Here is a 107,627-nt window from a genome sequence, read left to right as displayed (position 1 = left end):
TTGCCCTTTGCTTTTTGGGGTGTTTCAAAATCATATTTCAAAGAAAAACACTGTGGCAATATGCAACAAAATGTGTTTGAAGGCTCGCACGTGCTGGTGCACATCAGTGCCTTTCAGTATGTAGGGCTGTCTGCCAGTCAAAGGCTCCCTTCATTCAAGCTCAAATTAATTCCGTGTTGTTCAGAAATGCCCACTCTGCATGCATCTGCTGTTTCTTTTCTCTTGTTTACACTAATGAGGACAGAGCCTGCACATCTTATTAAATGCTTGCTGTAGTGTTCACAGTTACATTCTTGGAAAGGCTTGAAAAATAATGACCCCAAATTAAGACCAAGCACAGAAGCATTTCCTCAACAGTTTTAGATACGACCAGGTACTCTGGACTTATTATTATATTTGACAAGAAAAGGGGATCCCATGTTCATGGTGGTGCTAGGTATGCTACAGCATAGCCTGGAAATACGAGGGACATAAAGGTGATTGTAACTAGGATTCACCACGGATTCAGCAAGGAAAACCTTGCTTCCCAGCCTGATAACCTTCTATGGTGAAATGTCTGGTCTGGGAGACGAGGGGACTACAGTGGCCATTGTCCACCCAGACTTCAGGAAGGCTTTCCACGTTATCTGCCAGAAGAGCTTCATGGAGAAGCTGAAAAAGCATGACCTGGCTGAGCAGATAAGGAGGTGAACTGAAAATTGACTGGATGGCCAGGTGCAGAGGGTAGCACCCAGTGCCACCAAGTCCAGCTGGAGGCCAGGAACCAACAGTGAACCCCAAGGCAAGGACATTGCCAGCAGATAGAGGGAGGTGGTCCTTGCCTCTGCCGTGTCCTGCTCAGGGCTCCCCAGTGCAAGACAGACATGGCTGTACTGCAGACAACCCCCACCCCAGTGCCCCCTACCACTTTCCATTGGTTTTGGAATGTTTGTCAGTTGGAGTCAACAGCCACCAGAGACAGCAGGATGGAGCTGTTCTGGTATGGAGCAGCACTGAGATGAGACAGGGTCTGGCTGAGCAATGCTGTCCTGCGACCAGCACACTGCTACCCATCCCCACTGTTGCTGGCTAGGCCATATCCGTGGTGCATGGCAAAGATCCTCCTGTCCTGGGCAGGATGGGCCAGGCCAACTGCTGCTGCTGCTCCAAGTGGACCCCTCCAGCCCTGCAGCAGAGAGTGGCAATGTTCCACACTAGAGGTGATCCACTGCAAGGGTGCACTCTACATGTTAATTGTCACTTCTTTCCTGCCTTTGAGAACTTGCAGTCAAATTCAGACATGCCAAGAGGGAAAAAGTATGTAACAGAAACAGAGCTATGAGGGTGCTGTGAATTGGGGATGTCAGAACTCCAGGCTTGTGCTTTTGCACAGCCACTCAAGCCAGTGCCAGGTGAACACAAAATACGGCGCTCTGATTTTCTGTCATTTTGTATCCATTGTGCATTTCGTGTGAGCGGCTTTGAAAACAAGAAGCAAGGGAGAGAGTCTCTGGTACGAAGGTGAAGAATTAACGTAAGACTACATCTTTCCCTTGGGAAAGACTGCTGCCCATGGCAAACAAAGTGGAGGATGCATCTGGCACATTGGGAGATGGGTTCATGGGGTAAAATGAGCCTAGATATATGTGAGACTTTGAATAAGATGGAGAGGTCAATGACGGGTGGAGCAGTTGCAAAGGGACACCTTCATAGCAGTATTTTGCACAATATTACATGTGACAACAAGGAGAAAGAGGGGACAGGTTTTGGTTTTCTCTTCCTGTTAGATCCAAGGTTTGGGGGTTCTTTTTTTTTGGTCTACATATCTGGGGATCTGTTGAAACTTCTGTGTATGAATATGGAGATACTTTAATTGAAAAGCAGTACCCTTGAAGGCAACCCAAAGCACAGTCTAAACTTACAGATCTGGTACAAAGTGTAGAAATAATAGATTTTAAGAAAATGGCCATAGTAAGCAGACCAGATACAAAGAGTATCTAAATCCCAGTAACCGAATGGATAGTAATATTGGAAGCAGGTTCATGCTGTAATTTGTATTCAAAGCCTGAACACTACAAAGAAACCATTTCTTGTACCTGGAATTCAGAACAGGGTCACTAGAAAGGTATGGCTGGAAGTTAACAAATAGGTGTGATCTCTTATCACCTTAATATTTGAGATGAGTCAGTTCACGGTTTAATTTTCTCCAAATAATATACAGCAATCCATGCGAGGAAGTGAAAATTAAAAAACTGAATAAGGAAAGTTTGTTTGCTCTTTCTTATAACACAGGAATTAGCATGCAGTACATGAAATTATTAATTACAATAAATGAAAGGAAGAACATCTGCACACAATACATAATTAAATTCTGCACCTTCATGCCACAGGATGTTTTGGATATAACAAGTATGAATGGGCTGAAGAAGCAATTAGACAGAATCAGGGAAGAAAGGTCTCGCATGGGCTATTAAGCCCTGGGAAACAGGAACAGCCTCCAGAAATTGCTGAACTAGTGACCGCCAGTATTTAGAGGGTACAGCAGGGGAAGGAACATACTTTGCTTATCCTGCATCTTATGCTTTTTTTTCCTACACATCATTCATTGTTATGACTCAGAGGCAAGATGCTGAGCTCAATAAACCTTTGGTAGGACTCTGCACGCCTATTCTCATGAATTGTACAATGTACAGTCCATACATGCTACAGATGCAATTTACATTCACACAGAGCACAGGCTTATGGCCTTGCAAATTCTGCTGAATATTTACAGTGAGAATTTAAGCAGAACCTAAGTGGCTGAGTTCATGCATTCACATGATCATGTTTCACCCTATCTGAAATTGCATACTGCTTCTTCTGTGCCTGGTTTTTGGCTTGGGTGCAATTTGGTATGCAATTAGTCAAATTTGGCATCTGTCCTGTTGTGAACAATTAGCGTTGCATAAAGAAATACATTCTGAGGCTCAGATCCTGGGGATTCCTGTCAATTTACATTGACAGCATGCTTACAACAAAGAAACCGACAGGTCCAGCTGGAATTGAGTGTTAGCAGCCACAGAGGCAGCCACACAGCAGCCCACATATGGCCCACTTCTTGTTCACATTCTCAGCTTTGCCTGCCTTGGGCATTCTTTTGGTTTTGATATAATTGTTATGCAAGCTATTGATTGTGTTTGAGTGTCCAGAAGTGCATTTCTTAATGTTTCAGCTACGGGTTAAGACCTCAAGTAGAATTCTTAGATATTTTCATCTGTAACCCATTGGAAGGAAATTATTGGGTTCTTAGTTAATATGCAGGACAGATTCTTCTTGCCAGAGGAAAGGGTGCCAGCTGGTGGAAGGCTGACCTGATGCTGTTCCCAGGGTGGCCAGATTGCCTGAGAATACAGTTCACTTGAAGAAAGGCCAACTTGACTTTGCAAGGAAAATCAGCTTGCTTCTAACACTGGTTCTCAAAAAAATCCTGCTTCATGGGAATGAGTTTTTCTCCACGTTAAAGCCTGGTCATTAGTAGCTGAGTATCTTATGAGCCCTTTCAGAAATTACTTATTGAAAAAAAAAAAAAAACCCAAACAGAAACACTCCTCCCAAACCTGCCCTCATCCAGAACTAAATTTTCTGAGAGAAAGCACAAAGAGGTAATTCTTTTAGTGATCAGAGTTCATGTGTTGGAAAAGCTATCAGATGCTGTCTTTTCTTAGCTTTTTAAAACCAATTAGCTGAGTTCTGAAAGTAACTGGCTCTTAGTATTCTGGCTAATCAGATCCCTGCTTTGTTTACCCTGGACTAATTGACTTTCATCTCTTCAAATTATTCCCAGTGCAGCTGATCACCTAAAGACCTCCCATCCCTGTGCATTAGCTGCTGCCCATCACTAATAAGGTGAGACATTCTCCATTATGGGATGCCTTCCCAAAGAGAACTAGATCAAAATGTTGGGGAATGCCAAAATAGCGTACCAAGCAAATCTCTAGCTGCAGATTTTCCCTCTCCAGAGGAACTACCTACATTTCTGGATGTGGTTTTTCTATAATATGCTCTGCAACATGTTACCAGGAAACAAGATTCCATGCACATGGGACAGTTCAGCTTGATCAAGTGCATTTGCCCTTCAGTGTCTGAAAACCTGTGTATGATAAAAGACTACAGCCCTGCATGAATTATAGGGTGCAGAATGCAACATCATTTTCCAAGCATAAACAGTATCCCTGTGTTATGTGTCATTTTGTTCCTCTGCATCTCTATAGGCAATGGCTTGGATGCAAAGAATAATTAAATTAGTTGAGATTGCAAGAGGAAACCAAAGCCACACACCAATACTAAAGCACAGGATTTGTTGTTTTGAGACATTTATAAATGCCAGGAACAAGCAAACATCAGTCATATAATGCTAAAAGATGAAATGAAGTGGGATGTTCTTTGGAAAAGAGAGAGCTGAGACCACCAAAGGAGTCTAGGTTAAGGATACTTTTGAAAGGCATCCCAAGGGTTGCGTATTTCCAGTGTCATAGCTGTGAATGTATCACCAGCAATTCCTCCAAAACATTCAAAAGAGCCATGGAAAAGCTATGGAAATTCATTGTCCAGGAAGCCTTTGCTAATCTTTCTTTCTCTGATGCTACAAGAGAAGCCGTGACCTGCCTGTGTTATTATTTGCATCTGAATTCCAAGCCTGAGGCTTTACATCATGTAAGGGAAGATGGTAGCAAATATTGGCTGAAGCTGTTTGCTTGCCAAAGCAGCCTTGGGCAGTGTCCATCCTGTAGACTCAGTTTCTCTCTCCACCCAGACAGCCACAGAGAATCCCTTGTTATCCTTTCATGTTAACCTTGGTTATTATTTGCGTGCCCAGCGTTAGAGTCATCAACATTAGCATCTCCAGCAGAAGAATAAGTCACTGTTAAAGCCTTGACACTGAACCCAAACTTTCAGAGAGGCCCTTTCTCTGTGAGCCATCTCAAAATGCATATCTGAATGGTTGCTGCAAACAGAAGTGTTTGAAATTCATCTTTGGATATGAGTGTTGCAGCATAGCCTGCAAATCTGCCCATTTCTAACCTTCCAGCTGGCAAGCCGAAAATACATCCTTCAAAAGATGGGTGTACAGTGAAAATTTAATTAGCGGTCACTGATCTTTAGGAGCAAGGCATAGTGATGTGCAGTATGCCAGACTTCACAGATATCTTAGGAAACTGCTGGAGTGTTGGGAAATACCTTTTGTCCCAGTTAGATTTCAGCAGTCTACTTCAGTTCTACTTCTACTTTCTACTTTGAAATGTTGTTTATCTAGTTTCCTTTCAAGGATCTTAAGACCTTCTGAGACCTTCAGCAGACCACATCAGGATGTTCAGGTCGTACCCCAGTGTTGATTGATCTGCATCTCCAAATTTGTCCTTTAACCTTACTTGACCTAGGACACCCGTGAAAAGTTAATCAATACATTACAGTTCAACAGAGAGGTATCTGAGAGAATAGGTAAGCAGGAGGAAGTATTTAATCTTTTATTTTCTAACTCATATCCTTCCATTTTGTCTCACTTACTTAAAATTTCAGTCACAAAAATTACTCTTCGACATTGAGCTTCATGAAGATGGTAGGTTTGAATGATGATCTTGCTAAGACTCTACTGTTTCCATATGCCTATGTGTTTTGGATATAAGCACAAAACCACTTTGCAGACAATGCAATCAACACCGTCAACTCCTCTCCTGATGGTATTTATATCATTGTGCCATGATCTCTTGTCATTATGTGTCCAAGTAAAGAAGAACTCTTGGCTACTTTTTGATACAGTTTCCTAGTGAAACACCAGTTGCCCAGGAAACTACCATTAGTTTCTTTGGTAAATAGGTGAGTCAGCTCAAGGTTATGGTTCTGAGAGAGTCAGCATTTTCCTCATATTTGATGAAGCTAGAGTATGCCTACTTGCTTTCACGGGAGTGGACATGAGATAGCTTTTCTGGTGTTCAGATCTGTCTGGACGCCTGGGTTAATAATAGCCTGGCCTATATTATTGAATTCTACTGAGAGATAAAACCATGTTTGTATGCTAGCTTGGAGCATGAGTAGAGCAGATTCACTCCTGCCTAAGCAAGGACTACAAAGTTATACGGTACAAACCTCTCCAAGTACACTGGGGCATTCTCCACAACTGCTGGTGCTCCACTCCACTCTTTTGCATGACAGAGGCAGTATGCATGCCGCTAAGCTGAATGATGTGACCCAAGATTCCCACCTTTAGAAACAACCATGTGTTTTCCTGACCAGGCCAACATAACAAGGAATACTTCAGAGGCTGCTTCACTTGATTCTATTCCCAGAATTTATTCAAAGCTGCATCTTACTCCACATCTTCAAGACATGTCAACCACAGGGTATGAAGTTTCTCAAAGTTAGTATTCTTTCTCTTAGTATTTTGCTAATAGAAGTATCCAGACCACAAATAAGCCATTGGGAGTCCATCAGTCTTGCTATAAATGCTGGGTTGCAGGCCAGGTCTGGTTATCGGTGCTGAAGAGAGAGGATTTCTGCAAATGAGCCTTATTCCACCTATTGATCATCCACAAGGTGGTATGAACACTTCTAAGTACTGGGTTTACGGTGAACTGCTCCACTGAGGTAACCTGCCTTGTAAGTTAGCTACACGGACCTTGAAGATGCAGCCACACCAGTCTGATAATTTTACATACATGATTCTTCTTGGACGCAGATCTCTTGAGTAATTTGCATGATACAATGAGGTAAAGAGGATACCTGCTGAGATTACATCTAGTTACTTTGAAATTGCAGAACGCACCATGAAGATTGCAGTTTGAACCATTATTTGACCCATAGATCAGTCTGAGCTAGGAGGATCTGAACGAAAAAGATTTCCACTGCCATTCAGGCATACCCACCAACTTTGTCCCTGAGAGACTTGATTTATGGTGAGGGCCAAGGAATAATTAGATTTCTGTCTCCTCAGCTTTTGGATTGTTATGACTCAGCATGGCAGGTTCAGCTGAACTTAGTTTCCCTGCTGTTTAGGGATTCAATGAAAGAAGACTCAAACTCATTATACAAAGGCAAAGTGAAATATATTATCAAATTATATACTAGGCTTTTCCACAATGAAAAAGAATTAATAACATGCAAACTCAGCCAGTTTTTTCTCTATTGAAGTGATTGCAACAAACAATGTTCCTATTATAAAAACAAATTCATTTCACCGTGCCACTGTGGTATTCCCTGTTTATTTACATATAAAAGATTTGTTCTGTGTCATGTAATATAGCCATACAAAAAGGAATAAAGGACATAAATGGTTTGAGTATTGAGTTATTCAGATTCCCTGCTAGAACACAGAAAAAAAAATTCATGTGCACAGTGCGTATCCTCACAGCACTAGGAACAGTGATACATGCCACAAGAAGCTGGAGACTTATCTCCCAGTCCAGCAAATCTGCAGGGCGCTGTCTCAGGGAAGACCAAGACCTCAGCACTAGGCAGGAGATCTTCATTATTTACTGTAGACAAAATATTAAAGATGAAGAGGAGAAAGGTTACAATTTTCCATTTTGGATATTCTGTCCAAGATATACCTCGAAAATACCTTGTTCTCTTCAAGCCCAGATAGAGGAGATTGTTGAGATATATATATATATATATGAAGTAACTTTTTTACTCCTTGTGTTGGGATTCACAGTAGAATGTGGGGCACTGTTTTCAAAAGTTATTTGAATAAGTGTTAGTGAACTGCACATGCATAATGGAGTCTTTTTTGTACTTGGACGCAAGTTATGGTTTCATTTTAATGTGTGTTCTGCTTTAGTTTTTTTAGTGTTGCTGTATCTGATGGCTTTTAAGGTTTTAAATTCTAATTTAAGTTAAATGTAGAGATACATCTGTGTTTTGTTTAGTTTGGGGCTTGAGTTTTGGGGGTTTTTTTTGCTATTAAGTTTTAGACAGTGAGGAGAGAATGAAGAGAGAGAATCAGCATCTCGCTAGCCTCTCTCTCAAAACAAATGCATGTCAGACTGCTTCATAGAGGACCTGCACTTTTCTGAGATAGATCAGATTCGTCAGTGACTGCACGCCAAACAAGTGCAGTCCAAAAAAATCCAAATATTTCATAGAATCGTAGAATAGTTTGGGTTGGAAAAAGACCTTAAAGATCATTTAGTTTCAGCCCACCTGCCATGGGCAGGGATACCTCCCACCAGACCAGGCTGCTCAGACCCCCATCCAGCCTGGCCTTGAACACCTCCAGGGATAGGGCAGCCACAGCTTCCCCAGGCAACCTGTGCCAGAGCCTCACCATCCTCATAGTGAAGAAATTCTTTCTTTTGTCTAGTCTAAATCTGCCCCTCTGCAGTTTATACCCATTGCCTCTAGCCCTGTCACTACAAGCCTTTGTAAACACTGCCTCCCCAAAAGGGAGGGACTTCCACAAAAGGAAGCTGTTCCATAGCTTGCTGAGTTTTCAGTATCAAACTTACCATTCACAACTGAGCTTGTTCACTTACATGAGGACTAAAGCACTTTCATATTTGTCTCAATACTCAGGTATTTGTAGAAGAAAAATAGTGTAACAAGGTGATGTCAGAGCTGGTATCTTTCAAGATTATAGAGTGGTTCATCTTAAGTGGGGTCACTGGGCATGTACAGAATAACCAGGGGCCAGCATGGGTTCATGAAAGACAGGTCCTGCTTGACCACCTCGAACTCCTTCTATGACCAAGTGACCTGCCCAGTGGATGAGGGAAAGGCTGTGGATGTTCTCTACCTCGACTTTAGTGAAGCCTTTGGCACTGCCTCCCACAGCACTCTCCTAGAGAAGCTGGCGGCTTATGGCTTAGACAGGTGTACTCTGGCTGTATAAAAAATTGACTGGAGGGCTGAGCCTAGACAGTTGTGAATGGAGTTAAGTCTAGTTGGTGGCCAGTCACAAGGGGGGCTCCCCGGGGCTCAGCATTGGGGCCAGACTTGTTTAATATCTTTGCCAAGGATCTGAATAGGGGATTGAGTGCTCCCTTGAGAATTTTGCAGATGACACCAAACTGGGTGGCAGTGTCAATCTACTCAAAGGCAGGAAAGCTTTGTGGAGGGATCTGGATAGGCTGCTCAATGGTCAATTGGATGAGGTTTAACAAGGCCGAGTGCCAAGTCCTGCACTTGGGACACAACAACCTCATGCAATGCTACAGGCTTGGGGAAGAGTGGTAGGAGGACTGCCTGGCAGAAAAGGACCTGGGAACCGGCTGACGGCCAGCTGAACATGAGCCAACAGGCGGCCAAGAAGGCCAACAGCATCCTGGCTTGTATTAGAAATGGTGTGGCCAGCAGAAGTAGGGAAGTGATTGTGCCTCTGTACACAACACTGGTAAGTCCGCACCTTGAATACTGTGTTCAGTTTTGAATCCCTCAGTACAAGAAGGGCATTGAGGTTCTGGAGAATGTTCAAAGAAGAGCAAGGAAACTGATGAAGCGTCTGGAGCAAAAGTCTTATGAGAAGTGGCTGAAGGAACTGGAGTTGTTTAGTCTGAAGAAGAGGAGGCTGGGGAGAGACCTTATTGCTCTCTGCAGCTACCTGAAAGGAGGTTGTAGTGAGGAGTGTGTTGGTCTCTTCTCCCAAGTGACTGCGATAGAATGAGAGGAAATGGCTTTAGGCTGCAACAGGGGAGGTTTAGACTGGAAATTGGGAGAAATTTCTTTGCTGAAAGAGTGGTTAAGCACTGGAACAGGCTGCCCAGGGGAGTGGTTGAGTCACTATACCTGGAGGTGTACAAAAATGTGTAGATGTGGCACTTCGGGACATGGTTTAGTAGGCATAGTGGTGGTTGGCTGATTATTGGACTTGATGATCTTAGACGTCATTTCCAACCTTAATGATTCTATGATTCTGTGATTCTAAGCATACTTGTGTCTTGGTTTTTTTTCAGGAACTGGAAGATAATTTCTATGAAAATAACCACATAATCATTCCTCCCACAGCTCTCTTTCTCATCACAGTCAAACTTTATGAAGAGCATGGCATTTATGCAAGACACAAGCATAAACACTCTAATGCGATTTGGTTTTAATGGATTTCTTCCATCTACAGTTTGTACAGGGTTGTAGATTGTTTCTCCTATAAATACTATACAGTGGTCAAGTATTTCTTCTGTTATGCATAGAAACTTTCACTTTACTGGTGGCTGTGCACGGCATTTATCTTTCCAATCTGTAATTCTAGGCAATTGAGCATGGCATGAAGCCTTGGTTTTCAGATGTACTTTACATGGAAACGCCCACTTATGGATTCTCTGAGCAGGCAGCAGGCCCTTAGACTTCCTTGATGCCCTCAGTGGCAATGCCCACTGTGTTTCTGCTTTTCTCTTCACAGCTGGAGCCTTCCCGTAGATCTCCAAATAAGTCAATTCAACATCACAGAAAAGTAATAGAAAATTAATTACTGTAGTCTCTGACAAACAAGGATAGCAGTAAACTTTCCAGTGAAGGGCAGGATTGTTCTAAATACTAAGAAAATTAAGCTAGAAAGAGAGACACAATATCAGGACATTAATCAAGTTAGCTTCTTAGAATGCAGCAACTCTTCCATTTTAGAATTATTGACAATAATTGCACCTGAAAACTGAGAAATAAGAGCTTACAATAACTTTAGAAGAATTATCACAGGAGGGTATGTAACGTAACAGAGGTGACAGAGATAATGCAGAGGCTGAAAAGAAAGCCACTTAGATCAGAAGACCTATGATGCTGTCTTCCAGACAAGTGCCTAGGACTGCGCTACCTAAAAAAGGCAGCTATATCTAGTAGGATACAGTGGCATTTTGCTTACAAGTTTCTGTGTTCAGCTTCTCACACTATAGTTCAAAAAAATTTAAACCAACAGGTGAGAGCTTAGAAGAAGGCAAAGGAAATGATGCAAGTTCTAGAAAAAAATGACCTAAGAAGGCAATGAAGGAATCAGGAAGATTAAAGTAAGACATTGTACCAGTCTTCAGTAACTACGCAGAGAGCAGCTGCAAAGATGGTGGAAATAATCCTTTTCCTACAGTCATGGTGAATGGCATAACTTCTACAGAAAATCACAGAATCACATATCAATGATCCAGAAACGTCACAGAAGACTTCTTGTAGTTCCTTCCAGCCCTATTTTCTATGATTACTAGAAGCAACGTGCAAGTGTGTGAGATCATCCTCTTTCCCGTCAGTAATTAGCTACTATTTCCCACCTTCAGAGTTGGCTTAAAGGTAGATTTCCACTGGAGTAACTCTAATCCTTTACGGGGAGGTTTCTGATTTGCTGTGCTCTTAGGAAGATCAGAAGCAATTTTGTTTCTCCTTCTTTAAAGCTATTCAAGACATCGTTTGATCAGAGTTGAAGTGAAATTAGTGCTCATGTGAGTGAGCAGCACTGTGGATGCTGCTTAGAAAAAGGCTAAGGCTACGAACAACACTTTTTTTCTCAAAGTACCAAAGTAGACATCAAATTCAGCAGCAGCTAAAACCTTGCTGTTGTACAGTTACAATTTCAGATCTGTGGGCAGTGTTAAATGGGGATATCATTCCTTGACAGTTTTAAACAGTATAGCACAACCATGACAATGATGAGATAAGAGGCAGATATGGGTGACAGTCTAGGAACTCAATCTGCTCTAATCTACTTGAGTATAAATCCACTTATTTCAGCTGCATAGCTCCAGAGAGTGATTCCAGGGTAAGAAAAGAGAATTTCACCCACTGCGGTCCTTTTTTTGTTGTCGTGTCATTTCTATACATTTTTTTACCTCATAGACGCAGTAGAGTACTGATAAGATGAAACTGTAAATTCTCTATTCTCAGACGGGACTTTTATGTTCGTAAAGCTGGTATGTGTGCTTGTCTGTGAACAGGCATAGGAGGTATTTTCATCAACATGACCTGTATGAGTACAAACAGGAGCAAGCAGAGAGCCTAAAGATTTCAATAACAATCCTTTAACTACTGAGGTCAAAGGTGAATCCCCATGAATTACAGAGTATCTGTGATCTTGGTCTCCAGCAGGTGCCTAAAGCAGTCATGGCAAACCTGCCTTTGTTTGGGTAGCAGTGAGAATAAACAGACTTCTGAAGGCATCAGGAAAAGAAAGACTCTGTTTAACTGGACAATTAACCAATAGTTTCTTTGTTTGTGCGTGCTGGACTTAACAGGTAGAACCTATTGCAAGTTTTGTGTGGCACCAGCAGCAGGGGCTGCTGAAGGAGGCAGAGAGATAGGATGCCTGGGCTGGGAGGGGACTTGAGGGACATGGATGCAACATCAGTCCTTCTGCTCACAGAATAACTCATCCAATAATTATAATCATCATATTATATATACTAAGTAGCCCAAAAATCTTATGAATAACATTGCCCTAGTCAGCACTGAAGTATGTTAGCATTAAATCATCATGGTATGTAATCCAGAGGGTAAAATCTTTAAATCTTTTCAAAGGTTTGCTCTTCTTACTGGTAACTAAACAGTCTCATAAGAAGCTGAGATAGAAGAGCTTTCTGGCAGAGAAATAGGGAAGACACAGTGAAAAGAAGTGTCACATATTTTTCTAAATAAATTGTAACATCTAACTTAATGTTTCTAATGAATTATGAAAGGTGAGATGACTTCTCTGTTTTTCCTTTAAACTAACCTGGGACCAGACACTGTGATTAAATCTGCACAGAGAACTTCTCTCTTCCATGTATTTTTTGTGGGTAATGCAGTTTTTTTGGCAGGATAAAACATGTATAAAATCAGGATTTTCATGTAACACATATGCTTTGTTGCATTTGTTTTCCACGCCCTGTGCATGCTTATGGAGATGACTGAATGTTTATCATTACTTGGTGAGCAACTTGTTTTCAATGCGCCCTTACATATCTCTCTGGCTTTGCTGTTTGTGTTTCTGATCTTGCAGATCTTAACCTAAAAGCTTGATCCAAAGCCCAATAAATAAATAAGCATATTTGTTTGGCATTGAATAACTGAAAGACTAGACAACAGGCTAACTCAGTACAGTTCTTGGGGTCAGGCAGCTTTTAGTTTTGCTTTTCCTGTGCTGATATTTTCCCTTGGGGAATTCAGTAAATGTTGCCTAGAAACACCTGTGCCTCAGAAACATCTGACCTAACTGCAAAATAGCCATAGAATCAGGTGTGTGAAAAAGCCCATCTGTTACTACCAAAATGACTTTGGGGAGACAGTTCCCATAAATATATTTGTACTAATCAAAATGCTGTTTGACTATTTTTCTCCTCAAAGCTTTGTAACTATGGCTTGCATCACCCACAAATTTACTAGTGATACTTAAAAATTTAATAAGTGCAGCATATCAGTATAATATTCTGCGAGCTCCTGAATCAGTATAAATAAAGGTTTTAATTACTAAAATTATGCAGTTATTAAAAAAATAATGAATTTATCCTTCTCATTTGCATTCATGGGCTGCCTGCATTCAGGCATATGAGAAGTAAATTGCACTGCACTGTGGTACAATAATTCTCAATGCTGTAGCTCTGCCTGAGGATCGTGCACCTTAATGGTTTCAGTGCCCAGTGAAATCAAACCACAGGAAAAAGCATTAAATATATTGTAAGCAGGATTAAACATAACGCATAGCTTTTGAAACCACTATCCTTTGTGTTTTGTGGATGGATCTATGACCTAGGCATATGTAAATTTATTTCACTGTTTTAATCTAAGAGGACCAGTTTCTGCTTTGAGTGAAGTCCTTTGCATAACATCTTCTGCCATTGCTAGTGTAGAATGTGTGCCTTGCAGATGCAAGTTTCTTGATGATGTCTTAAGTAAAGTGCATCCTCTCTAATCTGAAATGATATCTGTTTATTTCACAACTTATTCTTCTTTTCTTTGCAAAAAAAAAAAAAATCTTTGGTGCCTGAATGAGACTGCAAACTCTTTGGGGAAAAGGCCACATAAAATGAGAAAATATTATGTTTCATAGAATCACAGAATCGTAGAATGGTTTGGGTTGGAAGGGACCTTAAAGATCATCTGGTTCCAAACCGCCTGCCATAGGCAGGGACACTGTCCACTAGATCAAGTTGCTCGTAGCCTCATCCAACGTGGTCTTGAACACCTTCAGAGATGGAGCATCCACAGCACCTCTGGGCAACTTATTCCAGTACCTCACCACCCTCAGTAAAAATGTCTTCCTAATATTTAATCTAAATCTTTCAGCTTAAAACCATTATTCCTCATCCAAATACTGCACTCCCTAATAATGTTTGCTAAATAATATATTAAGAAGGAAGCTTGTGAATAAAATATAGGCTGAAGCTTTGTGATTCAGTTTCAGGTATAGGTGAAATTTTACAATTTATCCCATATTTGCCATCATAAATAACCTTTTCCCTCAGATTCATACATGAATCAATACAACCTGCTACTCAAATAGTCTCAACTGTTAGGAAAATAAATTCTGATTTCACTACGATGGACCAAAATAGAACTCCTAGATTCAAATCAGTTGCAACAAAATTTCATATATACAATTCCATTTTTCTTCCCAAGATTTGTGTATGGAAAGAACTACAGTATTCTCTAAGACTATTTTGAAGGCACATTTTCCTAAAACTTACATGGGTAACTGCTTTACTTCAAACACCCACCCTACACCAAATCTGTTCTGGATCCCTCTGGATCCTTCTGTGACAGGTAAAGCTAAGTGGTCAACCAGGGAACAGTATTCGCAGCTTGATAGTATTCAAAATGGGCAAAAAGAGAACAGATTTTTACACATTTTTAGTTTTCCAAAGATGAAGGAAAAACAGTGAAACTGATAGTGAGAAAAAAAAAAAAAGCAGAAGGCGCAAATGTGATGGAGAACTGCAAGCAATTTCAGGAAGAGCTCATTAAATAGCCAAAAAACCTGTGATTCCAGTGCCAAGAAAGATGATAGCATTCCCTGAAAGGCCATCCAGAATCTGTGAAAAAATGAAAGCAACAACTATAGATAAGCATTGATGTACAATCAGTAAGAAAGTATAACATAGAACAATCAATTACAGATGAGAATTTGTGAAGTGGGGGGAATGGAGGAGAGACAAAAAGGCATGATAGTAAATCATTTCAGTTCCTTTCTGGGTGGGCACGGGGCAGTTCAGTCTTTTCATTAGGAGCTACAAGGCCAGTATTGGTGATGGTGGCTGTCATCACCCAGCATGGAGCAATCCCTTTGAAAAGAGTCTTGCGCTACTATGAGCTTCTCAACAGTGAAAGCAAGCCTGAAGATTTTTTCTCCGAAGAAGAGATGGAAGCACTTTTCAAGAGACAACTGCTCGTTTCTTCCTGCCTTTTCTCACAAGAGTAAGCAAAGGTTTCTCCCTCCCTTGCACAGGAGCTCAGCAGAGCCAAGCCAGTGGCAGTGGCTAGCAAAAGTGGAGACTCAAAAGCCCCAACTCCTTGCTGCTCACAGGGCAAGAGCAAGCTCGGGCAGGAGCAAGCTCAGCCAAGACCATCTTTGCGCAGCAGTGTTTTTGGCTTACAGCCACAGCACTGGGGAGCACTGGGGTGGCTTGAGAAGGTCCAAATTACATGGATGACCTGTTCAAGCAGCTGGTATCTACAAGCCTGGTGTGCTCCTGTCATCTGGGGGTCCTGCCCGTGCTCAGACTCCCTGCGTTCCAGGTAGCTCTAGAGCTGTTCAAACAAGCTCCTGTTTAACACTTTGGAAGTGAGAAATGTGAAAAGCTTGGTCTGCTGATCTTATGTTAAAGAATCTCGGGAAGTGGTTCAGATGTGATATTGAAGTATTTTCATGAGAAAAAGTACAGACAAAAAAGGCTCTGATAAATAACTCTGTGTGAGCTGAAGTTGACAAACTCAAGATGGATATTTGGAGATCTAATTTTCATGTGGAAAGCAACCAACCATTTGAACAAACTGCCAAAAGATAATTGGATGCCCTTCTGAAAACGTAGACTTAACTGAACATTAATATATTTCAGTATACAGAATATAGTGGGGCAACTGAAAGAAAAGGAAAGGTCAGAGACACATAGAAGGTCTGATCAGAAGATCTAATTAGCCTGTTATCTGAAGCCATTGCCATCATCATCACCATACATGGTCCCGTCCATGTATATAATAACTGATGTTTTAAGCAATAAAACTTTTTTGAGATTGCAAGACAGAGAAATTAGATTTTGTTTCAGTTTGTATTCTACACTAAAGAAAGCAATCATCTCACATAAATAATATAACCTAACACCTAATTACAAAGAAGGGCAAAGCTTTTAAATGGCATTAAGCTTAAAAAAAAAAAGGAATAATTAATATTATGACAGTTAACCAGTTGATGAAGCCTGGATGTGGATGAATTCAATTTTCATTAGCAAGCATGAAGAATTAGATGACTCCCACGTCATCCTTACTCAGAAAAAAGACATAACTTCTTCCTCTGTGTAGCTAAGTAAGATTTCAGCCCTTGCTCTGGGGAGCTGTTATGGGAGGGTGCAGTAGACTTTGTGTGGAGAAGGCAGGAACATGAAGAGGAAGACAGCAGTGTTTCAGAGCCTTTCCCAATCCATGCTGTTGCCATATGTCAAGTGTCATTGGCAGACTGTTGCCCCCTCCTTCTCCAGCTACAGAGGGCTTGCTCTCTCTCTCTCTCATGTCTTCCATTACCAAACAGATTTTCACAGGATAACTCACCTCAATTTCAGCCATGCCCTTTTTTCCTCTCTCCTGCCTTGATGTCCTGCCCAGTATCTCTTGACCCACAGACCTCCCCCTCCATGGGCTACAGATGGGAGGAACAGCCACCAAAGTCACATACTCTGACACATACCAGCAGGGTTAGTGTGGACTTACCATGGCTGCGTGAGCTGAACGCAGGCAGAGTGCAGGAACAACCACAAAGCCACAGATGAAATGAAAAGGATAAATTTATTTCCATTACCTCATGATCCGGGACAACTCCAAAACAGCATGTGGGCAGAGAAAATGCAAGCGGGAACACAGGCACCGTGGAGCTCGGTCCTCTGAAACAGCACCCAGGCAGAGGAAATGTGAGTGGGAACACAAGAATCGCAGAGCTCAGTCCTTGCTGGAAGAACTTGATGTGTAGCCTGCCACTTTGCCTGTATTTATCAGGAGAAAGCAGAGTAGTTTTCCACTATGCTTTGATCTTTCTCACAGCACGGTTGGAATCTCAAGCACATTTTCTAGGATGGTACTGAGTTTCACAGGCCTATCTTACCTAAACACTAAAGGTTCTGCTTGTTAACCACCCAAGACTAGGCAATGATTAGCATCATTTTTGTAGTTTTCTGCATCCCAGCTGCAAGGTCTCTAAAGTGTGTTCATAGTTCCTCCTTGCTGATCTTCTGTGCAAGAGAACTTCTTGCACGTTCCTTCCCCTTTTCAAGAACTGCTGATGTTCTGTTTGTTTGGGGTTTATTTTGTGGGGGTTTTGGGGTTTTTTTTTTAGGGTTTTGTTTGTTTAGTTGGTTGATTTTTGCTAAAGGAGAATAACTAGTCCAACCTAATCTATTTTACTCTTCTCTTCAGTTCAAGCTAATCCTATTGCTGCTATGAATTTTAGGATGGCAACAGTATGCACTAATGGTGATCATGTTATTTTCTAAACAGCTTTAGACTTTTTATCACCTCACCTGATAAAACCTGACAGATACTCAACTGCAGAAATCCAGAATCAAAAAAGAAAAAAAAGGATCACATACAGGAAGAAACCTGAAAGAACCTGAATCGTTGCCTGTGCTGAGAGCCAAATGAACAGCTGATACAATTGGCACAACTCAGTGGTAATGTGGCTACAGCTGAATCAAATTATTTTTGTGGCTATATAAAAAGAAGTAGAAAATAAGCATGGAGATTAGAGATAAGAACGTCTGAGATTCAAATCTTTGCTTCTTCAAAATGTGCTAGTGCTGAGCACTGTCTAGGAGGCTTTTCTTTCTGATTCCTTTCCTATGAATACACTAATTCACACTATATGTCTGTTGCTTTACATTAAGGACTTATGGAAAAGTTTTGCATCTTGATACAGTTTTTTTACTCAGAAAGCATGTCAAAGAAAGTTACAAAAATCTTAGTGTAACAAGGATGAAGTATCCTTTTGTAGCTTTGCTACAAAATGAAGTTAATACGCTAGGCTGTGTCCATCCAGAAACAGAACAAATGTGTAGATATGGAATATATAAGATGCATGTAACTGAGTTTTTACCAAATTCATAAATGACTACGAGTTATGGAGCTAGTGTATTGCATGGCATTTGGTTAGGACCCAACATTAAAAAACCTCAACAACTTGGTCATCATGTAGTGTAATGAAATGGTGACATTTTATCTTTTTCTGTTATTCTGCTCTCAGGATTGTAAAGGTACAGGTCTTTGCACTGGAAGGGTTCTCAAACGGCAGCTCTATTCATGCCACAGCCTTTCAAAGAAGATGTGTGAGTGCATGTGCTTCAGCTCTTTCATTCTCCTGTTTCATGGGGACTCCACTCTGATTCCTCCTTCTTCTTTCCTTGTGTCCCCAAGGAATATATAAAGCTGCCGTGTCTACACAAACCATGCAGATATATGAGATGCAAGGGCCTGAATCCCCCTGGGCCATGCAAGCAGATTTATTCTGTACCTGGGTGGAAAGCTCAGCAGCTTGATTTGGACAAGGGAAGGTACACCCATTCTAGTTTGAAATAGACCCTTCTTATCAGAAGCACCTTGCTGTTTTATACTGTCCTGTCAATCCAGCACGTGGAGGTACAATACTTCCTAGATAATCACAAATCTCTGCTGCTGAGGCTGAACCCACACCCAGAAACACACCCCATATCCCTGGGATTGTTTTCTAAGAAAGAGTGTAGTGGCCCTGAGTTAAATTGCAGCTAAGCAGGGGTCTGCAGATTGCAATTTTGAATTTAATTGCTCTTTTTGGGGAGCTAAGTCCAAGGGGTTTGGTTGTAGCTGTCAGTTCAGGCACTGGTGGGAAGGCATTTATGTCCCTATGTGGTTCCCTGAATAACGGGCTGTGAACCCACCCTAAAAGTCCAGTGTTATTTGGATGTGTGGCTCTTCGTTCTGCTCTTTGCTGCCTCTGCCAAGTGGGTTAAAAGGGCTGGGAAGTGTGACTTGGAAACTTTTCCAGTGAGAAAATGGATGGGCCTGGGCACCTCAGTTTATACAGACCAACCCTGAGTGAGTAATGAGCTGGAGACAAGAGACACCAGGTCCTCTTGTGCAGAGCCTCAGGTATCACAATACAAAGAACGTTAACTCTGTCAAGTGTGCTTTGAACATAGAAAAATTAATCATGAGTTTATACCTAAGGGTGATGAACACCATTCACGCTCAGAATAGTGTTTCAAATCAAACTTTGCATATTGCACTTCGTATTTTTTAGCCTCTTCCTGTCCAGGAGGATGAAAACAAAATCACTTATAACTGATTTAAATTATTTCAGGTACTGGAATTTTTTTGTTCACATTCTTCTACTGGAAACTATTGCCTAATGGAAAGCAAGGGCCAGTTGCAGTCACAGGACTAGTGGTAAGTACAATTTGGCTATAATCAGAAAAGTACAAAAATCTTCATGTATTTCAGCTGAAGAACAGATATCCCACTATGGGTGATGTAGTCCAGTTCTCCAATTAGCCAGGCATCACTTTTTTTCTGTACTCTTTTCTAAACTGTGTTGATGGAAATGAAAATGAAGTACAGTTTTCTGTTAATTAAACCTTTTCATTAGTTATGTAGGTCATTTGGAAACAAGAAATTAGTTCAAACTCCACCATCCCTATGCTGCTGGGTTTTCTAACGAAATGTAATTAGCACTAATGGGCAAAACTACACTGATGACTGGTTATTAATGTTTGTGTATTGGTCCCAGATGCGGTTTTATGACTGTCAGTGCTAATGGCTCAGTGAAGGAAAAAAGATATTTTCTTCTATAATCCTGTCATTTTTTTTAGCCTTCCTCCCCGTCCCCCAAAGAGTGTTTAGGGAAGGGAAATGTTTATAGAAGGGAAAGCCTCTTCTTAAATCCTGGCTTTCTGAGAAACTGAGTGCCTTTAACTCTCATTTGAATTTGCTAGAAGTTGAAAGCAATCAACACTTAGCATCTGCAGAATCAGGACTCAATTATTTTAGGGCTGCTTTTCTTTCTTTTCATCATTAATTGTTAGTGTCCCAGTATTTATCAAAATAATTATTCTCCTAATTGCATACCTGTTCTTGAAAGCACACTTAGGAGGCAAGCATCTCTCTAAGCAATCACCTTACTGTATTTTGTTTAGAATAATTTCTTTCCTGCAATCCCTGTAATTACTGAATGGATGGCAATCACCTTCTTCAGGCAGACATTGGTAAGAAAGCTGCCTTTTTAGATGAGCATGAAGTAAAGTGATGAAATCAAGATTTCCAAGACAAATCTACCCAGAGAGATGCATGGAGTAGCTTCTTGCAGAGTCAGGCAAAGGCAGTGTCACAAAGAAGAGGAGGATCTCCAGGCATGCTCTGGCAGGGACCAAAGCATACTTAGAAATTGATTGGAAAATACTCGGGAACTCATTCACTTCTGAATCAACATTAACATCTAAGAAGATAAGCCCTTTCTTTGAAAATCATCTGTGTATTCTTAAATATTTTAATAGCATTCACTTCCCCAGGTCACCCATGCATACATTTTTGTGAAATCTAGGCTTATTAATATTTCTGAGTTAAAACTGAAACACAGCATACTCTAGGTATGCTTGAATGGCTTATCTCAATTATAGAGGGATAAAATTAGCAGAGTCATGTGTTTGTTTAAAAATATTTGAAGACTTGAGCCTGTTACAAGTACAAGAAATATCACATAACTTAGGCACATATCCATAGGGATATGACAAGGTCATTATCAAACTTAGCTCTTGATAGTTTTGTGCCTATTGTACAGAACTTCCCTTGTTACTTCCCTGCATTTCATTGGATGGTGCTCAAATTATTTTGCTCATTTGTACATACAGAATTGTCTATAATAATGTGATACATGTGGGCTGGGGCTGGAAGGAAGCAATAATTCTTCCCTGTGGCTGATGAAAAAGAAAGGTGATCCGTAGCCAGGAGATCTGAAGGACGTATTGCAACAATATGTACTTACAGCCTGGAATTATGTTCTGCCAGCCAGATCTCAGTGCTAGTCATTGCCATTTTATATTTAAAAATAATTAATTGCAGGCTTCTGCATTAAGCTGTTTTTTCTCCATTGTGGACTGACCACCCTGATACTCATTCAACTGCAACTAAGCTGTCTTGATGTCTTTTTCAGTTTCACACTGCCACAAATAAATTCTCTCACTAACCTCAGCTAAAATCACTACTACACCCTTTTCACCATGGTCAGAATCTAACTAAAGGAGGAAACCTACCTACCCAACACCCACACAACTGGGACAATTTATTCTGATCTTATTTTTGAGCAGATTAAATGTGGAGAAGGAATATCTTAATAGGTAACATAAAATTAAAAAGTACTTAATCACACAAAGACACAATGCCTAACATTTTGGGTTACATTTTTGCTAGCAAATTAAAGGTGCCAATGAGATTCTCATGTAGCGAGACTAACTGGCACAGAGTGGTTGATGTCCATGTCATTAAAGTTCTTTACTTTCTGAAACTGAGACGCTTTACACAAACCACCTACACAGAATAGTGTCTGTCCTGTAGCATCTCCTCAGCCAGGCTTGGAAGAGCCTTAGGTAGCCCAAGCTAATGATATGATAACATTTTAAGAACACAGAGAGATGAGATTTGGTGTCCTAATACCATTTAATGCTCTTACATAGACGGAGCTTCAGTGTCTATAGTGTCTGTACACTGACAAAAGAGATACAGTTTTGATCTCCTTCAGACTAAGGAATTTGGTTTCCCAGTTCCTGGATGAAAATTCTGTTACATTGTGAAGTAAACATAGGCAGAGCAACATTGCTCTGACCTTGTTTGCACATGATTTGCTTTGTGGAAAGCCTGAGCTGGCTGGGATGGAGGAGTGTCCTGATGGTGCACATCACACACAGCCCTCTGTGTGCCTCCTGGTCCTGGACAGCCTCAGGTTCTTGAGCTGCTGAGCACGGGACACTGTGAGAATAACTGCAACAGTGGGTGTCCAGAGGCTTCAGGTAAAAGAGGGAATAATCTAATGAATTTTGTCATATCCTAGACTATGAAATAGCTGTTTCAGTTACAGGAGGAGAGCTGTATTACAAATTCTGACTTTAAACCCTCCTTTACATCTGGCTCCTACCTTACATACTGAGCAGATCATTGAGTGTGTATACTCTGTTTTCACTCACAGATTGTCCACATTGTGCTCATGTGAATACATTCCCAAGCTCTTTTTTGGAGTGAATGGATTTGTTCCCTTTGAAACAATACCTGTCTGCAGTTCTGGAAATAATTTAGTCCAGAGAAGCAGTGTGAGTCAGACTACACTAGATTCAGCTGTTCCTGTCCTCCTTTGTCCTGGCTTTGCATCCTCGAACACCTTTCCATGCCACAGCACCAGCTGTGTAACACAGACCATCAGGTTCATACTGCATGAGTACAATACGAACTGGCAACAGTACAATGTGTTGTCTTGGATGCTTTAAACAGCACTTCCTACACCTTAACACACACAGAGGAAGTGATTATATTGTATTAAGGACCTGAGGTAAAGTGGTGTGTACGGTGGGCATGATTTCCATGTTCCCTAGCCCCAAGCAGAGTCATTATGACTGCTCTTGTCACTTGGCCTGCACTGAGGGACCACTTTTGGGGTTGGATGCATTTAGCTGCATTTCCTAACCTAGCTTCTTCACCATGGATCTCAGAATAAGATAATCAAATAAATGAGTATGCATGGGAAGACAAAAAATTAGTGAATAAGATGTGTATGGCAAGATAAAATTAAAATCCTGTAACTTCAAATACAGACAAAAATGTTTTACAAGTAAGGAAGATTACAAAGCTTCAGAAGAGATAAGCTGTAAGCCCACAAACAGCTGAAATGTAGATGGGATGCCCACCCTACACTTAGTAGAAGCAGACAGGAGCCTGCTGTGCGCACCAGCCAGAGGAGAGCTGAAGCCCTCTCTCTCTGATGTGGGCAAAGGCAGCCAGAAATGCCTCTCACTGCATAGCAGCACCTAGGACCTGCTGCAGGGAAGTGGAGCTCTCCTCCCTGTTACTGGCAACTCTTTGGCGTTTACATGCCCAGACAAGCGGAACCTGCTTTTAGTAGGAGCAGAGAAGGACTGGTGCTTGTTATCTTCATTCTAGTGGATGACTGCTAATGTGAGGCAATTTTAGCCACAGAAGCTGTGCAGGGAGATGGAAGCAGCTCTGTGATGACCTATTGAGAAGAAAAAGGTCACATCATATTTCTGACTTGTTTTCAGTCCATCTGTGTCAATGCTGGCAAGGGGTTATTGTGACTGGAGGCAATTCAAGGTTAGACCCTACAAGTCTGAGGCATGGCTGAAAAACTTGCTTAAAATAAACAGCAGAGAGGTGACCAAGTGTAGGAAGGCACAAAATCACAAATTCTGTGGTGGTGAAACACTGAGGAGTGATCATCAGGGGACAAATCCTTTATTTTACAGTCTGTGTTGTGTAAGAGCAGCTCAGCGCTTCAAGTCCAGTGCGTCGATCACTGCTCTGGCCCAGCTTCAGCTCAGGGGGATGCACTAAAATAGATTATAGATGTCAGTTCTGGTCACTGAGCTGTTGTAGCCCTTCAGGCAATCTACCCCTTCCAGAAAAAAGTACAAGCCAAAGTGGAGCAACTCCTTCCCCTCCACCTCTCTGTGACTGGGCTTGCCTCAGGCTCCATCTTCCTCCACCTCTTTCTGCTCTTGTCTCAATCTGGGCTTTCCTGGGCTGCAGGAGTCCTTCCCTGCTCTTGGCTGACAGGGATGTTGACCAAACTCCTTCACTCCTGGGGGGCCAGTCTCCCCCAGCCCTTTGGCCACCACCTCCATTTTACATCCTACGTGCATACACAGTTCAGCAAGAGGTGAATTTTACATTTCATTAAGATTCTGAAGAAGAGCTGCTACACAAATTGATTTCCTGGTGTTGCTTGGAGCTGTGGTACTATGACTCACCCAGGGTGGCTGTTGGACACCCAGAGCACTTGGTTGCTCTTCCTCAGGCTGAATGGCATAAGGAGCACAGTAAAAAAAGGGGTTAAGAGCAGTAATGGGGGTTAAGTAGTAGCTGTTAACACAGATGGACATTATTTCATTCATCTATTCCTCCTTGGAAGTCCAGCATGTATCTGGGCATAATTCCCCCATCCACATTGAACACCAACTTAGCAGCCAGCCCTCTGCATTTTAATGGAAAAAAAATGGAAACAGTGCTAGCTCACTAGGGACAGTACCCTTTGCTATTCTGATTTAAAAAATTAAAGCTACCAGTGACATAAAAATAAAGATCCTCCTATTACAGAAAAAAGGAATTGCTGCATTATTCCTCTGTCACTTGTAGTAGCCAGCAGCTTATTGCCTCAGAAGAACCATCTCCATCATGTAATTGTACCTGCACTATATTTGCTCAGCTTAAAAGAGCTATTACTAATCTAAACTCTGTCTTTGGGCTGGACTAGGGAGGTGATAACTTACCTGGTCAGTAAATGATGCTTGGGTGAAAATATTTTCCAAATTTTCCTATTTAGAAGAAGGACAAAAGGCATCTCAGAGATAAAACACACTTTTACCTGAAAATTGGCCACATAGTTTCCATTTCTTAATGGAAGACTTGTATTTCACTATGAGATGCCCATTTTCTCCAGGGGAGAGTAAAAAGATAAAGGACGACACTTCTTGCACTGCTCTTTGAACTCATACATGATGAACTGATTTGACCTAAAATCTCTCTTGAATAGCCTTACATTATAGCTAAGAGGAGAAAGCATCAAGTAGGTGAGACAGTTGAAAGCAATTTCATCTGTATGCACAGATTTGCCAGTACTAACTCTTAACTTCAAAGCACCAGGACGTGCTATTTCCACATGCTATTAGTAGGAGCCCAGGTATCTTTGGGTGTGGTTTTGCACTGAGACCAGGTATGTTTTGTCACAAACGTGTCTTCTCTTGTCCCTGGTTTTCTGCCCCTTGTGGTGTCCCAGGAGGGTGCCACACACCTTAATCTGATTCACAAACAGCACGTCTGCAACCTTCTCAGCTAGAAGACACCCTCCAAGTGAGGGAAGGGCTGCAGTGCCCAGCTGAGGGTGAAGAGGTGATGCTCCTAATTCAGTGTACTAAAGAGGAAATATGGAGCTGTCCCACAGCTGTTAAAACCGTAAGAGTGTCCTATTCAGTGATTAGTTGCAGTGAATTTCACATATTGACTAAACCCAGCTGGGTGCTGCTTCCTAGCAGGCAAATTGCTTCAACTGGCAGGCCAGGGCATCCTCCTGCCTTTCCCTCACGGCAGCTGATGGGGGAGAGTGCTTTGCAGTACACCTTCTCACTCCCACAAACTCTGAATGACGCGTCACGGGCATCGGTGTTGATAACCGTATCTCATACATAACAATACGTCTACCTGATGCCTGACAGGGCATCTTAAAGATCACGGAATTATGGAAAGGGTTGGGTTGCAAGGGGCCTGAAAGCCCATCCAGTTCCACACCCCTGGCCATGGGCAGGGACATCCCACCAGACCAGGCTGCCCAAGGCCCCATCCAACCTGGCTTGAACATCTCCAGGGACAGGGCAGCCACAGCTTCCCTGGGCAACCTGTGCCAGCGTCTCGCCGCCCTCACCGTGAAGGATTCCTTCCTGCTGTCAAGCCGAAATCCTCCCCGCTCTGCCCGCCAGGAAAGCGAAACCTCGCAGAGCCGGGCGCAGCTCTCCCCGCGGCGGCTCCCCCCTCGCCGCAGCCACGCGTGTGCGCGGCGCCCGGGTCCGCCCGCGCTCCCGGGGCTCCCCGTGGGCAGGTGCGCGCGGCTTCGCGCTGGCCCGCTCCCGGACCGGGCCCCTCGCGCGCGCCTCCGGACGCGTGCGCGCGGCCGCCGAGCCGCAGCGGCAGCGGCCGCGGAGGCGCCCGCCGGCGGTGGCGGGGAGGGGGCGTCCCCGCAGGTAGCGGCGGTGCGGGGCGACCCGTGGGGCCGGCGGCGGAGCTGGGCGGCTCTCTCCCCTTCTCTCTCTCTCTCTCTCTCTCGTTGCAGGCGGCGGCGAACCGGATGCCTCTGGCGGACAGAAGATGTGTCATGGGAAGCGGGCGAGCGGCGGCGGTGCCCTCCCGGCGGGCGCTGGCCGCGGCGCTGTGGCTGCCGCTGGCGCTCAGCCTCGGCCCGGGGTCGGCGGCGGGCGGTGAGTGAGCGGACCCGGACCCGGACCCGGACCCGGACCCGGACCCGGACCCGGACCTGGACCCGGACCCCTCCTCTGCCCCGCAGCCCCGGCCGGGGGGGAGCCAACTCCATCCCCCGGCGCTCTCCGAGAGGAGCGAAGCGCGGCTCCGTCCTGCCTCCCCGCAGCCCCCCATCGCCCACCCTTCGCTCCTCCAGCTCGCTCACCCCTCGTCCCCGCAGCTCGCCCACCCTTTGCTCCCAGCTCGCCCACCCTTCGCTCCCAGGTCGCTCACCCCTCGTCCCCCCAGCTCGCCCACCCTTCGCTCCTCCAGCTCGCCCTCCCAGCTCGCCCACCCCTCACCTGCCGCGGGGGCGCGCAGCCTCCTGCACCCTGCGTGGGGACCCCGGGAGGACAGACCCTCGCCCCGGCTAGGGTACAGTGGCCCCGTGTAAGTACAGTGTGATTTTGAAACGGTGTCTTTTAATTAAAAAAAAAAAAAAAAAAAAAAGAAGCCTTCCCCTTACTGCGGTCCAGTCAAACATCTCTCAGCTGACTCTTGGTGCTAAATCCCCCTGCAGCTGGGGAAAGCAGACGATTTGGGGCTGAAAATACAGTGTCCTTCATCCCTTTCCTCGCCTTATTGGGCATTTTTCATTTTAATTACATTTTTTTACACTATCATTTTAAATTATTGAGGCTGCAAGATATTTTCAGCAGGTACATTTAATTACAAAATTGCTTTAAATTGATTCCATAATTAGACTTGGATTGCTGGAAAAGTCTTAAAGTAAACTGCATTGCTGTAAAATGAACTTAACTGTGATGATGAGAGCAGCTTCATGTTTCTGCTCCGGCATGGTATGATGTTGGGGGAATAGCCATTTTATGATTGAATTGCATTGGCAGAGTCCAATGTAAAAATGGCCTAGGCTTCTTCTCATGCCAAAGATTTACAGCAAAATTTTCTAACTTGAATGCCTAAGCCCAAGCAGCTCTGATCCAGATGCGTTTTCTGTCACTGAAGACAGACTTACAGGAATACGTCTGAAGAGCAACTCAAAAGGTCATTTTGTCCAACCTCCTCCTGTTGAGATTCAGTCCTAATTTTCTATCTGGAGATGATAATACTATTTTCCAGTAGAAATTCTGTGACTGCCAATGTGATTACAGCTTAACAAGCTTTTAAACTGTTGCAGTATCTATGAACCCCTCTTTAGGAATCAATGGCTTTTTTTTCTTTTCCTGCAACTGCGTTACACTCGGTTGCCTGGACAGCTCACGTTTCAGTGTGATAATGCCATTCTGCCTTTCCTGTGCCTTCGTTACAACTGCAGTTGAGCCAGCTCCTGTCCTCCTCTAAGCTCCTTCCTAAGGCTCCATTCATAAAAATGAGACTGTTCCAAGGCCCTCTCATCCCTGAGGCTTTGTATATCCTGCAGTGTGATTGTTGGCATTTATTTAGCTTATTAATGCAAGAGGTTCTTCAAAATATGGTTTATGTCTCCCCTGAACACTGTAGTCTTCATCACAGCATGCAATAAATTCCTGTGTGATGTTGATCGTTGTCAACACCACTGCCTTTCACCTTGGTATAACTAATTCCATATCAAATTCCATTTGTAAGGCATTTTAGGACCTTTCAAGAACTTTTCTTTTTTTTTTTTTGGTCTAGAGTCTAGGAAAAGGTAACACACTGAACAATTATGCATTGGTAAAGTAACCAGCGAAAGGTATTTATTGCTGGTCTTAAGTTCTTATTGCTGTTATTTTCCATTGCTGTTATTTTCCAGTGTGGTTGTGCCTGTAAGTTAGGCACTATATAAATACCTGTAAATGTATGGCTCTTTCATGTGGTAGAATATATGGATGTTGGGGTTTGTTTTCACCCTGAGTCATTTGAGTGGAAAAAAATAATGAGCTTTGTAATTAGAACAGAGGACTGTAAGTTAGGATCTCTCCTATTTTAGGCTCTAAGAGAGCTTACTATGCTTACATAGCTTGTGCCCCAGAGTTTGAGAACTTGTAAGCAGCTGCTGACATCGACCAAATTTGTGGTTTCCTGGGACCTTTGAAAATTTTGCTTCTGTGGGACTCTCATCTTATGGATTTGTATATCTAGACAAAAGGCACTGGAACTACTGACTGCTTTGGAAAATGTAGCCCCAGTCTCTTTCTATTTTGTCATTATCTGTTAAATAAGGATAATCATACTTCTCTCAGAGACGTGAAAAGGGCTTTGATGACATTTAATGAAAATACTATGGAGGTGGAGAGAATTTGTTTCAAAAGCTTTAGAAAAACAGCAGTGACAATATGCTGAAATAAAAACTACCTTATTAAAAATGAAAATGAATAGTTTAAAGGTTATTTTTTTCTATAAAGCTATCTACAGATTGCATCTTGGATCTCATTTATAGCTTCTTCCCTTCCTTAGTTGATACTAGGATTTGGCCCCTGTAATAATCCTGTCATGACTTGTATGACTCCTATTTTGTATCTGACTAAGCTCTATTGATTATCACGTTCTACCATTTCACCCCAAATCAATACTACTTATAACTTTTTTTTTCTTGTCAATAACTCTACGGAGAATAACTCTGTTTATTACGTTCTGACTTTCTCAGAAGTGGATCTAGCAGAAAATTTGCTGTAGAGGTGAACTCAAATGAACAAACCTTTCAGCTAACAATATCCCTCATTCATCCCTGATGTATTTAACACTGCTGACACCAAGGATAAAGTAAATCTCTCATACTTCAGGTTGTAGCTTTCATCTGATCATCTTTGTTTATCTTGCTTTTCACTATAATTCTGCAGTGTAAGTCGGGGGGGGGGAAGAATGAAAATAAGAAAGCAGAAGAAGGGTGTGAAGGCTAGTAAGAGGAAAAATGAAATGTGCAAGTGGATGGAGCTGATGACAAGATGTTTCAGAGTTTTAGGGCATGTACAGTTCACTATCGAACCTGTAGTATTGAGATAGGAGCTCTAATAATATAGTTTTACATATACCTCAAATTCCTGAAATATATTAGAGTTGTGGGGAGGGAGGGAATCTAAAAGGAAACATTCAGTAAGCTTCTAGTTTTGAGGTTGGTTATGTGGCCATCATTGTACCCAGACGTCTGCCGGGCTCCTATCTGCTTTATTGTCCTGAGTCAGTTGGGTGAGCTCTGTTCTTCTGCAGTGTCTTCTGTATGGCCCAGTGGAGATGCTCAGGGCTACAACATGCATCTCCATTGGATGGGGACATGGGCTGTCACTTCGTCTTGCCTCCTGACCTCAAGCAGGGTCAGGTGTACTTGTGTTCTTCTTGCAAGGTATTTATTTAGTCTTCTTAAAAAGTCTCCACTTCTCCTTTAAGGACCCTCTGCCAGTGTTTCATCACATCAGACTTTATACTAGAAATTTTTTACTAAGATCTAACCTGAAGCATCCTTGCTGCTGCTTAAGCTTGCTATTTCTCATCATGTTCGTGGCAGATGTCCAGCAGAGCTGCTGCTCCTCAGTTTTCTGGCTGTCTTTCATATTCTGTTCCATGCCTTCGGTCTTCTACTGCAGAAATGCAGACTCCAGTTCCTCCAAAGGCTGGATGGCTCCAGTTTCTTTAAACTTTTCCTAAGTTTACATTATGCTTTGTAAGTTTCTTGTCATTCAGACCATGAGCTTGCTCCCATGGAGTCATGTCCCTGTGGAATATGCTGCCCAGCGGCATCACCAGCACTGAACAGAGCTGAGGGATAACTGTCCATGCCTTAGAGGCTCCATGGATATAGCGGCTACCCAAAACACATCCCTCATGTTTCTGAGGGTGGTGAACTTGTATCTTTGGGGTAATACAAGTTTTCATGTGTGCTGCTATTGCACGCCTACCGTTAGGCTTTTTTTTTTGTCAACCTGCAGTTGTTTTTGGCAAGAGAAGCCAGCCAAAGTTTCCCTCTAATTGCCTTGCATACACTTTTGAGATTATAAAGAAGTTTTTCTGAAACATCAGAATGTTTTCTGATACCCTCTAGCTAAATTTGTAGTTAATGTATTTTACTCACAGCCTCTCTGTGTGTCTGCTTCACTTGTCAAGCAAAATAGATATTTCAGCCTTGAGTTCTCTGTACATTTGATTAAATCATCATTTATTTTGCAGAATTGTTTTTAACCTCCAGCTTATTGGAGAAACTCAGTATTTTGTAAGGAACAGATTTTCACCACCATGACACAATCTTATTCTCAATCCCAGATCTGCCTCATACAATCTCTTTTCCCCTCTTTGCAGACTTGAGTTAGCAGTTAAGTAACATTTTGTAGCTCTTCTGACTGCGAGTGGTGAGGCCGGTGACATCTTAGGATGGCAGCTCGTCATTTGTCTTAGTGGCACATCATTCTGCCTATAACCTTGCAAGAGGTGGGCATATTAGATTAATGTTTAATTGGTTTCTTAGCACCCTGCAGGAAGGAGGTTTATCCCTGATTTGCCTTGAGATTCGGAGACTGCAGTTAACTTTGCTTCTCTGTTTCGCTCCCTTACTCCCAGAATTACAGTCAAGTATCTTTGATCTCTGTATTAGGGATGATTACAACCTTAGAAGAATGAATTAATTATGCTTTGCTTGATTTTCTCATCTGTAAAGTAGATAAGCAATGTATTTCATGGGCATGTTATGAAGTACTTTGAGAACCTCCCAAAGAAAATGTTACTGGAGTGAGAAACAGGGATTTTAACAAAGTATGAACTGAAGTTTACCAAAGTAGAACATTCTTGAGCGTTCATTATTATTCTTGTTGTGTGGGTTAATAACTAAACATTATCACCAGAACTAGGAAGATGTTATTATTTTTTCTTTTACAGCTTCTTATGGATTTTTGCTATAGTGTTCCTCATGTACTCCATTTTTTCCCAAGTACTGCCTAACTCTGATTGTAATCCATGTTTTTATAACAAAACACACATTATTAAAAGAAGAAAAACTTGCACTTGTGCTGTGCATATCAGTGATGCTTTAAACATGAAAAGGACAAGAAAGTGTAGCCTGAATTCCTATTTGCTGTATGCTGGTGTACATGTGAATGAAAAATGGGCTGCATTCAGTGGTAAACATAACTTAGTCAGAAAATGAGCTGGAGGGATAAAGCAGTGTAATATGTACAATTTCATTCAGTAAGTGTAAAAATTAGCTTTGCTAACATATTAAGGAGATTGAAGATACATGTATCTTATGAAATTCAGCAATTTAACTGTGAAACCAACATCTCCTCACTTGGTTTTACATCTTCTCAGCTACTTTCTTCAATGTGCACAAGCATAGCATGATGAAACCAATTACAGGCTGTGCATCTACTAGATTTCACAGTGAGGCAGTTTATAGCAGCAGTTTTTAACATCCATGCTTATCTTCTGACTCTCTTAGCCCATTGCTTTTGTTGACAGAGTTTGGCTGCCTGTTTTCCAGAGAGGGCTCCCAATGGCTTTTCCTGAACAGCGGGGCTGCTGATGGGATTTATCTGAATTGGGGTGTTTCTGTCTGCACATACTGAAAACAGTGGAAGAAGTTGTTGGTGGTATCTGTGCTAACTGAGCTCCATTGGGAAAAAATGTGTTGGATGTGTTTACACACTTATGGTGGGTGACTCGTGAATCGTATCAACTTTTAATGTGGGTAGTGTTCATCCTCGGTTGCTTTTCTGCTTGGTACTAAGGAGTTATACAAAGCTTTTGCACTGGAAGGAAGTTCCAGGTGAAGAAAACCGGGTGATCAGACTCAGTGAACATGGATTTATGAAAGGCAGGTCCTGTCAGACTAACCTGATTGCTTTCTATGACAAGGTCACCTGCGTAATGGAGGAGGGAAAGGCTGTGGATGTGGTGTACTTGGACTTCAGTAAAGCCTTTCACATCAGTTTTCACAGTATTCTGCTTGGCTGCCATTGTTCTGGACAGGTGTACCCTCTGCTGTGGGAAAAACTGGCTAGTTGGCTGGGCACAAAGAGTGGTGGTGAATGGAGTTAAATCTAATTGGAGACTGGTCACAAGTGGTGTTCCCGGGGCTTGATGTTGGGTCCAGTTCTGTTCAATATCTTTATTGATGATGTGGAGGAGGGGATTGAGTGTAGCCTTAGTAAGTTCACAGATGACACTAAGTTGGGTGGAAGTATCAATCTGCTTGAGAATAGGAAGGCTCTGCAGTGGGATGTGAACAGGCTGGATCAATGTGCTGAGACCAAGAGGAGGAGGCTCAACAAGGTCAAGTCCCGAGTCCTGCACTTGGGACACAACAACCCCATACAGTGCTATAGGCTTGGCGGAGAGTGGCTGTAAAGCTGCCTGGCAGAGTAGGGCCTGGGGGTGTAGGTTGACAGTCAGCTGAACATGAGCCAGCAGTGGCCCAGGTGGCCAAGAAGGCCACTTCAAATACTGTGTTCAGTTTTGGGCCCCTCGCTACAAGAAAGACATTGAGGTGCTGGAGTGTGTCCAGAGAAGGGCAAGGAAGATGGTGAAGTCGCTGGAGAACAAGTCTTATGAGGAGCAGCTGAGGGAACTGGAACTGGTTAGCCTAGAGAAGAGGAGGCTGAGGGGAGACCTTACCACTGTCTACAGCTACCTGAAAGGAGGTTATTGTAAGGTAGGTGTTGGTCTGTTCTCCCAAGTGACCGGTGATAGGACAAGAGCCTCAAGTTGCACCAGGGGAGGTTCGGATTAGACAGGAAGAATTTCTTCACAGAAAGGATTATCAGGCACTAGAACAGGCTGCCGAGGGAGATGGTTGAGTATGTACTAGAAATTTTTTACTAAGATCCAACCCGAAGGATCCTTGCTGCTGTTTAAGCTTGCTGTTTCTCATCTTGTTCATGGCAGGTGTCCAGCAGAGCTGCTGCTCCTCAGCTTTCTGGTCGCCTTTCATGTTCTGTTCCATGTCTTTGGTCTTCTGCTGCAGAAATGCAGACTCCAGATGCTCCAAAGACTGGATGGCTCCGGTTTCTTGAAACTTTTCCCTATGTATGCATCATATGTCCCTGGATGTATTTAAAACATGGGTAGATAAAGCACTTAGGGATATGATTTAGTAGTGGACAGGTATGGTTGGCCTTGATGATCTCAAAGGTCTTTTCCATTCAAGCAATTCTATGCTTCCAGAATTCATCAGCAGGGGCATTTCTGTGTTAAACATGCCTTGGTTTTGTCAGTATGACCAACTTTAGAAAGTAGAATATGGCACTTTTCTTCTAGTGTCGCTACTTACTTTTGATAAGCCCATCTCATTAAACCCATCACTTGTCAAATATTCTTGCTTGTGTTGGGTTAATAGTAATAATAGTGACAAAAATGTGATTTTTTTTTTGTTTTAATACATCCCTTCTCATACATAGAGTTCAGAGCACTTTATAAAGCAAAATTAAGTTTTATTATGTCCCTTTGTATATGGGGAAATCACTATGGAAAGATTAAATACTTGAAGAAATTTCACGTAAGAAAGAGATCTCACCATAGACTGGGAAGAGATGTTCTGAATCTTTGTCCAGTACTTTCTTCTGTAAATAGAATTCAGGGAAATTCCTAGTCCACATTTGTATGATACAGCCTTTATAATAGGATTTTTTTCACTGTAACTCTCTTTCTAACTGAGATGAGCAGCAGATTTCTATTCACATAAATTGCCACTCCAATCACAGAGGGAGTTTTTCCAGTATAGTTTATTTGCCTTACTACCTTATGTCTGAGATAATACACGGCATTTTTCCAGATACTGAAAACATCATCTTCTGAATAATAAAAAAATAAGAAAATGTTATAAGTTAGGATTGAACCCTGAAAAAACAGTATCATGCAATTTCTCATAGTGCAAAGCGCATATTAACAGGACTGATACTTCTGCCTTGCTTGATCACGTGGTCTGTGATCATAGTTTATATGAAAGGGCAACATTATAAAAATATTGCATGTTAATTTTAACTAATTCTAACATATTTAAGCAGTTAGAGAGAAGAGCATTACATGACCAGGTAGCTCTGTGCAGGCTGACATGAATGCTATTGCCTTATACTGCCCATCACAGTTTAGAAATCAGTGCATTTATAATGCAGTTTTGTAAAAAACTAGTTTGGCTTACAACTGGTTGCTCATGGTTGGTTTGGCTTACAACTGGTTGCTCAACATAAGGTGTAATGTAAAGAACATAGAAGGGTAAAATAGGTATCGTGTCTGGTCCTTAGCTGTTTAGTTTGCTTCCTGCAGATGGTCAAGCAGTGCTAAATGCAGAGCTGGGAAGCTTACTAGGGCTAAGGGTGCAGCAGAGTTTCTGTGTAATGCCAAAATCCTCAGTAAAAATTTACAAAATCTGAAAAAAAAATAATTTCTTGGAAACTGAAGAGAGAATACAGTGCTTACAACAGACTGGAGAAGAAAACAGGTTAAAGTTACTAAGGGTTAGATTATGTAGAAGTTAGGTTATCAAAGTTATTGTGAGATAGCATCCTAAAAATAAACTCTCGTGTACACTGCTAAAAAAAAAAAGCGGGATACAGCATGCACATGAATTGGGGAAATGATTGTATCACTGGGCTCCCATTCTGGAGACCTAGAGAATACACTAAAAAGAAGAGATTGTCTTTGAAAGTGCAAAGCCTTCAGATCTTTTTTTGGTACTGCAGAAAGCCAGCAGCACACATAGCTGTTGATATGTCAGGAGACTGGAGAGCACAATACAGATTCAAGAGAAAAGCTCCCATACTGGGAGGGAGAAGAACAATCTCAGAAGTGGAAGCCTGCATCCTGCTCTCACTTCCATCGTTAGCACCTATGAATGTGTACACTAAAATAAAACATAGAATAGAAAATTCATTTCCACCTGTCTGGAGGTGGGACAATAGACTTGAGAGCAGCATCAAAGAAATAGAACCGAAAAAGACCTCAGAAACACCTGTAGTTAATCCTCCTACCCAGGACAGGACTCGCATCCATATCTCGGGGAAGTAGTAATCCAAGACTTTATGGTGGAAACTCTACAATTTCCCTGAGTATCTATTCCAGTGCTTCCCTCTTTTAACCATTAAAGAGGTTTTTCTGAAGTTTGATTTGAATCTTCCTTGCTGTAACAAAGGGTTCTGTAAGGATTTATGTCTCTAGTGTGGGATTTCCCAAATGTTCTGTCCTCCGTGGTGCTGCCTGTCAGTGCAAATCTGCCAGTGCTATATCTTTGACCATCCTGACTGCTGCTACCAGTTCCCTGGATCTGGGTGGGAAGAATCCTGACTGCTCCCATCCAGAAAAGTGTTTTTGAAAAGTAAGAAATTAGTTAACAGCTAGAGAACTAAAGTTTAGCTCTAACTGCCTTACGTTCATAGATTGCTGACAATACAGAGGGAGTCTTTGTGATTCTTCATGGTGGAACTTATATTTTTCTAGTTTACTTAAGTTCACAGCTAAGTTTGTATTTAACACAAAGTCAGATATCTTGGCAGCAGCTATCGAAAAAGTCAGCTTTGCCTTGCTAGTTTGGAAGGGCTTGCAAGGGTTTTCCAAAGTCACAATTGGAAAGAATCAGGAATAAATCTCAGAGTGCTCCTTTAAAAGATCCTTATTTACACTCTGTTCTCCTTGGGGGTATTAGATCAACTCTTTGTACTTGATCATGATGTAAACGGTACGGTTAATGCCACACTAAATTGCACCCAAGTGAATTTGTGTTTTAATTCTGTAGGCTGAGTGAAGTTGTATATCTTGAATAGCCCTGTGATAATAGATTAGATCCACACAGAGGCCAGTCAGTAGCTTAAGAATTCTCTGTGTGTTTGCAAACAATTTTAACAGGAATTTTTAGAAGCAGCAACTTACGGCTGTCACCTCCAGTACCTGAGTTCCCATTCCTAGTAAAATGGGTGCTCGTGGTGGACATCCAGAAAGATTGTGTCATTCAGGAAATCTGGAGTGGCACAGGGAGAGGTGGGGGAGGATTTGCTTTTTTAGGCTAAAAATGGAATTTTGAGAGCTTTAGAGCAAAGCTAACCTGAATTAGCAAGAGGACTGTGATGGTGTGGGGATAGCAGTCAACAGGACCACTTGCTTAAGTAGTTTTTCTAGCCAAAACCTTCATGGCATAGCGTATGTCTTTTATTTATTTCTAATAGTCTTTGTAAGCCTTCTATGCTATTCCTGTGTTTGTGTAATAATGATTTGCATTCTGAAGACCATCTGTACTTTATGAGATAGACAGTCATTTTTCTGCATCTCTCCACTTATTTGTCATTTTTAGGGATATTTTGTACACATCATATTACTCAGAGAAAACACAAATGATCTACTTAGAACTGAAAATAAATAATAAATAATTTTGTCTCCTGTAAATTGGACTTCTAAAATAGCTTGATTGCAATTACCAGCTTTGCAGTAATCTTAAAGGAGTTAAGATAAAATGGCCTTATCATGAGCAACAGAGAAAATGAGAATACACAAACATTTGTCTTGGTCTTGTAAAATTCAGAACATCCTCCTCTCCTCTGAAGGAGTACCATGAATCCTAAGAAGATCAGTCACAGCCATTCTGCAGGAGCATTACACTGCTGCAACTACAACACCACCTCCCCCTCCTTAGCTGCAGAGGTAACCATCCTAGGCAGTTCTAACCCTTACTGACTTGTACAAGCACATGCTCTCATTTTTGCATTCTTCTGTTTGCTCTGAGACCTGAGGCTTTTATGTGAGTCCAAGAAAGTCTTGGGCACTGGAACAGGTTGCCCAGGGAGGTGGTTGAGTCACCTTCCCTGGAGGTGTTTAAGGCACGGGTGGACGAGGTGCTAAGGGGCATGGTTTAGTGTTTGATAGGAATGGTTGGACTCGATGATCCGGTGGGTCTCTTCCAACCTGGTTATTCTATGATTCTATGATTCGATGTTTCTAAGTATGGAGGACACAGCCTCCCTTTTCATTAAATGTAACTCCAGATTAATACCACCTGGAGTTAAAGAAGTGAGCTGGAGAGTATGACGTGGTTGTGACAGCACAGGTATCTCACCGCATCTGGCAATAGCTATCCCAGAGGTGCAGGTGTTTGGTATCCCACCCCTTCAAGCTCTTCAGTAACCCCTTCAGTTGTGGAAAAAAGCAAGAAACAAGGAAAATAAGCCCTACTTCTCTCTGGAAGCATTAACAGTATAGGTTTATCTGAAGGGACAAAATCCTTAATTTATACACCTCATGATGATTACACCTCTCTTTTAAGTCTTACAAATCTTTCTGTTATCGTCTGGTCTTTTGGCAGCATTCATATACCTCTCCCAGTGCAGTGCCCACATTTTAAAACCCTCCCTCTCTGTTACATTATTCATGTCCCAAAGAGTGGCATTGTTGTGTCAGACTTTAGCCCCTTCTCTCTTTTAAGAATGACACTCAGAAATGGTTGAAAAAATGGAAGAATCCATCTTTCAAATCTAGCAGAGCCATACTGATAGCCTGTGCATCATCTGTCACTGTTGCACTTATCCAGTGAGTCTGTCTCAGAGACCAGCATGAAGAAGGTATTGTCTAGGACTGATTTTATCAAGACTGGGCTGGTTTGCAGAGGCTAGTATATTTTAGTCCAAAGGGAATATCCAGTGAAAGCATTCACCAAACAAAATATATGAATTAATGTGAAATGCCTGTAGATGAAGCCCAACTCCATTATATTTACGATCTCTTTGAAACTGGATCAGGATGGGACACACCACTGCACACCAGCTGTAAGAGCTACAGGGGAAGAAATTGCAGGAAAGGGCACATGGACTGGCAGGGGCATCTGGTGATAAAGAAGCAGTACATAACTCTCTTTGTATGCACTTGTGCAATAATGCACTTAAGTGTGCCCTTATTAACCTTATGTGAAGATAGATAGATAGATAGATAGACAGACAGGCAGGCAGGCAGGCAGGCATACAGAGTGCATACATGCAGGATAAGGTTAAGAAACTAAAAAAAGACCCCAGCAGTGAAATTGTAGAAAATATACTATTCTCAATGACTGTAATTTTAAGGTTCTTATTGTTGTTTACACTGCAAAATGCGTAAGTGTTGTGTCTAAGGCTTCTGTTTGGGTGCAAGAATGATATTAGATTCATATGAGAGGTGAAGAACAGAATTATGTTTGGTGTATTTCGATTCTATTTAATTTTTATTTTTTTTTTAATATACTGTAACATTGCAGAGAAGGACTTAATTCCCGACTTTAAAAGAGAAATCCATCAGATAAATTGCATTCACTGTAGGGAGAGGGGTTTTGTTAAAACTAGGATGAAAGATGCCTTTTTGCAGTAGCCTTGATGTCATGGGAGGTGTTTTCAGTTCTGATTTCTGTATGTGGTAGCATTTTCTACGTTCTTCCAGGAGGCTATCAGAGAAATGCTGTAGAGCAAGTAAATCTATGCAGTTCAGAAAGTTAGTATGTTGGCCAGGTCAGGTTTACAGGGATATAACTTGATAAATCATGCTGAAAAAATTGTATTTATTTAAAACATTTCTTTTAGAATGCTAGCATTATTAGGACATAAAGAAAATACAAGGGGCACTCATTTAAATTCCCTCAGAGTTATGTCCACTAAAGAGATTTTGCCACAGGGCATTAGTGTCGCCGCTAAATGATTCATTATATTTGCTGTTCTGGCCTGTTTAAAGATGTGATTTAAAAATGCAGATTTTCAGAGGACAGAGTTAGAAATCTGATCTGAAGTGTGATAATTGTTTTTGCCAGGGAAACAATGTAACAGCTCCCAGTTGCAACTGCGTACTCAGCATTTGCTTTTTGGCATACTAGATTTCAGTTTAATTCTTTGGTTGTTGGAGAGGAAAAAGTCCTCTGATAGTGTATCTGTGCATATGTTGTTAGAAAAAAGTATTTTCTATATGCAAATTTTTTCTGTCTTTGCAGTTGAGTGATTTGATTATCATAAAATCGCTGAAGTACAAAAGCAAAGCAGTATGGGGAGCTGCAGCAGAGTTTCAGGAGCCAATGAGACTGGCAGCTTGGTGTGAGTGTTAACACGATATTACTGTTTATTAGCTTGGAAATACCATTTGCTGGTTTTCCCCTGATCTGAGTGTCTTTGTAAATAGGATGATGCAGGGGTTTTCCTATTCATCAACTTTCCATATCTCCTTCTTGCTCTGAGGCAGTTGTTAAGACTGTGGAGGCTCTGATCACCAGCAGTGCTGCAAGATTTCCTATGAGCTCAAATTTAGATCCTCTGTTTTATCTTCTACACTCAACCTTGGGAATGAAGGAGGTAGGGGTGAGTGGAGATGAAGAGATTTGACCTTATGAAACAATTCTAAAACAGTACCTCACCTCATTATACATGCAGGGATGAAGAAAATCTCGTATTTCTAGAACACAGGATGATGCCAGTCCTTCTGTTTGGATAAACAGACTCTTCTTTCATCATCTAAAGACCACCCATTCTTGCTCCCTTACAGTCTTGTTAATCCATATTATCTCCTCCTCTGACCTATTTTCAAGAATATTTAACTGAAAATAAAACAAACAGGTGGACTGGTGTATTTTCAGGGAGATTCTCTGGGAAGCTGCAAAACATGTTTAATACGTTTCTTTTGTAATTTGTCTCCTGCTCAGCCTTCTACAGATCATCTGGTCTAACTGTCTAGATCAGCCAGCTTTTGAAAAAATACTACACTAACATTTTGTAACCATTTGCCTTGATCTGAAATACCAAAAATAGATAGAAAAAAAAAAGACAGGATGTAGTAGATGGGGAAGAACGGGATCAAGGGATGTACTATTCAGAGGTTTATGTATAGTTTCCCTTTTCTTCCTGGCTGTAATGGTAATTTCAGTGTTGACTCTCTTATTGAACTTGACTGTATTGGTTTTGTTTGTTCCTGAACTATCCTACTGAGTTTTGAAACCAAGCACGCACTGGTTGGTGCCCAGTTCCTGAGTGCTCATGTCCTTACACTCATTTCATGATTCATGGTAGGAAGGGAATTATTCTCTACATATAAGCTTAATGACCTGAATTTGTAAAGCTAAATAGCAACAATTCTACTGGCATGACTCACTATTATTTTTAGCTCTGAAGGGGAGACAGTGGAGCAAAGGTTCATCTTTCTGTACCAGCTGCGTCTTTGTTGTACAATCTGATATTACTGAGAGGTTTAACCTTCATGTTTCTGTTTTTTATCAGACTTCTGCAAGATGTTATGCATCTGTGCAGTTTCTTGTTATAATAGGCATGCTCCTTGAGAGAATGGCTCTTTGCTTTTTTGGATTGGTATGGGTCCTTGATTAGTACTTCTAAGGACAGAGACTTTGCAACTTGAACTGTTGCTGGAAACAGCCAAATTAGAAAAGGTGACTCATTTAACTGAAACAGGAGCACAGAAGTCTTTGGATCGGGTTTGTGCTAGTCAAAGCATAGATGTTTTCTCCATTTCCCTTCTGAATGCTAATTATTTTATGTTTAAAGGATAATTTTCAGAGCTGAAACATTTTGTGGTACTGATACAATAAAGGAAGAAACATGTTTTCCTGTGGGATAACTGATTCAGATTCAGTTTGGAAAATTACACTGACTACTGAAAGCTTTTGCTCCTCATCTTGTAGAGTGCTGCAAAGCCTGTCGGGTTGCATGCCCTCTGCATTTCTGCCAGGGTTACCTGGGAAATTACCTGGTCATTAAATTCCCCGTGGCACCCAACCAGTTCCAGTTTCTAACATTGAACCTCTATGTAAAAATGAGTGGTGGTACTCAGATTTGGAAGAGAAAAAACATGCTTACATCTCAAAAAAATCAGTTAAGTGACTTCGGAGGTCTAGAATTGGCTTAGGCACTGCAGTAAACTTAAAGCCTATAAACTTCCAGTGAAAAAAAACCCCTGAGCTACTGTGAAGGTACAGAATAGACCAGAGAGGTGCTACTGTCTTTGAGATACTTGCTAAGAGTGTGACCAGAGCAAAAACATGCATTCAGATTACATGGGTAATGTAGGTCTTAGACTGTAGCTCATGATGGTAATGCAGCGTGTTTGATAAGGAGAAGACTGCTTCTACATTAAGTTGAAAAACAGATTTTTTTTTCTTAAATCACAACGGGGAACTGCACATACAGTAACCTTTTCCTGGGGAAAAAAACCCAAAACAACTTACCAGTATTTAAATCTAATTTAAATTATTTCTTAAGAAGACATATTGTGGTATCAGCTGAGCGATACTAGTATGTTCTCTGTAATCAAACCTCATTCTGCTACATATGGAAGATTTATCTGAGGCAAAAAGGGAAGTAAGGGCAGAGAGTAAGGAATACAGGGGAAGAATGTGCCTTGCATTGTCAGGGGATTGCAAACTCAGATAAAATAAGACACAGACATTTTGTCAAAGAAGTTGAGTATGTAAGTTTAAAGCTTGCTCTAGGCAGTTTTATCTTGGCCAGCACTTCAGCAGCTGATAACCTAAAGTGACACTGACCTTGGCAGACCTACAAGGGTAAGCTTTGCACAGGGATGAATTATTTCTTGATCAGTTGCGCAAGTATTTGAGGCACAGTCCCGTATTCCTTTTGTATTGATTATGGATGCTTGTTTTATCCCCAAACAAACATATGGGTTGCAGATAGTGGAAGTAGAATCAGTTCCTCTGTATATCTGAGGTCTTCTGTATCCATTATATGATATCTTGGGGTGCAGTGATACCACTGAGCTTATGCTGTGCCTCCCTCTTGCTTTTTTGACTCATTCCCTTTTAAAGCTGTAATGCATGAAAATATTTGTTTTCTTCAGTAACTCCTTGCATAGCTGGATTGGGGTTTTTTGTTTTGTTTCGGTTTGGTTTGGGTTTTTTGCAGGGCTGTCTTTTTTCCTGGCCTTGTTGCATTCTTGTCCAGGGGATGCTTCATAAGCTTTGCTTGTGGACACAATTGCAATTGCACGGGTAGTTTCCAAGTATCATAAGTGCCTGCTTGGAGGTTGTCAATGTTTATCATAGAATCATAGAATAACCAGGTTGGAAGAGACCCACCGGATCATCGAGTCCAACCATTCCTATCAAACACTAAACCATGCCCCTTAGCACCTCGTCCACCCATGCCTTAAACACCTCCAGGGAAGGTGAATCAACCACCTCCCTGGGCAGCCTGTTCCAGGGCCCAATGACCCTTTCTGTGAAGAATTTTTTCCTAATGTCCAGCCTAAACCTCCCCTGGCAGAGCTTGAGGCCATTCCCTCTTGTCCTGTCCCCTATCACTTGGGAGAAGAGGCCAGGACCCTCCTCTCTACAACCTCCTTTCAGGTAGTTATAGAGAGCAATGAGGTCTCCCCTCAGCCTCCTCTTCTCCTGTTTAGAGACAGGGAAAGCAATTTAGCCACGTCACTATTTTTAATCCATCCTTAATGTACTGAATCACTACCTCTTGCTAAATCTGTCAGGGTCTGTGGGTGTTAAATGCAGCTAGGATGTAAATCCTTTTTCTTGTGAGCAGCTACCCAGACTCAGGAAATAAAATGCCACAGTGAGAACAGAGATCAGTTGTACCCTCCCCATACTAATTGTAGTCGTTTCTGTTAGTGGAATTGGGCAACTCTGGAGTCACAGCATAATCCAAGCCCTATTCTGGAAGATCATAAATTGTGACCCAGTGGACAGACCGTTTTGATTTCTTGGACTAAGAAAGTCCCACAGATATTGCCATTTTAGGCTTAATATATGAAAATTCTCGTGATTAAAAATAAAAAAAAAACTCTACAAAAAAACGGCACTGAAAATGTTATCTGATACCTTAGGGAATGTGACAGCTGAAGTGTCCCTTCTGGGTCTTCTGTTGAGTGACTTGCCAGGTTCAGAGATACTTTTGCACGTGCTACTTTGCCCATCTGTTCTCCCTGCTTTCTCAGATCCCCTGAGCAGGCAGAGAAGCAAAACTCAGAAGACTTCTGTCAGAGAAAAGAAATTTTGTCAACTGCAGTACACTGCTTGGACACCAAAAACCCCAAGCTGGAAGGAAAAAAAATACATATGGAATCTGTAAAGTGAAAGGTTAATTGCAGAAGGGCTCCCAGCCGCCTTTGTTTTAGCAGTGGTCATTGAGTTACAGACCTGGATGCCAGTATTTTTGGACCGCTATGGGTTTTGTTTGTTTGTTCCTCTGATAAACATTTAAATGATATACATTTAAATTGGCGGATGACATGAAACTGGGGGGAGCTGTTGACACTCTTGAGGGCAGAGAGACCCTGCAGAAGGATCTAGAGAAATTAGGGAGCTGGGCAGTCACCAACCACATGAAGTTTAACAAGGGCAAGTGCAGCAAGTACCTGGGACATGGCAGCCCTGGATGTACGTACAAACTGGGGTGTGAGCAGCTGGAGAGCAGGCCTACGAAAAGGGATCTGTGGGTTCTGGTTGATGGCAAGTTGAACATGAGCCAGCAGTGTGCCCTGGCATTCAAGAGGCCAACCGTGTCCTGGGGTGCATCAGGCACTGCACTGCTAGCTGATCAAGGCAGGTGATAGTCAAGGTGTACTCCACAGTGCCCCACTTTCTGCCACCCGCTGTGTAAAGTTTTGGGCACCACAGTATGAAAAGGATATAAAACTACTGAAGAGTGTCCAGAGGAGGCCACAAAGTGGCCCTCCTGTTAAGAGAGGTGGCTGGAGAAAAGGAAGCTGAAGGGAGACTTATCACTGTCTACAGCTGCCTGAGAGGAGGTTGTAGCGAGGTGGATGTTGGTCTTTTCTCCCAACTGACAGGCGATAGGACAAAAGCCTCAAGTTGCACCAGATTAGACATCAGGAAAAATTTCTTCAGCCTGGAGGAGACTGATGAGAGACCTCATAGCAGTCTACAGCTTCCTCACAAGGGAAAGAGGAAGAGCAGGAGCAGACACTGATCCCTTCCCTCTGGTGACCAATGACAGGACCTGAGGGAGTGGCAGATATATGTGCCAGGGGAGGTTTAAGTTGGATATTAGGAAAAGATTCTTCGCCCAGATGGTGGTGGAGCACTGAAACAGGCTTCCCAGGGAAGTGGTCATGGCACCAAGCCTGACAATATTCAAGAAGCATTTGTGAAACACCCTTAGAAGCATGGTGTGAATGCTGGGGTTGTCCTGTGCAGGGACATGAGTTGGACATGATGATCCTTTTGGGTCTCTTCCAACTCAGGACATTCTGTGATGAAGGATGTAATACTGGATGTAAAAAGGTGAAAAATGGCTTAATTTATGTCATTTTATTTAACAGCATGGCCTTAAAGGCAATAACATGTTCTAAGACTCAAGCTCTGTGTGAGCTAAACCTCTGTTGACAGCACTTGATTGATTCAGTTTTGCAGATGGGACAGATATCCTTGTTGTATCTCAACCTGTTTTTTGATTACTTGCACACAGACCTCACCACTGACAGACCAAAAATGTTAATATGGATGAGTGCTCACACATACACCTTACACATATGTGAACACCCACTCCTTTATGCATTGCTTGAGGAAAAAATATACTTGTACACAACAGTCCTGTTCTTGGTACATGTGTAATAAGAATGCAAAGTTATATGGTCAGAAATAGGAGCAGGTGTTTGAAAAGCTGACTTGTAAAAAAAAAAAAAGAATATTGAATGTTTGTATACTCAGGAAGGCTGAGTAGAACAGGGATTTTTACTTGATCATGGATCCTTCTTCCTTCAATTAGTCATCACTTGTTAGCTCCAAATCTGAAGTTGCTTTCACCTGAAGGCCTTCTTTTACTGTATTCTTTTGGAAAATTATCTGCCTCATAGCCTCAGGTCACTTGACACTAATTCCTAATAAGTGCTGTCAATTTTAAAGGAAAAGCTGGTACCGAAAAGGCAAATTATTCTCCTGTCCTTGAAAGTTTTGTATATAACAGGTTATTATCACACAAGCCTCTGTGGCCTCTCTTGTGTAAGTTCTGAATTTACCTGATTCAGTGAAGACCACAAGAGTTATGCTTTGGATTGCACCAGAAGTAAGGCATCACGATAAGTTAGAGGAATTCAGTTTCTAAATTTTCCTTGTAGGATTATACTTCTAGATATACAATATAGATATTGAAAACATTTTAAAATATAAAATTTACCTCACTTTTCAATCTTTTTTTAATCTTAATGCCTGTTTAGAAACTGGTATTTCTGTTCAATAGACTTCAGTTGTAGTAGGCTGATGCCTACACAGCAAAATTTTTCTGCCCTATGTGATCATGTAACTTCTAAAACTGAGTATGGGAGACCCTTGGTCTCTCTGAAGGCTATATTGTGACTGTAGTTTATTTGGACAACTGATGATTCGTGTTTCTTTTAGGTTCCAGAGTTTGTACTGTAAGCATTTATTTTCCGATTTAATTTAAAAAGACCATGAAAGGTGTGATTTTGAAATCTTTTGAAACAGGATACTGAGCTAAGACACCTTATTTGTATTGCACCTTTAGTGCGGAATGACTTCTAGCCAGTGTACTGAAATCTCTTTAAAACATGACCGTCTGCCTAGTGTTCTGCAAAGGCAGGAAATATTAATTACAGAATATTATGGCATCTCTGGATTTATAACACAGTTGAATTTGGCCCATTATGTTTACAAAATTGATGTTAATTTGAATTTATGTAGATAAAAAACTACATAGTAAATAGCGCTTTTTTTTTCTGAACTGTTTTACCTTTGTATGAGAACATTAGAGTAAAGGAGTGTATTTTAAAGAGACATCCAGTGAGAATTTGCATGAAAATAGCAATGTTGCTATAGGATTTATTACGAACTGTTACATAAATAATCTGCTTTTAGGCACTTTTAATATCTGTTTATGCAATTTAGCAGTTAGAAAAGTTTTTAAGACTGACAGTAGCTGACTGTCTTCAACATCTTTGGTTTGTACAACAGAATGTTTTTTGCTTAATAACATACTATAGAAAAACAAAGCAAATACCAACAGAAATACTGTGTATATGTGCTGCCTTTAAATGTAAAGTTCAAGTTGTATAATGAGTCAGTTACAGCCAGGAAAACATTAAATCTGACATTTTGTTAGTAAAAATTCTCCTATGCCTATATCTTATACAGGTTATTTGTCAATAAATAATGCTGTATATGGTATGAGTTTAATGAACTAAGACAAAAAGGGTTCTAAAAGGATTAATTTTAAGAACTGGAGCTACTACACATCGGAGCCACAGACTGATCCCATTGGCTAACCTCATGAAAAGACTCATATTCTCTTCAGCCAGAGTTCAGTTCTGTTTTCTCTGTCTGCAAAACTGCTCACAGATTTGAGTTCCTGCTGAGTTCTCTTAACAGTAGTGGCACTTACTGTTGCTCTCTTGCTTTTGGGTCCAGCTCCTGATGCTTGTTTTTTTCCTCTGGGTGCTGACTCTGAACTGACAGCTTCTACCACAGCCTCTGAGTGAGGTCATGTATGCCTTGCTAGTGAAAACAAGTGCATCACATGAGTGGATTCACCTCTTGTTAGACCATTAATGAATCTTGCTCCAAGCTTCAAGTTTAACAGCAAAATTACAGGTTTATTGCAGGCAGTGAAATAATCTTAACATTGCTCCAGGCTTGAGTTTGTTGAGTTTTCATGCAGTGTACTTCTGGAATGCAGTGGAATATTGTATTCTACCAAGTCATTTTTCAGTTCTTCATGTACATATATACTCAAATGTTGCTGGAGGCAGTGTCCTCTTAAACAAGTTTTATTTATTTAAGCATGGGATCTTCTATCCACTCTAGCAGAAGAGATGACAGTTCCTAAGACTGATTTTTCAGGATGAATACCTGTCCCTTACTCAAGGATTAAGCTAGTGTGTCTTCTGTATGTGCAAGAAAGCATTCCTCTCATTCTGAAGTGGTCACTACTCTTACTCACAGATGCTGTCCCTGCTGTGGCCTTGCCAATTGACTTCTTCAGGCGCTGCTTGTGCCTACGGTTCCCCTTGGAATTAGTAGCTGTAGGCTTTCTTGTCTTATGCAGCTTGTATGACAACATTGGAAAGCTGATGTGTGAAATGAAGGCAATGTCTGTCTGCAGTGTCTCTCAATTGAGCCGAGCCATTGCAATTCCACTGCATGTTGGACTTGGCCTACAAAAGCGGCTGAGGTGCCTTGGTTCACTGGGACACCGTGGTGAGAACCCCACCCATATACTGTCTGCAGTGGAGTTTATTTCAAGGGTGGAAAGCTGTGGCTTCATGTTTAAAATATGGAGGAATAAATAGGTGATGTAATTGTTGCCCAGTTGTATTTCTATTCAGTTTTGAAGTGGAGATATGATCTTTCAGTGATGTGTTATCATTGGCAACTTTGAATACTACTTAGGCAAAAGGTCTGACTGTTTCAAAATTATAATCATACAGAATGGATATAATACTTAGAAGATGATAGTTTCATCCTTTGGGCAAATGTCCGTGTAGGCTGAAGAAATTAGTGGAGCTGGTCTCCTGCCTCAGTTTCCTTAAGGTCCTGTACGTATTTTGTACAACATTTTGGTTTTGTGAATGATCATTCACACATCTGGTTTCTTACTGTTCTAGTTTGTAGACGACACTAAGCTGGGTGGAAGTGTCGATCTGCTGGAGGGTCGGGAGGCTCTGCAAAGGGACCTGAACAGGCTGGACCACTGGGCTGAGTCCAATGGCATGAGGTTTAACAAGGCCAAGTGCCGGGTCCTGCACTTGGGGCACAACAACCCTGTGCAGTGCTACAGACTAGGAGAAGTCTGTCTAGAAAGCTGCCTGGAGGAGAGGGACCTGGGGGTGTTGGTTGATAGCCGACTGAACATGATCCAGCAGTGTGCCCAGGTGGCCAAGAAGGCCAATGGCATCTTGGCTTGTATCAGAAGTGGTGTGACCAGCAGGTCCAGGGAGGTTATTCTGCCCCTGTACTCGGCACTGGTGAGACCGCTCCTCAAATACTGTGTTCATTTCTGGGCCCCTCACCACAAGAAGGATTTTGAGGCTCTGGAGCGAGTCCAGAGAAGAGCAATGAAGCTGGTGAAGGGGCTGGAGAACAGGCCTTGTGAGGAATGGCTGAGAGAGCTGGGGTTGTTTAGCCTTGAGGAGGCTGAGGGGAGACCTCCTTGCTCTCTATAACTACCTGAAAGGAGGTTGTAGAGAGGAGGGTGCTGGCCTCTTCTCCCAAGTGACAGGGGACAGGACAAGAGGGAATGGCCGCAAGCTCTGCCAGGGGAGATTTAGGCTGGACATCAGGAAAAAATTTTTCACAGAAAGGGTCATTGGGCCCTGGAACAGGCTGCCCAGGGAGGTGGTTGAGTGACCTTCCCTGGAGGTGTTTAAGGCATGGGTGGGCGAGGTGCTAAGGGGCATGGTTTAGTGTTTGATAGGAATGGTTGGACTTGATGACCCAGTGGGTCTCTTCCAACCTGGTTATTCTATGATTCTATGATTCTATGATTCTATTTCTGACTCTGGAAACTTCTGCCTTGTATAGTGGGTCTGGAGTTGATAGCATATTAAAGTTAGAGATTTGAATTGTTAAATGTCTGAAATAAAATACATTTTTCTTTAGAAACTTCCTCAAAACTTAAGACTGAAGCTATTCTTTGTTTTGAGCACCTCTTGAAGACTAACCCTCTCTATGTCACTGTCTTCTAAATCTCCTGGAAGGAGGACCTGATCACTTGTAACTTCCTGTCCTTGTTCTAGATAAAGCCTTTGAGATGCATTGAGGTAATTGGCAATCAATCCTGCATTCATTTTTCCTACAAAAGAATTAATCTGACTGTATTTCAGTAGATTTTTGCGTTGAGAGAGAACTGCAGAAGTAATGTGAACCATGCACTTCGACTTTCACGTTTTTAACCTCTGTTTGCTCTTGTGCATCTGTTGAATTTGTAAACATGTCCAATACTAGAGCTTTCTGTGAAAAAAAGTCAAAAAATCAATAACTGACCCTATATATATATATCTCCCCTTTCTGCTGTAGCGCAGTAGGAGTGAAACAGAGCTGATTTTTTTCTTGATGCTATTTCCACTTGTTCTCATTGAGGAAACTCCTACAGAAAAAGCAGGAGCGTGACATGAACCTTTTGTTTCATTCTGGTAACAGTAAATTTTGAGATCTCAATCATATTCCACACAAAAGAGTTCTGCAGAAGAAGTGATATTCTGACACCTGCATCTGTTCTAGTTGCAACAAGTTACGAACTGAAACTTGGTTTTGGCATCCTGGTCCTAGGAATACTGAGAGATTGCAGCTCCTGTGACCATAAAGGGGCAGTTGCAGGAGAGGGCAGAACTTTCTTTCTTCAAGATTTGGAGGATAAATTTTATTTTGGGTCCTGACACAGATGTGACATGCTAGGTCTTTGGGAATGTATTCTTCTTTACCTTAGTTATAAATTCTGTTATAGCTTCCTTGTCTGTCGCCATGTATGGTGTTGATATGGTAGTTGAGCCAGAAGATGAGAAAGATGTAGTGTGTGTTGGCTGCAACTTCAAGTCATAAGTGACTTAATAGTGGAAGAAGTATTTATAATTACAAAAGCCATGTGGATGTCAAGTAAAGAATCCAGAAGACACTCCAGACTGCAACAGACTACCTACCACTTGCCTTTGATTGAAAACAATCTTAACAATGTAGTAAATTCTTTAAAATATTTCTGTTTTCAAGGATTCACTCTTCCTTGGCCAAACCTGGGAATCAAGATAGCTCAGTGCGAGTTTCATCTGTGTGTTTGAAATGATTGATGTACAAAGTAGAGGACCAGTTATGTTTCATAGGAGACGTAAAACCTCACAGTGTTCACTGGAAATTTATCTTCTCCTGTTGTACAGGAGATAATTGAATCTTATCAGACTACACCAGGGAGATGTTTTCAAAGCAGAAGGCTGGCTTTCTGTTCTGGCTCTACATGAATGTCTGAGAGGAATGTTTTAAGTCCGTTTAGTGCAAGCTGAGCTGTACACTTTTAAGTCTCATGTTTGACTCGTCAACACTTTATAGCCAGCTATAATAAATTTCACTGACTGGTTCAGACACAAGCACCTTTTCTTGCTATTTGTGCATCTACATCCAAGCCTGGTGTTATGCAGGCACAGAGTTTAAAGAGGAGTTCATTTTCAGATACTTACAAACCAAACTGGTCAGCTTGGGGCCAACTAAATGGAAAGCAGCTCTGCAGAGAAGGAGCTTGGGATCCTGCTGAACAACAAGCTGACCATGAGCCATCAATTTGCCCTTGCAGCAAAGAAGGTCAACAGCATCCTGCACTGCTTGAGGAAGAGAGAGAGACTATGGTATGTTTCACGTGAGGAGAAGCTGAGTGAGCTGAGACTGCTTCAGCCAGGGGAAAGTTCACAGGAGGTCTTATTGATGAATAAAAATAACCTGAAGGGAGAGGAGCAAGAAGACAGAGACAGGCTCTTTTCAGTGGTGCCCAGTGGCAGCACAAGAGGGCACAAACTGAAACACAAGAGATTCCCTCTGAACATCAGGAAACACTTTTCCACTGTGAGAGTGATTGAGCACTGGATCTCCAGAAAGGAGATCTGCTATCTGTGGAGATATTGAAAACCTGACTGGATGCAGTCCCGGGCAGCCTGTTCTAGCTGGTCTTGCTTGAGCTGGGGCATTGGACTAGAAGATGAGAAGGCCCCTTACAATCTCAACAGTTCTGTGGTTATGTGATATACCACATATCAATGCACATCAGAGGAAACCTCCCTATCAGACTTGTATATCAGTCCCATCAAGGACACAGGAAGTGTGTGAAACATGCTGCATTATACAGACATTATATAGTTGTGGAATGACTGAATAGGATGTACAGGTCATGTCCAAAGTACATGGACTTGTGGCAAGTTGAGTGCAAGGCTGAGATGTGTTCCAAACCTAAAGAAGCAGCAGAAGACCTGAGACTTGCTATTTGAATTTTTTAGTGTATTCAACAAGATTTCCACATCTTTGACATGCATGTGGGCATTTTTGCTCATGTTCAGGAGACTGAATGATTCCAGTCTGAAAATATGGCCTAAGAATATTTAATTCTGGCAGCATGTAAGCTACCTTTCCTCCACTTTCTTTTATATCTCTTCTATGAAGAAGGAATGTAGTGCTTGGTGAAGGTGAAACAATTTAGCAACTCTTTCAATACAGAGTTAAAAGGTCTTTTGTGCAAGATAAGTAAAGGGAATTACCGTTAGAATATAAAAAACTGTTGAGACATTAAGTATGCAGTGCATTTGTGGTCTGTTATTAATATTATCATCACTGTTATTGCTCTTATGCCTAACATAATTGTTTTTAACACAGTCTGGCTACTATTCTCTGCTGAAATTAAGAAGAATTTGTTTCATTGGTGTCTTTATGAACACACAACATGACCATATGCTGCCTTGGCGCAAGTACGACCAAACTGCTAAGGCATAGCTCACATTCTTTGACGTCCTTGTGTTGCTGCTTTCTTTATAGGAACAGATGGCTTAGCAGGAGTGTTCCTGGGCTTGGTTAAAACAAAGATGCAGAAGCTCATATAAACTGTCTTTTATTGGAATATGCTGGCTATTACAGTTAGGTGTTGTTTAACAATCAGTCCTAGATGTACTTATCTTCCATTGCACAGATAGGGTCAAACATCTTTCAAGTGTGGAAAGCGTATATGACATAGAAATGAATTGAATGATTTTAAGAAGTAAGATGCAAACCAACTGATCTCATAGACACGCATGCAATTTGAGCCATTTCTTTCCATATCTGATTCTGAACGTGTAGAGACAAGATTTTTGTTGTACAGAAATAAAATGATTGCTCTTTTGGCGGCACCTTAAAAGTATGCAGTTGCTTATGTAAAAGCCACAATGGCCTTGAAACCTTGAATTTTGACAGAGGGATAGAGTAGCAGCTGTATTTTAAGTTTCTGATTCCATGACTTTAGTTTAACAGTGACAAAAGATTGCTGCCATCTAAGTAGCTATTAAATGACCTCAAAAATATAAAATTGATTTTTCGGTTGCTCAGGTGTCTGCATCATGCATGGTCCATGCCAGTATGGGGGGACATCTTGGAAGCTGAACTGCACTTGGTTGGATTGTAGAAATTACCTACTTGGGGTGGAGAGGTGCTGCTAGGGCCATGGAAGAAATTTGCAATCCCACTCAACTAAGCATAAGGTTAGTTTACTTTCTAGCATTTTACATCCATGCCAAAAGAAAAATCTTTTTTTTTTTTTTTTTGCATTTAGGCCTTGTTTATTGATGCTTACTCACTGTATTTTGGCCTTGTATGTATTCTGCTAGATGTAGGCTAATTTAGGTTGGCACATGATTGCTGGCTGTACTTGTACCTGAAGCTGGGCAGGGGAACAAATCTGCAAAGTGATTTTATCTCATTCTCTCCTTTATGTTTTTGCATTAAATTGATCTGGATTATTTTCTTTGTTCTGACATGTATTTCCTGGTCTCTTCACTTTCTGTATAAAACTTCGAATTGTTTCTCGTCAATCCATATATATATCAAAAGGTGAACGCGGTCAGTCAAGAGAGTAATGATGAGAGGAAGAGGAAAGGTGCTGTTCAAAAAATGTTGTTAGTTTAACTAGATTTTGCACCTGGTTCTAAATACAATATCTTTGCAAACTTTCAACTCCTGCAACCTTGTTAGGTTAAACTCCCAACTGATTGACTCTTCTGGCCAGCATGCCGTTAAATGGACATTTTTGAGTTCATAATTGTAGTAGAGACAATACTGCAGACTTTTGAGGAAGACTTTATGTGACAGTGAGATGGTCCTTTTTTTATAATTATCTTAATTGGTTTAGCGAAATATTTTTGTTTTCCCTTGAAATACAGCCCTGGTGTATCCTGCAGGCAATCACAGCTGAAAGTCACAGCTGAATATGTCAGTGGAAGTCAAAGTAAAATGTGCAATAGAAATGTTATGAATTATTATTAAGATACATAAGAAAGCTTTGCAGGGGGCTTTCTTAGAACATCCTGGGAAATGGTCTGCAGTCAGCCAGCTGGGAAAGCTGGAGACAGAAAGTTAATATAAATGTTGGTTTTGTATCAAGCGTCTTGTGCTGGAGCTAGTTATATAACCATGATTATGTTAGGTGTGATGAGCAGCTGTGTAGTTGAGAACTGTTAGAACAAGATTTTTAAAACATGTAATTGTACCCATTTTATTACTTTTTGCATTAATTAATTGTCAGAGTTTGCAAATGCTCAAAAGGCATTTAGGTGCTTGTGACAATATCTCAATATTCCTATGCTGCATTTTATCCTGCCCCATGCGTTTGAAGCTTCAGGTTGCAGGAGAGACGTCTAGTCTCCCCTTTGTAGCCAAGGGGAAGGAGTTACTGGCTTGAGTCAGAGGCAAGAACTACACTTTCACCCAGAATTGTGTTGGTACCAACAGAGCCACATGAAGGAAAGGATCAGTTTGCCTTCTTAAAGTAATACTCAGTTAAAGTTAAAGACATACTAGAAGAGGTTGAAAGGACATTGGACTGCAAAAACCCTCAGATTACAAAATGCTGAATTTAGGCTTGCTCATATGGCTATTCTTCCAGTCCTCTCACATCTGAGCCCATTATAGAAATCTGTGATCTTTCCAAAGACTTATCACTTGTTTTCACCCAGGATGCCTCTGTAGAGTTATTTCTGTGAAAGAAAGGTAGCTTCAAATGATCAGTGTTACCAGTATGGGTGCCTGTAGGATATTTACTTCAGATATGGAAAAGAAAAATCCAGAGCTGAAGTCCTCTAGCATACAAGAGAAACATTGTGTGCTAGAGGACTTCAGCTCTGGATACATACATCATCTAGCAACATTTTCCTCCATTAGTAGGAAGATAAAGGGAAACGTCCCAGTTCCAGACTAAGTAAACTAAAACATAAGTTCTTGCCATTGTGAAGTAAAGCCCCTCTGGCAAAATTTCTTGGTTAGAAGGGATAATAGTTAAGAATAACAACATATGAAGTCTTTATATGGCAAGCATCTTTTTAAAAATCACATAAGCAATTCAGAGGTAGTTCAGAGACTAGAACAAGTGATGAATATTTCAATAACAGTACTCTTGGAGATACCAGAAAGAAACATAATAGATCCTTTTTCATCCTTTAAGCAATATATGCTCTAAGGCAGATTTCTTCTGAAGAGCCATGGAAGGAATAGGATATAAAACACAGATGGTACTCTGTAGTAGTGGATTTTTGATTTTTCATATTTTTAATGACATTTTGAAGGTCAGCTGTCTAGGGATCATGAGGGGGATTGTGCAAGACGAGAGGTCTAAGAAAGCTCTGCTTTCTTTTCTGAAAGAACTCTGTTTTCATCCTTCCACGCAGCAAGGCAGTCGTGATGCATATAAAACTTGTACAGACAGGCTTCATAAATAGGAAACAAGCTGTTTTTTTGCAAAGTCTGTTAAAATGTTTATGTATACGTAGTGAAAATTTCATACTATCCTACCACCTTAGTGATATTAATATCTGACTGCAAAAGGCTAGCTCTCTGGAGTAATGTGAATTGCTTCTAGCTACTCACTGGGACTGAAGAGTTGCTGCATTTTTTAGATGAGCAATTGTTAATCAAAGTTGTTCTTATTCTATTATGAGTCTTCTCCTTCCTCTGCATGCTTTCTGTATTGAAAGGAGCCAGTTATGCCATAAATTACATCTTTTTACGAAACCTTACACTGAAATAGAATTTGGTCTTAAGGCAAAGCTGCTGCTTCTTGGAACTCAATTCCTCCACTATAATTTTTTTTCAGTAATTTCTCTTATCACTTTCAATAGCTTTTTCTTTAGAAAGTTATCAGAGAGGCTCCCTCTGGTGGCTACATTAACTTCGTTGGGCTTTAAGCTTTTTAAAAACGAAAGATGAAAAAAGCAGAGTATTCTGTAAGATTGAAAGCCCAAACAAAAAGAAACAATAATAATAATAGCACAGCTGTGTTGAGGAGCAGTAACGTAGATTCATATTGAAGAGCAAAGAGGTAATTTATGCAGGGATAGCTGAAGGATCTGCAGCAAAATATGAGCTTTAATTTAACACATTTGTACACTGTTGGTATTGAGCAGTATGCTGAGATAGAAACAGGACGTGACATCTGCTGAGTGAAAACACAGCCTTTGTTATAGATTACCTGAAAAACTAGACCTGCTAACTCACTTAGCATGGGAAACTGCTTCAACGTGACTTTTTTTTTTTCCTCAAATAGAATTGTACTGTATAGAGTTTTCCTGAAATAGTGATGGAGTCTGTTGTACTCAAAACCTTGTCACTTGGTCCCTTCCATGTTTATTTATCAGGTGCAATTGATAACATTGCCAGTTGGCATTTTTTTCAGAGAAAGTCCCTTTTCAACTGAGTTTAAGAAGTTTAAACTAAACTTGCAGTATAAGGTAATTAGTTAGCCAGAAAGAAGACTGGTCCCTAGAAGTATCCTTCAACTCTCTATTTCAATAGAAGCTAAAGCTCAGGGTATGTTTGTGTAAGTGAATGTATATGTGAGCATCTGGTATCTAGGCTCTTTCCTTCATCACAGCTCCTTTGCGAGTGGTGCATGGAGTATGCACAGTTGTGCTTACTATGTCAAGCGTGATCCTAGCATAGCAAAACTTTCACATTGCTCCTCTGAGAGACCACTTCGACAAGGAATCATAAATGGCATTAGTCCTTCTCTTAATGGCTGAGTAATATCTAGGCTAAGGGGGAAACTGCCTGTCTCGTGTTAAGACAGCTACTAAAAATGAGGTTTGCATTTATCCCTTTATACTACTGTATGTATGTTCTTTAGCCTTTCGTTAAATCTTAACTTTAACAAAACAATGTAAAATTATTCCTATAACATGATGCTGATAGGGTGCAAGACACCTCATTTTACGACAGCAGTAGATCTTAATACATGGAGTACAGGCATGCTTTGTGAGTGGGAAAGATCTTTAGGTCAAGCCATAGGCTTCACACCATGTAGAGATATCTCAGTGTGGGAACTTGTAACTACCTGTGGAGGTCACTTCTGCCTGTTGTATGATGATTGATGTGTCTGTTGTGCAGAACATGGGCTGCAAAATGGTTTGAGTCAGAAATCGGGAGCAGAGATACTTCTTTTCATACTGGGAGCAAATGTTTCTTAACAATAAAATGGATCAGTGGAGGACTCTCTGATTTTAGGTACAGCAACCTAGTCACAGAAAATTAATGGCAGGTGAAGAAATTCCAGAAAGTGACTTTGGGTGTTTTTCAGGAACGCAAAAAGCTAATTAAAAGATGAAAATTTTCAGGCCACAGTTAGGGCAGACTTTGTAAGGCACCACCAAGTGTGGGAAGATGCTTTCTTGTCTTTGGATTTTACAGCCTAAACTCAAAGACCTGTTGGAGAACAACTGTTAAAGTGGAAAGCAGCTGGGTCTGGCAAAGGATAAATGAAATAAGTGGGGTTTTGAGGAGTTTAAAAGGCAACAGAATGTGAGTGGAGAAAAATGAGTGGATAGGGAGGGGTCATAAAATGATAAATTCAAGCCTGAGAAAAAAACAAAGCAGCTAAAAGTGTGTCCCAGGGAGAATGTAGAAGAAAGGTAGGGCACAGAAAGAACCAAGAATAAGGACATATAGTGAGGAAGAACAGGATGAGAGGCTTGGATTTCACAAAGAAAGGGGGCAAAAATAATGAAGAGGGGTATGTGTGGCCTGACTGAAGCATCAGGGAGCAGCAGGAGCAGGACTGTTCAACAGAGGGGGACTAGCCAGGAGCCAAGAGTGACCCCACTATGGCTTTGTCCTCACTGACCACCCAGCAGTCCCACAGGGTCTCAGCAGAGCTTCGTGCTGGCAGCAGGGTCCATCAATAGCTCCAGACACAGCCAGAGGATGAACAAGGTACAGTGGCAACCCAGTCAGAGAAGCAGGAGGTGGGTCTACAATATGTGACCAAGGTCTACCCAGAAGATGGAGCAAAGACAGATAAGCATACTTACAGCATAGCCCAGGCAAGATCTGGGTGCCCAGGCCTGAGCTACCTGGAGCTCCCAGGCCATGGGCAAATGGTGTCACTGAGAATTACAGGTGAGGCTGGTCAATTGCTAGGGTCCATCAATACCCTCAGGATCCTGTCAGAGACTGGCACAAGAGCAGAGATGATAGTGGGAATAGTGAGAAGACGTATGCTTTGAGGCAGCTCTAGGAAGGTAGTTTTGGCACCGAACACTACATGCCAAGTCATGGTGGATGACTCCTGCCAGTTAGATTAGGAGGAAAGAAAGGAAAAGATTTTAAGAGAGATTTTTGGAAGAAATCTGGATGAGGATAGAGGAAATACGGAAAGAAAGGGTCAGTATTGTTATCAAGAGGACAGTAAAGCTGGTAATGATGAAGAGCGAGAAAGAGAGTGTAATGGTCAGGAAACTGGTGCAGGGTCTTTTTTTAATAAAGTCAAAAAAGGCTGTAGATGTAAAATGTAGATATAATAATTAGGAAGAACATAATTGTTTAAATAACCCAACTGTTCTTGCAAGTCAGGAAGCTTGATGTTTTTCTTGTTATTGGTGGAGACCACAATTCACTGAACACTGGAAGGCAGGCTTGAAAATGTGTGCAGTTTATAACTGCACAGAAATGTCTGAGCCAAATACTTAGTCAAAATAAAGTATGATTTCAAAATAGAGACCCTGAATTAAATCAGGCAACCCATTATGTGCATGGCTGGAGTCTATGGTATAAGGAGGAAGCCAGACTCCTGTATATATTTAAGTCTGCTTACTATATAATTCAGAGTAGTGAGGTGAACTAAGGATGAAGCATTAGCTTCAGCATACAATTTTTATACTGATCACTGGAGCCTAAAGTTATTAGAAGAACAAACACTATTATGACATCCTAAGGGACTGACATATATAAATCTGGATATGCTGCCTGTTTCTAGCAAAACATATGTATGGATCAGTATACTGCCTCTTTTTTATTTTAACTTGGTTTGCTGCAGCTGTTGCTCTGAAGAGAACCATTTAACACTCTGGGGAAAGAGAAGCTGCAGAAATCTTCAAATTAATAACTATTACCAAAAAAAAGGTTTTAAATAAATTGCTTGTTCACATGGTTAAAGCTCTTTTTCCTTGAACAAGAACAAAGGACCATCTCTTTGCTAGTTCTAGACCTTTCCTAGCTCCCAGCTAATCAACTTACAGTACCATAAAAAATTAATAACAGCTTATTCTACCTCTAGTGCTTCTAAATGATGAGAATCTATTTTCATGATAGCATGTGAATACTTTCTGAAGAATAGGAGCCCACAGTCTTTATATTTAACCAGTATATGTGATGTACAGACTGGCTTTTATGAAAATATTTTGAGCATTAGGTAGCTTAGCATTACATATTATCTGTACACATGAATTCCAGAACCCTCAATCCTTCGACTAATAGTGATGTGTATGTATTATACAAAGTGTATTAGATTTCATCTGATGGTCTCAACATCACTGATGTCAATGCAGACTACATTATAGAGTTTGTAGTTTTCCTTCTCATCTGCATACTTTCACTGCCACATCCTTACCTGAAAGAGAGCAACTTCTAGTAGTGCCCTAAAACCCACAGATTAAAAAAGAAAGAAAAAAAAAAAGTAAAGCTCCATGATCTGTGCAATCAGGGACTTAGTTTTCTCATTTCAGTAATTCACAAGATTTTAGAATTTTCTTAAGATCGAGAGATTAGAAGTCTTGGAGGTATGGTGTAAAATAAAGCTTAGATGTATTAAAGAGAAGTTGTGTCAGACTAGTCTGTTAATCTCCTGGGACAACATAATCTTGCATAAACTGACACTGGGGAAGGTACTTGTGAAGATCTGGGTTAACAGAAGAATTGCAGAATTGCTGGGAAACTGAATAGAGAGGAAACAGATTGTGTTGAAAGGGGAAATATTGAGCCGGAGAGGACTCTACACATGGATGATTTCTTCATGATGCCACAAAAACTGAGAGTTTACCAGTGAAAATGGTCAGTGACATTTTGCTGGATATTTCTGTTTGTTTGGGGTTTTTTTATTATTAAATATGATGGTTCTGAAGTGCTACAATATCTTAATTATAAATGTTTTTGTCTGGCTTACTGGCTTTTCTGTGACTTGGCTTCTTGAGTTGCTTGTTCTGATGATGCGAACAGCCTGTCATTGCTTTCCAGTCATTGGGAAGTCCTCATGTAGAACTGCACCAGAGAAATGGGCGCATGAGGATTTTTGATGCAGACAGCCCCAACTGGATTTGTCTGCTGCTATGTGTTATCTGCTGCTGCTAACCAGCTGTTTAAACACAATCTGGAACAAACTTTGGGGGGGAGGGATGTGTGAAGTGGTATGCCTTGTGTTGAGGAACTAAATTGAACACAATTAGTCAAAAAGAAAGGGGGAAAAAATATTCTTCTGCGTCATCTGAACCTACTACCATTTTTTCCAGTCTTTTCAGTATAGACAGAATAAGTCATAGCACAGAGCATTTAAAATGAATAATTTAAGTAATGAATGTTTTGGTATTGTGACAATGCTCCACTGTCTGTTCCCAGCTGGATTCCTGATTACTTTCTATATAGTTTTGTGGGTTTGTGTCATTCTTGGAAAACAACAAGTCAACTTTGTTTCATTTTTTGTCAGTGAATGCATTCTCATGTAGGGAAACAGCAGACTAAATCCTGTGCTGAATGCTAACAGTACTAGCAAAACATAGGAACATAAATTCACTTTTCAACGTAGAAGGAAATCTGAAGTTCTCCTTGGGTTCAGATTAGGACTAAAATCAATCATGGTATTTTATTCCAGGAGTTATTACCCGCTTTCTTTCAAAAAGCTTTATTTGAGTAGAAGTGCTTTGCAATGTGATCTGAAGCAAATGTGAAAGGCACAATGGCTGTTGTCACGTGGAAAATACCTTGTGAACCAGCAAAACCACCTTGTCTTCTTTTACATCTTCAGACCTGCAAGTAAATAATGCCCCTCTTTGCAAGGCTAACCACGTAAGTACCAACAAGCAAAACATAAACAGAAGGAAAAGTGAATAAAAAAACTGATGGCTGTGATGAAGTCACCATCTAAGAGAAAAGGTCAGGGTTTTATGGGTAGGTGCATACAGAGAAAAATCACTGTAGGGCATAAGAGCAGTCAGAGTATCCAGAAGCATCAGAAGATTCTAAGGAACCGAGTGCAAAAGATGGAAACAGTGTCTGTCTGTTGTCTTACTTTAAGTACCTACATTTTAAGTCTCTCCTCGAGTGTGCACTTTATTTAAAAGTTTAATATTCTAATAATCACACATTAATCCTAATTGTCCCCCATATCAAATTCTGCCTGTTCTTGAGAAAGCGTAAAATCAATTTGGATAGCACACCTGAAAACCAAAAATTGTTGGATTACCATACTGTTGTGTGCAATAAAAAATAGCATTATCTGGGAAAGTCTGTAGCTGATTAAAGCATAAGTAACAATTCCCCAACTCACACCTCTGAGTATTTGATTCCTGCATTTTATAGAAACAAGGATCTCTGCTGAACAGTGTGACATTTCATTACTGTGGATTTGCTGTGATGAATAATATTATATGCTATTAGTCTAGGAGAAAGTGTACTATAGTAATTAGCTCATGATTAATTTTTTATGGGTTTTTTTGCTATATTACCTAAGGGATGCCTGTCTAGACTAAAAATGTATAAACTAACTCTTGGTAATAATATTTTTTTTTCAGAGTGCTAAAAATATGGTACAGATAAACAACAATACTCAGATACTTCTTTTTAAAAATATAGCAGGCTGATAACATTCTTGAAATTATGAGAGTATAGTTTTATTTTATTTGACACTTCTTTATTAGTAGTTTTTTCTGTTGTTATTCATGCAGTTTAGTGACTTAAGGCTGGATTCCCACATCAACAATACTGCAATTCTAATGAAATCCTTAGACAAATAATGTATAAAACGTTACATGTGAGGATGAAAATATAAGTAGGGTTGATTGATTTAAATCACAGTACTCAGCTCACTTTTTCAATTAAATCTGTAAAAAGGAAATTGTGGTGTGATATAATCATATTTTATGTTTCGTATTTGTGCGTATTTAATTCCTTATGGTGGTTAGTGTGGGTCGCCAGCACATGTTGGCAAATACCATCTTTAATACAGTGCTTTATCAGCATAGGGAATAGGAGGATGTATTAGGTATTGAATCATATATAGAGCTTAATGTGCACTTACTGCATCCTTATTTTTGTCAAGGTAAAAGCTGTTGTTTCAGGTTTTTTTATTAGATGAGTTTTTGGAGCAATCTATGTCGAAACGTATTTGTCTGCAATTAGAATTTGTAGATACATGGGATTCAGATAAGCATCATAATAAATAAAGAATAAAATGAATAAAGAATAAATAAAGAATAAATAAAGAATAAAAAGATTAAAGATAAAGAAGAACCATTTTAAAGTAGTTACAATTACCTTAAGTATAATAAACACATAAAACCAGGCTTAATTAAGCACTTTTTATATTGAAAATGCACTTAGAAAGATGAAATATTATCTGTAACAAGGAAATTTAAGAAGTTATTTATTCTTAGTTTATTCCTTTTCACAGAATAGGGAAAAAATAGGTTTAAGCTGTTTAAATTCCTGGTAGAGTTTGCAGCTGGAATATAACTAGTCATTAAACTGAAACAGCTCAATAAATGGAAATGAAGAAAATATTCATCTTATTTTTCTGAAAACTGAACAAACTCTGGCTTCAGCTTTTGATTTATTTCTGCCTGATGCTTGATTTGAATTTGCCTTAGTTTAGGCCTCAGCGTGCAAGTGTTATCATTTTCAATGGCTTTGTTTGGAAACTAAATATACAGTTTAAATGTTTAGGAAATGGGAGGAGGTTGTGGGGTTATTTGTGTGATAAACTGGCTTTTACACACCCTGAATCATACCCCAGGATAGCCACGGGGAAAAAAAAAATTAGAAGAGCAGAGGTTTGCAAAACCACTGGCAGATTTACTTTCTGTCTTTTGTTTTTCATTTAAGTGATGAGAGGTTAAGAGGATCACCCAGTAGCATGACGTTTCATAAGTGTTCATTAATTGTGCAGTTAGAGTTGTTGGATTACAAAAGGCTGGAAGAAACAAGTGATTCTTGCATTATAAATGGAATGGCTTTTTTACAGAGATGACATAGCTATATGAATTGTGATAATGTATGATTAAAGGGACAAGCCTGTGCTGTTTAAGAAGTTAATTAGAAGAAACTAATTTTCAAGGAGAAACAAGTGCATCTTTCTAGTTTTCTGTGGGTTTACTGAAGTACTCTGCTGACAGAATTTTACACTGTATTACTTCTCCAGCAATTTTAAGTGTTTTTTGTTCATGCATTAGCCTAATGTCAAAGCAATAAAAGAATCCTGTATCGAAGTTCACATTCAAAATGAAAAATGGTGATCACCTTCTCATGGGTAGAAAATTCAGCTTCTTCCCTGAGTCTGATATTGGTTAAGCACTGGCTGGAGCAGACTGTCATGCTTGAGTGTGAATGGTAATTAGAGTAACTACTGGAGCCATGACCCCTGAAATGAAGATGCTGTTATTACATCTGAATACATCTACGCAGGGCCTTGAACCCACCCTGCTGACACTGCAGCTTTTCCCCTATTCTCATGAGTTTTACAGGCAGAAGCAGCTCCAGCATGGCTCCTAAAAGACCCCTTTTGACCCCCATGGGCACTTTGTCCTTCTCACCGCTCCTCACATTCCCTTGCCTGTGCCTACTCTGGAGGAAGCAGCAATCCTCAGGCTTTCCAGGGAGAAGTCGGTTTGATTTAGCATGAAAGTGCCCAGGGACTTGCTGTGCCTGCGTAGTGGTTCTAAGGTTGAGTTGACCATTGCTTTTTGGAGCATCTCAGAGTGACTGCTCCTTTCCAACTGTGCATTGAGAGGATGGGGATAAAGAGGTGGTAAGCATTGTGATGGGCAAGATTTGGGAGAGTAGGGGTCTTAATAGGATGGTGCAAGGGCAGGTGGTGAGTTGTTTTGAGGTGAGTTGGGGTGAAGGAGGATGGAGGACAAGGGTGGGGGAGGCCAGGGTTGGGAGAGAAGAGGGTGTGAAATGGAAAGATGAGAAAAATTTAGAACTGCAAACAAGGCAATCTTTTCAGCTTTTTGAATTATCCGTTGCCTCTTGGAGCCTGTTGTTCTTTGTGCAAGTCTCGCATGTTCATTCTTTGTTGCATATGGATGGTTTTAGTGCTCATGAACTGCATTTTCTTATTTTTCTTTTATGATATTCTTGGGTTATATGAATTATATTCTTGATTTTACAGATCAGCTTGTGGCTTAAGCAAAGTATCCTCTGGAGGTCTTATTTGCTGTTCTGTGTCTCCTACAAAATAATATGAACTTCTCTTTTTCTTCCAGTGGCTTGTTAGGCTGCCCTGGATAAGGCTTAGCTGAGTGACAAGGGATATCCAACAGTGCCAGGAGTATGTTTTGCAAGGATAGCAAAAGAGGTTGTGATTCACATTTTAAACAGGGCAGGGGTTTACCAAGCTGCTGAAGTCTCAGAGAAGCTTAAGCATTAGTGACCCTCAAGGGATTAAAGAGACTTCAGATTTTAGCAGGCATTTCACTAATGAAATTACAGGTTTATAATTTCATTTTACTTCCAAGTCTAGATTCTAATCAAAGCACATCCTTCCTTTTCATTTTACAGGGGTATGTAGATAGTTCAATTGATGTCATCAATAGCGAGGAAGCATAAACAGCCAAAGGCACAAAATGCTGTGCCTGTGTGGCTTTCACAGAAACAGGGCAGAAACTTTCAGGGATGGAAACAACTCTTCCTTTGTACAAGACAAGGATGGTTGCACTTGTGGCCCTTCTGCTTTAGTCCTAATGTGGCTTTTATACTAAGAGCTGGTCTAAGATAACCTGCTCCTGCATTTTTTACAGACTCCTTATAAAATGTGCATGCAGGCAGTCTAGTCCTGCCACAAGCTGTGAACCTCTGCCTCCATCTACCCTAAATAAGATAGAAAGACATGCTGATTTAGTGAACCCAAGTATAGGTGTTCCTGTATGAGAAGCCCATTCACCGTCACACTGAAGACAAATACTGAAAACACTCTATATCTTTAATATTATTACACATTATATGTCACTTCTCCTTCACTGCATGTTTGTAACAAACTGAAATCATAGTGATGTCTCTCTTCAAGAATAAGCACAGACATTTCTGAGCTAACATGCATCAGCAGTGTGCCAATGAAATGCCGTATAGCAATTTTGGAGGCAAAAAAGTCCATCAAATCTAGATTAGAAATCACCTCACCAGTACCATGAATTTACAAGGAACTGTAAGATATGGAAGTGAGGGAAAGAGGGAAACAAGGAAAGTAAAAGAGAAAACTAAGACAAAGGTGTAGAGAAATAAGAGAATGATGGGAAGACCTGGGGCATTCTTCCTCCTGCCTTTTTTTTCTGGCATGTCTGAAGTTCAGTTGTGTCTATCATGATTCCTTGTCATTCTGAACATGTAATTTTTCCCTGGTTTTTTATATTTCAAGCTTTGCATCAGGGACAAGGTGAATAATTATATGTTTGAGAACGTATAACACAGAATTCTAGAAATACAGTTTGTCCAAATGAATTATAATGGTTCATTTTACACCCCAAGATAGGCATTTTTTACCTTCCCACCTTCTGACTGATTTTTTCGTAATTTTTATTTGACTGACAATACCAAGTAATTTAGGTAAAATAGGAACTCATATAAACTGCTTGCGTTTTATCCAGGTTAAGAGAGTTATTATTTTATGATGACCTCTTCTTGGTCCATCAGTAGAAATATGGTAAATACAGCAACCAAAATATATTCTGTATCAACTGCATATTTTACTGATGCTGCTGACCTTAAGTACTCATGAACCTCACCAGAAGGTACTAGTTTCCATTGTATTTTACACAATATCCCTTAAAGTTACCATGAAACAGAAAAACTTTAAATTAGATTGAATATTAAGCTGGTTTTATTACTGAAATAGTCAGTTTCAGCAATAATAATGTAGTCTTTACTTTAGGAATTTAAAGCGGTGTAATAGCATCCCATAAAGTTGTTGCTAGTGATGAAGTGTTGATTGTGATGGTAGCTGCTGACCTTACTATTTTTTTACTATATAAGTAACATGAAAATTTACTGATTTATTTGACAAATGTGTTGTATTTACTAGTAGGTGCTGATGTTCACTCTTCGCAACCATGAGAAAAATCCAGTAGTCAAAGTAAAATTTCATTCTTCTCCTCATACAACCATTGAAGGGTTTATAAAGAAACAGAATCCATTGTAGTTCTAAGTTATTTTTTGTCTTATTTGACATACTCTTTTCTGCAGGACAATACCTCTCTATTATAACCAGAAGATTGGCTTTCCCATTTATTTAACTTCTATGGTTCTTTCCAAAGACTTATCTGGTGGCTTTAGATGAAGACTGCTTTGGCTGGATTCATTGGGTTCTAAAGGGACCAAAGCAAAAGATGTCCTATCTATATTATGTAAGATTGCTCCTGCCATTATAAAAATACTGTGTCACAACTTTGAGTAGCTGCTCCTAAATGCATAGCTTTGAAAAGGAGAGAAACTAAAATCCAGGGCCGGAAAGAAGCTGTGTTTTGAGACATATGTTTACTCATTTTGGACAGGATAAGGTGGGGTATAACTAAATGACACTAAATGAACAGGATTGTTATGTAAAGGCTCCAAGTCTGATCTCATTAAGGACCACTGGAAGATGGTAATTCTTAGGGAAGTTTTCATCATTGTTGTTCTTGAATATTATACCAGAAGTTTTATACTTAAATTTAAAACCATCTCTCAGCTGAATAAACTGTTGAAATAATTGACACGCCTCTTGTGCAAGAGAGGAGCAACCCTGACAAAAATCAGTGCAGTTCCTGGCTGTAGATTGTAATGGCCCCTTCAAAACATCTGTGGTGCCCTCTGCTCGCTGGGAGGTCCTTACTACAGCAGCCAGCCTTGCTGTTCCTCCCTCACACGCATCCTTGACTCCTCCTTATCCAAGGTGCAGGAAGAGGTGACACAGTGCTGACTTCACTGTTTTGTGCCTCATACACATCTTCAAAAAGATTACTAGGCAAACGACTTCCACTGATTTAAGTAGGACCAAGATTAGGGACAAGTCTATTTTTGATAGCTGTGGAAAAAAGGTGGGGCTGAGGCCTTATTTGCTTTGCCTTTGTAGTCTTACTATGAGAGTTTACCATATCTGCCTGTCTATTCCCTGAGGCTTTTTCCTTCTTCCTTGCTTCAGGAACAAGCAATGGAAATGCTGCATGATCCTGTGCTAGTTCCACGTCATCTCTTACTCAATAGCTGAATAACAGTTGGCTACTGGCTTTGTAGAAGATAGAGGGTACTTAATTCAGTTTTTCCATCTGTTTACCAGTTCCTTCTTCAGAATTCCCCTCGCAGGTAGATTTCTCTGCTTACAAACAGTGCTTGAGAAAAGGAACCTAAGAGATCAATCTGTTGCAAAATGATCCCTGGGAGTAATGAAAATCTTGTGAAAGGTCACCAGGAAAGTGGCAGCAGGGTCACAGAATTAGGCTGCACTGGGAAGAAAAACATTCTTGCTTTGTATGTTGTTTTTTGTGCTGACGATCCCAAAATCTCTAATTTTGCGTATTTGGCTTAATGAAAACTGAGAAATGAGCATACCTCACTTTTTTTACCAGTCAAATTGTAGGTGACCTCAGCACTTTTCTCTGTTGTTGCAGAGGCATAGCAGTAGACAGTTGTGTGCTATTCCCTGATGAGGCTAGTAAGAAAGGACATACATTTCAAGCTGGGTTATAATATTCCTTGCCTGACTGCAAATTCTGAGATCACTGAAGTAAAAAATAGAGCTAAATGTCATGTTATCCCTTGGCTTAATGGAAGATAATTAGCATCGTCGCTGACTTATTGAAGGATGTGGATTTCCTGCTTCAAGCGTAAGAAGTTTCTTTTTAATCTCCAGTAAAAATGGACACCCCTCTCTCTTATTAAGTATTGCCTACAGTATGTAATCCCGTGAACATAATGACTATATTTCTCCTTGTTCATCACATTAACAAATGAGAGAGTCTTAGGCCATTTGCACTGCAGGTCTTGAGCCATGTAGCTTGATAAGCAGTCATGAAGTTCAGAGATTTGTTTGACTTGACTGCTAGTTCACTGGCCCTGCAGTTCTTGTGATAAACGTCACTGAACAGGGGAGTAAAACTGTATAAGAGCAGATGCTCTGCTGCTCTTGTGCTGCTTCAGTGCAAAGAGGGGGAACAATAGTGAAATCTCCTTAGGTGAAGTGCGCTGGATATCGGAGCACTGCAGGGGGTCAGAGGCTGGGTGTAGGTGATGGCTTTCTCTAGCATGCATGGCATGTTAGGTATTCAAGCAGAGTTCTGGGCATCACCACTTGGAAATTGTAGCCTTATTGGTGAGTTCAGCACAGCGACCTGGAGTCACATAAAATCAGCCTTGTGTGGATTCAGGGGAAAGCCATCCTCTCTGGTAATCCGATGATGTGCCTTGCCTCTGCCAGCAGGAGCAGATAATTGGACATAAAACACAGTGGCTTGGCTTCTTGTGTTCTCCACTAGCAGCCTTTAACCAGGGAACTAAAGGGAGAAATTCAGTGTTCAAATGCAAGAACCCTTTATCACCTTCAGTGCTCTCTGTTTGGCTGCCACAGCATCACACCAAGCCTTTCAGTGGAGGGAATGATTTGGCCTCAGGAAATGGAGGTTTATTTTGAAAAGTCTTCTACTGTAATATCTTTCTTCTCTCTGACTGTACCACAGAAGCACTTCATCCTTATCACACAGTAAATAGCTGAGGCTCTCTGATACTATTCTTTTAAAAATCAAAACATTATAGGTACAATGTGATGATTTTCAGATTTTCAAGGTATCCCTCCCACTGGCATTAATTGCCCCCCTGCTTTTCCTGTTGCAAAGCTGTTTGTTCTTTCGATATGCAGAATTTGTTCAGTGCTGTGCTAAATGTTTGTTGCTTTGCAGTAAAAAAAAAAAAGGCTTCAATTTATGCAAATTACATTGAAATTAGTTAAATAATGTGATAACAATCACATTTATGATTGCAATTGCAGGATTTTTGTTTGTTATTTTACAGTTAATATTGTGGAAGTAAAGGGCTTTACAAACTCCTTCCTGATGTCACTGCACTAATACAGGGCTCCCATACCAGCATTTTAAGAATTTGGTAGGGCCACCAAGCCAACGTGATAGAGGGATCACATCTATCCATCATTGCAGTGCCACTTCAGCAGAGCTCCCCCCCATCTCAAAATCTCCTTGTACCTAGCAAATCATCTAGTGTTTTAGTTACTATGTCTTTGGATGGCAGGTTTCATGCCCTTCTTTTTATTTCCTCTTCCTTTCTGCTTCTGACACATTATTATTCTTTCCAGTAACTGTACCAGTCCTCCAAAATCCCATAGTCCCCAAGAGTAATTACAGATATGTTATTATGCAATTGCCTCTGGTAGGTTGGGGCAAGTGCTTTATTTTTATTCAGGTTAGCTACTGAGGAGTATGGTTGACTTTGCCTCCTCAGTAGCGGTGTGACAAGGGAGGAGTATTTCCGACACCTGAGTATTTCTGCTTCTGGCTGGAAGTCAATCCTCTCCTGAATGTGGAGTACCCAATAGCCAAGTGTAGGGTTGCTAGTGGTCACTAGTAGAAGGTATGAGGCCCTCCCCCAAAGATTAAGCATCAAATAGAAAAACCACAAATAGAAATAGAATTCAAATAGAAAAGCATGACTACAGCTGCAGAAGGAGTAAATGAACACAGTTTGATTGTATCTTTGTTTGGCATAGGGTTTGATGACCTACATGCTTGTGCTGATCCTGGAGCTCCTGAACATGGATACAAGACACCCAGTGCAGGTGTTTTCTTTGAAAGTGTGGTAGTCCGGTTCCATTGCCAAGAAGGATACAGGCTTAATGGTACTTCAAAAAGACTTTGTGTGAGACACTTTAATGGCTCTCTGAGCTGGAAACCAAGTGATAAACCTGTGTGCCTACAAGAAGGTAAGTCAGTTTTCTTAAAGCAGTTCACCAGTCTCCGTTCTTCTCACTTGTCCATGTACCATGTCTGTGTGTGTCAGGACAAAATACCCAGGACTGGAGTCCATTTCACTGTATCTTATTTGATACATACTTCAGTTTCCTATCCATCCCATCCATAATTCCTGTTTGTCAGTTAAGTTTGTACTGTGTGTGCACCTGTATGTATTGAAAGGGACATAAAGAAATCTGAAGAAAACAAGATAATGCATTTCTCCTTTTAACTAGTTATAAATTGATGCAGAGATTAAAACCAATGTCCAGTATAAATAAGCTGGTTGTAACTGTTTATTAAAACTGCCTACTTGGTAGTCCTTTCTGCAATATTTTACTTGGAAAATATAATGAATTTCCAGTCCTATTGCTTCTGCTAATCAGGAGTTTTAAACAATTGTATTTTATGACATGTGCATGATTCAAGTAGGAAAATAAAATACACATGGAGTGCAGAAGTTTAAAGTCACAGTAGAAGTTTACTTTGAGATAATTCATTCTACTATGGCATAAACAAATTTACATTTTTTAAATTATAGAATCATAGAATAACGAGGTTGGAAGAGACTCACCATTGAGTCCAACCATTCCTATCAAACACTAAACCATGGCTCTTAGCACCTCGCCCACCTGTGCCTTAAACACCTCCAGGGAAGGTGGCTCAAACACCTCCCCGGGCAGCCTGTTCCAGTGCCCAAAGACCCTTTCTGTGAAAAATTTTTTCCTGATGTCCAGCCTAAATCTCCTCTGGCAGAGCTTGAGGCCATTCCCTCTTGTCCTGTCCCCTGTCACTTGGGAGAAGAGGCCAGCACCCTCCTCTCTACAACCTCCTTTCAGGTAGTTATAGAGAGCAATGAGGTCTCCCCTCAGCCTCCTCTTCTCCAGGCTAAACAACCCCAGCTCTCTCAGCCATTCCTCACAAGGCCTGTTCTCCAGCCCCCTCACCAGCTTTGTTGCTCTTCTCTGGACTCACTTCAGAGCCTCAACATCCTTCTTGTAGAGAGGGGCCCAGAAATGAACACAGTATTTGAGGAGCAGTCTCACCAGTGCTGAGTACAGAGGGAGAATAACCTCCCTGGACCTGCTGGTCACACCGTTTCTGATCCAAGCCAAGATGCCATTGGCCTTCTTGGCCACCTGGGCACACTGCTGGATCATTTTCATACAACTGTCAATCAACACTCCCAGGTCCTTCTCCTCCAGGCAGCTTTCTAGCCACTCTTCCCCTAGTCTGTAGCACTGCATAGGGTTGTTGTGCCCTAAGTGTGGGACCCACCATTTGGCCTTGTTAAATCTCATGCCATTGGTCTCAACCTAGCGGTCCAGCCTGTTCAGATCCCTTTGCAGAGCCTCCCTGTCCTCAAGCAGATCAACACTTTCTCCCAGCTTAATGTCGTCTACGAACTTGCTAAGGGTGAACTCAATGCCTTCATCCAGGCCATTGATAAAGATACAGAACAGGACTGGACCCAGCACTGAGCCCTGGGGAACCCCACTTGTAACTGGCCTCCAGCTGGATTTAACACCATTTAGCACCACTCTCTGGGCCCGGCCATCCAACCAGTTGTCCACTCAGGAGAGTGTGCGCCTTGTTAATATTTGGATTTAAAGTATGTTTAAATTATTTAAATTATATTTAAATTTATTTAAATTAATACTTGGATTTAAATAATTAGGACATCAAGTTACTTTCTTTCTCTTTCTAGAAGTTAAAGACACGATTAATTTGAATATCAGAAGTGTAAACTTGGTCAAAATACATCCAAGCAGCATGAACTGTTTATTTCACCAAGGATATTGAATATAAAATTGTTCTTTTTGTTGATTTACTTTTGGTCAACAAAGCTATTAAAATCAACAGACATGAAAAATGGTAGTTAAATCAAGTGTTTATATTTCAGTGTGGTGACTTCACTGAAGTCCACTTAGCTATTGCCTCATTGTCTTCAAGGTAGAGCTAGATAAATTCTATTTCATGATGCCTTCATCATTTAAAATCATATAAATATATGGACTTCATTCAAAAGTAGTCAAATATTTATGTGGCTCATAAACGCACTTACTACATAGAATTCTTAAGTTGTGAGGTGCCTCATAGCATGCACTGAGATGACAGCTGTTGTGTAGAACATAAAGGCGATGGGGGCCAATACCACTTGGTCGTAACGGTGCTATGGGTCAGCTTCAAAGAAACAACCTGATGACTTTAAATAGAATCTGTATGAAAATCACACCCTCTCCTGTTACGGCCACCTTTCATAAATGCCCTTGTCTCTCATCTCATGGTTATTTAAGAAAAGATACACACAGAGCAACAGCAAACTGTGTCTAAATTGGATAATCAAACTACCAGAAAAACTGTAACGCTTGGAAAATCTATTTTCTTAATGACTGCTGGTAGATTCTATGAATTTTGGTGTGCATCTTTGAATAGTACCTCTGTCATCCACTGCAGTTGTTAAAATGAGCATTAACATGTTTTATTGAATATTCAAAGCTCTTCCCAGGCCTCCCAGTCCAGTGGAAATCTGTGGAAGAAGTTTCTGATCACACTGCCATCAACAGCAAAGCTTCCACTGATTTCAGTGTGATCAACACTCTGAGCCAGGTGTTTTCAAAAAAGGAAGTACTTGGAAGATAAGAATGTGATGGATGATGTGAAAACAGTTGTTCAAGAGAATCATTACTTCACAGCACAAAACACTTAAAAAGGATTGCAAGCTAATGCTTTGATCAGGCAAAGCACTTAAGCTTGAACATAGCTGTAATTATGTGATTAGTCTTCTTAAAGTTTTGTGCTCAAAATTAGACATTCACAAAAACTGAAGACTGAAGAGTAGGACCCTGATTTAGGATTTAGTGAAGCAAGTGCTTAAGTACTTTCCTGATTAACAATGGATATTTAATAATACCTCAGATATTATTAAACCAATCCTAGGTTTTAGCAACAGGAAAAAGAAAATAGATTATGGAATTAATTGTACTTTCAATACACAATATAACCACTGATTCAGAACAAGTACCAAGCTCAGGTTCAGCAGTGATCCATGAGACCAAAGCATTTGCTTAAGTCCTGTTTGGAGTGATCCCTTTATGTATTGGGAGCAGAATGATGAGAGAGGGGCACCAGAGGGAGGTGGGCAGTGAAGGAACGTGGAACATTTGGGGGGCAGTTAAGGAGACATTATAACAGGGCTTGTAGTTCTTAGTTGTTTAATGACATACATAAAAGTCCTCATTGCAGAAATGCTATAATGATATATAAAATGAAAATTGAAATTTGTTGCAGGTACTGGAGAAGTACGAAGTTAATGTTTTAACATTCATCATTAGCTATCACAAGGCAAAATTAACTTTATATTGCATTTACTCATTTCAGGCCGGGGCTGATTGCCATGAGCGCTGTGGTATGCTAAACATGCCTCTCACTACAGTATATGCAAATGTCAGATATTGCCAGCTGAGACTGAACAGTAAAAACACTCAGTACTACAGTTCATTTTAAGTTAATCTCAGAAGTTTGGATTCCACTAAGGGTGGTTACATATAATTTTATGTCTTTAAATTATGTACATTTAATGCAGTTACTTGTCAACTAGAACAATCTCTAATCATAAATGGATGCTATTTACTGAAGGAAGCAAAGCAACCTATTTCAGATTGTAATTGATTTTAAAACTGAAACATTTGCCTGGAGCTCTTCATCCAATCAATTTGATTTTATAGGTCTGTCATTTCTCGTTAAGAGGCAGGGGATGTTAAGTGTCAGTATGAGAATGAAGTTGCATGACTAGGTGCCCAATAAATGCCCTGTCAAATATCTGTGTGCTTAGACTTATTTGATCTACAGCATGTTGTGACTGTAACTTCCATCAATTCTAATACAGTTATGCGCATAAATACCAAAGCTCTAAGGTAGGAATTTTGTATTTACTGTTTAATAGCAATATGTCATGTTGTTCACACTTTAGTTTAATCTTCTCCCACTGTGATAATGTGGCTGCAACGACTGTTGCCCTACTTGGAAAAAATGCTACCTCTTCCCTCTGAGACTGTATCTATATTTACAGTCTATGTGGGTCTGGCAACCAAGCAAAGAGCTCTACCATTCCGTCCCAGTGCTTCTGCAGACAAATGCCATGAAGACGTCCTCAGTGCCTCATTCTCCCACTGACAGGGATGATAAACCTGCAGTAAAAGCAGTGGATTAGAGCATAGTTTGGCTAGAGTTTTCCTATATGACAGTTAGAACTTATTTGTCTTTGCCTTTGTCCCTGGTTCTTTGAGTTGACTGAAATATTTTTATTTCTCCCTCTCTTATCCATTTTGCCCAATGTTTGCTGATTCTTAAGCCTGGTTACAAGCACTATATGGTGTTTGTAACCTGTGCTTATACAATTGCCACGGATCGTAGGCAAAGTGTCTGTGCTCTGTCATAATACAGGCAAAGACAATAAAAAGTGTTATTTAACATGCACTGTAATACTGTGTTTACCAGCTACAGAATGACCCACAGTACTATGGATTAAACACTTGTGAGAAACGAGACATTATTGATCTTCAATGTTTGCTTTGAAGAGGACAGGGTGCAAAGGAGCTGTTGCTTCCTTCAACACATTCTTCATTATGTTCCTTCCATCACTCCTCCCTCTCCTCTCCAGCCTGTTAACATTGTGGTTAGATGTAGTCAAGGCTAATTCAGAGACCACTCCACAGTGAGATGCATAGCATCCAGCCTGTTAACATTGTGGTTAGATGTAGTCAAGGCTAATTCAGAGACCACTCCACAGTGAGATTCATAGCAGCACTGGTCCTCTACATTTGAGTTCACATACAGACTAGAAAACGAAACAGTGGCAGAGTGGGGGCCAGCACACTCTTCTTCAATTGCACATACTGTTACAGTGTTAGAAAAGTCTCTGACATGGCCAATGCCAAGTAGTACTCCCCAGGTAATTCCTACAAGCACCTTCTGGATTAGCATGGACCAGGGACAATTTTTGGAGGGTTAAGGGTTCACCTACAATAGGTGCAAGCCATGTCAAACCAGCTGGTACCCATGGATGTTGTGGTTGTCTCCACAGTGTCCAAGTTATGACTTCCTTCTGAGTTGCCTTTATACTTCAGGTGCTCTTGGGAGGAGGGAGGGTGGTCCTCCTTCCCCGCAGATTGGTAGAAACATTACTGAGAGATGATGCATGGTTTTCCCATAAACTATAGCACTATGACTACAGTGTTTAACAAATTTTATTCTTCAGACTAGTCTTTCTATGATGGGGGACACACTTGGTTTGCTAAAACCAGGAACACCTAACAAAGCTGCATCTTCATGAAAATTAGGTCAAGATGAAGCCCTTGCACCTAGCAGGCTGTCAACCCTGCCGGCTGCAGCCCACTTCAAGCCTCTGCAAGATAAGAAATGTGTTCCTAACTGGGATGTTCTTTTGGCTAACCCATTTTAATATTCACATGGGAGATATAAGCAAGTCACGTAAAACTGCCAGAAAGGAACGTAAATCATAGCCATTGCTATTTGATGCTGGTTAAAGACCACATATTTCCTTAAATGGTTTAGCATCTTCTATGGATTTATTGAAGAGTACTTAGAATAAATCAGGTTATTTTCTAGGACAGGACATTTTAAAACCCAGTCACTTATTCTCAGCTTTTCCAAGCAGAATTTGTGCCAGCTAATCCAGTTGTTTGCAGAGAGGTGGCTACTGCAACTTATGCCTGACTAAGTGCTAAGCAATACAAATGCAGCCAGGGGGAAAGCATTTGCTCACAAGGCATCACGAAAAAGAGCTGTAATACTGAGGTCTATTGGTCTCGCACTTAGCTGGGGCTTGTAATTAGCGTGTTATCAAAGTCAACCAGCATGTTGCAGGTGAAGGATGGTACCATAAGCAATTTATCACTGTTCCCTGCCAACATCTAGCCGATTAAAATGGGTTGAACTACAGCTGTTTTTTGGAATAATGGGGGTGAAGTTGCTGTAATAGGTCATTGTTACAGAATCGATTTTCCCCCCTTCGAAAGACAAATGTCATATTTTACTACAGTGTATCTTTTTATTTGTATAGCAACAGAACGCTGTTATGCCAAGAAAGTGAGATGTTCCATTGACATTATCTTCTGGAATTCAGCTCTGACCCCCTCCTGCATGGCTGCAGGGCAGCCCCATCTATCTCATCCCATCCTCAGAGGTGCCCAAGGCAGCTTCTTTGTGACAGCATTCAAGGCTTAGCGCCAGGTATTTTCGATGTGGCATCCTCTGCTGACTTGCCAGAGCGAGACAATATTGTTCAGTCTTTGAAGTTAGTGCCTGCACCCTCATCACAGTGCATTTTATATCCTTCTGTCAGAGTATACATCCTCCCAAACATGGGCATTTATAAATTAATAAATTCTAATAAAGCTTCTTGCAGCAGGTTCTCAGCCCACGTGGCAGGCTGCCAGCCCCTTCTGTTGCAGGCAGCCAAGGAGCTTATAGTAACAAGAGACATGGGGGAAATTTTGACTCATAATGTATCCACGACCCATAATAAAAGTCAGCTAAGTACAATGTGTTTTGGAAAACATCTCTCTGATGGGAATGCACAAAGGAAAATATGTTTTGTCTGGGGAAGCAACACTCTTCAACTTCATATTAGTGAAATTCAGTGTTGGAGTCTCAGAATAATAGATACTCTAGTTTGCCTAAATAGATAAATACATTATGAAATACATTTGCTCATAGCAGTTTGTGTGCTATGCTAAATGACAGTTTACCTTGCTTCTAGTTGTGCTTTTAAGCAAACAAGCAAGCTGTTGCTATTGCTTTACCTTGTGCGTGCTCTCAATTAATGACTAAATACAAATTTAGAGCTACCTCTTCTTCTTCAGCAAGAATAACCCATGAAAATGGCAGAAAATTTCTCTTTTATGCAAGCCTCAAGGGACTTCTGAAACTTGTCTTATTTTTTAATAAATATTGCATTCCTAAATTAAGATAATTGTCTCTTGTGGTAGAAATGTTGGAAAAAATCAGAGCATAAAACAGCTTATAATATTTTTACTTTCTTGCATTTATTTGAAACAGTTGGTGGATTTTGATGCCTGGAAACTTTTATTGTCATCCATGTCATGGATTGCCTGCTGGCAGACAAGCAGATAATTTTGATTGTATTTTCCCAGTATTTAATCTTTTGCTATCTTCTGTTTAGTCTTGCTTTGCATTTATGAGGAGGATGAACTTTGAATCACCTGGACTATTCCTTCATATCCTCTAGGCTTGTCTCTTAATTATTCAGTTTTAGCACGGGGTTTTTTACCCTGCCTCACCTGTTCCTTCCACCTTCCACGACACCTTTCACTTTTTAGTCTTCTAGATTATATTTTGTATTGTGGTGTCTTTGGCACTGTTCTATACAGTGAGATATGAGACTGTTCAATAAATGTATCACAGACAGGTAGTAGAGCCCACGCCCGTGTATCACTTGAGGTTTGCAGTCATTTCCCTTGTTTAGAGTCTTCTACAAGTACTTAAGCTATCACTCAGGGCCTTAAAAATCCTGCCTCCTTAAAGGCATATGAATTCAGGCACATAATATTATCTGATTTGAAACAATCAGAGAGATTCTAGTGAGGACTGTTTTTGTGTAATGGAGCTGGATAAACCCTTGTGAATGTACCTGATTTTCATTTGTGTCTCTGCTAAAACTGCAGTTTTTCTGTGTTCCTCATACCATATCTGTATTTTATCTTTCCTTCCGTCCTGTCCTTAGTGCTGTCAAAGAGTCTGCCTTTGCATGAGACCTAGTGATAGTCTGACTGTGTGGTGTAATTTGCATACATGATGAATGGATGGGCAAAATTAAAAATGGTCTTCCTAAACACTCTTAATTTTGTTTGTTTAAAACAGTCTGGGGGAATGATACATTACTGCAGCATATCAGAATCTATTACAGTGTTATAGACTTTCTAATGGATGGTTAACTAGGGAAAGGGCATAGTTACTGAAATGCATGTATTTTCCAAACACTTTAAGCAGAGCACTACATTAACTGATAACTTTTGCTTAGGAGCTTGATTACTGAATAGCTAGCTATGTTTTTTTAATGAAGTTACTTTTTTTTTCTTCATGAAGTCACAGATTGCCTTGTTCCACATGTTGAAGATGCAGAGATTCATAACAAGACATACAGGGCTGGCGATAAGTTAATAATCAGCTGTCATGAAGGATTCCAGATCCGTTATCCTGACTTAGACAACACGGTTTCAATATGTCAAGACGATGGAACATGGGATAATCTGCCCATTTGTCAAGGTTTAGTACATCAGCACGTCCTCTTTATAGCTCATGCACCTTGTCATAGTTTGCCAATATTTTTTCTAGAGTTGTAAGGATATCAGTGATCTGATAAGTTCCACTGTACAGTATTTGAACAGTTCTGCTGTTAAGATTTTTTAATTTCTTTTGCACGTTGCCCACTACAGGAAAGATGATGCCACTTTCTAGGCATACCATGCTTAAAATATCGTATTAAATATTGCTTTTTGTTTGCTAGTCTAAAATCTGACACAGATACATTGCATTTAAAAAAACTAGGGTTAAATCAGTCAGAATTTCAGCAACAGATCTGATGGGCAACAGCCATTTTTGCATCAGTTAATTTCTGGAAAGATTTATGCTTCCAACTGCAATTTGCCTTTCTTTGCCTTGTGCAGTAGGCAGGTGTAGAGGACAGAAGCTGGAACTTGTTCTTCTATCAGAGTTTTCAGCAGAGTTGTTGATCAGGTTCAGACTCCATTAAAGCTGTAGGTATTGACTAAAAATTCAAGGTGTCCACAGGAACGATTTTGGCCAGAAAAGCCATTAGCTGTAGAACTAGTAGTAACATGGGATCCCAGCTTTGCTTAGACTGAGATAAATGGCTGAAGATGAGCCAGATTTAGTGAACTGAAATTCAGTAACCCTGGGCTGCTATTCCCTTTGCATTTCTAACACACATGTTTTAGTACCATTGACTTGGTTTTCACTAGTTCACATCTTGGTAAACAAGCCTGACCAGATGAACAAGCACCAAGAAATTTTAGCTGTCTGTGCTAAGGAGAAGACTAGATTAGTATTAACTTTCCTCAAGCCTATCCTTGTCTCCTAAAGTTGATAGTTCTCTGTAGCAATGTAATTACACCATCACATCAATTTGCAGAGTTGAGGCAGGCAGGGAAATTGGGACACTTCTTAGCAGTGACAGTGGCAGGGTGAGACGTGAAAGTCAGGGCTTGGTGTTTCTGCTGTAAAGTGGTGACATTGATGGGCACCAGAGTCCAAAGTAAACAGGAGCTTATTTGTATGGGTCTCCATGGCTGGGATTCTCAGTCTGGGGCACACCAAACTGTCTCAAGGTCTTATTGTAGGCTATGGTACAGACATGTAGAAATTTAGACACATTACAGGGCTAGCTCAGTGTATCTGAAGAGGGCCAACAGAAAAGAGGAGCTTTCCCAAGCCCATAAAAAAGTGGCCAATAGTTTCAGGGTATCGTATTAGCAATGGCATCATGTGTGGCAGTATGGAGTATACAGCCCATTTTTGAAAGTGAGTGCAGCTCACATCTAATTAAGGTAGATTAAGACTTTTGCAGTTAGGTGAGATATTCAAAAGATTAATTTGCAGGTACTATATTTGCCAAAGATCCAGGTGCGTGTTTTGTCACAGCCAGCATTAACTGGCAAAGTACCCCTTGGCTTGCTACTTTCTTCTGTTGCTGTATTTATGCTATGAAACACAATCAACTACTGCTACTCAGCCTTTGCTATTAACTAATTTTCAAAATAAAAGCAGTGCTAATAGAAGTTAAGAAATCAATTGCACAAGAGCCAAGTGGTGAAGCTACCACACAAGCAGAAAACAGGCAATTCAGATTCAAGTACCTGCCATATTTTGCTAAATTCCTCAAAACTATTCCAGAGTTGTCTCCAGAATTTTCTTTTTGCTGTGTCAAGCACTAATAATATCAAAGGCACTTGTCTCTTTGCACGAGGTAGGCTGTCAATTACTCTCCTGTGGCCCTTTGATTATAACAGGCAAGGGAGTCTTGTGACACTAAGGTGCCTTTTTTTCTAGCAAAGCAGTGGGAAAGGATTGTAGACCATAAAAGAATCCAACCTCAAACTATCTTTGCCACAAGATAATAAAGATAGTTACTGATCTGGGATGATGTGAACTACTTAACAAAAAAAATGTCAAAAATAAGTTTTCAAGCAGCTTGAGGTGTTTGGAGGCCTCGAGGTTTTCACAAACACATAGCTGTCATACAAATTCAAGTAAATCTCTGTCCTGCATTACAAGGAACCCAATAAGCATTGAAATTCTGAGCCAGCAGAACAAAATTTTCACTGATACAGTTCAGAAACGAGAATGCTTGGTCTTCCTTGGGCAGTTTGTGCTCTTTCATTCTGTTGCACCGAAGAGTGTTTGTATTGTCCTGCTCAGTGGGCTGCTCAGTTTGCAGGAACTAGTGTGCTATGTGCAGGCAATACTTGATCAGAGGTATATCAATAGCCCATAAATAGGATGCGTGAAGCTATCTGAGCGCGGAGATAACCAGCTAGTAAAATAGCTATCAAAACCATTGCTCTGGTAGTACAGTGTGCTGTAAAAAGCTTTCAGGATTTTTCTGTCATTTTCTTTTGGTTTCATCCCTCTCCCTTAAATGACCACTGCAAGGTAATAACCACTTGAAGTGCTGCTGAGACCTTTGCTTTTAGATGCCAGCATTTTACAAGAAATTCTCAGACTGATTTTTGTTTCTTCCTCAGGCTTAACATTGAACATCCTTAACAAATCCATAGTAATGGCAGGAGATCTATTTATGGATTGCCATAATGCAGCTCCCATTAGTCTCATAACTTTATAATATTATTTTCCATTCTCTGATTACTATATAACATTATTTTTCATTCCTGGATTACTAATCATCTTTTGTCCGTATTACTGCAAATTTAAAAATCAGCTGTATTAAGGATTACTGAGAGGGTCATTTCTAAGGCCATGAGGAATTATTCATATTTTTTGGGTGCAAACTCTTATCTAAATACCAGCTCAAAACATATGCTTGAATGTATGTGAATGACATGTTGTAAAATCATGTCATCTATTAAATTCACTGCTCTTTCTTGCACCTAATATTTTTGGTGACCGTTAAACTGTCACAGCTCAGTACTATCCATGGTACAAATCCCTCAGATGTAATTCCAGTAGTAGAACGTAGTCTCTGACTACATTTACAGTTTCTGGTGATAACAGGCACGTTAACGTTTTCATAACCTCTTCTGAGACCTTGTTCAGTGATTATCATAGGGCTGCTCATAGGAAGTCACATCTGGCTAGACTTTCTCAGACTGGAATTTCAAAATCATTAATTCCGTCTCCAGATCTTTTATGATTGTGTGCATTTTGTCATAAGAGCAGTTTTAATATTAAAGATCATTTACTTGCCTGACAGTTTTAGGAGGAGGAATAAACCTCATGGTTTATATAAATGACAACCTTTATTTATTAAAAATTCTACCTCAAAAAGAAATTGCCATCTGCTGAACCAGTGAATGTTTGTGAAACAAAATGCTGTCATTTTCAGTAAACCTTTCCTGGATGTGCTGAGAGTGAATCCCACGCTAGAACAGTGTGTGGGCTAAACAATGAAAGGTTTTGAAATAGGATAATGAGGCATATGTATCTGAAGGAGATCATGCAGGCATGCCATTCATAGTAGACAAGATGAAAAATACCTCAGTCCTCAATTTAGGAATTATAACTAAGATGTGTGAAGACAATTAAGATAAGCACCTTGTAATAAAATATACCTCCCTCTTAATTTGCAGGTTGCCTGAGGCCATTGGTTCTTCCTCATAGTTACATTACTATATCTGAGTCCTCCTTCCCTGTAGGAACAGTGGTGTATTATCAATGCTTTCCTGGATATAAACTAGAAGGGGCAGAGTTCCTTGAGTGCATGTATAACCTTATCTGGTCAGATAGCCCACCTAGGTGCCTTGATGTGGAAGGTAAATGTCTTATTGTTTGTTTATCTTTCAATTTTGTAAAATCAGTATGCTCTATATTATTTGTAACTCAGGGCTATAACTGCAGTTGTGTTACATGTAATATTTCTGCAGTCCATGCAGAGTTTATCTGGGTTTTGTTGTATGCAGCCTATTGTGGTTCACTTCACCATTAGGCCTTGATGTTCCCTAACAAAAGTTTGCTCTCTTGGTGTCCGAAGTGCAACAGGAGAAGCTCTTAATACTGATTGCTTTGTCCTTAAAGTATAAATTCTTTGCTGCTTTTCTAATAAAAATACTTAGGAGATTACAGAATTCACATTTGTGTGCAGATGGTCTACGTTTCTACAGATACAAATGGATTTCCAGGATAAACTAAAAAATACCCCATAGAAACCCTTAGTTTGGACTGTGTGAGTTGCAAAGATTATTCAGTGCTGCACACTTTAATTTTTATTGTCTCTCATAGTAGTTAACCTTAAAGAAGATTTGCAACCAAAGTGACTAACCTAATTTATTGATCGGGAACATAAAAGCTATGATCACTCAGTGTGAAACAGAGGTAAATCTTACCAAGCCAAAAAGAATAATCAATGACTATAGCTGCAGCTCTGGAATGGAGGATGTTGTAGTGCATTTATATTTGCATCCCATACATTTAAAACAGACACCAAATGGATCGTTCCATTCACTGTCAAAACCTCGTGAACTACCTCCCTCCATCTTCATACTGCATCTTGAATGAAACATCCTTTGAAGTCATCAGAATCCAAATACACCTCCGGTATTTCATTCCCCTAAAAGGACTATGTTTTTGCTCTATTCCAAGCCTGCAAGGAAACTATCTATATGTAGAATTTAGCAAAAGCAATTACAGGAATTCATATGCGATGCTTATGTCACTGAGCTAAATGCTAGGCATTCTGGAAGTGAAAAATTTGCCAATAGCATCAACAAAGTGAATTACTGCACAAAAATAATAAGATCCCTCTTTTTAACTGACAATTCAAGTTCCAAAATTAAAAAATGCCTTGCAATTTGTGCATAACAGAATGATTTTTTTTTAGCACATCATAAAAAATTAATCCCAAATCAGCTCTATGTAAGCCATTTTTGGATGGTTCGTTTATTGTTCTTTGTAGCACAGTAAATACATTTAAAAAATCAGATGGGCCCTGTTAAACTTAATCCAAACAGAAAAACTGTTTTGATAAAAATGACAGTTCTTTAGTCAGAAGCGTAAGAGCATTAATATACAGAAACTGAAGAGTATGAAACAGAAAAAGTTTTGTCTTACCCTAACTTAAGGGAGGTGAGCATTCCAGCTCCTGTCAGAATACCTGGCAAAACTCATGTGCTCATTGTTTATTACTTGTATTGTAAAGTCAGAGAGAGGCTTCTTTTTCTTGATAGCTTAAAATATGGGATAAGGAGTGCTGCCCTGAAAGTTCTACATTTTAAATAACATGTCGAAAGTGATCATTCCCAGTCAACTATGATGATCTGTGATAGAAGGGATCAGTGTGTACCAGCCTCTGGGTCAAGACTATCTACGAGCCCTCAAGAGCTTTGATTTAGATCCAGCCTCCCTTTTAACTGCTTTTTTATTATTATTCTTAAAACTTTCTGTGGCGATTTCATGTTGGTGTCCCATCTGTGCATGTATTGAGTGAACCACAGGACACCAAATTCTAGAGTGTAACGCTTACAAGAGCAGGCTCTCCTCAGCTTTGGAACTGTCCCTACTTCTGTTGGGGCAGAAGAGGGAGCAGCATCACTAAAGGACAACCCCTGACAGCTACCCTGGTGAACTCTGTTGCAGGGATGCTTCAGCTGGCATGCAGCAAACTTCAAAATTAAATCCAGATGGTGTAAATCAACTTGAGATGCCCTTGTTTGAAAGCATTTGTTCAAGTGATTTATGCAAGGACTGCTGGTCTCCAGGAATCTTGTTACAATCTACTACTCTTAATTAGTGGTCAAAACTCACTCATTGCATGTATTCATTCTGCACCTTGCATACTGATGTCAAGCTCATTTTTTAGCATCCCTCTTATGTGTGACGCACAATCTCACCGAGCAGTATTTTTCACAGAGCAAATCGGCAAATAACAAATTAATTCCATTTATTTATTTCCATGATCAATTAAAAATATATTCTAATGACATTTCCTGCTCAGTATATTAATATAATGAATAAAAGCAAATGGTTGCTAGGGAGCTATAGTAAACCATTTTTAGTGCTTTTATTTTGCTATAAACAATGCAGCTTACAGCTTTCTCATTTTGATATATGTTCTTCTTGATGACTTCACACAAGGAGTTTCTTAAATATGTGTGTAGTCACACAAATGCCACATGCCAATCCCATTAATTTTTCCCTATTAGGCTGAATAAATTCTGAATGAAGGGTTTGTATCTCCATTTAAAGCAACAGTTATACCAGGTACCACTCAGCTGCCATCATACAACATGCTTTCTAATGCTCAGTCCAGTCTTATTCTCAGTATTGCTAAGCACAGAGCTTCTACAAACTGGCAAGAGGCTAATTTTTGCTTATAGGAAAGAAGATTTTTCCAATAATTAAAATCACTGTTGCTTTAGTCACAGCAGTGGAAAAAAAAATGGTGTTATCTGGTACTGAAGTGCAGCCAACACTGCAGAGTTATGCAGCAGCTTCTCAGGAACAACTGTTTGTGTCTTATCAGAGAAGCTGATTTAGCTCAGATTGCCAGGTATTTACTGGTATGAGATCCTCTTCTTAAATGCTTGTACTTTTGCCAAATTTAAAACATTTGGGTCGATTTTTGAGTGTCTGCCTCAAGCTGAATCATTTGGGAAGCTTCAGTTGAAATGGTTCAGCTATATTTGAGAATGACAGTTGAGGAAAATTGAGCTAGAAAATTTTACAGTCGTTTAGAGGATGAAAAGAAGCATCTTAACACTGAATTTTCTTCTCTTTTAAGCCCTCAATTTACAACTTTAACTTTCTTAATATCTCTTTTTCTAGTGGAATTCCATAATTGTGCATAAGCTTTTTAAACTTTCTTCTGTACTGCAACTCACTAGATACTTCCAATATGTGAAAACTTAAGGAAAATATTTTTTTTATTTATATGATTTTTAAATTACCAGTTTGGGCTTAATTATCCATCTGTAGAAATGGATGTAAGTTAGTGATTGCCTTCTGTAAAATCATATATGCAAAAGATGGTGGAAAAATCCTTAAATTGAAGATTACCACATGGGATATAAGCATGCATTTTAAAATCAGATGGTTTCTAAAAACATTGGACGAAAGCAAAGACCTGAAAACATACTATTAGGGAACTCTGTGAAATAAAACAGATAGAACTAGGAAATGTATATGATATGATACTTAAAGGTGAATTACACAGGATTTTGAGAATTTTAAAAAAAACCAACCCCACCCCCCCCAAAAAAAAACCCACACAAATAGCCTGGCCATTAGTACTTTGGGAACATGATCTGCATATGATTACATATCTTGTCATCTGGACTCTATATTTTAAACTCTCATGCCCTTTTGAAAACTTCTAAGATGTAAAAAATTGTTCTTATAAAGAACTATGCGGAAAAACAGGCAAAGAGTGGAAAGCCTGGAAAAATTTGATTATAGTGCTAATGCTGGCATACAAAGGTCTTGTATGGATAGTGGAACTGAGGCTTCCCAGCCTTGTGTTTAAGAGTAAAAGGGGAAATGGGTTGATTGAATTGGCAAATAACAGACATGATCCTATTATCCAAAATGTCTGGTTTCAGCGTCATCCCAGCTGAACCAAAATGGTGGTCCTGCGGGAAATTAGATATATATTGCACTATCAAAACTTAATTTCTACACGCTAGAATCAACAGATTCTCCAGCTGCAGTTAAACTTGTAAGAATGTGAAATAAAAAATATGACAAATTTTTGTCAGTAGAATCAAAATTAATATGCAACAACATGAGGAAAAGACTTCAAAGTGGAGGTTTGATTAGTAGAATAGAGGAAAAACATAGGAAAAAACTGAAGGCGTTTCAGAAATCTGGTATATAAACCCATCCCATTGTGAGGGAAGGTGAAAGATACAATGCTATCCAACCACCAGATACAGAAAGGATCCTGAAAATTCTAGAAAATATGAAAGAAAGATAGGAAAAGGAAGGAATTAAGGAAATTGCATAACAAAGCCAGAAGAAGTTCAGGGAACCTCAAAAAACCTACCTGGAGGAATCAGGAAATTTCTGAACAATAAAAGGGTGTTAGTCATATGAAAATTAAAACCAGTGAAGTATGTGAGAGATAAAAAATATTCTGGAAAGACAGGCAAGAATATGAACAGAGCTTTAAAATGGTTCCTCTTATAAACCGGAGGGCAGACACTCACAGAGATGGTCTGATAATTCTGTCAGAGAACCTAGAAGCATTAAAAGAGCAGTGGAGGAGGGTGATATTACAGGTGAAATGCCATAGCTGCTTCATATTTCAAAGCAAAGCAGCTTAAAATTTTTAACCAATTACATGCAGTATACTTTGGAGGAAAGCTTCAAAAATCTTCATTCTTATCTAACAATTGCTAATGCCATTAACAGTGATTAATGCCAAGCTATAGGTTTGATAAACTATGACCTTAAAATATTTTTAGTTCTTGGTGGAACATACAGCAATATACTGAGAAATAAAAGATATATCAGCCTGTAATCACTTTGTGTGCAGGCGTCGGAATAAAGTAAGCAATCTTAAGCCTGAAATACTGTACATTGGTATGAATGGATTTATTTTTGTGTTTCTTTGTTGACATTGAGAAGGCTTTAGATTAATTCTAACATGACGAATTGATGCGTATCCTCAGGAAGATAATGTTGATGCAGCAGATCTCCAGCAGATAAAAGTCCTGTAGAGGGAGCAGAGGGTAGCAGTACAAGCATGTTGTGAAACACTGTGGTACTAAGAAATTAAGTGAGGTAGATACCAGCATTCTCTTCTATGTTTATGACTACTCAGCCTGCAAGCAGGAAGGAAAATAAATTAAATATTGCTCAACTGCCAAAGGGGTCATCCAAGTTAACTGAGTTAATGTTAACTTAAGACTCATGGATACCCTTGTTTTTAATAGCTCTGACTGGAGTGGTGTTTCAGAATATATTCCCTGCCTACAGCAATACTTCTTGCAACTCAGGAATGACAGCCAGCAGTAGATGCTCAAATAGCAGCAGCCAACAATATTTGTAAGCACCTTTACTTTGGCAGCGACTTTACGTTGGTGAGACCTTAAGCCTGATTGACAAAAAATGAAATAGGCTGATAGTGTTTCATCCTGTGGGTGATTAAGTCATAGAAAGCAGGTGTGATAGTTTTCTTAAAAGAAGTCATTCAATAATTCTACGTGTTTCTACAATGTAGGCAGTTAATTCATTTGTCACCCAGGATATGCAGAAGTGATATGCATCTGGTCACCCTGTATGGGTGTGGAACACTTTAAGGATCTACCTCGCAGTGATTTGGAATATCTGAATTTTCGTGCTATTGGAGAACACTGAAATTCACCTGTACACCTTTACTCACAGCGGAAGAGTTGTGCAAAGGAATTGGATGCAGAAAGAGCACAGTGCCATGAAATACTAGGCAGGCAAGTCACCTTCTTCTGTGGACATACAGCTTAATAATCATCAAATCAAAGTGTATTGCAAAGTGAAACAAAGAAAAGCAAACCACATTTCAGGATGGGATGATGCACAAAAGTGAGCTGTTGTTATGAGGGATAAGAGGGTTAGAGAACAGTCCCCAAGCTGAAGACAGTGTCTGGAGAAGATAAATACCATAATGTTTTGAAGTGATTGCTTCTTTTTTTTTGCATTGCAGAATTTTTCTTTGATCTTGCCTGTGATTGAAATAGACGCCTTCTCCACTCTTCATCGTTTTTCAGGGAAGCAACAGAAGGACAACTTGTAATCTCTTTCTTTTATGTCTTCTGTTTCTGTTTGATGCATAGGACTGCCCCAGTAGATCATTGTTTTATGCCTGCTTTATCATCTGTGTACTTTTTGGAAACTCCTTAGCATTTCCGGGATCAGCCAGACATCCCAACTTTTTTATGGAGCAATAATTTCTGCCTTGAAGTTCCACATTAGCTGCCATATGCATGTAGTGTTTTATCCACGGTGCTTTAAATATGCTGAGGATTTGGTCGGCGAAAGCAGACAAAATTTCTCCCTGAGGGCTGTTCTATAATATTAATCGTTACCTTTCTTTGACAAAGCTCCTTAGAAAGGAAAAGCACACACGGCAGAATCAAATATCTCTGTGCTTTATGGACATGTTCATTAAATTTGACTACACAGTGCACTCACAGAACATATTTCACAAATGGAGGGAGTTGTAGCTACAGACTGTGCATTAGGAGGTTTAGTCACTGTGTAGGTTTGTTCCAGAGATAAAAAACAACATTTAAAGGGTGGCAGTTTCACAAATCAGTGTAGGCAGGCACTTGATAATTAAACATAAGTAACAGAGTGATACTATTCCACAGCTTCCTAGTCTTTTAAGATGGTTTGTGGTATTACAGTGCTGGTTTTCCTCCCCCCCATTTTTTTGTTGGTAGCACTCCATGGGGAATGGGACCTTGTGCTTTTCCTTCTCCCAGATAATATACCTTGATATCCTCAGCCTTCAGCAAAGCCCTGGAATACAGCTTGTTTATTCCAAAATTCCTTGTCTCTGTCTATACCTGGTGACTGGTGTAGATGACACCACACACACTATGTATTTTCCACTCACAGTGAGCATTGTCTTCTTTAGACATTCCTGTGAGGTGCTTTTATCTGTCTGGTTTTCTTACTCAGCTTCCCAACAGCTCTCTGCCCCTCCTCCACCTCTATTCTCCTCCTAAGCACTTTGACCTTTTCCAAGTCTAGGATTATCCTTTCGTGAAATGCAGTTGAAACTAAAGACTTTTGGCATTAAGATCTATGTTACGCAGGCTGCTGTGCTGGGAACACGATGTGTGAATTTGCAGTGATGCTTCTGTAGGAGTTCAGCTGTCTGGAACTGCCAAACATGCTCTGTTGTGTGTAACTCCTGTTACAAGGAAGCTCTGTATACAATAAGCGATTGTAAATCACCTTCATTTAGGAATCAGCTAATGTTAAACTATTATTAAAATAGGCTTGAAACTAGTTTTAAGCTGCTTCATTCAGGCTCATGCAGCTGGTGTCAGTGATAGCAAGTTTCAGCAAGATGGTATTTGTCAAAGCTAGACCAGAGAATCAGCTTTGCTTTAAAAACTTAATTACAGAGTTCTTTTCACCCTTCATAGAAGGTGAAAAGTGCTTCTCACTGCATGTACATTGAAAGGGTTACCTTACTATTGTAACTGGTGCAGAATTACCCAGGGGTGATTGCCTAGGGGTAGAACAAGCAGCTTGGAGCCATGAGACCTGGGGTATGTCCATAGTTGCTTGAACATCAGCTTGCTGAGTGGTCAAGAAGTTGCTTAGCTGTTAGATATCTTTTCAGAAGAAGACATGTGAGTGGCATTGTGAAGATTAAGTAATTGAGAAAAGTTAAGACTGAAAAGAATTTGGAAATTACTGGCTAAGAATACAATATTTTTAATAATTCTTGCAATAGGCTTTCAAGAAATAAATTTCCTGGCAACTTCAGAGTTCAAAATAAGCATCTTGTATCCTGGTATCTTTAAGTCATGTCTACTGTCAGGCTTAGTAAGAGTTACTTTATATATTAGTGGTCATTTAGCTGTTTCCACTAAACTTTATATTCTGGTATTACTATTGGTGCTGCTGTTTTGCTGTGAGATTGAGTAATCAGAAGAGTTCCTCAAAGTATTTCTTCACTTTCAAAACACAAAAATGGCCCCAAAGTTTTTTTCTGGTGTTCCAGTAGAGCTATAGTATGCACCATTTCCCTTCACAACGTCAGCACCATTTGTTATAGGAATGTATCATCATATATTGTTAAGCTGATCTTCATGAGAAATGAAAAGAGTTACTCTAATAATGCTTCCTGTTCTGCTTACATTTTCTAAGACTGTCATTAGTAATAAATTCTCAATAAGCAGCTGTTCTAGACTGATATTTTGACAGGGCTTATTTTAAAGCTGCTGGGTTTGCTACTTCCTTCCTTTTACAAACCTCTTAATTTCTTCTTCCAGCTCTCAACTGGATATGAGTGTTTGAGTCCAACAGTTTTTCTTCCATCCTGCTTACAATACTAGAAAATTTAATGGGAATTTTTGTTTTGCAATATTGCAATTAAAATATTTTTGGGTTTTTTTCATTACTACGCATTGAAATCTTAGTATAGAAGATATATTTAAAGAACAGAAGTAATTTCCTTTGCCTCTTCTTCTGTTGGTCATCCACTTCCCCCTCCCTTGTGCATTTCCCTATTTGATATTGCACTAGAAATGCCATTTTTTTCCCCACCAGTTCTTGTTGAGATCATTTTGGCTAACAACTAAGTTGGTAAATTCTCTAAATATTAGAGTGTCTTTAGAGTTCAAAAATCCACAGCTAACCGGTACCTTTTCACAAACACCACTGATTTTTTTTTGTTTGTTCGTAGTTTTTACAAACTCATAACTACTAAAAAACATTTTCCTTTATAAAAGATGCTAATACTGGTGTTCTATCGACTGAATATAGGATATAGACATTACATATTTCATACTGACTATCTTATAATATGTTGTTACGTGTACGTGAGACTATGAGGGAGCTTGGAATTAGGGCTCTGTACTGTGCAGTACAAGGATGATTCATGTGCTGGTAACACCTATGGAAATGGCTAGGTCTGTCAAGTGAGCTGAACAGGAAATGTTGAGGTATGTGGGAGAAAGGCTTCTGAGTATTCATGTTTTTCTGAAGGGTGATGACATTGAAGTAACCAAGGAACCAAGTTTTATTAGCTCAGTATTAATAAAGAACCAAGAAAAGGAACAAATATAATCTTAATCTTCTACGTTCCTGTAAAAAAAAGAATTGTCAGGTCCTACATTACCAAGCATGTGTTTTTATGAAAGCAATATATGGAAAACAATCCTTACTGAGTCATCAGAATCCAGCCAGTAAAGCCTCAGGTGAGGACTAGGCCACCCTAGATGGGAAGAGTCAGACCTGCTGGCGTGTATACTGCTGCAGAGTCCTGGAGTAAATCATGGCTTGAATTAAATATTGGTTGGAATGCAATAGCCAGATGACAGGTGTTCAGATTTCTAGTGTTAATTAGTGTCCTGTTATGTACAAGGACAACAAGTGAGGATCAGGCGATCTTGTTATCTTCCAGTTTGTGTACAAACCAGTGTGTCCACCTCTCTGATTACTATCTAGCCAGACACAACAGTGTTTTCCCTGAATGTTGTAACTAGCAGTTTTTTATCTGTGTCTTTCTTATCATGAATTTTCATCTTAATCTTTTCTCACTCTTTGCATAATGAGCAGGCATTTACAGTGTGTTTGGAAGAAGCATTTTTTTTATGGGGTGGAAATGCTGCTAACCCTGTCCATCCCTGTGTCAAAAAAGAAAATGGTTGGCCTTATATTGGATTTTTCTGCCAAACCCAGCTAACCAAGCAATTACTCTTCTACATGAAAGGCAGACTAGTAGCTAGAGAAAAACGCATACTATGCAAAAAAATCAAAGGTGGAAAATAAGCTTCTTGTTTATTCCTGACCCTTTTTAATATGTAAGAACCCTGTATTTCAAGACATTTTTGCTTTTATTGTTTGGCTTACATACAAAAGATAGGCAAAGCCTGAATAATTTACCTGCCACTTTACTTTGACCAAAGACTAAACCAATTAGCCATTGAACTGATTGACTAAAAAGAAGATTTTGAGCAGTGTAAATATCTGTAACTGCACTGTTATATCTCTACAAGTTGCTTTTAAAAAGTGATGTGACATCTTTATTCTGTGCTGTCATTAGCATGATTGAGAACGTGCTAATGCCAAAAAATCTTCCTTCTCTCCAACAGTGCAGAATTACTCTGGGCAATTTTAAAAGCTCCTTGACCAGAATGGGGAGAAAAAAAATTACTGGATGAACCCCATTTATTTCTGTGACCATGGTCACAGCAACAGATGTTGCACTGCAGAGGCTGTGATGGAGAGGGCATGCTATGGGGCAGACCTGCCTTTGGCTCTGCTCCAAACCAGCATATGACAGTGTTTGTAACACAAGGCCTGACTCCCCATATTTTAAGCTCTTTTCAAGAGCACTAATCTTTCATTAAAGTCGGTCAAAGCAGAAAGCCCATAGCTGATCTCAGAGGAGAGCCCTCAGCTCCAGCAGCTCCTAAGAGCGGGCAGAGAAGTCAATCAAATCAAATCAGGTATTCCTCCCTTCAGCTTTCCTGAGTAACATCCATTCTGAGCATCCCAGAAGGGATTTGTTTGCCATATAAACACAATTGTTCTCTCTTTTTGATGAACGATTCTGATTTTCATCTGAGAATGCTGAGCTGTAAAGTTCCTGTAAGTCCCTTTACAGTCCATGGCCAGTTTCTTTACAAAGACAGATCTGGATACCCAGGATCACATGCTGCAGAACCACCAGCAGGCACTGCCTGAATTATGTGCATCCCTCTGACAAGCTCCAAAGTTAAGGACACATGCATGTGGTCTTTTAATGTTGGTTGTCAGGAAATACTACTGGATTATCCATTCAGGATGTTGCAATTAGCTCATAAAAGTCTCAAAAGCATTATAAAGTGAAGATGCTGAAAGCCATTTGTTGTAAAGATTTGGTGTCATATTTAAAAACAGCATCCAAGGCTTTTTTTTTTTTGAGCTGTGAGAACTTGCTAAAGTAGAATCCACTTGTTTCTATAATTATTTATCATTCATACTGCTGTCAGCTTTGACAGTAAAAATGTACTTGTCAGACACATTTTTATTTTAATCAGTTTGTGGCTATTTTCTTTCTGTGAGTTTAATGCATTTGCCTGAAGTCTATAGCTTGTAATTCCAAAATACAAATAGGGTTGATCACTGGGGATACTGGAATTTTAACTTTTCTAGAAAATGTCAGTGGACTTAGGCTTGCCACATGAGTTTTCCTCCATATTTGATCTGGCACATTCCTTTAATCTGTGTAACCAGTATCCTGCACTGCTATCCAGCACGAATAAGGTATCTGACCCTGTAAGATGACTAGCTCTGCTCTAAAAATCCTCTGTCTTTGGAAGCCAAGAATGTTCAGCAGTGCTCCAGACATTCATAATCTTGCTTTTCTGTGGTCAAAACTAAGGATGCTTCATGGCCGTCCCTGCCACTGACTTTATAGGGTCTTAGGTCAGGATGATCATAGGAATGGGGTGAGTATGCCTAACTGCCCAGAGCTCAAAATTATTTAATTTTGGTTGTTTGTGATGAATCTCATTTGATTTGATTTGGGAAAAAAAGGCTCCAAACCTGTGCATTACAGATTGTACAGGGACACCAGTTTGCCCATGCAAATATCAAGGGATCCTGAAACTGGATGAACATAAAATTGACAGGAGGTGGGAATGGTTACCCCAAGCAAGTGAAAAACCCTGACTCTGAGAATCAAGCTGGCTTAAGAATGAAGCACTGTTTCAATTGAGCTGAACTCCCTCATTTTCAAACAAGCCCCATTGCATCTGCTGTTTTTAAGAGTGTTTAATGCAAGATATGTTGGTAGGTACGACTTCTTAAAACTTGACTCATGATTACACCGCAGGGCATTAGGGAAGCATTTGCACAAGTTTCCAGGTAGCAACAATACAAGAGCATTTCGCTTGAAATATGGAAGATGTCAGAGGAAGGGATGGCCCCCAGTCTTAGCACTGAGGACATACCCTACATGAAGACTGATCCTCTTTTTTTTCAGGTTTTATAGAATACTTCCCGTTCATAAACAAATTGACAGCTCCATATCTGGGTTGAACCCACAGTGTATTGTTTTTAATCTGCCTGGAAATGTGTCGTTCTCATTCCTGAGCTGATGCACATTGCTGGGACAACAGTACTGAGGGTTATTCTTTTATTCAGCAGGCTGCTTTGGCTATTGATGACATTAAGAGATTGAGGATGAGGCAGCAGGTACATTGCTGGAGAAATTTGTTTCTCTGAGTAATTGCTCTCTGTGACAAGATGCGCTCTACTTTGCTCATTGCTAAAAGGTATTAGGCATCTACACATCTCTTGCAGCTCATAGTAGCTTAGCAAAACTGAGTTGCAAAGAAGTTTCAATTGCTGTCTTCCTTTGTTCCAGTGCAGATAATAATAATATACCAGGTTTCCTTACGGCACGCTAGAATCCTTGCTTTCACTGATAATTTTCTTTTTAATAGAAGAATGTTCCCCAATATGGACAAAAAGTGCTTTCCTTCTATTTCGGTCTGATGCATGTGCCCTGGTCTTAAGAAAAATTGCTTTCAATCATGAGCTGACTTCCCAGTAAAGTCTTTCTCATGGACCCAGAGCCTTTGGAAAGTAGGCAGTGTTGAGGATGTGAATTTTTATGTGAATCACTTGCTCTGATTTCAAGTTATTATTAAGCCTTGCCAGTGAAAATGCAAACAAAACCATGTCTCCAGGGGATGGGGAATACACATTGCTGCACATTGTAATCAGCCTCTCTTGAAGATACATTTAATATCTTGTGCATTATTCATGTAACAAGGTTCACAGAGAGAAGCAGCTGAATTGTAATTTCTGGGAAGATTCTTCTTCCAAGAGATGGCATTTTCATTATTTAAATCAATGCGGTAGGCCTTGCCTGCATGAGGGAGGCATGAAGGGAAGGGAACAGACTGTAGGTGGGGCATTGAGCCAGTTAATTATTGCCTCTGAAGGAAAATAAAACAACCCACCCAGTAATTTAAGCCCTTTTTGGGTTAGTGTGTAGCCATTTGCGACATTGTTACACTTTGTAGGGCTTTTTCCCTTTGTGTTAGGAGCACTTAAGAAAATAGTAATCAAATAACACTCAGTGGAAAAGTTTCCTCTCTTATAAAAGTTCTGCTTGAAGCTGCTTTCCCTGCTGCTGTTTCCTAGAGAGTGCTCCCTTGGCTCTCTGTTGAGTTCATCTGCCCAGCCATGTGACAGGACATTTCTTTTCATTTCAGGGCCTACGATAAAAGTTCCCTGTGTTTATATTGCAGTTCACTCCTATTTACATAACCTTTTGTAAACCACTGTACTTAACACAGCCTTTGTTATATTTAAGGCTTCACTCCACTACTGATCCCACTGAGATCAGTATGGCTGTTCATAGATAACAAAACCCAAGTAACACCAGTAGAGTTTAAGCTCAATTTGATGATATTACAGTGGTACAGACTGTAATTGCATAAGTTACATTATGTGCCATGCATCTCTTGCAGCACAGTTAATGCCAAACATGTTTTTTAGAATGAGTATTTGTGAATCTAATTAGTGCATATAACCATTTAATTGTGTTAGTGAAACAAAAAAGTAGGATGTTGTATGTGAATTTGAGAGGCTTCGTAAGGAGAGGGTTTTTCCCTTTTTTTGCTGTCTCACTCCATCCCCATATAAACATCTTATTGGCCTATCTGTGCTCTTTTGTCTTGTTCGCACCCTCTCCTTCCCACAGAGGATGGGAAGCTTCCCAGATCCCATCTTTCAGGCCTCTAAACAAGCAAGTTACAGCAGAGCTTGCTGTTGTCGGTGAGAGCCGTAAGCAACCCCAGTGTGTGTTGTCTCACAGAAGGTGTCTGCATCTATCTGCTGGTGCAGATGGGCACCTGTCCTCCCAACAGCAGTGGTCTGGTACCACTGAGACAAACCCAAAACTGCGGGGAGCCTGAAAGGGAGCCTGAAGTGCACCCTGTGCATTTTGACACACTGAAGCTACCCAGCAGTGGGTTGCTGGTGTGAACATCTTTCTCTTTTTTTCTTTGTTTATTCGCCCAAGTTTGCCCACTACCTCCAATGGTGAGTCATGGAGACTACATCTGCCACCCACGGCCTTGTGAGCGTTACAACCATGGGACAGTGGTGGAGTTTTACTGTGATCCTGGTTATACACTTACCAATGACTACAAGTACATCACCTGCCAGTATGGAGAGTGGTTCCCCTCCTACCAAGTATACTGTGTCAAAACAGGTAAGAGAGCAGCAATGGCATCACTCTTATTTTCTTACAGGCCCTCTATTTTAGAGCAAATTTGTTGGTGGGTAATGCTTGGTGAACTTCACGCATTTAATGCCCAAGTGATGAACATTGATTTTAAGACGCTATTAAATATAGTACCTTTCCAGGACCCTGAATTATCCTAAACCATTTCAATTGTTAGCTCTTCAAATGTACTTCTTAACATCTTCTGGATATTTTTAAGTGTATATAATCTAGGGTTATGATTGTGTGTATAAAAAAACGTCAAAGGGAAAAAGCAAGGTCCAGCCCTGTGGCGTCTTAATGTTAAGGTTGATTTGGGATTAAGGCATTGAGTTCATGTGTGTTTTTACATACATTGTTCAGTCAGTTGGACGAGATGTAATAGAAGGCCAGGTTGGATGGGGCTTTGAGCTTCCTGATCTAGTAGGAGGTGTCCCTGCCAATGCCAAGGGGGCTGGACTTAGATGATCTTATAGGTCCCTTCCGACTAAAACCATTCTTCAATTCTGGGATTCTATAATAAAAGATGTCTTGTCCTAATTAGCACTTCTGAGTATTGTTGAAGTATTGCTGCAAAATAAAACCAGTAATAATTAAGCATAAATCTTGTATTGCCTTTTTCTAACAGAACAAACCTGGCCAAATACACAAGAAACCCTCCTGACTACATGGAAAATAGTGGCATTTACTGCTACCAGTGTTTTATTAGTACTGCTACTGGTTATTTTAGCCAGGATGTTCCAGACCAAATTTAAGACACATTTCCTTCCAAGGTTTGTGCTGTTTTCTGTTTGGTTTGGTGGGGGTTTTTTTTGGTTTTTTTGGGATTTTTTGAAGATGCAGGCCTTGATTCTGTTTTCATATTCAGCACTCATTGCTGGAGAGATGAAGCATCTCATAGGCCTTTCAGATACCTTCTTCTGCTCTGAGCAGAAGCCTCTGAACCACCAATGTGGAAAGGCATCCCCAAAAACCTGCAGTAGTCCTTTCTGCAACTAATATAAAAGGCAAAGTTTGTCATACTCACTTTGGGAGTAATTACAGCTCTGCTACTGAGACTTGCTGCTTCTACTTGTAAAAATAGCTGACAATATTTTTAAATACTCATTTTCAGGTGCTGAGGGAATTAATTTTTTAACTACTGTAAGCTCTGTAATGTAAGTTTTAACAAAGAATTTCTTTTTTCTCTATGAACAAATTTACATTAAAAGTTTGTTTTCCCTGAATGAGTATTATTTTCACTATGATTCATAAATATCTTCCTTTATTTCCATAAAATTCCATGTAGCTATGAGCATTTGTCTTTGTTTCTTAAGTTTTTCTCATGAGACAGGTAGGTTGGCATAGTATTGTCACCTAACAGCTGGAAAAACAAAGGCAGGCATGCTGAGTTTTAGGCAAAGCTAGTACTGTATTGGAGTTTAGATTTGTTTCTACTTCTCGGTCTGCTTGGTTTTCTATGGACCTTGATTGTGTAACTTCTCTTCTGCACTTGCCTTTTCTCATGTCTTTATTCTACCATGTGCAGAAGGGAGAACTGAAAAAACTGTATGTCAGTAAATACGTTCTCATGCCAATGCAGCAGAAAGGACTTACTGATCTTAAGGTTAAATAAATATATAATGTAAAAGTGTACATATTACATAAGTAATGTGTAAATTTATATGTCTATATGTCTGTGCATATATACAGTATAGGGGGAGTGATATAGGTATAGATATACAGCTAGGAAGATCTTTGGGGTAGTGGGTTGCACTGTGAATAGCTTTATAGCCCATACTTGTCTAGCTTGTTGAAATGGCTTTCTGCCCTCTCCTTTTCAGGATTTTTCATGTCCTAAAGGTACCTGGGACCAATTCCCTCCTACTAGAACTGTACTGTGATTTAATTGGCTACTAAACAGATACTTCAGGGTTTAGTAAACCTTCCCAATGGATAGAAATGTTTTGCTTAAAAAGGAAACCAGCTTAGTACTGGTTAAGGAAGCCTTCATCCTTTGCAATTAAGACCTGAAGGAGACCACAAATCTGGCCAGTAAGGCCCTGTCTCCCAGCACTAGTCATCTCAGTGCCTGTTTACATGGTCTGTAAACACTTTTGTGCTCTAGCACACATCTTTCCAGGGGCTAAGACACTTTCGGCTGGCGATCCGTGTCTATAATCTTACATCCATGATACCTACTGTGCACAGCACAGCAAATGTTGCTCCTTATCTCTTCCAAGCACTTGTTTGTGTTTCCATTTTGAAATCGTTCTTCACATTACTAGTTTCATTTTTCCAATTGTAACAGATGCCAGCTGTCAACCTGAAAACAGTTTTGAAAAACCATGAGGCAAACATTTCAGTGAATGTAAATGACCATGTAGCTTCATTTTGAGAGACCAGAAATTGTTGCATTTACTTAAGTTCAGCGGTTGCTCTAAGATGCTTCTGACATGCTCCTGCTGTCTGTGATAACTCATCTATGTTTGACGTAGAGGCAACCAGGAGGGCTCCATGGGTGACCCCGACTTTGTGGTGGTGGATGGCGTTCCTGTCATGCTGCCTTCCTACGATGAAGCTGTAAGCAGCGGCTTGAGTGCTGTGGCACCCGGATACTCAGCTACCACAAACCAGGGACATATTTTGCAGACGGAAGATCAGAATCCTCCCGCTTACCCTGGCCCCAGGATTACAGGCACACTGCCTAGTGAATTTGAGACCTCTGACAGTAGGTCAAGCTCCTCTGAAGTTCTCCAAAGCTTGTACCCATCCCTGCCATGCCAAGAGGCAGCACTTCCTGGCTCAGATCAAACTGATGTATCCCATAGCAGTGCCGGGGAGGCAGCATCCACATGTCCACGGATCGATATTGCAGATGGTGAGTCTTGCATAGGTGCAATACGTGAGTCTCTAAACACTAGCCATCATTAGTTTGTTCTGTCAGAGCAGGAATAAACCCAACTAACTTGCTCGTGCTTCTCCATGTTTTTGTCCACATCTTAATTTTTACATTATTTAAACCATACCACTCCATGGTCATAGAGCTTCATGTCTACAATATGTCCTTGCTAGCTGTGGTGCAAGGGATTTGAATCCCAGGCCAGACGGTTTCTGTCCAGACTCCGTACCAGCGGTCTCATCAACAGGGATGCCAGCGAGCACCTTTGTACAACAGTGAAGCTAACCATCATCTTGCCTGTGTTGGTCTGTTCATCTGCTCCTCAACTCCTACCTTACAACTCCCCCACACGCCATGGCTTTCACAGCAAAGAACTGGGTTTTCTCCTTAAAATGGAAAGCAAATCATGTTTTCATACTCAGCCAAAATTAGCAACCTTTATTAACAGGCTCATCATGTCTGTGCATACAGCAGTCTGTTCAGTCTGAGGCCTGTAAACATTAAGCCGTGGACACAGGAGGAACAGCATAAGGAGACTCTACCCACAGGACTGTGTATGAGAAGGGAGATTGCCATATACTATTGTCTGCATTTAAATCAAACATGAGCATGCATTGATACCATTTCATTGAGTTCTAGTGGAACTGTATGGTGTGCTGGTCAGCATGCTAAGGAAAGTAGATATCTTTCCTTGGAGTCATTTAGAAGGAGTGGCTCTGATCCTGTTCTCCGCAGTCACTGAGAGTCACTAGGCAAATTGCTGAAGCCCACTGTCTTACATTCAGTGTGGGTGAAGGTCTGGTGAGGGAAGTCTTCCTGCTTTGTTTGGGTTTGGACTAACTTTTAATGGTATCACAAGGGGAAGAGGACAGCTAGAAAGACGAGGGAGAATTTGTACTAATGCCAGTAAAAATCCCTGTGTACTCTGAATGATGTTTTAGTGATTATTGTAGTAGTAAGGATGCTTGCATTTACTTTTTTTGTGGGCCTAACTTGTTTTAGAAAATCTGGGTGATTTTAGTAGGTTAATTTTCTTCTAGATGTTAAAGTGTAGATGTGTCTAGAATTGGTGGTATTGTAAGTCTTGTTCAGATTTTTGCAAAGTCCATTTCTGGTTTTTTGTAGATTTGCTGATATTAATGTTCTGCAAAAGTATATAGTCAGCAATCAATGCTATTTCTTTTTTTCCCCTAGAGATTCCTTTGATGGAAGAAGACCCTTAGCCTGCACAGAGATGTGTCTTCATTGCATTGCATTGCTGGATGGCATAAATCATGAGGATTGATTTAGAGATAAAAAAGACTATCTGTGGATTTGGGGAGGGTATTTTGCTATTATCAATCTTCCACGTGATGATGTCACCAAACTGAGTGTACATCTTAATCCACAGCAGGGATAACAGCATCAGCATTTGGAACAGCAGCAGTTCTATGAATGAATCCTGGGGATTTGATGAGAGCAGATATAGAAAAAGAACTGTGGCTTTTTAGAAATTAAATGTCTATCTGCATTGCAGAAAGTCCTATGGTTCTGTAAGAAATGCTATTGGATTTTGATACTAACTGCCTCACAAAAGCATGTCAAAGTATGTAAATTTGCTTATAAAGACTGCTTTAAATGATCTATGGACCTCTAGTTTATGAACCATCCTTAACAAGTCTGAAGAAATACTAGTACTGAAACACAGAAAAAGAGGGAAGATCCCCTTTGGCTTTCCTATGATAACCAGGAAGCTTTTGATTTAATTGTTGGTGATTTTGTTTCAGACCATGTCTGCAGAAAATATAACAGAAGTGATGGGATTGATATATACTTTGATGTATGATAGCAAATATATATATTTAAAAACTCTTAAAAAGAAAGAAAAGGAAAGACTCCAAGGTCATATAATGATCTGGAGATTTTTTTTTTAAAGGTAGGGCAGAATTTATATCATATACAATATTCATGGTAAAGTAACAATATTTGTATTTATGCAAGACTTCTGTGACTACATTGCATTTGATAAATCTTGCTATAATATGAGAGATCTATAAAATGTTAGAATTATTAAATATGTGCTTAAGAAATGTTGAACTGTCCTGCCTCAACCTTTCTTAAGCTCTTACAAATGCATAGCCACTAGAGTAATCTACAGTCATAGCCCAGAGCACTGCCCTGTTCCTGTACGCTGTGGTAGTATTCTGAGCCATTATTGTAGAATACTTCTAAAAGAAATAATAAAGTTCTGTTTCAGTTCTTTTGACTTATCTGACTGTGTGTAGTTGGCCTTCTTTTCCCTTTCTCAGTTCTTTCACCAGCTCCCACCTGAAGGCTGAGATGGCAGAAGAAAACCTGCTCTGTCCCATTTTCAGCTTTCTGTTCATTATCCAGCTACAAAAGGAGAGACTGGTTTTGGTTGAGCAGAGCACATGAAATGGGTGCAGCAGTGTCACAGCTTCTGCAAATGCTACACAGCTTCTGTAGAGGCTTTTCTCTCCTCTGCCTGCTACACCAGAGCATTGTGCCTGTATGAATGGTTCATCTTTGTGGTGGTAAGCTTTTCCTTATTTGTCAGGAAAATTCATGGCTCTTTCATACAGTTATTGAAAGCCAAGCAGATTTTTTCGTCTTATTTTTGGGCAGTGCACATATGTTAAACTGACATCATTTGAAGGAAGAACTCACTACATGCTAATGGTAGGGATTTCCCTCATGTGGGCTGAATTCTGATTTTATACACAAAGAAAATCCATAATAACTCTATTGCTTTAAACAGAGGATTGCAACACATTGCCCCATTATCTTTCATGACTGTTTAATTATTTATTTGTATTGTGATAGCATTTAGTGGCCCCATTCCTGAGTCAGGCTAGTAGAGTGGCAGAAGTACTGCGACTGTTTGAGAAGGTGTTTATTAGCATCCTACTATCAGTCAGCAACTATATATTACATCAAGAAGCAAATGGAGGCAAAAAAACTGTGTAATGGAAAGGCAATTATTACAATAATCTCAATTATTCTACAGTATCATTGATCAAGAGGTAGTGATTGGTATTGAAAGGTAAGACATAGACCACATTTATACTCTATACTTGCTTATGTAAAATTTGCAATTCTTCCCACTGAAATTGTCTCAATCATATGTTCAGATTTATCCCAAAGCCACATCTATTGTATCCTGGGCTGCATCAAACGAAACCTAAGAATGTAAGAACATTAGAAGGATATGGAACTATTGGAACACATCCAGAGGAGGGCTACAAGGACGATCACAGGACTGGAGCACCTCCCATAAGAAGACAGGCTGAGAGAGTTGGGGTTGTTCAACCTGGAGAAGAGAAGGCTCCAAGGCGACCTTATAGCAATCTTCCAGTACCTGAAGGGGGCCTGCAAGTAAGCTGGGTAGGGACTTTTACAAAGGCATGTAGTGACAGGACTAGGGGGAATGGCTAGAAATTGAAGAGGGACAGATTTAGACTAGACATAAGGAGGAATTTCTTCACCATGAGGGGGGTGAGGCACAGGCACAGGTTGCCCAGGGAAGCTGTGAATGCCCCATCCCTGGAGCTGTTCAAGGCCAGGTTCGATGGGGCCTTGGGCAGCCTGGTCTGGTGGGAGGTGTCCCTGCCCATGGCAGGGTTTGAAATTAGGTGATCTTTAAGGTCCCTTCCAACCCAAACCATTCAATGATTCTGTGATTCTATGGTTCTATGATTGTGTATTAGCACTTTGCCACCCCTTTCTTTTTAGGTCCCATGCTTTCCAGAGGTGTTTGCACTGCCAACTGAAGTTCAGGATTGTCACCCCAGCAAACAAGACAAGAGCACTGTAATACCAACCTTGAACTGAAGTGTGTCTCAAGTCTACAATCAGCTAAGTGATTTTTATTTCATAGTATCATCGAAAAGTATTGAACTTACTTTAGATGTCTTATAAAATTTTATAAAACCTGTCTTTGCTGGTCTTTTAACAGCTTGTGAAATTTCATTCCTTATTAAATTTTTCATTTATTAGTTTCTGTTATGGAAGCTTCAGATTAATATTTGGAACTCTATGGTTTTACAGATTTACACTGCTCTATGTATTGTATTGCAGTCACTTTGTGAAGGGAGCCAGGCAGGGTAACTTAAGAAATGTAAATTTATGGCTTATTGGACCATTTTTACTTTAAAAGTGCAAAACTGCAAATACACTAGAAAAAAAACGATGTATTAGTATTGCTTTATAGTGCTTTGATAGCACTGTGCTAGATATAACTTGCAAAAGGTAAAAGTGGGGTTTTTACCATTTTTCACTTATAATTTATAAGCCTTCCTGGAAGGGTGCCTTGGGAGGATTACTTCTGTAGCTGATTTTGGAGGTTTTGCATGCTTGAATATTTGGGGGCAAACAGAGGACTGTTTCTGCTGCTTTTTTTTTTTTTCCACATGGTGCTTGAATTCTCATGAGAGGTCTGCTGAGCCTGTGATATGCACCCATGCCACAACCTCTGAGCTGACGCCCTGGGCTGAGGGCTGCCCCAAGCTGCTCCCTCAGCCTGCCCAGCACCTCAGATGCTGGAAACTTCCACAGCTCCCTGGCCTGAGACCTCAGGTCACCTCAAGCCCTGAGCCCCAGCAGCCAAACATTCAGGAGGGCGGATGCTCTTAGGGCCCTTAGAGACTGGAGAGCTGGCAAGATCATGACAGCATGTTTGCTGTGCAAGTGAAACCAGATGGGAGGACGAGCATGTTTTATGCAAACTGTAACCTGGTTTTGCTTGAGCTAACTGGATGTGCATAGACACAAACCCAGGAAGATTCCTATTAGTAAGGGGAGAAGCAGGATGTTAGTCAAGATGGACAACTTGTGCCTTTGGCAGAGGGAAGAAAGGGTATGTACTAAGAGCTCCAAGAAAGAAAAATAAGAACCGGCTTCAGCCTGCTAATATTTCTAAAAATTAAGAAGGAAGAATGAGCAAAATGTTAGCCTTCAACACTGACTTATGAACACGGGCTTGAACGGCAGAGTACTGGGGGCGGGGTGGGGATCCAAGGTCTCACAGCAGCTCTGCAGGGAGTGAATCACAACCTAGCATGAGTCAACAGGACCTGGCTGCTGTGAAAATGTCAGATGTCAATACGGGGATGTTTACACAGAACCTCAACTTATAAAATGCATGAAGCAACCCTTTAGCTCCAGTCAGCACTCAGCTTGAGCAGTGTGTCACATGTTGAGCAATTTTTTTCCTTCTCAAGGAAATTGTGAAGTAGCTTGAGGGAAGCTGAGCAGAGAGAATCAAGAATTATTAGAAGTTCAGAAGAGCCTGTCCTCACAAGTCATGTTAGACTTGTGCAAACAAGTTATGTGCAAACAATGGAAGACCAGCAGGGGCACAGAAAATTGGTTTTCTTTAAGAAGCATATTTTGCAAAGAAGAAGAGAATTATCCATATGAGTAGGAAAAGAATAATAGGCTTAATTGAAGTATGAGAGAATTAGGCTGAATGTTAGGAAAAACTTCCTAACCATAGGGATGGTTACAAGCAGGGAGAGATGATCTGAGAAAGCTATCAAACAACTGTGTGAGGAAAGATTTTTAAGATTGTTTAAAATAAAGAAAGGCCAGAAGAACACTGGGACAGCATGCAGTATGTGAGCTTTAGGGCCCCTTCTCATTTTGTTTCTGTGTGATTCCGAGCTAGTGAGAGCTAAACTAGGCTGATGCACAGTTTTCCCCATATGGACTAATTCCACACTGGTGTTACTGGGCAAACTGGTCAGCAGGTGTCAAAATCACAGCCAGAAATATTCTCTGTTCCACCAACAGAAGCTTTTTGTGTAGTGTGGGCTGAACTCCAGTAAAATCCTGTGTATTAAACCTTGTTGCACTAAAGTGACATTGATTTCAGAATTTTGTTCTGCGACAAATCTTAATTTGGGATTTTCTGGTCTTTGCGTCTATCTTAGGCAGTTAAATGAATGCAGCCCTTCAAATACTTCCTGCACATTAGGTGAAATAAATCCTCTCTCAGCAATTATCTGAAGACACCTATTGAGTTCAAGAGAAAATAGCAGCTCTGTCACTGGAGCACTAAGACTGTTGTCATGTTTATGCAAAACTTGCTTCCCATGCCCCCATAGCTGTTTGTTCCTCTGTGTGCTGTGCTGCAGATGGTAGCATAGCTTACCACATCAGCCTTTGGAGGAGACTAGCACAGATGAGAGAAGCACATCTCAAGCTCCTGTTCTTGGTCTCCCACGGATTCTCAGGGAGGACTCAGGTGCAGGAAGAACTAGAAGCAAGTAAACAGCTGTCCTAACCCAGGAGCATCTTGCATTGTCAGACGCATGTCTAGTCCCTTTGGCACAGTTCCTGAAGAGATTGCACTATGGCAGAGAGGATGCAGCCCCTGCTTTATCTATCACCTTCCCAGTCCAGTGATTCAGCCAGAACAGACAGACAAATCCTCCTCCCCCAGAATAATGTATATAACTTCTTTCATGCATTATAGACTTCTTTTGTCACTACCATTATGTAGGAGCAAGCAGCCCATTCTTCCAGCCCTGCATTTTCCAGGACAGTAAGATACATTATTTAACAATAACAGAAAGGGTGTTAGTTTGAGATTAAATCATTTGCTGTCCATGTATCAGAACAGACTTTTAATAAATCGCATAGTCCAAATACAGAAACTGGACAGCTAGGCTGATTTTGATTCTCGAGGTTGCTTTCCTCATCAAGGGACTGTCCTGCAAGACATAGGGAGCTGCTATGTGGGGATATTTTGTAACCCAGGACAACTCTATTTGCCTGATAAAATATATCGAACAGAAACTTGGAGAAGGAAGAAAAGCCACTTTAATTTTAATGAAGTCCAGGGAGTACATGGGTAAGAACAGAGGGAGCTATTTTCTCAATGAAACTGATTCAAAGGAGGTCAAGGGGCAGGGAAGGACAAGCTTCCTGGATTGGGAGTCCAGCAGCAATTTCCCATCACCTCTGTATTCCAGTGGTCAGATTGGTTCTGCTTGCAATAAGGGCCTTGGCTTTGGTTTGGGTCCACGTTTTCCATTTACTGTTTTTGGGTTCTGTTTCTCCTTTGCTCATCCATATAAGCTCTTTTTACCCACTTTGTTCTAATACTGTTCTTCCAGTTTCATCCTACCACCTAAGTTGTGCTGGGAAGTGAAACAACTTAATTGCAGTGCAGTACCCAGCAGGACATGTCTTTTCCTTCATGAGAGGTTGCTCTTATTGCCTTATTCATTTACATTCTCAGCAGAGAGGACATGGAGCTCCCCACTCTGCCAACAAATGGTCTGTGGAAGTGGTTAGGAAGGGACACTAAAGGGAGCCCACATTGCTACACACATGATGTATCTATCTGCCTTGGTCACAAGCTATCTTTCATTGGCCCAGAATTCACAAGTGCACATGAATGCTCCTATACTAACACAGAAACTAAGATTTTTTTAAGAATCAGCTAATATTTCAGAGTCTCTCAAGGTAAAACATTTTAAAGAGACCTTTGTTTTTAAAACTGGTGGTCTCACAGCTTCAGAAAATGGGCAATGATATGGTCCAGTTAAGGAGCAGAGGGTGCACAGCAGGTCACTTCATATATCCACTTCCTTGTGCTCCTGTACGAATTTCTTGTCCCCAGGATAACTGCTTGAACTAAACAGTTGCCAGTTGCTGAGCTGTCAGGTTCACATGGGTTTGGTTTTTTTAACCTAATTAGGCGAGATTTATTTTTAACACTCCTTATTACCATCCACTTCTTACTTCCATCCATCTACTGCTGGGTACATGCTGCTCTTGCCAAAGCGAGTGTACTTCAGCAGCTATCTCAGCCCCCTGGAACTTTCCCACCCCACAGGAGATCACACTTGCCACTGTCGTCCTTTCTATTAATTCCATAGCAGCACATGCTGTTCATCTGCCTTGTTCAGTGGTCTTGAGTTAATAATTGTGCAACTGTTGTTATTTCTTTCATAACTATTACCATAGCTGCCATTGTTGATAATTCAGGGTTAATCACTTACTAAAAGATATAGCAGAACAATTTAGCATGGCTTAGTCTGTTCACTGATGAAGTTTACAAATGTCTGCAGTCTATCACTGATATGAATATTACTGGAGTTTGATATAATTGGCTTTTACTGAAGGGCTGCAGCAAAAATGAGGCTTAGTCCAACTGGCACAGTCAGCTTATTGTTTGTACACCCACTGCCTGGTTTTTCATTGGGTTTTGGGCAAGCACGTGGGAGAACTGCCATAGTGACATACTAGGTTAACTTCTGTATCCATTCACATTGCAGCAGTGTGCAGCTTAGATACAGCTACAGAAGTGCTGAAGCATTGAAAAGTATGTCCTGGCAGCTGCAACGAGTCTGGCATTTCAGTTATGCTTACTGTGCTGGGCTGGCCTGTCACAAATACTGTACACAAATTACTGTATTGGTATTAGTGAGGCCACACCTTGAATCCTGCATTCAGTTTTGGGCTCCTCACTACAAGAAAGACATTGAAGTTCTGGAGCGTGTCCAGAGGAGGGCAACAAAGCTGGTGAAGGAGCTGGAGAACAAGTCTTATGAGGAGTGGCTGAGGTATCTCAGGCTGTTTCGTCTGGAGAACAGGAGGCTGGGGGAAGACCTCATTGCCCTCTACAACTACCTGAAAGGAGGTTGTAGTGAGGTGGGTGCTGGTCTCTTCTCCCAAGAAACAGGAGAAAGGATGAGAGGAAATGGTCTCAAGTTGCACTTGGGGGAGGTTTAGATTGGATATTAGGAAAAAATTCTGTACCAAAAGAGTGGTCAAGCTTTGGAACAGGCTGCCCAGGGAAGTCGTGTAGTCAACATCCCTGGAGATGTTCACAAAACATGTAGATGTGGCACTTCGGGACATGGTTTAGTAGGCATGGTGGTCTTGGGCTGATGGTGGGACTTGATCTTGGACATATTTTCCGACCTTTATGATTCTACTGGAGGTAGACATACCTATGACAACACTTATATGATAATGTTCTCTCTGCTTTATGGAAAAAGTGAGGAAAGAATTGCAAAGAAGCATCATTAAAGGTAAGGATGACTCTCCAGGTGGTTTTCTCTATTCTGGCAGTCTCCTGTTACATGAAATTTTGAATCTGTTACAAAGAGAAGGCTCTGGATATATGCATAGTTTCCAGTGAAAAGTCTGCCTGTTGGTTTCCAGCACAAGGGGCATTGCCTCAGTTTG

The 107,627-nt window shown here is 40.5% G+C and overlaps 1 protein-coding gene across 3 annotated transcripts; it reads left to right on the top strand.

Annotated features, from left to right (window-relative positions):
- Window positions 1-26,023: 26,023 nt before the first annotated feature.
- On the top strand, window positions 26,024-100,608 carry SUSD4 (sushi domain containing 4). Of its 3 annotated transcripts, XM_069852677.1 has the most exons (9): window positions 26,024-26,078; window positions 26,168-26,312; window positions 69,126-69,338; window positions 77,497-77,676; window positions 81,237-81,419; window positions 95,342-95,533; window positions 96,174-96,318; window positions 98,023-98,429; window positions 99,621-100,607. In XM_069852677.1, the coding sequence occupies exons 2-9, from the start codon at window positions 26,183-26,185 to the stop codon at window positions 99,647-99,649; spliced, it is 1,479 nt and encodes a 492-aa protein (XP_069708778.1). In that variant the 5' UTR covers window positions 26,024-26,078; window positions 26,168-26,182; the 3' UTR covers window positions 99,650-100,607. The 3 variants fall into 3 exon arrangements, with proteins under 3 accessions (XP_069708778.1, XP_069708779.1, XP_069708781.1); XM_069852678.1 differs by lacking the exon at window positions 26,024-26,078 and having other exon boundaries at window positions 26,150-26,312; window positions 98,023-98,405; window positions 99,621-100,604; XM_069852680.1 differs by lacking the exons at window positions 26,024-26,078; window positions 81,237-81,419 and having other exon boundaries at window positions 26,150-26,312; window positions 99,621-100,608.
- Window positions 100,609-107,627: the final 7,019 nt, after the last annotated feature.

The sequence above is a fragment of the Phaenicophaeus curvirostris genome, chromosome 2 (assembly GCF_032191515.1).
Source record: "Phaenicophaeus curvirostris isolate KB17595 chromosome 2, BPBGC_Pcur_1.0, whole genome shotgun sequence".
NCBI lineage: Eukaryota > Metazoa > Chordata > Aves > Cuculiformes > Cuculidae > Phaenicophaeus > Phaenicophaeus curvirostris.
The sequence above is the reverse complement of the archived record's forward strand: the minus strand, read 5'-3'. Positions and strand labels throughout refer to the sequence as shown.

Coding starts and splice junctions, on each gene's coding strand:
- SUSD4 (XM_069852677.1), top strand. CDS start 26,183: ATGCCTCTGGCGGACAGAAGATGTGTCATGGGAAGCGGGCGAGCGGCG. Junction 26,313..69,125: donor CCCGGGGTCGGCGGCGGGCG/GTGAGTGAGCGG, acceptor TGTTTGGCATAG/GGTTTGATGACCTACATGCT. Junction 81,420..95,341: donor TAGGTGCCTTGATGTGGAAG/GTAAATGTCTTA, acceptor TATTCGCCCAAG/TTTGCCCACTACCTCCAATG.